We start from the raw sequence: 127,106 nt of genomic DNA on the forward strand, positions 1-127,106 counted from the left end.
AGGGGCACTGGGGCAGACCTCAGGCCGGAGGTCTGAGGCACGCTCCTGCCACGTGCGCTTAGCAGCTGCGTGTGCTTTAAGAGCTCGAGTTACCAGGAAGTCCGGGGCTCCTATGGGGTCTCCAGGCGTCCAAACCGCTTTTTTCCGTTTATCCTGCTTTTGCGCAGAAGTCTTAGCTAGCTGTCCACACTGGCCCTTTTGCGCAACAGTTTTTCGCAAAAAGGACTTTTGCCCGAACAGAAGTGGCAAAGCTTTTCCGGAAAAAGCACTGATTTTGGACAGTAGAAAGTCAGTGCTTTTGCAGAAAATCAAGCGGCCAGTGTAGACAGCTGGCAAATTTTTCCGGAAAAGCGGCTGATTTTCCGGAAAAAGTGACCAGTCTAGACACAGCCCATGTGTCTTGCTCACAACACTCCTGTTAATGCATCCCAGAACCATGTTTGGGTTTTTTTGCAACAGCATCACACTGCTGACTCATACTTAGCTTGTGGTCCACTATCACCCCTAGATTCCTTTCTGCCGTACTCCTTCCTAAATTGCCACTTCCCATTGTGTGTGTGTGAAACTGACTGTTCCTTTGGGGTACTTTGCATTTGTCCTTATTAAACTTCATCCTATTTACCTCAGACCATTTCTCCAGTTGGACCAGCTCATTTTGAATTATGACCCTATCCTCCAAAGCACTTGCAACCTCTCCCAGCTTGGTATCACCTGCTAACTTAGTAAGTGTACTCTCTGTGCCATTATCTAAATCGTTGATGAAGGCACTGAACAGAATTGGTCCCAAAACGGACCCCTGAGGAACCCCACTTATGGCCTTCCAACATGACTGTGAACCGTTAATAACTACGCTCTGAGAACTTAAAAAACAACAAATGGTCTGGTAGCACTTTCAAGCCTAACAAAACATGTAGATGGTCTCATGCTTTCTTGGGCACAGTCCACTTCTTCAGATGGTCTTTAAAGTACTCTCTGAGAACAGTTATCCAGCCACTTCTGTGCCCACCTTACAGTAGCCCCAGCTAGGTTGTATTTCCCTAGTTTATTGATAAGAAGGTCATGCGAGACTGTATCAAATGCCTTACTGAAGTCTAGGTATACCACGTCCACCACTTCCCCCTTAGTCAGACGGTTTGGTATCTGGCATGAACAAGAGGAGTGCTGACCTGCACCCGGTGACTAAGGTGTTAACTCAGGTACCTAGCAAAGGTGTCAACCAGAGGGCAGGGAGAGCCAAATGAGTTAGAGGCTTCGAATTTGAATTGGATATAGATTCAGGGCCGGCCTGAGGTATTCTGGTGCCCCGGGCACGGGCGCACGGCACTGCCCATGGGTACACGGTGCATGCGGGGGCCCGCCCGTGGGAAGCAGGCCTGCGCCCCTAGGGTGTGCAGGCTCACCCCCGGGGCATACGGCACGTGCGTAGCCCAACTACGGCCACTGGCGCGCAGCCGGGGCCCAGCCCCGGGGCACACGGCACATGCGTGGCCCAACTACAGCCACTGGCACGCAGCCTGGGGCCCGCCCCTAGGGCTCACGGCGCAAGCACAGCCCAGTGCAGGCCTGCCGTCACTGCTGGCACGCGCGCGCTGGGCCGTGTAAGGCCCCGCGGCCGTGGGGGAAAGGGCGCTGCTGGCTGGCACTGCAGGAGCCATGCGCGCGGCCCCTGATGACAGCTGTAAGGGACACCGCACGCCCCTTACAGCTGCCATCGGGCACCCTGGGCAGCTGCCCGGCTCACCCATGCCTCCGTCCGGCCCTGTATAGATTCCCTATATAGTAACACCAGGGGTTGACACACAACATGATTTAATCCAGGTAGGACTCCCCCCTCCCCGCCATGGAATTCAGAGCAGGGGAGTGGACTAAACAGAAAAAATGAGACGTGAGTAGAAATACGAGTCCAGTCACGCTCAGGGTAATTTTTCTTTAGTTTGTGGTGTGTTTGAACGACTCCGTGCGAATCTCTGCCTCCCCTTCCCATTCAAGCAACGTGCCGAGACTTTTCTCTTTGGCTTTTAAGTTGCTTTCCTTAGCTGCTCTGCACATCTAACAACCAAGTCTGCTTTACTGAGTTTATCTTCTGGTTTTGTGATACAAATCACTTCTTTTCAGTGGTGATTTGATTCTTGTGTCCTGGCAGGTCTGTCTGTGGGTATCGGCAGGCCTCTGACGGAGGGGCCAGCTACCAGAGACTGCCGCTTGTTTTTCTCTTTTCTTTTTCAAGCTCTTTTGGGGCAAAAGAGCCTGGGGTACCCTGGGGGTGATTTCAAGTGTTCACCCCGCTACTGCACTCGGAGCGCCGGAGTGGGGAACTGCCTTGACAATATCCTATCCCCAATAGAATATCCTTTCTTCCAGCCCCCCAGCAACCATTGGCAGGCTGTGCCTCCAGGCTCTCTCTGGTTGTGTGAGAGAGACTCAGTAGGTTCCAGCTGGGTTCATCCCCTCCCTTCCCCCACTGCAGCATGCTGCCCAAAGATGCAGTTCTGGGCCCAGCAGCGGAACAGGGGTGAGGTTTGGAGGAAAGGTGGAGCGGGGGAAGGGAGGGTTGCCCATGGCCCAGCTGTGGTGACACTGTCCTGCGTGACATGGCTGGAGAACGACACAGGCGGCCAGTGGTTGATCCTTCCACTGGGGACACGAGCTGGTTCCTGGGTTGCTCTCTGCTCTAGGAGCTCCGGTAGGGTTGCTGGGGTCTTGTTCTTGGCTGTCAGTGCCCTGAGCTGCTGGTCTTGCCCCTCCTCCAGGCTCTAGGGGCACTTTCAGCAGCAGCTTGCGGCCTGGTCTCTTCCCACATGTGTTTTGACTGGACTCCTCAAAGATCCCGATTGTGCCAGCCTCAGCCCGTCCCTGCTAGCGTCACCTGTGACTCTAGGGCAGCTCTGGGCTGGTTCTTTATGACTTGTAGCCACCTCTCCAGCCTTGCCGTGCCTGCCTTTCCGCAGGGACTGTGTTTTCTGTGCCGCTCTGCAGCCAGCACCTTCTGGAGACTCTCCAGGGGCAGCCAGTGCAGCCGCTCTGGCTTCCCATCTCCAGCAAGCTTTGGCACCTCCAGATCCGTGCTAGAAAGAGGAAATCTCAATGGAAGAGCAGCTCACCAGCTCTGTAACAGAGCACGAAGCCACCTGCTCGGCACACGCTGGTGCTAGGGATAAACTACTTCCCTTCTACTCTCTGCCAGACCATTAAAGGATCTCAAATTAACGGCTGTGGTGTATCTAAGCAATAGCTACCACAGCCAGCCCATATCTGGTACAGGGACATGAACTGGTGTCAGGAGGAAACCAGGAACAAAGACAGAGGGGACAAAACCACAAAGGTTGGAGGATCTCAGCGACATCCCCGAGACCTTCCATTGTGACAAACCTTCACGATGGGCCCACCGGAGGGAGGCATTGTGCAAGATTTCAAGTGGAACGCAAACGTCACCAAGGGAACGGGCACATTTCGACGTCTTCTGTAAGTGATGCTGCGGGGCAGCAAGCAGAGCCTCTCTTGAAATCGGGGCCGGGGTCGCTGACTCAGAAAAATCGGTCGGGGGCCACAAGTGAGAACCAAAGAAACCCCCAAATCCTCACTGACGTGGCACCTGACTGAGGAGCCCACATTCCCCGCACACACCAGACCCATGGGCTACGTCTATACAGCACCTCTCTTCTGCAAAGCTTATGCAAATGAAGTGCAGATTAGCATATTGCTGCGCCCCATTTGCATAATTAATGCGGGGCTCCTTTTTGTACAAAAAACCCTCTTGCACAAGAGCAAATGAAGAGCTCTGCCTCATTTTTTCAGGAAGAACAGCTCTTGCACAAGAGGAGTTTTGCACAAAGAGGAGCTGTCTACACAGCTCCTTTCTGTGCAGAAGTGGCCCCTAATTAGTTATGCAAATGAAGTGTGGCAATATGCTAATCCGCGCTTCATGTTCAGAAGCTTCTGTGGAAGAGCGGTGCCGTATAGATGAAGCCTAGGGGGCCCAGCCTAGTAGTTGCTGTGTGCTCCAACCCTGCGGGCGAGCAGTGGGGAGGGAGGTGGAGTGCCAGCCTAAGCCTCGGGCACTGGATCCAGGCAAGCCTGTAAATCCTTTGACTGTATGGAAGAGTCACAAAGCTGGCTAGGAAAGGGGTCCTGAGTATGGCTGATGCATACGTGATACCTCAGAAATGTGGCTTATAAAAAGAGCCGTCTTCCAGGAAAGTATTCAGGAACTAAGGGAAACCGCTGAATGATTTATAAGCGCTCTGCATGTATTAGCTGAGTCCTGCAAGTTTAGACTGCAAGACACGACAATATCAGAAACAGGCTGGCTATTAGGATTCACAGATAAAACCCTTTTGCAGACACTATACTGAAGAAAAATTTAACCCTAGTCTCAATTATTCAACTAGCAAAACAATCTGAATTGGTGAAATAGCAAAACTTCGAAAACTGTCACAAACTTGGGGGGGGGGGGGATACACCAGCTTAGAAGCTGTTAACAGATGTAGCATGAGTGCTGTGTGATTACACAAACCCCCAGAGTCCAGGGGACGGTGTTCCTCCCCGACTAAGAGGAACAAATTCCCACCTACACGCACAGGTGGGAGAGTCATAGCCCAAGACATGATGTCTGTCCAGCCAGAGGTCCCTGTGCAGGAGAGGCCATTCCAAGGGTGCGCAGAGCTTACGATGAAGTGCTGTAAATCGCTGACACACAGAACAGCTGCCAGGTGCCGCCCCCCACCCCAGAAGCAGGGCCGGACCCCAGGAAGTCCAGGGGATGGTGACAGTTTGATCTTTACCAGTTTGCTACTTTCTCTGCTCTTGGCTCTGGGCTCTGTTCCCTCTGCTGCTGTCATGGCCCCATAAAATATGCAATGGGGGTAAATCCGTCCCCCCCCATGGCCGTAATGGCCCTCACCAACAGCCTTCTTTCCAACCCCTTTAGTTACTATGACAGGCAAAGAGGGACTGGTGCGCACACCCGTGCCTGTAACATCCTCCTTTCTTTCACCCATTTATTCCTCAGACCACACAAGGATGGGGTCAGCAGTGCAGGTGTAGCTACAACTCACAGCACCCCCTAGCAAAGGGTCCCTTCCCTGGGGCATCTGAATAGCTGCGTATCCCGCGGCTCACACGCACTGGTCGGGACACTGAGGTCAGGGGGGCAGGCAGAAGCCCAGCTCACCCCGTGCCCAGCCTTGCCGAGGTGCGGCGCACCAGTAAGAGACTGACCGGCTGGGGGCCCAGCTCTGAGACCTGCCAGCAGCCTGGGCTGCGCGGCCCCAGCACACACAGGCTCCAACCCTGCTGCTCAGGCAGCCGGACTGCACAGTCCCCGCTGCCCCACGGATCTGGCAGCCAGGTGGCCATATTAACAGCCCTGAGCTCACCCGCCTCCCCCCACACACACACACCCAGTCCCCTGCCCTGACTCCTGCACCTTCACATACACACCGCCCCTGAGCTCCCCACATTGACTCCTGCCCCCCACCTCCCAGCTCCCTGTTCTCAGCTCCCCCTACCCAGACACCCCCTACACATCCCACCCCTGCCCTGACTCCTGCATCCCCCCTCCTTGCCCTCAGTTTCCCCTTACTCCCCATCCCCTACCCCCAACTCCATACCCTGAGCCCCCCACACTCACATTTCTTACAGGTGTCATCCTGTTGCAACCCTCCCTCTCTGACCCCCCACGGGGAGAGGTTCTGATAGGACAGTCCCTTCACCCCGCTAAAGACCCGAACCGTACGCTGGCTCCACTCCCTGCCTTTCCCTGGAGCTGCACTGACATGAATGTTTTCTGGATCCCAGGTTGAGATTTCTCAGCAATCGGCAGTCTTCAACCCGTACCTTTTGCCCTGACAAGGTGCCTCCTGCACTTAGGTTCATTAAATACCGTCTCCCACTTAGCCAGCCAGTCAGTAAAGGTGTCAGTCCTGCTGACACTGACCAACCAGGGCAGAGCACTCGGCTTCCCTTTCGTTTCCTGCTGTCCGCAACTCTCAACACTCGTGTTAGATTCCATCTTCCGAGCAATGGAAGGGCTAAAACGAGCTGCCGCTGGCTCTGGCTTGGCCTGCCAGGCTTCTCCGGGAAATGCACATTGCCCTGGTTTCTGGCTGCTCTCCTAGGTGCAGCTGCAGGCGAGTGCGTTACCCCACGCCAGCGTATGACCCCCTCCTTCCACGTTTGTCGAAGGACGGCTTGTCGGCGCTGCCCAAATCCCATCCTCCCACATCAAAACAAGCCTCAACCCCTTCTCCAGCCGGGAGCTAGCCCCTGAGGGGCAAGGGAGTTCTTTAGCCCATGTGTCAGGCTGCTGCAGGAAGGGCTGCTCCAGCATCCCTCTGGCACGGCCACTCTGTGACGAGCCCATGGCAGGAATTTACAGTCACCTTCAACCGCTCCCCAACACCCTGGCAGGCCCTGGAATGGGCCAGTTCACCACCAAAACAGCTACACAGGCAAAGGCTTTGCATTCAGAGTGCACGTGAGCGGAGGAGCACAGACCACGGCCTTTTCAGCCACAGCATCGCAGCCATCATGGCCCCGCACAGGGTGGGCAAATGCCAGTCTGCATGTCAGATCCAGGTTAGCCCCTGGCTGCTGCCGCTCCTGTTAGCTGCAGATCACCATTCCCAGCCAGTCGGAGCTGTGGGAAGTTGAGTCCCGGTCTGCGCCACTTCCCGTAGCTCCCATTGGCTGAGAATGGTGAGCAACTGAAGGTGCAGCAGCGGCGGCCTGCCAGGAGCTAACCTTGGTGACCCGTCACGGTTTTATTGCCCACCCTGGCCTCGTGAGAAAGGTAGAAAACCTCAATGAAATAGCTGTGATAGTTGCCTTTGGAAAGCAAACCCAATACTGTAACCTCAGAGAGTACATGCATCTCACAGGATTGCTTCAGAAAGCAAAAACTGAGTTAAAAAAATGACAGCAAATTGGCTTAATCTCGAGAATCTCTGAGCCAACTGCATATTATTTGTATATACAAACCAGTGTCAGAAAAGAGACTACCCCAGCTACAAACAACCGTGTGGTGTCCCACAAGTTCAGGAAGTTTTGGTCCACGAGAGGCAGCTGGTCCATGTATCTAAAGGACATGTCTACACAGCAGGGCACACGTCGAATTAAGCTACACAACTTCAGCTAGGTCAATTGCGTAGCTGAGGTCGAAAGCGCTTAATTTTGCTTTTGGTGCTGTCTACGCTGCAGGAAGAGCACTCTTCCTCCGACTTCCCTTACTCCTCATGAAATGAGGTTACAGGAGTCAGAGTAAGAAGTCCTCCAGCTCGCCAGTATTTCAAAATAATGGCTGGCTGTGCAGACGTGCGCTTTGTTATTTCAGAATAACACTGCAGTGTGGACATTCCCATAGGAAGTGACAGGAGACAACTGCAGGCAAGTCTAAGGACTCATGATTAAAAGACAATTGCATTGTAATGCCGACCAACAGGAGAGGAGAAACTCTGAACCTTATCCATGCAGGAGGCTAGAGATGAACTAAATGCCATGGCCAGTCAGCGCAATGGCCGGGCATCAGCAAGGATGTCAAAAATAGAGTCAAACAGAGCTCCTGCATGGGCCCTTGCAGAACGAAGAGCCCAGCAGCGCACAACGAACTGGTAATCTCTCTTCTGGACAGACCTCGGCAGAGACTAGTTGCAGCTTTATGCAGACTCAGAGGACATCACTACCTGATTGCCATAGACTATTTTTCCAGGTACATGGAAATAATGTACTTACAAGCTGTAATGCTGCAGACCTATTGAGAGTTAAACTGCACTTTCCCTGACCTCAGGATTTCAAAGCACAAATCACTTACCACAATTCACTAGCGAAGTTTAAATAATGTTGATCATATTACTAGCAACCCACACGTGAATCACAGCAACGGAATCCTAGAGCACTAGCACTGGAAGGGCCCGTGAGAGGCCTCGAGTCCCATCCCTGCCCTCGCAGCAGGGCCAGGGGTTTTCAAACTCGGGTGGGAATTTGCAAGGGCAAGCGCCCAGCTGGCTGAGACACGCTTTATTTACCTGCTGCGACTGTAGCTCTCGTTGGCCATGGACCGCTGTTCCCGGCCAATGGGAGGTGCGAGAAGTGGTGTGGACTAGAATGCGTGGAGGACAGGGAATGAATTGGGGCCTTGGCAATGAATGGGTCAACGAGTAACCAGCTGGCAGGGGAGGGATAGAAAGTCTAGATCATGCCAGGCGGGTGTGAGACTCTGCCTCAGTGGTGACATTCAAAGTGTAACTTGCCTTATTTACACACACACTCAAGTCCTGGAGCAGAGGCTGTGGCATGGCACGGAGGACTGGCCCTTTTCTCAGCCCAACACTTCTGCTTTTTAGGGACTAATTCCGCCTCAAGAAGCCAGTGCAGAGTTCTCTCTGCCCAGAATCTAGGAGTAACAACATCACAGCAACTGACCCTTCACTCGAATGCTGCAAAAACAACTTGTCTGACTGTTTCAGGGAGATGCCTGCTTTGGGGACCTGGGGTTGACATGCTGGGTTCTAAGAAATAAAGTATTACCTTGTGCAACTCTCCAGCAACAGAATGCTCCCGTCTCCATCTGTTCGTAACAGGGCACTCCCAGAACACAGCAGTAGGAGGGTAAGAAAATTATTTTCTTTGCCCCTGCAGCATCCTAGAGTCTAAACCCAATTGAGAAGTGATTAGCAGCCTCTGCCCTGCACTGGGCAGAGGATTTTACACTATCGACCTGGCTGGCAGCAGTGGCAACCCCCCCTAATTCCAGGCAGTTCTGTCCCATCGCCTGGGTGGACAACAGGGGTTATGAGTCTGCTATAGGCTTTACGCCTGTGAGCTTGTGATGCAGCAGCTCAGACCTCCTGCTGACACTCCCACTGGGGTGAATCGGAGATAGCCCCTGCCCCAAAAAGCCAGCAGCCCAATCAGACGGATGGACAAGGAGCCAGGCAAAAAGTTACAGTTCTGATTGTGCCAGGCTGCCATCAGTGCCCAGGGCTGTGAGAGCTTCCGGGCTCAGCATCTCTAGCTGGCTGGGGCACCTCTAGCAGATGGAGACAGGAGCATATTGTTGCTGGCAGATTGCATCTGTTAACACTTTATTATTAGAATACAGCACGATAGTGCCCAAGAGAGACCAGAGAGACACAAAACTGGCTGCTCCCCAAACAGGCAGACAAGTTGATCAGCTCTCCCTGCTGAAACTGGCCCTGTGAAGGTGACTCCCTCCCTCTGGAGAAGCTGCCGCCTTCTGACTCACTCGGAAGAGAGATGACAGTCTGAACTCAAATCTAGCACGTGGTTTGCTGGGCGGGTGCACCGGGCCTTTCCCCAAGCCATGTGCCACCAGAGGGACAGAGATGTGTCCTTCTCTCCCTGCCCACGGCTTGATACACAGCACTCGCATGCACATAGAAGATGGGCTGGCATAGAAATCAACTTACTTCCATAGCTGCAAGCCTGAGGCTGGACCCCAACATGCTGGGTTAGAAGCCAGGTTGAAACACATTAAGCTGAGCCACTCACCGGTTTACGGAAAGCCATTTACAGCTCGTGTTTCCCAGAAACCACCGGGGCTTGGAACTTCCAGTTGAAATGAACCCTGAGATTTTCACACACTCAGGAGCTGGGGCTTTCAGAAAAACATCAAAACTACAAGACTGTGCAACCCAGAGGGTCCATCAGCATGAGACTGCGGCTCAGCTCCCGACCGCTGTCAGCCCGCCCTCTGAGTGCACTGTGCAAGGGCGCCAGTACAGTGCTGCCCGTTTTCTAGGAGGGAACCGGTGCTGGCGGTGGTCTTGGCAGCAGAGATGGAGGCTCTCGCAACCCCTGTAGGTGTGCTCAAGGGCAAGGGAGTAAAATCCTAAATGGTCAGGCAGCACCCTGAATAACTAAGCTACTGCACCCTGAATAACTAAGCTACTGCACCCTGAATAACCAAGCCCAAAGACAGGCCTTGCTCTGACCAGGACCAATCAAGGGGCCATTTGTACCCTAAATTAAAAAACACAGTAAGAGAACCAGAAATGTGCCACTGTGGCTGAACAACCAAGTCAAAGAAGCAGCTAGAGATAAAACGGCATCATTTAAAAAGTGGAAGTTAAATCCCAGTGAGGAAAATAGAAAGGAGCATAACTCTGCCCAGTGAAGTGTAAAAGGATCATTAGGAAGGTCAAAACGGAATCTGAGAACAGCCTCCCAAAAGCAGGAAGATTTCACTTGTCACCACTTAAATCCCACTGTTTGTACTTATTGTTGGTTACTATCAGGCCCGGTGTAAATAATTGTTAGCTGGGGGAAGCGACCAGTGTGTGTGTCTCTTTCATTGATACCGGGGGTGAACATCCTCCTAAGCTTTCCCCGTGTACAACTTTTACATGGAGAAAGATGGATTTATTTGTGGTTTTGATCCCTTTTGGGTTTCCTGGATTATGTGCCCTAGAACTGAACTGAACTGAAACGTTTCAGTGTCGGCATCGATCACATGCACGCTGAATGCAAAGCTTTGGCCTTGGCATCGTGTTTCTGTGGTGAACTGGCCCATGCAGCTCTGTGACTGGCCCTCCAAGGCTCGTTGGACCTGTGTACGGTGGCGTCAGCTGTGGGAGGAATTGACAATGATTTTAAATCTCTTCTGCAAGGACCGTGAGAGCAGTTCCTGAGTCAGTGGCCTCTCTGTGCATATTCTGATCCACCCACTCTGGCGACTCTTCTCATCCTGGTGGAGTATCGCAGTCAGGGAGAGTGCTTGGAGGTCGATTTATCACGTCTCAGTAGACATCATAAATCAACCGCTGGTGGATCGATTACTGTGGCGTCGATCCAGTGTCTAGTGTAGACAAGCCCTCAGGACAGGTTGTGGAATCCCGTTAACCGGAGATTTTTTGAAAGCAAGTTGGACAAAACCTGTGAGGGATGGTCCAGGTTATTTGCACAGCTCGCACATGGCAGCGTGAACGTTTTCTTGCGCAAGACTTCATGCAAGATGTTCTTGCGCAAGAAGCCATGAGTGTAGACATAGCCCTAGGGCATATCTACACAGCAACTAGATACACGGCATCAGCCTGGGCCAGCTAACTTGGGCTCGGGCCAGGCCAGACAGCAACTCCAGGCCCCAGGACAAACAGTCAATGGGTCCCCATGCACAAGCCACGTTTCCCCTGGTATCTGGGCTGGTGTCCATGAGCTGCTGGCTGCACCGCTGGGCATATTCTTCTGGCACAGCCACGGCTTCCATATGCCCCACCCACCCAGTAATTGCGCAAACTCCAGGGCCTTTCCCAGCCAATGGGAGCTGCAGGGCTGGTGCTCAGGGCAGGAGCAGTGCACGGAGACCACCTCCCCGCCCCAAGGGCAGCAGGGATGTGGTGCCAGCTGTTTCTGGGAGCAGCACAGAGTGAGGGTGGGGGAAGCCTGCCGTAGCCCTGCTGCACTGCAGCAGCTGGGGTCCACAGGCCGTTTTAAATCACCTGGGCCCCTGGGCAATTGCGCCCTATGCCCCATCCCCCATCAGCAGGCTTGCTCATGGGGCTCAGGCTCTGTCTACCCAGCAACCCCACCCCCCTGCAGACCCAGCTCCGTGAGCTGGAACCGGCCAGTAGATCTAGCTGCTGGATGGACATACCCCCCGTGAACAATCCCTGCCCAGGGCCACACGCCTCGGTGCCCCCTGCTGAGCTGCTGCCTCTCGTGCCCCTGCCCAGCTCAGCCTGCATTTTGGGCAAAGCCAGAACTAACCAATAGTGGGTTGAGGCTAGGGGCTCATTTGTGGTGCAAGAACTTGCTGGCAGCTGCTAGCCGGGAGAGGGAAGGGCTGAGATGCGAGTGAGCACAACCCGTTGCCGATGGGGGTGATTCCACAGCAACACCATCCAAGTCCACCTGTCCTCAGTGCTGGAGCCAGCGAGACAGAGGGACTCCCCATTCCATTACTGGCCTGGGCAGCGTGGGACTGGTTGTGTCCCTCTGCTAGGCAGAGTCCATTTTAAAAAACAAAAAGGACTCCACTGGTCAGAGCCCTGGGGTGGAACTGGCTGGACTGGGTGCACCCCCCAGCCAGTCAAGTGCGCACATTCCCTGGGTGGAGTGCGGGAGACCCCGGCAGGGCACAGCTGGGAGGCCTAGGACGAGGGGCCCTGTCCGCTATTGGAACGATAATGACGCCTGGGCCAGACACTGGGCTCCATTTAGCTCACCAAAGAGACACTCGAGAGGAAGAGGCAGAACAAGCCGCTTTCATTACGAAGCAGCAAAAGGCTCTGCTGCTTGGGGAGGGAGGAGAACTAGAAAACCCAGGGCACAATGCCCCTTTGATTGCTCCTGGGAAGCGATCCTCGGCCCACACAAGTCACAGCCTTGCAAGACTCAGCACTCTTTATTGAAGGAGGCCACAGAAGGATGGAGTCACATGAGAACATCTCCGCTGAACCTCCATTTATCAAGCACCAGTTTGGATTCGGTGCCAGCAACCCACCTCCAAGCTCTGCAGCTGCCGCCCCGATGAGAGGCCAGGTGTGCAGCCCTTTAGTCATACAAAGCAGGCAGGTGAATCACACCCTCTGCACTCACTTTTAGCAGTAAATGACCCGGGGTGGCTATGCTGATTCTGCACCTTGCTGGCTCTTTGCTGGGCCTACAGGAGGTAATGCCAACTGCTTCTGCCCATCCCTCTTGTCCCTGCTCAGTATTCTACAGCTCTGCCCCCACAGCCAACTCCTCTGCCCCGCTGAGTACAGCTCATGTGACATGCCCGGCTCTCGGGGGATTCAAACACCAAGACTCCCCCTGCAAAGCAGCAGGGGCACCGTGTGTACCACCACGGGAAGCTTGCCTCTGCTGCAGCCAGATCTGCAAACCTTCCTGGCTGGGGCTGATATGGCCCAGCCTTGCAGGGCTCTGTGGAAGGTGCAAGTCTGGTTGCATTTGGTTTGGTAAAGTGCATGACACTGCATCAGCAGGAGCTTATTGGGGCTACCTAGTAAGAGAGCAGCTGAGCCCTGCGTGCCTTGCAGGGAAGAGGGGAGGCAGCCTTTGGCTTACTACAGATGCAGGCACCTCTGCTTGCCCACCTGGGTCTCTGCCAGGAAGCACGAGGGAACAGGGAGGTAAGAGGCCAGCCTCCTCCAACCAAGATTTCAAAAGGAACCAACAGCAGCTGCTAGTGTCTTAAAATTGGTCACACTTACACCTACTGCAGGCGCCTCGGCATACAGCCAGGCTCTGCCCAGGGCAGCCACGGGCAGGTCACGTCAAAGACTGGCAGTGGCAGCACATCTGAGAAGGAGCCATCACAGAGTGTCCTCACAGCTCCCGCATCGCACTGCAGGGTGGGGCGGGTTCAGCCATGGCACGGGGGCAAGTGAGAGGCACAGGAGCTCTTGGATGGAATTCTTAGAGGATCTGCTCTGTGCTTGAAGCAGAAATGTCCAATAACCTCCAGGCTGCATAGGGGTTGAGTTCATCCTGGTCTCTGCAGAGCGCCCATACGTACAGCATCCGCAGAACTTTGTCCTGGAATGGAAATCACCCATTAGAACTGAAACTGCATATTGCAGAGCACACGGCACCACTGTGCCCTGCCCTCCCAGAGCACATGGCACTGCTATGCCCCGCCCCCCCAAGCGCACGGTACCGCTGTGCCCCACCCCCCACAGAGCACACAGCACTGCTCTGCCCCTCCCCTCCAGGAGCACACGGTACCGCTGTTCCCTCCCCCCCCAGAGCACAGGGCACCGCTGTGCCCCGACCCCCCCAGAGCACACAGCACTGCTGTGCCCCGCGGCCCCAGAGCACAGGGCACCGCTGTGCCCCGTCCCCCCCAGAGCACACAGCACTGCTGTGCCCCGCGGCCCCAGAGCACAGGGCACCGCTGTGCCCCAACCCCCCCAGAGCACATGGCACTGCTGTGCCCCGCGGCCCCAGAGCACAGGGCACCGCTGTGCCCCGTCCCCCCCAGAGCACACAGCACTGCTGTGCCCCGCGGCCCCAGAGCACAGGGCACCACTGTGCCCCGACCCCCCCAGAGCACACAGCACTGCTGTGCCCCACGGCCCCAGAGCACAGGGCACCGCTGTGCCCCAACCCCCCCAGAGCACACAGCACTGCTGTGCCCCGCGGCCCCAGAGCACAGGGCACCGCTGTGCCCCGTCCCCCCAGAGCACATGGCACTGCTCTGCCCCTCCCCTCCAGGAGCACACGGTACCGCTGTTCCCTCCCCCCCCAGAGCACAGGGCACCGCTGTGCCCCGACCCCCCCAGAGCACATGGCACTGCTGTGCCCCGTGGCCCCAGAGCACAGGGCACCACTGTGCCCCGACCCCCCCAGAGCACACAGCACTGCTGTGCCCCGCGGCCCCAGAGCACAGGGCACTGCTGTGCCCTGCCCTCCCTCCGAGAACACGGCACCGCTTTGCTCTAGTTGCTCCCCCTCCCCAGCCCTCAGAGAGCACACAGCACCGCTGTGAACTAGTCACTTCCCTGCCCCGCCCTGCTCCTCACAGTGAACATGGCAGTCCTGCCAACTATGAGCCCTCCCCAGAGACGATGCCACTGCTGCCAGGTTAAGAATCTGTCACACATGCAACAACACAACCAGTACTGAACTAGGAAAAACACACAGGCTGAATTTTCCCTGTTTAACTTTTGACTCCTAGGCTGTGTCTACACTGGCATGATCTGTACATGCCAGTGTAGATGCTCTCTTCTGGAAGAGTTTTTGCAGAAGAACTCTTCTGCAAAAGAGTTTTTGCATGAGAATGCGCCAGTGTAGACATAGCCATAGAGTTGTGATCAGCGCTCCCTGTAAGCTGAGCACTTGTACGGCCACTCAGGAGAGATTAAAAAGCCGCCCAGCTGATTAGCAGAGGACCCACAGTTAGGTTTTTTGTTTCTGCTGGTGGTGCACATTCATACATGCCTCCGTTCACATAAAATTATTCTGCACATGAAGGAAAAGATTAGAAGGAAAATTTGTTGTGATGCTTGAAAATTTGAGCCAGGCAGTTATTTGAGTTACATGGCAATCAGAAAACACGCCCCTTTTCCTGGTCTGACAGCCACCTGAAGCTGAGAGTATCTGAATGTGGCCTTGTGTGCATACAAACACCTAAGTGTACTATCACCAACGGCCTCGGGCTGCTTGGTGCTCTTTGGGAAGCATGTCTGCACAGCTCTGCTGTCATTTTTAGCTTTTTCTCTTTTACTCACTTCTCCCTTGCCCTGCCCTTCCATCTCTCCTTAGTCCTAGGCTTAAAGAACTTGCAAATTTTGCAACTGTCACTGAGAGTTTCACTGAACAACGCAGAAAGCTCCTATGCGGGTCACTGAGCGGCACAGATCATTTGCACACATCACAAGGCTTAAATGCCAAGGATCAGGCATGAAGTCCCTAAGGGGACCAGCTAGTTTAACTATACTATGGGTAAACTAACTACAAAGACTGACAATGGGGAAAAGCCAACAGCCAAGGCTGGAGCAGAGCTGTTCTGATACACCATCCCTGGAAGCAAGAAGGAACTAAGGATCGGAGGAGTGCGCAGCACCCTTTGTACTGCTCCAAAAGCCGTTAGAGGTGGTCTCCTGGGGGTACTGCCAGCGGAAAACTTCCAGCACCGGGACACGTGGCAAGCATGTGCACTTCTTGTGGAATGGACATAAGAAAGCACTTGGAGAACAAAATGCTCTGGTTGTTCTTTCAAAAGTTACAACTGAACATTGACTTAAAACAGCTTTTAAACTTTATTATGCAGAAGAAAAATGCTACTTTCCTTGTTAGTAGTTTACACTTAACACAGTACTGTACTTTATTTGCTTTTTTTCATCTCTGCTGTTGCCTGATAGCATACTTCTGGCTCCAAATGAGGCATGTGGTTAACTGGTGTGGTTGTAATGCTGAGGCTCATAACATGGGGGTTCTACTGAAGATGTCCATGCCATTAAGCATATAAACATATAAGACAGGTAAAGGGGCCGAGTTAATTTCACTGAAAACATTATTTGCATTTTCTCGGTATTTGTGACTTTCAAGCACCAGTTAATTACATTCTGTAATGAAAGAGGCAAATCATGAAAGGAGAAAATTGGCACCAAATCTGTGATCTAGCTGGAGAGATTTAGGGACGTGAAAAGTAGGGTGTTCTACTGGAAGTGACACAGATGACAGGGATTTTATGACATCAAAGTACAGGACTGACCAGGGAAGATGGCTTTCTTGCTGGGGAACGAGACATCACAGAATAAAGAAAACAGCACATCACCTGCATTGTGGGAGTTCTGCGTGACTGATCATGCATTTTTATTAACAGAGATACATCCCAATCGTGGATATACAGTACATGTTACTGCTTATATTCAAAGAAACTGGCACTGCAAACAGCTGTGGACACCCCAAAGTGGATTTTTAAGCTGTACTTCTGCATTTAAGATTAAAACTTGTGGGATGCAGCGACAGGCACAGCATCCTGTTCTATAAACTCAGGATTAATTTTAATGAGAATTCCTGGACCTTTCAAAAGTGCTTTTCTGGACAGTTAAATGCCTATTTCCCAAGATCAACTGTGCAAAACTCAGCTGCTCCTTTTTTGATGCTGCTGCTCCTGGAACATCTGACAATCATTTCATATGCTCCTAGCCCTCCCAGGCATTCCTTGGAGGGTAAGTTTGCAACACTGTAGTGGGATCTAAAACGAATGCAAAGGCGGCAATACTGCAGCAGGGACAAGCACATGACTTCTAGTCAGAGAGTTTACAATGAGGTTCCCTTTTACCTAGACGATGACTTGCTCCAAGGCAGGCAGGCAGAAGTGCAGCAACAATACTGAATCATGGCTACCAGCCAGCAAGCAGCCAACACTGGATTATAGCTAAAGTTTAATTTCCTTTATAGCATTTTAATGTGTCTCCCTGATTTATTGCTGTCCTCAAGGAAGCAGACAGCACACAGGCCTGGATATCCCCTTTAATAATTATCCCATCAATACTCATCTTTCACAAATGGGCTAATTTAATGTGAGAAATCACTAAGTAGACCTCTCCTCCTCCTGCAGTCAATGACAGGCTGCAAATCAGTCCTGTAGGGCCCATCATTAAAATTAATCTGTTTGCCTGTAACCCTACAGACTAGGCTCAGGAGAAAGGCTGGGAAAAGCCAGTCGTTATTAAATGCACGTTAGTTTTAATGGAAGTCCCTTGGAAACTGCCAGCTCCAGATTCCTCCCAGCCTTGCCTGATCATTAAACTACTTAACCATCATCTGGCACAGCGAGAGCCGGCTGGAAAGCCAGCCACTCAGCCATGTCCAGAAAATGTCACAAGCTCCTAAACCCTTGTATCATTCATGGCCAGGACCAGCTTGGCAGAACTTATCTGCAGCCAGCACTTAGGTGAATGGCAGTGATGCTTTCTACAGATTGTATGGACAAATGAAACCCCTGCAGGAAGTGATTCGCAGGCAGGTTCTAGGACAGAGCAGGGTCAGTCAAGGCGGTTCTCCTCCGGGTCACGCCTTGCGCTAGACACTGCTTAGCTGGTCTGAGCCAGAACCTTGGTATGATTACGGTGGATCCAGACCCCAAACTCATCTGCTTTGAGATTATTCCCCTCTCCTCTTGCAATTTTTGTCCTTTCTCCCACTTCAATTCCATTTTGCTAATTTCTGCCCAAGCGTCCAGTTCTTATGGGCTCCTCATGCCCAAGCCCTCTCATCAAGGACACAGAAAGGCAAGAAAGTGTGCATCCAAAACACTACAAACAAATATAAGCCAGCTGACAGCCGGTGGGAAATGAAGGCCCTAGTGTGTCCTGATCTGCCTCCTCCTCTGTGCCTCAGTTTCTTCATCTTTAAAATGGGGATAATGATTGATACTGACACCCTTGCAAAGCACTCAGACATAATGATGAGTGCTAGCTATTACTTAGTGATAGAAATGTAGCCGTGTTAGTCACCTCTAATACTATTAATTCTCAGACATCTACCCTTCCCCACCTCTAATATCATTAACTCACAGGCATTCACCTTCCTTCCCCCCTCCCCACCCCGCATCCCCCTTCTGTTCTGAAATGTGATTTGTCCTTTTCATATGTGTTCATTTTTTGTAATTGTATCCTTTGGTATATATGGTTGTGACTATTTTCTTCCACTATTTGATCTGAGGAAGTGGGTCTGGCCCACGAAAGCTCATCATCTAATAAACCATCTTGTTAGTCTTTAAAGTGCTACATTGTCCTGTATTTTGTTTCAGCTATTACTTAGTGACAGTACAGAGCCGCTGGCACAGGCAGTGGAGAGCAGGTACATAGAGCAGCAGTCAGAATGGCTACCATCATCCTGCCTCTCACTTTTCATTTCTCCTCCTCCTATGTGCTCACAGCACCTGTCAGCTGGCACCATTCTCCCACCTCGGTGGTTCCCAACCTTTTTTATACTGGGGACCAACAAACCCATTCACAAACTTTTGGCTGACTGGTAACATTTTATTTGCATATTCGCAATGTTACCAGTCCATCAAAAGCTCTGGTCCCCAGAGCAAACCTAGAGCCCCCCGCACTCCTCCACTATCCCCCAGGGTCAGCCACTGACCCCAGAGTCAACTGCACACAACCCTTCCATGCCAGCCTCCCACCCTCAGAGCCCCCATCCCAAATGCCTCAGTGCCAGCCCCCTGCCCCTTAAAGCCTCCCCCACCAGACCCCCCCAGTGCCAACCTCCCATTTCCAGAGCCCCACTGCATCCAACCCCCCCCATACTCCGCCAGTGCTAGTCCCCAGTATTGGCAGTTGGGAACTGCTGTCCAACCTAACGAATGGGCTTTCACTGCTCCTTTCAGATGGCCCTACAGGACCCACCAACATGCTGTTATTCATAACTACTCTTTTCCACAGGAGATCATCAGACACTTCCATGCAGTCCAGAAATGCCAGATACACCTGACCCAGGCCAACCCAGGAGCACACCCAAGGCAAGTGCATGAAGAACAGAAAACCGTATGAAGTTCTGATAGTTATGTAAAAGCAGCCACATTAGGAAGCGATTAGTAACTGAGGCATGTGGAGTACGGCTGACCCTCTAGCTTGGGATGGAGGTGGGGAGAGGTTGCTGTTTGTACATCTATTGCTGCTGTTCTTCCAAAAGGTTCTGAATATGCAAACATTTTCTTGCTCAGAAAGGTCCTACATTTTCAACCACAAAGTGCCGGAATGAATGTGATGGTAGAGCAAGGGGAGCAATAATTTTTGGTGGAGGGGGCACTCCCAAGAATTTGGAAAGTGGCCAAGGGCCACACGCTTCCATGATATGGAAGGGGGGTGTGGGATCTGGGATGGAGGTTGGTTGCAGAAGACAGTTGGGGTAAGGGACAGGATGCAGGAGGGGGTGTGGGATCTGGTGCAGGGGAGGATTCTGATCTGGTGGAAGGGTGCAGGGTCTGGGAGGGGGTTGTGACCTGGGGTAGGAGTGCAGGAAACCGGCCAGTGGGAGCTGAGAGATAGTGCTGGGGCAGAGGCAGCATGTGAAGCCTCTTCCTCCCACTCGCAGCATTCAGAGAGCTGCTCTGAACAGCGTGTGGGAGTGGGACAGGCAGAGAGCCTGGCTGAGGCTCCTGCGGGCCAGATCCAGCGCCCAGCCCGTATTTTGCCAGCTTCTGTGATAGTGACGCTTTTTGTTCAAACCCCACACCAAGATGATCATCCCAGCAGCAGCTCTTCTTCCTGGATAGATGGGAACAGCCCTGCTTGTTTCCAAGTTGGCTTGAGCCGCAGCTGGGTCTTCCCCATCGCCACTAAATCCCCTGTGTCTCTGTTACCAGCTTTGAAAGCAGTGCAAGTGAGCTGCACGCAGAGTGATTCACACCCTTCGCTAAACCCTAATCCCACCTTCTGCCACTCCCCTCTGCTGCCAGGTTCCTCTGGCATTTCCAACAAGCCAGGCAACGTACCTGCCCCTCCCTGCATCTGACAAGGGTAGAAGTGGCTGGGCCAGGCCAGGCACAGGAAGGGAGCAAGTGCTACACACATCCAAATGCTCTGCCTTTCACTCTCTGGTTCCATGCTCTCGCCTGGGACAGGATGTCTCGGAGTGTGGGGGAGTCACTGGGCCCTGCACCCCCATCCGCAGTCAGACCGCACAAAGTCTAGACTTGCTTACAGGGCAAAATTTGCATGTTTGATTTGAGTGCAGGATCTTGTTACTTCCCGCTGAAAGACCGACTGTGAAGGACTGAACTTCCACCTATTGCTGAGTGATCATCCTAAAAAAAGCCCGGTTCTGAGTCACAAAATGTACTCGCTCACTTATTTGACAAGTTTAGTTTTAATTAATGATGTTCTAGCAAACAAACTGATGTAATGAGGGCTCAGTAACTCAAAGCACTAGTTCACCTTTGCTCAGAAGTAGGGATGTTAAATTTAGATTAATTGGCTAACTGAATAGTCGATGTGATTTGCATCAACTATTCGATTAGTCAATAAGGGCACCTCCCCCTTTGAAACACAGCAACAGCCCCAGGGCTGCTGTTACACTTCAAAGGCGAAATCGCTGAGGGGACCACGGGGCCAGGGGGGACTCTAGCAGTCCCCCACCGGCCCCACGCCCCTCACGGCGTTTCAAAGCAGCAGCGCTGCACGGAGCCCCGGGTCACTGACCCTGGGCTGCAGGAGGCGTTTCAAAGTGGCAGACCTCAGGCTCCACGCAGTACTGCTACTTTGAAGCACCCCTTTCTTCCCACCCCCCCACTGCCTCTTTCTGATAGTGGCAGCAAGGCACAGGGGGAGAAGGGTGGAGGGAGGGAGCGACTAGTTGACTAAAGTGTAGACTATCGGATAAGCATTTGCTTACTGGATAGTCGACTAATCCTTCACAACCCTACTCAGAAGCAGAGATGGCATGCGCTTGTGTGGGTGAATTATGGAAGTATGGATTAGTGAAATGTAAATGAGTCTGGTGCCATGGCAGATGAGTCTGGTGCCATGGCAGATGAGTCTGGTGCCATGGCAGATCATTGGATTGAAATTAAATGCACATAACACCTCACTAGCACTGAGTGCAAAGAATTTGTTTTTCTCCCACTACATGGCATCACTCACCGTATCTCCTTCTACTACTTCTCCCTTCTGATTTTTAATCACCATAACAAGTTGAGCCTGGAAAGTGATAATTAATACAGGTCCCTGCTCCATCATCTTCCCCATAGCAAGCTGCAACAAAAGAAAAAAAAATTAGAAAGCGGAGATAACTTTCTGCATCAGGAGAATTTAATGCGACCACTATGACTTTGTACAGTAAATCACTAGCCTGTAATCCCTTTCAAAGCCAACTGTCTACTATAATGAATTATACCAGTAGCGCCAGTACAATTGTTCAAGTTAATGGTGCAAAACATTTCGTCATTATAACCATCGCTTTTAAACACTTATACTACATCCTTGGGGAAAAAAATCATCATTCTTGTTTGCCTGAGGGCTGACTATTTTAGAATATGTGAACAAGATCTATTCAGCCATTTCTGAACTATTAGGGGATGATAAAGTCCTGCTCTTAAAAACTGCAGTGCACCTTTTACAGGGAAATGACTCAAATCCAGATGCATCTTTGACACTTCTCATTTTGTTACCTCAAAAACTCCCACTGGAGACCACCCACGATTACACTAGTATTGATTTATTTGATTGAGGAATTAACACTCCACTATATGGTGAAACTAAAGGGGACAGAACTACCACTAAAGGTTTAAACTAAAGGGGAACCAGCCATTTCTCACTCTCACCCTCTCTCTCACACATACCCCTTCATTCATTCACACACATTCATTCCTGCCCTCAGGCACTCACACACTTACACAGGCATATGGGTTGCAGAAGGAGCCAAGGCATGTTGGTTCTGGAGGGTCTGTCTGCTGATCATGGCTGGGAAGCTGGTCAAGAAACAAAGAGCTTCTGGCTGCAGGAAGAGGAACTTCTCAGAAAAAGGGTTTCTGCCACATGCTCTCTCCTTTTACTGCCTCTATACAACTCCTGTGACTCATCCACATTCATCACCAGGGAGCATGCCCAGACTTCCCTTGATCCAGCAGAGCAGCAAGGTCTCCTTGATTGGTCTGATAATTCATCACCTAGCTCCACGTGCTCAGCCTTGCAGTTTCTAATCCCAAACACTCAATAGTCTACACACACACACACACACCCCTATCTCAGGGGAGAATGCAGTTTAGAGAAAGTTACAAGCAGAGTGGATGGAAGTTACAAAGATGACAAGGTTGCAAAGCTCAACAATCACCAAGTTTACAGTCAGTTTCTGAATTTAAAGCAAAGTTGCTGAGAGTTACAAAGTTGCGAGGTTTAACAAAGATGACAAGGAGTTGCAGAGTTTAAAAGGCAATGCAGCTTCAGAGAATCATTTACAAATCATCAGTAATTAAGTGATTTAGAAGACAACTACTCCCGCCCTAATAATGCAGTCAGCAGGTTTTTGTCCGTCTCTAAATCATGTGTTGGCAGGACCTTACAGTTTAATGTATTTCCAGAAAATCCATGTGTAAAATCAAGTAATAGCTCGGGCGGAGCCTTTTATGCAACACACGTAGCCAATGAACAGCCCCTAATGAGAAAAATCCCAACGTACTGGGTAAAGCAGTTTGTTGTCGCTCACAAAAGCTGATACTCTAATACAGGGTCGGGGGCTGCTAACTCACCGAGATCTCAATCAGGGGCCAGGCAAAAGTGAGAAGCAGTGAAGGGACTCGGGGGTTCCCTTCCTTCACACTCCAGGGATGGGTTTCCCCCTTCCCTCCCCGGTCCCTGAATGCCTCCTTAACAGCTCCAGCCCTTTGCAGCTGCCTGGTGGGGGGGGGACGGCAGTAAGCACAGAAACAGGAGCTCCAGCACTGGAGCTTTCCCTCTCCGGCCAGGTCTCCTGTGCGCCTCTCCCACATGCAAAAGAGGAACTGGAAGTGTCTGGCCCACGCTACAGGGGAGGCTGGGAAAGGTTTTAAAGCAGCCCCAAGCACCCCCTGCAACATTTCACAGCTGCTGGATTCCCCCCCCCGCCCCCGCCCTGAGGACTGGAATAAATTGTTTGGCAGGCTGGATCTGCCTGCAGGCTGGATGTTCTCCACCCCTGCTCTAATACAAGTGTATTAGGGTTAGTCTTTCAAGTGCCACGGGACAACTTGCTGTAAGGGGAACAGAGGCGATGAATGCCAATGCTCCCCCTCTCTTTTCATGTCCTCTTTATTGCACATGTTTTACCACTCCACAAACCTAGGAAATTAAACGCAAAAGATAATGCAATGTTAATGTTGCTCTAGTAAGAATACAAAGTTGAGGTGCAATCACCATGCTCTGATACAAGGTCAAATGTTCAAATGTGCTTAGAAGACATTTAGGCATAAATTAGAGCTAAATTACAGCACCGGACACTGAGAGCAAGGACTGGTGGCTGCAAACAAACTTTATGGGACCGCAGGAAACTTGGCCACCCCCACGATAAGTAAACATCTGGCATAGCATCTTGCTACAGTTGGGAAAGAGCATGTAGAATGACAAGATCAAACTGTGCAGCATGTCACTTGCACAACTGACCTGTTGTGTGCAGTGATTCTCTAGATAGTGTTTTATATGTGCATAGTGAAGTAATCATGTATTTAAATAGGCAACTCCCACCTACACAAGAAGAGTGGAACTGAAGATCAACCCTACATGCATCTGACGAAGTGGGTCTCTGCCCACAAAAGCTTATGCTCCAAAACATCTGTGAGTCTATAAGGTGCCACAGGACTCCTTAACCCTTTCAGAGATGTCTAAATAAATTGAGATACCTAGAAAAACTTTTTAATTTTCCAAAGCTTCCTGTGACTGCAGTGGGAGTATTTTGGTGCTCAGTATCTCTCAAATTAAGACCTTGTTTAGGTGCCTAATGTGGATTTAGGAACTGTGCAAGTTCAGGAATGGTCTGTTTTCACAAACAGCAACAAAGCAACAGAACAATATCTGACAATATCTTGTAGCTCAAAGGTCACAGGAGAATTGTGCCCATTCACCTTTGGGCTAAGAACAAGCAAAGACAAACCCAGGCTAAACTTTCAAGGAAGTTGCAAATGGCTGAAAAAAGATGAACAAAGACCCTCGTCAGCTGGAACTCCAGTCCTGCTACCCTGACACTGTGTTATGTAGCAACCAAAAGGGGGAAGAAATTTCAAATGGACATCTTGGAGTTATTAATCCATACCCCTTAAGGTCATGTCTTGTGGACACAGACTTAATACTGGATGTTGCTAAATTACATTAAATGTTTAGAATAAAGTGGTAACGCTTATTACTCCAATACAGTTAATTTGATTAGAATGCCTTGTTATTCACTGCTAGAGATAATCAAGATAATTGCAGCTGTAATGGGCAGATTCCTGCTCGCTTGGCATTCATTTAAGTCCTCACATTACAAAAAGGGCAAGAAAGGTTTCCTATTATTTCAGAGGAGCTTGTGTAAAGGACAGGCACAGTCCAGTATCCCAGGAGGCCTTCCGATTGCTATGGCAACGCATGCCTGAGGAGAGGGCTGGAACAGAACTTTTAGAAGAACTGCCACACTCATCTGAAATCAAGTTAGAGGAACCCAAACATTCTTTCAAAGCACAACTGGTGTGCAACCCAATCTGCCATGCAATACTACGGCACTCTCTAGGACTGCAACCAACGGCATGACGAGCACTAGCAAAGGGCAACATGAGCTCCACAGCTTCGTGTTCTGAAAAGGAACATGGCACACTGGCAGTTTGCGTAACTGCAGTATTATGAGGGTTGATAGTTTCCTACATGCAGCTCGGCCAATGAACTTCAATCTCCTCCTGCTATTCCAGTCCTGGAATCCCGCACATCTCAATTCCCATGAGCCTCAAGCCTTGTAGCCCCATGGCCACTCCCACCATAGTCCTCCTCCAGAGGTTTCTGGCTGTCTCACACTGCGCAACAGCTTAGTGATCTGGAAACTGGGGGAAAGTACCAAGTTCCTTTTGCCAGGTCCTCTGTTGCCAGGGAAACCGATTTGCTTGAAGATTCTCAGGCTACATCTGTGGTATCTCTCACTTCACATCTCACACAGGACTGAAAAGAGCTGCAGTCCTAATCTACACTGAGATCTGCTGCTCAGGGCTGTGAAAAACTTTACACCCCAAGCAACATAGCTAGACTGCCCTAGCCCCCAGTATAGACAATCTTTCAAAATGACTTTTAAAATGTTAGTCTTCTTAAGGCTTTGTACTGTCAAAGATGCTGCACATTCAGTTACCTGCTACTAGCTCTCCATAGCTGAAGTTGTCTCATAACTCTCAGGCTGCCTACCCTACAAGTATTAGAGCAGCCCACCCAGTCATGACTAGAGAACTTGTAGTGTGGATGGTTCCTACATGAACAGAGGGGCTTTCCCATCAGTGTATATAATCCACCCCTCTGAGAAGCAGCAGTTAGAACAACAGAAGAACTTCACCCAGCTGCTTCGGTACTGAGGTAACTTCACAAAGGCATCAGGAGATGGAGTATCCACCATTTTACACCATCCTCAGTGTTAAGCATTTGTAGCCAGTTTCTAATACCAAAGTGTGTGGTTTCAGCTTCCAGCCAGTGGTTCATGTTTCACCTTTCCCCATTATGTTAAATGGCCATTCAGTAGCTGGTATTTCCTCCCTGTTTAGGTACTTACACACTGTATAAGCCACGTCTCCATCTCCTTTGCAGTATGCTAAAGGAGCAGAGATCTGACTTTCCCGGGAAGGCAAGTTCTCCTGGACCTCAAATCAGTTCTGTTTTTTCCTGCACCCCTTCCAATTTTTAATACACTTTTACAGCACACACGCTAGAACCAACTGCAGTTCCAGCATTGATCTCATAATGCCCTATGCATAGGTAAGAATTGTCACAGTGGGCCTTTGAGCTGTGATGCAGGCCAATATGCCACATGAGTGGGCACTCCCAAGCACACGAGTTGGAAATTTTGCCTACCAGCACCCATAGGGAGGCAGCACTTGTACCTCATGGCTGTAGCTCAGGGTGGGAAAAAAATGGCCCACGGAATGGATCCAGCCTGCATAAGAATGGCCACAATGGGTCAGACCAAAGGTCCATCTAGCCCAGTATCCTGTCATCTGACAGTGGCCAATGCCAGGTGCCCCTCAGTATGGCCCCTGGACACTAGGAAAGCATTTGGGGTGGATGGCATGTCCAAGTTCCCGCTCCGGCTCTCCCACGCTGGGCAGTCCACAGGCACTGGACTCAATGGCTCTTCCCGCAGTGCAGGAGTTGACTGTGACAGCTGCTCTCTAGGCCCCACACAGGGCACTCCCTCAGCCTTGGTCGTAGGTGAACTTCTCTTCTCCGGCTGCTTCTCTCTTTTATGCGGTACCGGGCAATGCAAACGGTGCCAAGAGGTTGCTCCTGCTGCCCTGGCGCTGGAGAGTGTTGGTGCTGGGGAGCCTTCGAAACAGAGTCCGTTGGCGGCTCAGTGCTCCGGTTACAGAGCCAGGCCTGGCTGAGGACACAGGGTGACTCCATCAGAAGGAGCTGCAAAGTCTCTTTTTGTCCAAGTGCAGAAACCTTCACAGATTTTACACTTGTCTGTTTGATGTGCTTCCCCCATGCACTTGCAACAAGTGTTGTGGGGGGTCACCTGCAGGCACAGACTTCTGCCACGAAGCACTGAGGCACACCACGATTCCCAGGGGAGGGAGGACAGGACCGTTCCCCACTAAACAACACTAATACTGAACTACTAACCGACTATTTAAAGACAGTAAGCTAAGAGCTGGGGAGAGCACTTGCCCGAGGCAAGAGAAGGAAAGCTCCAAGGACCGTCACTGGCAGTAGGGAAGAACTGAGCTGGGGGAGGGTCAACAGGGGAATATATATAGCACCATGGCGCTGCTGCTCCAGGGAGCTCCACCGCCTACTGATGGGTATGGCAGGGGAAAACCTTCCGATGACGGTGCCCGTGGTGTGCGCACACCTGCTTGGAACTGACATGAGTAATCACTCGGAGAAGAACCTGGCAAATTGGGCCACTGGTGTGCAAGCAGCCATGTGACCCAACAGCCTTAGTCCTACTCAAGCTGCAGGCGGGGGCTCAGCTGATGGAAAATGCCTGTCAGCACATGTATCAGAGGGGTAGCCGTGTTAGTCTGAATCTGCAAAAGCGACGAGGAGTCCTGTGGCACCTTAGGGTATGTCTACACTACCCTCCTAGTTCGAACTAGGAGGGTAATGTATGCATACCGCACTTGTAATGAAGCCCGGGATTTGAATTTCCCGGGCTTCATTAGCATAAGCGGGGAGCCGCCATTTTTAAATCCCCGCTGCTTCGAACCCCGTGTAGCGCGGCTACACGGGGCTCGAACTAGGTAGTTCGGACTAGGGTGCCTATTCCGAACTACCGGTACACCTCGTTTCACGAGGAGTACCGGTAGTTCGGAATAGGCCCCTAGTCCGAACTACCTAGTTCGAGCCCCGTGTAGCCGCGCTACACGGGGTTCGAAGCAGCGGGGATTTAAAAATGGCGGCTCCCCGCTTATGCTAATGAAGCCCGGGAAATTCAAATCCCGGGCTTCATTAGCAAGTGCGGTATGCAAGTTCGAACTAGGAGGGTAGTGTAGACATACCCTTATAGACTAACTGAAGTGTAGGAGCATAAGCTTTCGTGGGCAAAGATGCATGTAGTGGAAATTTCCAGAGGCAGGTATAAATATTCAGGCCAGGATCAGGCTGGAGATGACGAGGTGGATCCAATCAAGGAGGATGAGGCCCACTTCTAGCAGCTGATCTGGAGGTGTGAATTCCAAGAGAGCAGAAGCTGCTTTTGTAGTTAGCGAGCCATTCACAGTCTTTGTTTAATCCAGAGTTGATTGTGTCAAACTTAAAGATGAACTGTAGCTCAGCAGTTTCTCTTTGAAGTCTGGTCCTGAAGTTTTTTTGCTGCAGGATGGCTACTTTTAGATCTGCAATTGTGTGTCCAGGAAGACTGAAGTGTTCCCCTACAGGTTTTTGTATGTTGCCATTCCTAATATCAGATTTGTGTCCATTGATTCTTTTACGTAGGGACTGTCCAGTTTGGCCGATGTATATAGCAGTGGGGCATTGTTGGCACATGATGGCATATATTACGTTGGTAGATGTGCAGGAGAATGTACCAGTGACAGTATGGCTGATCTGGTTAGGTCCTGTGATGGTGTTGCTGGTGTATATATGTGGACAGAGTTGGCACCGAGGTTTGTTGCAAGGATTGGTTCCTGAGTTCGAGTTATTATGGTGCGTTGTGTAGTTGCTGGTGAGAATATGCTTCAGGTTGGCGGGTTGTCTGTGGGCAAGGACCGGCCTACCTCCCAAGGCCTGTGAAAGCGAGGGATCATTGTCCAGGATGGGTTGTAGATCACTAATGATGCGTTGGAGAGGTTTTAGCTGGGGACTGTAGGTGATGGCCAGTGGTGTTCTGTTGGTTTCTTTCTTGGGCTTGTCCCGTAGCAGGAGGCTTCTGGGTACACGTCTGGCTCTGTTGATCTGTCTCCTCACTTCCTCGTGTGGGTATCGCAGTTTACAGAAGGCTTGTTGAAGATCTTGTAGGTGTAGGTCTCTGTCTGAGGGGTTGGAGCATATGCGGTTGTACCTCAGTGCTTGGCTGTAAACAATGGATTGTGTGGTGTGTCCGGGATGGAAACTGGAGGCATGCAGGTAAGTATAGCGGTCGGTAGGTTTTCGGTATAGGGTGGTATTGATATGACCATCACTTATTTGTACTACAAAAGCAGCTTCTGCTCTCTTGGAATTCACACCTCCAGATCAGCTGCTAGAAGTGGGCCTCATCCTCTTTGATTGGATCCACCTCGTCATCTCCAGCCTGATCCTGGCCTGCATATTTATTCCTGCCTCTGGAAATTTCCACTACATGCAACTGACGAAGTGGGTCTTTGCCCACGAAAGCTTATGCTCCTACACTTCAGTTAGTCTATAAGGTGCCACAGGACTCCTCGTCGCTTTTGTCAGTACATGGGCTCTCAAACTCACAGGAATTAAGGCCCCAACAAATCTGATGCGTTGAGAGGGGAGTGATGCTGGCTTGCCTCTGTTGAGAATGAGACCCACGTCATACTGGGAAGTCTTTGAGAGAAAACTTCCCTGGACTTGCCTCCCAGTAACCAACGGGTTAGATACGGCAGTATGGCCAATGGTCTGTAAAGGGTTAAGCATCCTGTAAAATAAAATGACCTAAATACAGTCCTTTGAGGCATTTTGGTAGTCAATGTATTCTGTGGATTTTTAGATATACCGGTATAATCAAATGATCCCTGGTATATTCTGTCAGAGTTCAAAAGGAGAGATGAACATTTAAATAAACTGTAAATAGAGTCGTGACACTGGAACGAATGCTCTTTGAAGTATAAAGCTAATCACCTGTTAATGACAGTAAAGTAATCGTCTTATGCTAATCCACATAGCCAAGCACCCACAATGCTTGGGAAATAAGTCTCCAGGATCACCTACTGTTCACTTAACTTTATACAAATCCAATTCTCTTGACAGCTTAAGAGATCTTGGACCTGATCCTTCATGATCTCTCTGCTTGAATGCGCCACGGGGAAAATGTGATGCTGTTGTGGTGAGAGAGGGCTGGGGTTGTGCTTTCTCCCCAGGGCATCCTGCATACTGAACCTCTCCTCCCCAGCCCCTTGAGTAAAGGACCTGAGCAATGCTGGGTAAATTTTCTAATTGCTGGCAAGCATGTATTTGGGGTAAGATGTGAGACTGTCGTTAACCTGAGAGGTAATGTGCCTGATCTTATGTGATGGAGTAAGATCTTCAGTGACCCTCTTCACATTTGACTTAGGTGTCGGGGTGGTAGCCTCATGCTAGGTTGCTTAAGGGGACTGTGTCGCTGGCTTCTGAATAACTAGGAAGGTGTTATAGAGGCTCTTCTGTGCTGGTTTGGTAAATCTAAATACTGGAATAGCCACCAGCTATCCCTCTCTGCTTGAGATCATCTGCAAACTTTATAAACGTACTCTCTATGCCATTATTTAAATAATCGATGAAGATAATAAATGGGACTGGTCCCCAAACTGACCTCTGCAGAAACCAACTTGTTATGCCCTTCCAGCATGACTGTGAACCATTGATATTTACTCTCTGGGAATGGCTATCCAACCAGTTTGCACCCATATTATACTTGCCACATCTAGGTTGGATTTCCCAAATTCATTAATGAAACAGCCATGTGAAACTATCAAATGCTTTACTGAAGTCTAGATATACCACATCTATCGCTTCCCACTTACGCGCAAGGGGCAAGCGATAGATGTGGTAAGATCTGGTAAAAACAACAGCTTCTAGTAACATAACAGCTTGACTCATAACCCTAACCTCCCTCCCCAACAAGAGTCAGTGCTCTCACATTTTCCTGCACTGCATGAACCAATCCCTCTGAAATGTTCACCAAGAATTATCATCCAGGGCAAGCACCAACACAGCCATCTGCACACATGCACAGGGTCAGTGGTACCTGTGTTTATCATTAGGCTTTCTAAGTTGCCTGGGTACAGATGTACACCAAGGGGCCTTTGCAGGTATGGAAAAGGGACTCCTGCAGTCTGGAATCAGGGCTGATCACAAAACAGGGAAATACTCCTACAATTCTGTCCCACTGGGCCAGAGGTGAAGCAGAAAAACAAATGTCAAAGAACAAAGCTCCTTCTGAGATCTGTTTCATAAACAGGAACAGCTAGAACAACACAGAACTGGTAACAGAGCAGGACACTGATCCTCTCCCGTGGCCTCTGTTGGTTGCTATACTTCTCCCTGATTCTGCATCAGGATGTTGGCAAGGTTAGTGGCAAATACTAGGGCAGCCTCAGAAGGACGAGATAATACCACATGTGAAACACTTGAAGAGATGCAGAATCCCCTTTCCAAGCATCCAGGGAATCACAAATATCCATGCATTATAAAACAGGTTTTAGATGTACATAAAGCTGCAGCAATTCTCCTGCATACAGCATTTTCTGAAATGGAAACCCAAAGAGCAATAAAACAACAGTGCTGTAAAACTCAGCATAATCCCAGCAGCCTGAAACCATCCTCAGACACCAGAGTTGTACCAAAGGGAGCCACATGAATAAACCTTTTTCTAGGCAATTTAATGAACTGTAAAGCAATGATACAGAACCATATTCTGAGATACTTCCACGCACAAGCTACTAATGAGGTTCATGAGAGGTACTGTTGTGCAGGACTCTGGAGGCACAGTCCCAGCTCTGCCACTGCTTTGCAGTGTGACCTTGGGCAAGCCACACTTCCCCTTTCTGTGCCTCTGTTTCTCTTCCCTCCCTTTTTGACCTTCATGTCAATTCAGACTGAAAGCCCTTCTGGTAGGAACTGTCTCTCGCAATATGTACGTACAGTACCTTGCACAGCGCCCAACCTGCTCTCTGCTGGGGCCTCTACATCAGCGATGGGTAACCCCGATTAGTAAGTGAGCTGCATGAGTGGCCTTCCTTCATCTCAGTGGTCCACCTGCAGCTCATGCACTGGGGACCTGCACTTCCTACTGCGCTCCCTCCCAGCACTTAAAGCACCGCTAATCTCCCAATTTGCACTCTGTCCATGCCCCCCAGCCCCTTTCTCAAAGCTTGAACAGTTGCAAACAGCTGATTTACAGCAAATCCAATTCTGGCAGGGAGGGGGAGGAGCAGGGTCAGAGCACCAGTCAGGCGATTTATGGTGCTCCAAAGTGCTGGGAGGGAGGGAGAGGAGTAGGAAGTGCGGGGCTCCAGTGCATGAGAGGTGCGTGGGGAAGAGCGGAGGTGCATGGGCGGCAAGCAGAACCCCACTGGGCCTCAGGTTGCCCACTACTGCTCTCCATGCTGCTGTAATACTTTTTAATAAGAGCCTGCCTCTCTGAGAAGTAAAGCCTGGGTTGAAGCTCAAGATTCAACCAACGCCCTGTGGAGGAACAGAAAATGGGAAACTTACATCAATATTGTCAATGTCCAGAATTCTTGAGTGGAACTGGAGCCCTGTAGCTTTGGCTTGTTGGATTGGATGAGCAAGCTGGCTGTAAGTCTAAAGAAAGCAATATAATTGGTTATGTGTTTGAATGGTTCATATCCTAGGAGATCAGGAACAAAGGAAAGGAAAAGGGAGGATTCCTTCCAGGTTACATTTGTAAAGAAACGGACCACAATGAACACACCAAAATCTCAGTTCCTTGCAAATGTGCTGTTTACCATGCTCATGAAAATATCAGCTGGTTTCATTAAATGCTCTAGGGGTTCTCACGATCCAGCCCTGACTCACGCTGGCATGCAGCTGGACATAATTCATGACACAGAAGATACATATTGAGAGCACCTGCTAGCCAAAGTATTTACAGTTCTGATCTGACAGTAAACAGGGAAACAATCTGGAGAGCAAGTGAACTTTCTAGCCATTTCCCCAGTACCCAGAACTTGGAGATTATCCCAGTTTTTCCTGGCTCCTTTTTAGATGCACACACTTCATTATTATTTATGCATCAAAAGCTGTTGTCCTGGATGTTGAATTGCTATTTGCTTCCAGCAATATACTAGGTCTAGGTCAAACAAAGTGGAAGGCATAGTCTGTGCCCTGAAAAGCTTCTAATATTTATGGCAAATCCTAAAAGTGCAAATATCCTGCTGAAACTTAATGGTAAGGAGGTTAAACTAAGGGGGTCAAAGCAGAGGATTCCGAAGGGAAATTTTACTGAACCAAGAACTGAACCCCAAGAACTAGAGGATGGTATTAAGTTATTCTCAGACCTTATCTGACCATTGGCCAGTTGTTTATTAGAGTGATTATACACACAAAAGTCTCAAATTGATTATTATTCTGGACTTTCACCCAGAATGAATCCATTAGCACAACATACAAGGTAGAGTCAGAAAAATTTTAGAGGGAGTAAATTGTTCTCTTCCTGTTATACCGCAGAGTTTGAGAACATCACCAAGGATGGCTATTTCCATTGCTTTATAACACAGCAGGCACATGGTGCTAGTTTGCTACAAATAGGGGTTCTTAAAATTGCATTTGAGACCTCCCATCACGATGCCCTAGATTCTCTCAGTAATTCAGGCATGTTGAACCTAATCTTGGAACATTTCAGGCCCAAAATTAACACTTAGATGGCTCCAGAGGGCATCCCAGACTTTTAAAACCCATTATTAATAGTTATACTTACTGCTTCATAGCACCAATCTTTGAGGATATCCAGGTCTCCAGATATCATGGCCTAAAAAAGGAAGTAATAAAATAAGCAATACAAAGAAGGGATTTTTTTAAAACATCTGTCCTAGAGCAGGTGTCCTATCTGGAAAAGTCACCTTCTTTAAATCCTACAGTATGAATCCTTAAATCGTACCTACGAGGAGTGGCTGAGGGATTTGGGCTTATTTAGTCTACAGAAGAAAAGAGTGAGGGGGGATTTGATAGCAGCCTTCAACTTCCTGAAAGGAGGTTCCAAAGAGGATGGAGAGATGCTGTTCTCAGTAGTGCCGGATGGCAGAACAAGGAGCAATGGGCTCAAGTTACAGTGGAGGAGGTCTAGGTTGGATATTAGGAAAAACTATTTCACTAGGAGGGTGGTGAAGCACTGGAATGGGTTACTTTGGGGGGGGGGGGGGGGAAATCTCCATCCCTAGAGGTTTGACAAAGCCCTGGCTGGGATGATTTAGTTGGGGTTGGTCCTGCTTTGGAGACAGGTCTGGACTCGATGACCTCCCGAGGTTTCACTCTTCCAGCCCTAGGATTCTATGCCATAACATTTTACTCCTAAAACATTCCAACATGGAGTGAGCTGAAATTTCAGACATTACAGTGATGAGCAGTACCTATAAATACAGACTACTTGAGATGGCCACAGCTCTTAGGATTATGTAAATAAGATGTGCCAAACTGTGTTAATATCTCCTAGCAATCAAAGTTTTGGGAGATGTATTTTAGCAGGAACACAGAAGCAGGCGCAAACAGCAAGAACAAAATGGTCAATTTTCAACATGGCAAAAGGTCAACAGTGGGACATTCACTTACCTTTCAGTTTAATAATACATTTTCAAATAAGGCAATTTGAAAAAGTATTGCATAATTAACTTGTGGCACCTACTTCTATAGCTATAAAGAGAAAACTGGACATGTATATGGATAACATCCAGAGTTCCATTAGGCAGGAGAACTTTCAATGTAATAAACAAAATAAAAATCCTCAAGCTTCAAGTCAGAAGTGAACTTACTGCCTGGGGTTAAAAAGGCCCATCCCCATGGGCAGTCTATGGTATGAGTGTTCATCTAAGGGATTCTGCACCTTCCTTGAAGCATTTAGCACTGTTAGAAGCAGGATAACAGACAGTCTAATCTCATGTGACTTTCCTATAGGAGGCTGCCTAACTTATGAGAAAAGATAATTAAAACTGGGTAAGAAATTGCCTCTCTCAAGTTTCTTGGAGTATAAAGCTTAGCCGGTGGGGTTTGTTTTATTTTAGCTTAGTAACTTACTCTGATCTGCCTGTTACCACTTGCAACCACTTACATCGTACTTTTTATATTTAATAAAATCACTTTTGTTTATTATTAAACCCTGGGTAAATAATTGTTACCTGGGGAGACAACAGTTGCACATCTCTGGCTTTCATTGACAAAGGGGACAACATTTTATAAGCTTGCTCTGTGTAAAACTTTTATACAGAGTAAGACAAATGTATCTGGGGTTTTGATCCCATTGGGTTTGTGCAACTGGATGCTGATAAGCCCCTGTGACTGAGCCTTCCCACAGCTGAGCTGCAGTGTCTGTGTTGCTCTACTGTGGACTGTGACCCCCAACTCTGAGCCTTTGCTGGGGGAGACCAGAGGTTCTGGCTCAGCAGAACAGGCTGGTGGATTGACCCAGAGGGGAGGCAGGCAGGCTCAGTGATATGGTCAGTCCATCAGGTGACTGTCTCAAGATCTCCAAAATCCAAACTCGCCACACCTGGGACTAACACAGCTACAACAATACTGCATACAATATTGCTGCCCATTCACCTAACTGCCTTAGATCCCTCTTGAGCTCCTAACTGATGTCACTCAGAGGGAGAGGCAGCTTGTTTTCCAATCTGGTCAGGGCCTAAAAGGGTAGAATGATTCTCCTGACCAAAGATCCATCACTTTTTGCCCCAGCTCATTTCTTCCAGTTAGTTAACCTGGGCTAGAAACCTGAGACTGGGGAGCAAAAAGTCAGCCACCCAGCTCTGATTTTTATCTTTAGCAAAATCAGAACAGTCTGAGTTGGAAGCCTTCTGTGAAACAGACAACAAGCCTGATACTCTGGGTTTTCTCTTGTAGAGGCGCCTGCTAGTCCCTGCCCCCATGCTGATTTTTCACACTTGCTGAAATAAGTGCATCATGTCCCTGCCCCTCTAACTCACCTCCAGGACATTAGGAATTATGTCACTCTCACATTGCTTTAGAAACCGATCCTTGTCAAAAGCTGGGTCCACTTTGAGGATCTCTGTCAAAACCTCTGACATTTCTGTCTTCGAGAACAGCCCACCTGACGAGGCAATTCAATTCAATGAGCTTTTGTTGGCACAAGCGTTGCCAAAGGAGAAGAGAGACGACCTTCACATATTTCTCAGATACGTCAGTTCTGCCAGGACAGAGCTAAATACTGTTTGGAGTTTTATCCCCAATTGTCATTACTGCTCATTCCTGATCCAAGGAGTGGCTGCTACCTAATGGGCCACAAGACACATGTTACAAACAAGCAAATATCAGGAAACCCCAAATTCCTGCCCAAAGGCTAGTCAGGCAGCAGCACTGACATGGCCAATTGTCAATCCCGAGTCTCAGCTACATGTCACAGAAACCTCTAGAGCCCTTCTTCACAACAATACCTATTAAATCGGTGACTTTGTCTGTGACAGCTCTGGAGGCCCGAATCAAGGCGTTATCGCTTTCATCATATTTCATCTTCATTTCAAAGAACCCTGAAAGAAGGGGAGAGATCAACAGCACTGTCGTACCATTTCACTCTTCTGTGCAGCTTAAACTGGAATTAGCATGTTCAAGTGAAAGACCAGCAATGCCTGACTAGAGGGTTGAATGTTGCCTATGAAACCCTTTCCAAGGTGGGTCCTATGATTTAATCCATTTCAATACTTCAGAGGCAAAAGGGGCAGGAGATCAGTCATTTCTCCACAATTAAGGATAATTTTTAAATGGTTAATCTCTGCCACAACTTTTCCAGATTGGTTTCTCCTCTGCATGGACGTCCTACAGCTACCCTTGCTGGCATTCTTCTGGCCTAGAACAGACAACTCAACAAGTAGTGCTCCTCAAACATCCCAGGAGGCAACAACACTGCCATAAGGCTTTACATCCCTCCCCACAGCACACACCTTGCTCCCAGAAAGCAAGTGCCCTGGAATGCAATCCAAAGCTAGGTCCGTGGCAGTGCAGGGTACTAGCAATAGGCCACCCCCTTTCAGCAGTTCCCTGATCCAAGAGTCCAATATTCTTTCTGACAGCAGCCAGTACCAGAAGAAGCCGCATTAAGTAGTTAAGGGAACACCCGTCCACAGTGCAAGTTTCCTCCCAAAGCAGTGGTGGGTTTATGCACTGAATATTACTCCTTATAAAATATAGTTTTACTATCTCTGGATATTTCCACATACACCAAACCTTGTATACAAAGTGAGCAACAATTAGTTCTGCTCTTTGGGGTCTTGGTACAACCCCTCCTGCAATCTGTGTGCAGTTCTGGGTCCCACCATTCATGAAGGGCACAGAAAAACTAGAGAAAAGGACAACCCTGCACCTTGGGGTGAGTTGGACAAGATGCCCCTTGCAGTCACTTCTGAATCTACAATTCTAAAGGAGTAATTCATTTCCAAACTCTGCCCAATCTGGGCAACATGAGGCAAGTGTAAAGGAGCTCAACGTATTGTCTATCAGAGATTATTCTGGGGCACCTCAGGGCAATCTCTGAATACTTTTAAGGGAACCCTATCTGACGAGAGGGTGAGACAAGGAGCAAGTGGGCAAAAAGATAAGGAAATATTCAGGCTAAATTGCAGGAAAAATAATTCTTCAGAGCAATGGAGGTTGAAGGATTTTGTGACTTAATCTGGAGAACCCAGGAGTAGGCCGAACCCCAAGCAGCCTTTTTGGTCTGGTTATTTCCAATTCATTCAAATACTGTTTTCAACACACTCTCTTACTCTTTTAGTCACGCTGCTTATCATGTCTTGCCCAATAAACGTGAGATGCAGCCCAGACAGCTAATGGTACTGGTGGGAAACCGCAATTCTAAACGGTCCGTAAAAAGGAGGTGAAACGCCCACAATCCCACAGATGGACCCAATCCAAAGAAGCTGGCGTGCTGCAGGCAAGACGCTGGGGCATATATTTGGAGCCAGAAAGAAGCATAGAGTCTGCCCGTGCTCTGATTCCATGAGTCACAGGCTTGTACATAGTAAGGATGTAATAGTGTAGTCTATTAGCTTATCGGTTAATGCTATAGACTGCACACATCCCCCCCCCATGCCAGTAAATTTTTTAGAGGCTGGCCAGCAGCCTAAGTCCTGGCTTGCTCCAAGTCCAGGACCTATCCCTGCTGTGGCTCTGTATTAGGAGCCAGGAAGGTAGGCAGCCCAGCTCAGTTCCGGCTAGCGTGGAGTCTGGGAGCTCAGGCCTGCCCCTCTCCCCCCGGACAGGGGCTGCTGCCATCCCATGCTGTGCAACTAGTCTCAACAGTCCGTGAGGGGAACTGTTTTTTAAAATGGCTCCCTTTGTGGATCAGCTCCCGCCTGGCACCCCATGCTGCTGCCTCTGATACAGTGGGGATGGAGCACACTGGCTGCCAGTCTCGCCCCGGGGACTATAGAATAGTCAACTAACCGATAAAAATTCATGAGGTTACTCGACTATTCAAATAACTGATATTTAACATCCCTAGTACATAGTGCTCTGGCCTCTCCTCACTGCCAGGTGGCGTGTGACTAGAAGGCAGTGCTCGGAGTTCAGTTCTCTGATGGCTGTCCGACATCCATCCACAAGAGGGAAACCTGCAGAGGGGAATTCAGATTTCAAGAACAGGGAATGAGGAAAAATCTCTTTCTGCTGAGGATTGTGGGGGGGTGTCCCAACACAGATGGCGCAGCCTGGAATAACTCGAGTCAGCAGCTACGCCTACCTTCCATCTCACACTACCACACAGTAACAGCAGTGACAGAAATGGCCATTGTCTGCATTATGTTGAGACTAGTTGCACCGGTGGCATCAGAACCCAGATGGTAAGAGAGCAGAGGTAACGGGAAAGGAAGCTGGCAACACTTACTATTGAAGACCACATTGTTGTCCTTGAAATCTTTCCACTGCTGATACCATTTGGAATCTTTGTGCACCACCACACCCATGGCCTCCCTAGGGAACGGCAAAAGACAAACACCTCATGAATCGACAGCTGAGCCCTTCACAAGGCTGAAGACAAGAACAAAGATACGGATGGCTATTCACTGAGCAGCACCCTGAGCAGACTGCAGCTGAGGCCTGGAACACACAATGCATGAGTCTGAGCAATGGACAGAGTGGAAAGTGGTTGCGAGGAAAAATCAGGAGGTCAAGTTTGGTCCCATTAAGATCATGCTGACAATGAGACATCCAGGACATCAGAGAGACTTGCTCAAATGTCTGAGGTGAGAAAGACAAAAATACTGGAATACATGAAACAAAATTTCAAGCCAGATCTTGTTATTCTTTGTCAATGGCCAATAACGCAAATGTCTGATGCATTTTCTTCCAACTTTGCAGCAATACTGTATTTTGCCTTCAGAAGAAACTTGCCAATCTTCAGGTCACACCAAAGAAATAACAGGACAAATAGGACTGGCTGCTATCTTGATGATGAGGGAGGAGCTACCTACAGTAACTGCATCATCGCTCTCCCGACAGAAATGGAATGCCCTACTTCTTCAACCCAACACTCAGAGCAGATGACTACCATAAACGACCCCACAAGCCTGTAGCTCCAGACTCCACCTCTTAGCCTGTAGCCCAAGTCAGAAAAGATCCGTCACATAACATTCGGCAGATCGCATATGGCAGCACTCTCTCTTTATTCAATACCTACTCGTTAGCTTCAAATACTCTCTCTCTGACATTCTCTCCAGCAAACTCCATTCTTTTCCTGAGTCGCTCGGGGCGTCTGTAGGGACCCGTCTGCCCTAGAACACTTTCATCTATTTCCTTCTTCACAGTTTCTACTCCCTGAAAGGAAAAACATTCCTGTTAGAGTGGAACTTGTTGCAGAAATCTATCACCTCAGTAGGAAAGAAGGTGGAGTCTAAGGGCCACATTCTGTGGAGATGCACATGCTTACAAGGTCAAATGTAGCCCTGTATTTGGAAAGTAAACAGCAGACACAGAATAAAACAGCTGCCTTGATCAGATTTAGAATAAAACAGTGGAAAGAAATCTGGGGAGACAATCAAACTGACAGACACTTGGTAAAGAAGTGTCCACAGAAAGGAGAAATGGAAACTCTGGTAACTCAGGTGAGAAGCCCTATTGACTTGCCCTATCTTTAAGGAAGAATTAGTCCCTAAGTCCTAAATGCTGATTCCAGTTAGGGAGAAAGGAGCTACTAGACCAAGAAAATGAAGGAAGGACTAAAGGGACAATGTCTCAGAGGGGGAGCCGTGTCAGTCTATAACTTTAAAAACAACAAGCAATCCTGTGGCACCTTAGAGACTAACAAATATAGAGAGAGTATCAGGAGTTTTCATGGGCAAACCCACTTCCTCAGATGAGATAAGAAGGGGGTTTTGCCTACAAAAGCTCATGACACTCTCTCTATATTTTTAGTAGTCTCTACAGTGCCACAGGACTGCTCGTTTTTGAAGAGACAAATGTATATAATATTCAGGACAGGGAGAGGCAGCCAAAATGATAGGAGAACATTTTTCAAGGTCAACCAAATCCAGTTCTCAGTCCCAGACCCTCGCAAGAGGAAAAGCTGTGGGTCACCGGAAACATGCACCTGAAAGCCAAAAACAGAGGCAGCCAAAATTATTCAATACAAAACAGCTTCTGGGACTGAAGGCAAGTCCTGCTGCTGGACCAGAAGGGGTGTGTGGAGAAGTCATACTAGTGGAGCTAAGCCCAAGGAAGAAATGGTGGACAGGAAGGGCCTTCCTGGACTGTGACACAAGTAATCTTTGGACAGCCTCTGTTATGATGATTAATCTGTTATAATATTAGAGCTTAAAATGTATCCCATTATAAGCTGAAACATAAAACACTAGGCAAGTTCGTAAAATGTCACAATTACATAACTTTTTGCCTGGTTGAAAACTAACCATAAAATGATTAAGTTGTTTTAGATAATAAATGTTATAAAAAATAAGTCCAACACAAGAATTAAATCAGACCCAAAAAAAGGGTGTGCTACTATGGTCCTCCTGCAGACGGGGGGAGCAGCCTCTGTCCGTGAGCAGCAGCATGGGGAGGCAGATCCAGTGCTCGTGGGTAGCTAGCTTAAAAGCTAGTTCCCCATGAGCACTGGCTCCCATCTCCCCCACTCCCTTGCTGCCTCTGATACAGAGGCAGCAAAGGGGGGGGAGGGGAAATGCATGTAGTTGACAGAATTAACCGATAAGCCTAGGCTTATCGGTTAATTGTGTAGTCATCTACACATTGACATCCCTAGTGATAAGCAATGTTCCCTCTAAGTTTTCCATCCATATGTGAAATAAATGTTATGTGCACATCACATGTGAGGATGTGTGCCACCAATAAAAACACAGGCTGCCGGCTTTGGAGGCTCTGCTAAACAGTTGGATGGCATCTGAATCTCTCCAGGGTGGCTGACAAAGGGAACACTGGCAGTAAGTCAAATTCCCATGACATTTTATAAAACAGGCCCTGATTTTATAAACACTTAAGCCAGGTGAACAGTGCCAATGAAATTAATGGAACTGCTCCCTTGAGTAAAGTTATACACGTTTACAAAATTGGAGTCATAGATTGCGATCTGAAGTAGGAGCTACACTTTGAAAGGTTACTATTCCATCATGAGTTGTGTGCAGATCTCTCAGCGACGAGAAAAGAGAGATGAGACAGCATGCAATGACCAGAACAATACTTCAGATTCCTCAGGAACAATAGAGCAATAGAGCAGCCAAGCCTGTTTACTCTGAAAGGAAAAGGCAGATCAAAGTAAGGCTGAAAAATGTCTGTTTTGTGCAAGAGACAATTTGCTGTTCTAAAGCAAAAAACTATTCTGCATTTTGAATATAGACAATAAAGCCAAGTCAAAAGAGGCAGCAGCACAGGAGTGGGCAGGGGGACAGGCAGATCCGGTGCTCATGGGTAGCCTGCTTAAAGACGGCTCTTCAGGGGCACCAGCTCCCACTTTCTCCCCACCTTGCTGAAGGAAGAGTGAGCTCCTCGGAGGCTTTCATTACTGAGGGGTTCTTCCAACAGTGGAGTCGACAAAAATAACCAATAAGCCCAGGTTTATTGGTTAATCGTACAGTTAACTATACACTGACATCCCTAACGGAAATACTTCCAGTTACAGAGACTCCATCGCTTACATTTATGCTGACACGAATATTTATATTCCTTCCAGAAACATATGATCTGATATAATATTATTATGAGCAGCACAGCATGAGATTCCATCTCACAGCGGGAAGAGGGAGTACCTAAGCCCACAGGCTCCATTTTGAAGCCAGTGAGGCTGTCTGGCCTACGCTGAAGGAAGAGTGAGCTCCTCGGGGGCCTTCATTACTGAGGGGTTCTTCCCAGAGCCCCTGTAAAAGGTGGGACATAGTATGGACCTTGCTGATCCAGGACAGCAGGTAATTCCCAACACAACAGTTAATCAAGAGATTGCCTTTCTAACAACAGCTCAGTCACTTGATGCAAAGTTTGTTCCGGGCTCTCTGATGCACACCATGCAGTCCTGGTGACTTACTGATAAGTTAAAGAGCTATTTATACCAGCACCTAAGCACCGCCCTGTGTGGGGCAACTGCCCCCTCACTAGTATACAAGGGGTTATACAGCCCTGGGAGACAATTAGGGCCCAGCTAGGTCCTATTAGAAGGGTTCCTGGACAGGAGGAGCTCAGTCTCATTCCTTCTTTGGAGTGAGATGGACCTAGCTGCCTGCTAGCAGCAGGGATGTTAGTGTGTGCCCAGTTACACAATTAACCAATAAGCTCATCTGTTAATGGCTACACGCACACATTGCTGCCTCTGTATCAGACAGTTCCCATGGGGAGCCAGTTTTTAAGCCGGCTCCCCGCACGTGCTGATTCCCATGGAGTTGTCTGCCCCCCACGCTGCCTCTGATAGAGAGGCGCAGCAGCATGGGAGGATGGGGAGATAGACGGGAGCCGATGGGGAGGAGCTGGCTTTTAAGCCAGCTCCTGCCTGCCTCCCCCCTCCCTCCCACGTAAAGGTATAGCCACTGAAAAAAAGCAGTTACACATTTACAAAAACACTCATTAGCATCCCTAACTAGCAGGGGTGCCTTGGACAAGGCAATGCTGGAGGAAAGCAGGGTGAGCTAGGGGAGCTCAGGCCTGAACAGACTCTAGGCTGAGGCCCATCGACAGAGGTTCGGAGGAGATACAAGGGCTGCAGATGAGCAGCCAGGGCAGGAAAAGGCAGCAGGTCCAACCCTAGTTTCCCAACAAGCTCTGGGAAAAGCTAGTTCCCAGACTAACCAGCAGCCTGTAAGCTGGAAGATCTTTGCTCATGGAACTACATTCACTTGAATGTGAAAACAGCAGCACAAGGCTGAAGAGTGCAGCAGAAAGACTTAACATGGCTCCGGCATAGCAGGGCACCAAAGGGGACATGTTATCTGCAAGTGTACCTGAGAGATTGCTTTGAATGCTGCCGTCTTGCCCAGTTTCTCCCCTCCTTTGGTCACTGATTCTGCAGACTGCTTTGCTGTTTTGGCAGCTTCTTCCACACCTTCTTTTATCTTCCGACCAATATCACTTCTACTTACTTCATCCAAACTCTGCAATAATACAGAAGGAAAGCAATGTGAAAAACATGGATCATTCACCTGGATTTGGAAGAGATTCCTCTTTTTGGCCTGTAGAAACGTTCCAAGTCACCACTGGGAACATCCACAAGTTAGTACCATGGTCAGGGTCTGTAGGACCAATACTTGATTTCTCTTAAGCCGTCACAGGGAGCCTAACATGTTGCAGCAGTAGCAGTAATACGAGATGTGTGCTGTGATCATTAGTGATGAAGAGGTTTTTGGCTGCATACAGAATTACATGTGCTGAACTAGCAATTATTGATATACTGAGGCTGCTGCTTAACGGGAACTTCTCCGTCCCAACAAAGTTGCTACGGTTCGGAAGTTGCCAACATGTCGAACGTGGGGTTATGGGACAGACGTGCTCAGACTCAATGAGCCCAGGGCTGTTGGTACAAGGGCAGGCCAGACCCTGGGCAGTGCAGTTCAGCTCTGAGGGGCCACAGAGTCCTTGCTCCCCATGGAGAACCCCAGCCTTCAGGCTCTCTGCCCTGAGCTGCTGCCTTGCCCACAGCTTCCCCTCCCACTCCACAGCCTGTGTTGCCTTACGTGCAGTCGGTGTCCCCAGCCACAGGGCCCTTCACACTGCAGTAAACATACTGACGTGGTTTTTTGCCGTCCTGTAGTTCAAATACCCTTCCCTTGAAATACCCACGTGCTTGTTAATCCTCTAAAGACAGAAGGAAACGGGGTCTAGGCCAGTGCAGTTCTGGCGGAGAGGGCTCGTGCACTACTCATTTTTGATCCACCAGGAAAGAAGTTCCAAATAGTCTTTCTTCCGCTCCTACAAAACACCTTCACATAACCCAAGAATGCCAAGCTTGTGCATGAGTGCCCGCATGCACCATGGGGTGCTACACATATAGCAGGGATGAGCAATCATTTTTGATGGGGGGAGGGGCACTCCAAGTTTTTGGTAAATGGTCATGGGGGTCTAGGATAGGGATGTAAGCGACTAGTTAAGTAGGAACTCGACAAGTTGTTCCCCCCATCAGAGAGAGGCAGCGGGGGTGGGGTGGACACACGAGCCGGTGCTGGGATGGGGGCGGGGGACTTAAAAGCCAGCTTCCCCCAGCACCGTCTCTGCAGGGAGTAGGGGAGGCAGAGGGCAGCAGGGAAACAGCCTCACTCATGCCCGTTCAGCTGCTGCTCCTCTCCCTTTCAAATGTACAAGAGCCGTCCCCATTGGTGTAGGCTCCCGCTGCCTCTCTTCCTTTGAAATGTACAGGAGCCATGGGCTGCTGTACAGTGACTACTTGATTAGCTGATTAATCAAAATGTAACATCCCTAGTCTGGGATGGAGGTTAAGTGCAGCTATGCATGTGTACAGTTTAAGCAGCACATTGTTTCTAGCCAGCTCTTCCACCTGGGAGTTTGTATCTGAGTTGCAAGTGGCCCAGTGAAGAAAAAGACTGAGGTCTTTTCTCTTCTGCAGCTACTAATTGTCAGAACCCCACGTGCAGCCTCTTCTGCCCTGCAGCAAGGAGGGAACAGGAGGTGCTGATACTGCCTGCACATCTGCTGTCACTCTCGTCATACCACAGACTTCTCCAGCAGCTAGCATTGCAGGTCTCTTCAGTGGCCCTGGCCTACAAGGGCGGCAGAACCCTCCTTCAGCTAGAACAGAGCTAAAGAACAAAGCGCAAATCACCAGTAAACCGACTTGGACTTTTGCCAGCTTAGACTGTACCTCTTTGACTGATCCTGTTATTTCTTCCAGCTTCTTTTTAATCACTTCAGAGGTCTTAACTGTTTCTGATTCAATGGTTTTCTGCAATACAAACACAGATCTGATGTTAACAGGAACCAACGCACCAATCAGAACTGTAACTACATGAGGATTTTGCAGCACTGCACACTGGCAGACATAACACTCCTGTGGCACAAAAGAACAGCCCCCGCTCAACTCTGTCCTTCCTAAGATCCAGGTAAGTGTCTAAACACATGAAGTGAAAGGAACAGACATGGGAACCAGTCACATGGAAAAAGAGACGGTTGCATTTATAGATATTCACAATGGGTGCCCATATCAATGCAGTGCAAACCAATAGCTGCCTTAAATATGGGAGAGATAATGAAGGAGGCAAACAGGGTAAGTGGTGTAATGGCTTCAAACTGAAGAGGAGAAAGACCTAACCATATGTCAATCAGTCACAAGTAACCTGAAAGCTCCTGAGGTCTCATATACCCACTAGATTCAGAAGGGAGAGGCAATGGCAGGCCATATGGTTGACAGCATGGTGAAGTGGTCTGCCAGAAGGAAGAACTGCTCTGCAACGGAGTCAAGCTAGCCCTGATTAACTTGACTGTCTGCCTAGATACAAGCACCGATTTCTCCTCAACAGCACACACACCCAGATGAGTCAGGAGAGCCCCACGGGTCAGATCGGCAGACGTAAGCTCTTGTTAGGAAAGCAGCTAGTCATCCAAGTAGGGGCATACCAAGCAGCTGAGATGGTGCACTTGTGCTGCCACCACAACAAAGGCCTTCCTGAAGACAGCTGAGCTGTGGTGATGCTGAAAGGGAGACTCTGACTAGGCAATGGTGCTGCCCCACCTGGAAATGGAGACCGTTCCAATGGGCTGGGTGAATGCTGATGTGGAAATAAGCAGGGCTCGACAAACCGCTGAATCTACTTGCCCGTGGCGAGTAGATTTCAGCCGGTCGCTCCGTGAGCCCCATTCACCGGTGCTTTGCGCATGTGCAGGGCTGACGAGTAGCTCTCGCCGAGTTTGTCAAGCCCTAGAAATAAGCATGCTTCACGTTGAGAGCCACAAGCCCAACCAGCAGTGGAAGCGAGGGGATAATAGATGCGAGTGTCACCACATGGAAAAACCTTGCTGTAATTGTTGCTCTTCAAGACGTGTTGCTCATGTTCATCCCACATTAAGTGTGTGCACCTGCTGCAGGAATCATCACTGGAATTTTTTGCCTTTGTGGTATTAGTCAGGCTGGCACTAGCACTCTATGTTGTCACACGCTCATTGCTGGTATAAATGGGGCAAGCAGCCCTGCACCTTCTCAGTTCCTTCTTGCCAGCTTATTACATCGGGGGCAGGAGAGTGGATCATGGAATGGACATGAAAGACACCTCTCAAAGAACAGCTATGGAAAATAACCCTTTTCCTTTGAGTGATTGCTCATAGCCATTCCATGGTAGGTGACTCACGAGCAGGACCCAAGGAGGTGAGCTTGGAGTTCATGGACATGAGGACTGCAACACTGCTCTTCTGAACTCATGGTCTCTAGCCTGCTCAGTGATGGCAGAGTGGGCAGAGAAGGAATGCACTGACGGCCAGGTTGCAGCTCTGCAGATGTCTTGGATTGCTTCCTGGGCCAGAAACACTGCTGACAATGCCTGTGATCTCACTGAATGAGCAGTCAAGATGGCAGGAGACGGAGCGCCCACCTGCTTGTAGTATATTGAACACAGGTGGGGATCCAGAATGAGTAGACCTTTCATCTTCTCTGTTAGTGACACAAAGAGCTGCATAGGGAAAGTCAACATGGTTTCTGCAAAGGGATATCATGCCTCACTAATCGACTAGGATTCTCTGAGGGGGTCAACAAGCATGTGGACAAGGGGGAGCCAGTGGATATAGTGTACTTAGATTTCCAGAAAGCCTTTGACAAGATCCCTCACCAAAGGCTTTTTACTAAAGTAATCTGTTATGGGTCCTCTCATGGAAAGATAACTGGTTAAAAGACAGGAAAAATGGGTAAGAATAAATGGTCGATTTTCAGAATGGATAGAGGTAAACAGTGGTGTCCTGCAGGGTTCTGTATTAGGACCAATTCTATTCAACATACTCAAATGGTCTGGAGAAAAGGGTACACAGCGAGACAGCAAAATTTGCAGATAATACTAAACTGCTCAGGATAGTTAAGACCAAAGCAGACTATGAAGAGCTTCAAAAGGATCTCACAAAACTAGGCGACTGGACAACAAAATGGCAAGTGAATTTTAATGGTAATAAATGCAAAATAATGTCCATTGAAAAACATAATCCCGACTATATGTACTAAATGATGGGGACTAAATTAGCTGCTACCACTCAAGAGAGATCTTGAGTCATTGTGGATAGTTCTTTGAAAACATCCACCCAATGTGCAGCAGCAGTCAAAAAAACCCCAAACAAACAGAATGTCAGGAATCATTAAAAAGGGATAGAAAATAAGACAGAGAATATCTTATTGTGTCTATATAAATCTATGGTACACCCACATCTTAAAAGCCGGTTCCTCCTGAGCACTGGCTCCCTCCTGCCTCCCACCCTCATACTGCTGCCTCTGTGGGAAGCAGGGGTGGGGGGAGGAGGAGGAGAAGTGGCTCCATGGAGCCAGCATGCACAGAGAGCCAGCTTGAAAGCCTGCTCCCCCCTTTTGCTGCCTCTGATACAGAAGCAACAAGGGGAGGAGGGAAGTGTGCACAATGGAACTGTGGGTAGTGGAACTGATAAGCCCAGACTTATTGGTTAATCGTGTAATTGATTACACGTTGACATCCCTAGTACTCACTGCTCACAGAGAATGAACACAGGCAAGAAACGGTTTTTAAACCTGGGAACAAAGGGCAGACTGGTGGGAAGGGGAAGGAAGGAACAACAAACAAGAACCATACACCAGTGAAACAGGTCACATTTAGCTAAAAGACTAAGAACACAAAGTAACAGCAGCAGGAAGATGGAACTGGAGGCATCAACCCACATGGCCTATAAAAACATCGGCTGGAAGCACAGGAGGATGCACGGCATATAAACCCGTATCCAGAACACATAAAGGGACCATCACTTGAAAAAGAAAAATGTTAAAATACAATACAAATGAAAACCAGTTAAAAATGGTTACTAATTTCCACTTTCACCTTTCTCTGCTTCCTTTATTGAACTGGTCGCTCATAGAATGTGCAGTCGGGAGGTTACAGAATCTCCATCATTGGAGATATTTATGAGCAGGTTAGACAGACACCTGTCAGAGGTGATCTGATGTCACTTGGTCCAGCTGTGAAGGAAGGGGACTGGACTTGATACCCTCTCGACCTTCCAGTTCTAGTGTTCTGTGATTCTATGCTGTGGTAACAGACATCAGTTGGTGCAATGAAAGCATTTTCTCTCGAGTAAACTGTTTTATAACCCATTAAGAATGTGATATCCAATCAATGCAATGAAAGCCAAGCTTAATTTTATCTCCATGTCTACAGATTCATGACTTTTTAAACCTGCTTATTGTTTGTGAGTTCTATTACAATGTTTGGTGGAAAAAATTCCACCATAAACTGCAGAAATATTTAACTCTGTACACCAGCTCACTGCATCTACTGCTGTTTCCATTAGTCAGCCCAGACCTTCCCTGAACACAGAGAACCTGACACTTTTAATCTCTTTGGTAGGATGGACTCAACTGCAGTAGACTGGCCAATGAAAGTGTTAGACAATGATAGAATTTATGGGGAAGACTTACATATTTTCTCCTTGCTTCCTGGAGAGCATCAGATTCTTCTAGCTTTTTAGCTTCATCCCGGAATTTTTTAATACTTTCTTTCATCTCTTTATTTTTTGCTAATTCCTGTTTGATGTTGTCCACAAACCCTGATATAAAGCCTTTTCTGCCTCCAGAAGAATAATATCTAGACTAAAAAGAAAATAAATTACTAGTCTCTGTACAATCGAAAGAGACATTAAGTATCATAACCAGGTGGAGCTATATTCATGCCTGCCATGCAAAAGGCATCTTAAGGATGTCCAAAATACCTTAGCAAAGGAGCCTTCTGCCTTCAGAATAGCAATCAGAATTCATACACAACACTACAAAGTGCAAAAGAAATGTACAGCAAAGGGGAAAAAAAACCAGCCCTAAAAGCAAAACAGCCACACTGCTCTAATTTAGAGATGTAAAATCCCATTTAATTGGTTAACCAGTTAAGTGTAGTGTTTAACCGATTAATTGATTAAAGGGAAGGCGGGCGGAGGGCCGTTCCAGCCTCTTCTGGCCCCCCATGGGCTGACAGAGATGGCCATGGGCAGGGAGCTGATCTCAGGTACCGGGTAACCAGTTACCCATTCACATCCCTACTTTGACTATGCTGACAGCTTTTAATAAGTTATCAATTTTAATAACCAGCCAATTTCTGCTGTTGAGGATTTCTGCTTTTGGTGACTGCACAAACTGCTGGATTTTCTCATCTGGACTCACTGCTGGCAATCACCCATATGGAGGGAAAAACAAAAAGTTGTTACATCTTTGAAAGCCACTTGGAAGTCTATATCCTAGAGTGGCTACTTGTCAGAAGCATATCAATTCTTAGGAGACAGTACTCGGAGCATGACTGAAACACACTTTCAGTTTAATGCACGCATAAAGCCCTGCCCATTAACATACCTGATGTAGCTCTAAAACAGGCCTGCCCATTCTATACACAATGCCACCAGGGAGTACTGGAGCCGGGTATCTTCCAGATATAAGCCTCGTGCCACTTACAAGGCATTTCTGCAAATGGAAACAAAATTTTGTTACCACCGAATAAAGAAATAATTAAACCTGCAGGAGCTACACTCAGTGCTCAGAGAGCCAGTGGAATAAGGCAAGTAAAGAACTTTACTGGCTAAGCTTTGGGGAGCAGAAGCAAGGAGTTACACTGGAAATGCTCCTTCACCAGAGTTTGGCTCCACAGAACAAACCAACAGTACATCACAACACTTTTACGAATTAACAAAGCATTGCTGCATCCCTTACACTCACTAGTACAGGAAGGTCACACTGCATGCTACATCCCAAAACAGGTGGGCCCATTTGTCCTTATTTTGGGGAGGTGGACCTGATATTGCTCTTACCCAGGGCCATCTCCTTTCCAGAGTAGCTAGATACAATTTGCAGTTCAAAGCTCATGGTGCAATTCAATGTGCCAACTGCAATCTTCAGAGTGAATATCCAAAAGGCATAAACGGGGAAGATCACACCTGAGAATAACTGTTTCTACTTGCAAATGCAGTTACATTTGGAACAAAATACAGGACTACGTAGCACTTTAAAGACTAACAAGATGGTTTATTAGATGACGCGCTTTCGTGGGCCAGACCCATTTCCTCAGATCAAATAGTGGAAGAAAATAGTCACAACCATATATACCAAAGGATACAATTTAAAAAAAAGAACACATATGAAAAAGACAAATCAAATTTCAGAACAGAAGGGGGATGCGGGGGGAGAGGGGGGAAGGTAAATGTCTGTGAGCTAATGGTATTAGAGGTGATAATTGGGGAAGTCATCTTTGTAATGGGTAAGATAACTGGGGTCTTTGTTGAGACCCATGCGTAAGAGTGTCGAATTTTAGCATGAATGACAGTTCAGAGGATTCCCTTTCAAGAGCAGATTTAAAAGGCTTCAACATTACATTTGGAGTATTTCTTTGCAATTCAAAGGGCTGAAAATAATTTTTTAAAGAAAAACTGTCTTGGCTGAAATGCAGTGGGACATCTCATCACGGCTTGCAGCTTCAATCCTACACCCCCTACTCCTGAGTGCCACTGTGCCACCACAGAATAACTGATTCTCACAGGGAGGTGAAAGGAAACCACCAAAGGGGTCACATTGCAATTACACCTTTTGCCCATCAAGGGCTGATGTGGCACCAGAAGTGACAGCAGCCAGCTAATGGGCCAGAGCAGCCAACTGTAGAGAAGGAGGGGGCAAAAGGTGCCTTCCTCACAGCAGCCTGTTTACAGGGCCATGGGGGACGGACCAAGTGTGTTGACTAGTCCTAATCTAGCTCATCCCTCACAGATGTGACATCTCCATCACTGGAGCAGTTTGGATACACAACTTCCCTGGGCAATTTATTCCAATGTGTAACCAACCTGACAGTTGGGAAGTTTTTCCTGATGTCCAAACTAAACCTCCCTTGCTGCAATTTAAGTCCACTGCTTCTTGTCCTATCACTAGAGTCCAAGGAGAACAATTTCCTCCCCTCCTCCTTGTAACACCCTTTTAGATAGTCGAAGGGTTGATACTGGACATACTGTATACCTTGTCTATATTTTCATTGTCCTAAGAGAAACTTCCAAAAGGAGCCTCCTTCCAAATACCACTAGCTGAAGGCAAGATTTATTCCTGAGGAAGGGTGACTCCATAACTTCCCAAAAATATCTGATATAGACCCTTGTAACTGGGTGACTGACAATTAGTTTCCATATTTACAATGAGACATCATTTCCCCCTGCTATTTACCTTTTCTATACCAGTTCAAGACGACAGCTACAGCTATTAGTTTCGTGATACAGAAACTAATAATAAATTTAAACCTAATAAAATGAAATATTTTCCCATGCCCTCTGCCTAACTCACTGCCACACGATATCACTGAAAAAACTCACCAGGGTTTTAAAAGGGTTTATACAGATAATGAAAACATTCACAGTTACATGAAATAGGAGATATAAAACTTCATTCTTCAGGGAACAACCACTCACTAAATGCTTGAAGAAAAAACACAACTCTCTCTGGATGGGTACCTATCCTGCAGCTGTTTGAACTTTCCTGTGATGCAGATAGTACTGGAATCTGTCTAAGACTTGCTCAACACTAGAAAATTAAGTCCTATGATATATGTTGCAGGGGTGTAAATAATCCATATCCCTGAGCAGAGTAGTTAAGACAACCTAATCAATGTAGACAGCAGGGATGTGAACAGTAACCAGTTAACCAATAGCAACGAGGAGTCCTGTGGCACCTTATAGACTAACTGAAGATGATAAGGTGCCACAGGACTCCTCGTCGCTTTTGCAGATTCAGACTAACACGGCTACCCCTCTGATACAGTTAACCAATAATCACCACCCTTACCAGGTGATGCTCATCTGGTACCCAGGAGCAGCCTGCAGGGGCAGCTGCTCATGTACCGAGAGGCCAGGAGCAGCAGCCCTGCACCCAGAGGAGCTTAACCAATTCGCTGATTAACCCGGATTGTACATCTGTAGTAGACAGCACTAGGCTGACAGAAGCATTCTTCACTAGGCCTCGTTACTGCCCCTGAAGGAGGTGGATGACTTAAACCAACAGAAAACCCCTCCAGCTGGCAAAGGGAGGGTATATCCAGAGATACAGCCGTGCCACGGGGGCATTTCAAGTAGAGACAAACCCGGAGACAGGCTGCCTACGGCACCAGATGATCCACGGGGGTCAACTGAAAAGCCCAAAAGCCCAACCACCCCGTAGTGCCTGAGGTCACCCAAGGCCACGAGTCTCCTCGATGCGATTTCAAGCTCTCCCGGGCAACGTGACCCAGACACTCGGCATCTGTGTCCGGCCGAGCAGGGGAGGCAGCGCCTGCAAATACCACTCGTGAGACCCGCCTCGCGCTGGGAAACGGGCTGTTCTGCCCGCGGGGGCTCAGGGAGGCAGGCGCCGCGATGGGGGGGCCGGAGCGGGCAGCGCGGGGGGAGGAGGGGCCGGCGGACGGGGGGGGGGGCCGAGGCGGGCAGCGCGGGGGGAGGAGGGGGGGGGGGGGGGGGGCCGGGCAGCGCGGGGGGAGGAGGGGCCGGCGGACGGGGGGGGGGGGCCGGGGCGGGCAGCGCGGGGGGAGGAGGGGCCGGCGGACGGGGGGGGGCCGAGGCGGGCAGCGCGGGGGGAGGAGCGGCCGGCGGACGGGGGGGGGCCGGGGCGGGCAGCGCGGGTGGGGGGATCCCGGGCGGTAACGGCCCCCGGCTTGGCGCGTTACAGCCGCTCCCGGCGCCGCCGCCTCCCCGGCCTGGCCCGAGGCAGGAAAGCGGCCGGAGCGAGACAGCCCCCCCCCGCTCACCCGGCAACCCCAGGCCGCCGCCATCTTGGGAGCGCAGCGTGTGACCTGCCCGCGGCGCCCCGCGATGGCGTCACGCGCTCGCGCCGCGGCAGCGCCTGGAGCTGCACGCGAGGGCGGGGGGCGGAGCCTGGGCGCGTCCTGTGGCGGTGCGTTCCGCAGGCCCCGGCTCCCGGCTCAAGACCGCAGGGGCCGAATGCAGCAGCCGCGTGTCGGTGTCCGGGCAGCTGCCCGGCTGTCGGGCTGTCTGGGGAGAGCCACGCCCGGGGGGGGGGCATTGTTGAGCAAAGGAAAAACAGCCGCGCCGGGGAAAAGTAGGTGCCGGCACGTCCCGGGGGGGTCCAGGCTGGAGAGCGCGGGAGTTGGAGGGGGGGGCGGGGGGGCTGGGGTGGGGAGGGTTGGGGTCGGGGGGGGCGCTGGGGTGGGGAGGGTTGGGGTCGGGGGGGGCGCTGGGGTGGGGAGGGTTGGGGGGGTCGGGGGGGGGCGGGGGGCTGGGGTGGGGAGGGTTGGGGTCGGGGGGGGGGGTGGGGGGGGGGGCGGGGGGGCTGGGGTGCTGAGTAAGCTGCAGGCTTGTGGCTGCAAGTGCGGGAGTTTGAGCCGGGTGCGTGAGGGGCTCAGGACACAGATCTGCAGGGTGTGGATGGTGCAGGAGCGCTGTGGCAGAAGACTGGGGATGGGGGGTGCAGGAGTTTGAGGATGTGAGAGGCTTAGGACAGGGGGTTCCAGTGTATGATACTCAGCGGGGGGGGGGGGGTGCAGGAGTGTTATGATGCTGCGGCCAGATGGGGGCTTGGACCGGCTTCATTTTTACATAAAATGTCAAACAACATGTTTCAGCATTCTTTATTTATTAGAGGGGTGGGGAACTTGTTTTGACCCACAGAAGAGGCAGTTGGGGGTCACACAAGTGAGATGCAAAAAAACCCAGGCCTCACTAATGTGGCCCCAACTGTGCTGGTGGGGGGGGTGTGTGCATGCTCTTCCTCTGCTCCCTACAACAGCCACGTGCTTCCTGAGAAGTTGGAGCTGGGATTCCTACTCCCTCCCCTCCCCCCGCTTTAACCCAATCCCCATCCCCTCCCCTCCCTCAGACCCAGGCCTCCTGCCCCACCTCTTAACCCCATCCCCCTTCCTCAGACCCAGGCACGCCCCCCAACCCAATCCTCCCCTCCCCCAGAACCAGGCACCTCCCCACTCTCACCTAATCCCTCTCTCCCCCAACCTTATGCCTGGGTCCCAGAGCCTGAGCTGCTGCTACCGCCATGTACATCCTTCCCTTCCCCCCCCCCCCCCCACCCAATCCCCCCTTCCTCCTCAAACCTTATGACCAGGTCCTGGAGCCAGAGCTGCTACCTGCGCTCAGTGGCCAACTGCTAGCACATGTAGGCTGGGATGCTGAGTGCAACCTGGCCTGCACATGTGCTGGGGGCCATGAGCAGAATGGCGCGGGCTTTGAGCAAGCATGTGGCTCAGAGTGGCCCAGCCATAAGAGTGGCTGACCTGAGCAGTTCCAGGTTCCGTCCCAGTTCCGTCAGGAGTTGCAATTTTTTTCTTCGGGAGCCGCATGCGGCTTGCAAGTGGTAGGTTGGTCACCACTGCTCTAGAGCTGACTTCCACCTTGGGCACTGTAAGGCCTAAAAATCACTATTACACCTCTGTTAGAGGCCAAGAGAACACAGCCCTGGAGTCAGGTGGGTTGGGTATCTAAGGAGTTTGTGCTGGAGGTAGTGCCTACCTCTCAAACTTATGCCAATTGAATTTGGGTCACTACATCCTGGGTGAGTTTTCCCCTCTAACAGGGAGAGGCAAGAGCCCTGCTCAAATCTAACTCTGAGTGCCCTAACCACTAGGCTATGGGACTTTGATGGTGTCTCCCAGTTGAAGCTGTTCCACATTGTAGAAGTGTGGTCACTGGAACAGGGAACTAGACCCCATGTCTCCCGCTTACCAGGCGAGAGCTCTGACTACTGAACTGAGTTACAGGAGGCAACACTATACCTCCAGCTAAATTTTGAGCATGGGCTGAACCAGGAGGCATGCTCTGTGTGCGCCTCTAATTGGGTACTATCGGGAAGATATGCATTCCTTTGCCTCTTTCCCCCATGTGTGGATGACATTGGCAATTATGCATGAGACAGGCACTTGGGCACCAAGTAAAGCAGCAGTGCGCAAAGGCAGGAATTTAGATGCTAAATTTAGGCAGCTGCTGGTGTGTAAATCTAGGTCTGGCACCTAAATGTAGAAGTACTTCCTAGCTTTAGCTGTGCTACTGTCATTCTCAGTACTTAGTTAATATCTTAGAAAGAAATAAGCAATGGTTTCCTTTCTGCTCTGGGGAGAGTTGGGATAATAGCTTTCTGCAACAGGGTCTGAACTCTTAAGCAAACTTAGGAAATGGCAAGGAACCATGTTCCCTACAATGCAGTTCTGGAACAGATCACCCTGGTATAAGACATTTCTTTAAATGATGGTTATTTCCACTTGGGTTCCTGTTTCCAGCATGAAACTCAGGGTATGTCTACACTACCGAGTTGTGGACAAAACTTATGTCAACAAAACAAATCGTCAGAGGAGGTTCACACTTGCTCCCTCTATCATGTCCACACTGGGAACATCTTAATAAGAAGTGTCTTGGAACAAAGACTCCCCAAAAACTAATGCACATACCGACCTACGTTCAGGACCAGGTCAAGATTGACAGCATGAAGGATAGTAAGTAAGCCCCCCTTCCATAAGGTGAGGGGTGATAACTAGGCAACAGAGGGTGGCAACCTGGTATGTAAAGAAGTGATGTAAGTTGTTTGTACCTGTCTATAAAAGGACACCACAGAGGGTGCTCTCCAGCCAACCTGGGGAAGGGGGGGGGGGTGTACTAGGCACCTGAACGGCAGGTGTCATTGCCTAAACTTACAGAATGCACAGTAGCTTAACTGACTAACTGCTGTTAATATCTGATATGGCAATAGGCCTGCCCAGTGTTGGTACCTTGTCAACGCGGGCCATAGTGCCCAGTGGTGTAACATTGGACTGATCTCTACCACCAACTGGTAGAACTTCGCATTCACCAATAAACCTACTAGATTGATTTCAAACCTTGCCTGCATCTGTCGTTTCCGGGGAGATCTCCTGTGTTGACCCAAGTGCACAGGGTCTAACACTCTAGATAAAGGGAGTACCGATTGTTACGCACTCAGCCGAAAGTTTACCACCACCAAGGGAGTAGAGGTCCTGTCAGGAGCGTGCCAGGACAATCCAGACCAGATGATGCAGACATGACAGTTCAGACCACCAAAGGTACCGAGGTACAGAACACCGAGGTACAACACCATCAACAGGGTGAGCAATGCATTGTGGGTCTGTATCCCACAGTGCCGTATTGTGGGAAGGCAGAACTGACCCCTGTACATCTTGGAATTCACCCTCAGTTTTCCTACAGCCTCTTCAACTGCCTGAAGTGGCATCATGAGTAACTCTGTGATCTATGCTAAGGAATATCAAAGCAGCAGAGTGCCTGTCCCTCGCCCTGCAGCAGTCTGGCTGCCTCTGTGTTCCTAGTGCAGGGCAGAACAGAAGCACTCCAATGATTTGTTCTTTGTTCTCCAAAGCAACACTTCCTAGAGCTTTCAAAGGGGCCTGGGGGGGGGGGGGGGGTATGCCTGCAGGGCATCAGAGAACAAAACTGAGCAGAGCTATTGATCTGTAGGGATTGTGGGATATCTGTGGAAACTGGCTCTGTCAACAGGACAAACCGTCTACACTGGATCCCACAATAAAGGGAGGAGAAACATCCTTCCTGGGGGCAGACATTGTGTGAAAGTGTTTTTTCCAACAAGTCTCCCAAGGCAGGTTTTGACAACACAACTTTATGGCCTAATCCAGTGTTTCTCAACTTTTTTTTTTTTTAAATAAAGTACCCCCAGTACCTACACTTTTCAGACAATTTTTTTCTACCATTGCAATATATGTTTAAACAACTTAATTGTAGCTGAGCAGGTGATGAAATTTTTGGGTGTAAATAGTACAAAAATAAAATACTGTAAAAACTGAATTTTGTTTTTCTTCAAATTACAGCATGTTGACGTACCTCCTCACTCCCTGACTTCTCTCGAATAGCCCTGAGTGTACTCGTACCACTGGTTGAGAAACATTGGTTTAGCCAAAGCCTAACAGGGTGAAATCCACTGAGGTTGAACCAACCATTCTCCAAAGACATTCAGATATTGATTCTACTGGGAAATGGGAAAGAAGCAGGAAGAACTTGAAGTACTAATAAATAAAACACAACTATGTTTATGTTGGTATCACAGACACTTGGTGGGAGAATACATACAATTGGAATATTGGTCTAGAAGGGTACAGCTTGCTCAGGAAGGATAGGCAGGGAAAAAAGGGAGGAGGTGTTGCCTCACAATCTTAGCCAAAAGGCTGAATTTAAAAATGTTTACACTTTGACTGAGGTGGAGGTGGAGGTAGACAGACATATTAAGAGTCTCTGGATTAGGTCAAAAGAGATAAAAAACCAAGGGTGATGTCATGCTAAAAAGGGGTCTACTACAGACCACCTACCCAGGCGGAAAAGGTGCATGAGGCTTTTTTAAAACAAAATCCTCCAAAGCGCAGGATTCGGTGGTGATGGGGGAATTCAATTATCCAGACATCTGTTGGGAAACTAACACAGCAGAACACAGGTTATCCAATAAGTTCTTGGACTGCATTGCAGAACTTTATTTTAGAAGGCTGAAAAAGCTGCTGGGGGGGCGGGGGGGAGAAGCTGTTCTAGATTTCAGTTTATTTAACAAATAGGGAGGAACTGGTTCCGAATTTGAAAGTGGAAGACAGCTTGGGTGGAAGTGACCATGAAATCATAGAATTCATGACTCTAAGGAATGGTAGAAGGGAGAACAGCAAAACAGAGGATGGATTTCAGGAAGGCAGAGAGCTACATGGGAAGCAAGACTAAGAGGAAAAACAGCAAAAAGGAGTGGTCGATTTTCCAAAGGAACATTAAGGGCCCAAAAGCAAACTATTCCACTGCATAGGAACAATAGAAAGTAGGGCGAGAGACCACTTTGGCTTAACCAGGAGATCTTACATGATCTAAAAATCAAAAAGGAGTTGTATAAAAGTGGAAACTAGATAGTTACAAAGGATGAATATAAGCAAACAACTACACAGGGGCAAGATTAGGAAGGCAAAGGCACAAAACTAGCTCAATCCAGCTAGAAACATAAAAGGTAACAAGACAACATTCTGCAAATATATTAGAAGTAAGAGGAAGCCCAAGGGCAGGGTAGGCCCTTTGCTCAGTGAAGCGGGAGAAACAACGGGAAACTTGGAAATGGCAGAGGTGCTTAACGACGACTCTGTTTTGGTTTATGTCAAGAAGATTGATGGTGATGAGATGCCAGTGAAAACGGAGGTTTAAAAGTTAACAAAACTAGGGGGGGTGCCCCCTGCGCTTGCCAACCCACCACTCGGAGGGTAGGCAACCCTGGCTCTCCCCCTGGCTGCAGGGGAGGGCTGGACTGTGGCCATGCCAGTCTGGGACCCTTCTCCCTCCTTCCCTATCCTTTCCCCACCCCCAGCTCAAACTCCGATGGCCAGAGGGGCGTGGGGATGCCTGCCCATCCCACATGGGGTGCAGTGAGGCACAGGTAGTGCTATGTGCACACAGCACTCCAGGGCACTGCAACCTGCTGAGGTGGGGAAAGCAGCAACATGTGGGGCTGCTGTCCCATCCTCTCCCTTGTGCTGCTCACTGCCCCAGCCCTGCCCACAGAGCCCAGGGCTGCCTGTCCGCCCACCAGGAGTGAAAGGGAAGGACCAGAAGGTTGGTGGGGCAGCTCAGGGTTCCTCAAGCAGCTGCAGTAAATGCAGCCACCAGGGAGGGTGGGTGTCTCCATGGGGGCAGCCGGACTCCGGGCATCACACTGTGGTTCCTCAAGAGCCTGCTGCTGGCACCTAAGCCTGGCTGGGAGCCTTACTCCTAGCGCCTACCTTGAGCACCGTACTCCCACCATCCCTGGGCTGTTCTGGCTGCGATGTGGGGTCTGCTGGCTACTGTGCCATTTTTCTTGTTGAAAGCCCTGAGTGGTGGGGGTGAAGGAAGGGGAGTAGGGACTTGGATTAAAATAGCAATGCTAAGTGGCAAGGGGAAGCAGTGAGGTCGGGCTTGAACTGGGGGGTGGGGGAGGAAGAGGCAGGCAGGTTGCAGAGTGAGGTGATGACTTCACTCTTGTCCCACAGGAAAAAGTTTTAACGTACAAAGAGAAAAGAACAAGTTAAAAATTACTTAAAAAAGTTACATGTCTTCATGTCACCAGGGTCCGATGAAGTGCATCCTAGAACACCTCAGGAGCTGATAGAGGTGGTATCTGAGCCTTTAGCTATAAGCTTTGAAAAATCATGGAAGTCGGGAGAGATTCCAGAAGACTGGAAAAGGGCCCACCTATAAAAAGGGAAATAACCCAGGAAACTACAGACCAGTCAGTTTGACTTCTGTTCTAGGGAAGATAATGGAGCAAGTAATTAAGGAATTCATTTGCAAACACCTGGAAGATAATGAGACAGGTAACAGCCAGCATGGATTTGTAAAGAACAAATCATGTCAAACCAATCTGATAGTTTTCTTTGATAGGATAAGGAGTCTGCTGGATAAGAGAGAAACGGTGGATGTGGTATACTGAGACTTTAATAAAGCATTTGATACGGTCTCACATGACCTTATCAATAAGCTAGGGAAATACAACCTAGATGGGGCTACTATAAGGTGGGTGCATAACTGGGTGGATAACCGTTCTCAGAGAGTAGTTATTAATGGCTCCCAATCCTGCTGGAAGGGCATAACAAGTGGGATTCCGCAGGGGTCTTGTGTTCGGTTCTGTTCAATATCTTCAATGATTTAGATGTGGCGCAGAGAGTACACTTATTAAGTTTGCAGATGATACCAAGCCCAGCAGGGCTGCAAGTGCTTTATAGGATAGGGTCATAATTCAAAATGATCTGGACAAACTGGAGAAATGGTCTGAGATTAACAGGATGAAATTTAATAAGGACAAATTCAAAATACTCCACTTAGGAAGGAACAGTGTCACATACAGCATGGGAAGTGACAATCTAGGAAGGAGTACTGCAGAAAAGGATCTAGAAGTCATAATGGACCACAAGCTAAATATGAGTCAACAGTGTGACGCTATTGCAAAAAAAAGCAAACATGATTCTGGAATGCATTAACACGAGTGTGAGCAAAACTAGATAAGTCATTTTCCCACTCTGCACTGACAAGGCTTTAGTTGGGAGTATTGTGTCCAGTTCTGGGCACCACATTTCAAAATGTGCAGAAATTGGAGATGGTCCAGAGAAGAGCAAAAAAATGATTGAAGGTCTAGAGAACGTGATCTATGACGGATGACTGAAAGAACTGGGCTGGTTTAATTTAGAAAAGAGAAGACTGAGAGGGGACATGATAGTGGTTTTCAAGCATCTAAAAGGGTGTTAACAAGGAGGAGGGAGAATAATTGTTCTTCTTGGCCTGATGATAGGACAAGAAGCCATAGGCTTAAATTGCAGCAAGGGAGTTTTAGGTTGGAAATTAGGAAAAACTTCCTGTCATGGTGGTTAAACAGTGGAATAAATTGCTTAGGGAGGTTGTGGCATCTCCATCACTGGAGATATTGAAGAGCATGTTAGGCAGACATATCAGGGATGATAGAGATAGGGCCCCCCCCCCCCCACATCAACCTTCTGTTCTGTAATGTGATTTGTCCTTTTCATGTGTGTTCTTTTTTTTAAATTGTATCCTTTGGTATATATGGTTGTGACTATTTTCTTCCATTATTTGATCTGAGGAAGTGGGTCTGGCCCACGAAAGCTCATCATCTAATAAACCATCTTGTTAGTCTTTAAAGTGCTACATAGTCCTGTATTTTATATCAGGGATGGTCTAGATGGTGGTTGATCCTAGGAGACTGTATTTGATCTCTCAAGGTTCCTTCCAGTTCTAGTGTTTTATGATTCTATTGTGCCAGAACCAGGATTGTTGTAAAAGGATTCATAGATGCTCCTCTATTTTATAGTGAAGGCCACCATGCAGTGAGAGTCACTGTTGAAATAGCTTTGAAAGCTGGTTTAAGTTATACCCCATGTCTGGAAGCACCTTGGAAATATTTAAGAGGAGCACAGACACTTTAGATTTCTGAATTACTTGCTCTCTTTATACCCAAGACTTTTGTAAGCATAAGATTTGCTGCCAGTAATTGATGCATCAAGGATTGAAAGCTTTCCGTAACTGGCGTTTATTATCAAAGTCATACCGTATACATCTGTAATGTCAACAAGATGCCACAACTACAAAAAAGATTGTGCACATTGCCATTTCAATGCAAAACAGTAAAATGGAAATCCATTTGTTAAAAAAAGTACTTAAAATTACTCCAGAAAGCAAGTGAATTGTTGTAATGTCTTTACATCCAGTCAAATTAAAATGGTTAACAAGAAAAATACAAATTCAGAAGATCTGGTATCCATGTTTAAAGGCAACTAATTTAAGCATTTCTATCAATTCGTACATCAATTTCCCTGCCACGAAGCTGTATCCCATTCATCATTCGGCAAGCTCTCTCAGCTACTTCTGGGGACTCAAATCTAACGACACCACAGCCTTTGGATTTCCCGTTCTCCATCTTGATGTCTGCGTACAACACATGGCCTGAAAAAAAAGGGTTTGGGTTTAGTATAATGAAATCACTGTATAAGGCTCAGTATCTAACCAGGTTCCTACACAAAATGATTTTGATTAAAAGACTGAAACAATGAGGGGAAACCTACACTAGTGAATGGCTACAAGGATGTTAAAATTTTGATTTACCAGCTAATTGAGTAGTTGATAAATTTCCATCAACTACTGAATTAGTTGAGGAGGGTGGGGCGCTCGCTCTCCCAGCTGTGCCTGTTAAATGAAGTAAGAGCCTCATGTGGGGCTTTTGCTACATTTCAAAGGCAGACACACAGCAGTTGGGGCCCAATGTGAGCAGGGACTGCTTGACTCTCTGCTGGAGCAGTATCTCCGTTGCGCCTTGGCCTTCCTGACCCCCACAGCAGCAGCAATGGAGGGGGAGAAAGCAACTGGTTGAATAGTGACTCCACTACCTGATAAGTCCATGCTTACGTGGTGGTTGACTAGTCGCTTACTTCCCTAGCAAGAGTGGCCCTCCATCTCAGTGGGCCTCAAGATTGTTGTAACCAAGACACTCTCCCAGGATAGGGTAGTTATGCTAATGAACGCTTGTGTACCTAGAATTTGCTGTGTGTGCAGACTGAACTGCAACAGCACTGTGACTGGATACAGAGGGAGCACATGGCTCAATGTTGGGTGCAACGAGCACGCACCTCCCTTCACAAGCCTTTGATTTAAGAGGGTCACTTCTGTAACACCAGTTAAAAAAACCACAAGATGAAAACCAACAGAACCTGGTAACCCAGCATGTGGGCAATGGTAAACAATGTCTCGTGAGCCACACATGGTTCTGGGGCTGCAAGCTGCCCTGGAAGGTCTCCAATAGGGCATTCCAGTTAGTGACAAAAGGTGTACACATGTAGAACACCTTTTGGAGTCAAATGCAGCAGGAACATTTCATGTGTTAGTGACTCCACTTTTATGTAAAGGACTTTTTCAAAATTAAACATTTGCCTCACTTAAGATACTTGACTGGAATCTGTTTGTTCATTCAAGCATTTTTAGGGAAGATGCCACTTGACTCAGTTCTCAGCATCAGATAAGACCTGCCCTCCTTTTTAAGGGGTTAATAGGAAGAGTCCACAAATGCTCCTCTATTTTGTAGCAAAGGCTACAACTTGGCAGAACCTGGTAAGACTAGGGATGTAAGCGACTAATCGACTATCTGATAAGCAAAAGCTTATTGGATAGTCAACCAGTCGCTCCCCCCCACCTTGCTACCTCTATCAGAAAGAGGCAGCAAGAGGAGGGGAAGGGGGTGCTGTGGGGAGCTGGCTTTAAAGCTGGTTCCCCCTCAGCTCCATGGGAGAGTGGGGGGCACAGCAGCAGCGTTCCAAGGCAAACAATGTATGGAGCCCAGGGCCGGCAGGGGACTCCCCGCAGTGTTTCAATCTTTGAAATGCACAGGAGTCCCTGTTGGGGATTTTGTACATTTCAAAGGCGGAATGCCGCACAGCACTTCCGCCTTTGAATTGTATCAGCCGGGTGGGTTCTTGCTACATTTCAAAGCAGAAGTGCCCTTATCGACTAATCGTATCCACAGTGGAAATTCCATCGACTATTCGATTAGCTGATTAATTGTAACATCCCTAGGTAAGATACAGGACTTGAGTTTGAAAGTGAAGAGGAGGCCTGCAATATTGGAATTCTGGCTTCAGGGCCCAATGTTACAGAACATGGTCTATTTTAGTATGACTAGATTTGGGGCACATTTACACTAAAGTTTTCAGTTACAGGAAGACTTAGAATGGTCTGAACTATGAAACTATCTACAGTTAAGATAAGGTTGGGATTACTAGTAAGCCAATAGGATTGGCAGGTATCCAGTTTTCCTGGCTGACCAGGCCTCGTAAGTCCAGTTGGTGGGCCTGGAAGGCTCCATGAAGGTCCTGGAAGCGGCAAACTCTGTGTGGGCATAGTACACACTGTGCAGAATTACCTGCACTTACCCTACACCTAAGAGGAGAGGGACATATTGCTGCTCCTGAACAGTCCCGTCCCCCCCCAAACTTCCACCCCAGCTTGGAATCACCATCCAAAATCCCTCCAAGTCTGCATCCCACACTGCACCCCTGCCACAACCCTGAACCCTCTCCTATACTTTGAACCCCTCATTTCTGGTCCCAGTCCAGAACTTGTACCCCCTCTTAAACCCTGACCTCCTGCCTCAGCCTACAGTCCCTTCCCACATTCGAAACCCCTCAGCTCCCCTTGCAGCCTAGAACATCTTTCTACACCTCAAATTTGTGGCCCACTCCAATCTTCTGCCCCAGCCAGGAATTCGCTCCCACACTCTGAACCCTTAATTTGAGTCAACCCTGGAGCTTGCATCCCCAGCCAGAACCTTCATCTCCTGCCAACACTGCAGCCCAATAAAAATAACCAGGTGAGCAAGGGCAGAGTGGATGAGTGATGCGGGGAGGGGATGACTCAGAGAAGGAGCAGGGCAGGAGTGCTGAGTTTTGAGCAATTAAGCTGGCAATCCTAGTACCCAAGGTTGTTTCACTGTGGCAAGAAATATGTATAATTATTGCATGTTACTTTTGGTGGCGAGTAGGGGTGTAAAAATTCAGTTAACTGGCTAATCGAATAGTCAACGCAATTTGGATAGACTATTCGATTAGGGCGCCTCCGCCTTTGAAGCGAAGCATCAGCCCCAGGGTTGTTGTTGCTAAATTTCAAAGGCAAAAGCGCCGTGGGAAGCACAAGCCAGGAGGGGACTCAGGCTCCACACAGCATTTCAAAGCGGCAGTGCCGCATGGAGTCCCCAGCTGACCCTGGGCTGCATGTAGCACTACCACTTTGAAGCACACTCTCCTCTCCCTCCCCGTGCTGCCTGTGATAGAGACAGCGGGGAGGGAGGGGAAACGACACCTAGTTGACTAGCATTTGCTTATCAGATAGTGGACATCTCTAGTGGAAAGTATGCCACTAAAAGGCAGAATTATACAGAGGATAAAAATTGACAGTTGATAACTACGTAACAATCATGTATTCAGAATAGAAGTTATTGCTAATAACCAAAACAGTTCATACCTACGGAGCTAAGTTAGGACAGTGGTCCACAGCCTTTTGGGGATGCCGGCCGGGCACAGTGGCCGCAAGAATGGCTCGGGCAGGCCCTGGTCACTAGGCGGGCACACATAAATGCCCCAGCGGGCACTGTGTTGGGGACCACTGAGTTAGGATTTAGGAAGAGAATTTTTGATGTTACAGTAAGTTGTTTTAGAGGTTCTTCAGCAGAATCAAGTAACTTACCACACTCATTAAATTTGTCCTTCAGCATTTTCCATGTGAAATCAAAAGGAAGCTGGAGAAAGAAAGCAGGCACTGAGAATCTGTTCCATGGTTTTTCAACATAACAGCAGTTAGCAACAAAGTAACACACATGAACATACAGCTTTGCACAGTCCGCACTTACAGGTGCAGAGTTGTGTCCAGTTCGTATTAAAGATTTTTCTACTCAGACCCTAAATAACTGGCCCCCGTGAGTCTTTAGTACATTTGATGGACACCACACAAATACTTAAGATAATCTAACTGAAGCCATCACAATGCGCAGCAAAGAACTCAGTACTAGTATTTCTTCATCCCTCTAAGCACCAACTGTAGAGTTCTATGCAACTGAACTAGATCAGTGGTCTCCAGCCTTTTTAAGCTGGAGATCACTTGTTGAATTTAAATGCAATTCAGGATCCACCTCAAACCCAAACTCTTGCCCCTTCTCCAAGGCCCTGCCCCTGCTCACTCCATCCTCCTTCCCTCCCCCATCCTCACTCACTTTTATCAGGCTGGGGGCAGCGGCTTAGGGCGTGGGGGAAGGGATGCAGACTCTGATCTTGGGCTAAAGGATTTGGAGTGTGGGAAGGGTTCTCAGCTGACCCTGGGGAAGGGAGTTGTGCAGGAGGGGGTTCAGGGTGCAGGCTCTGGGAAGGAGTTTGAATGCAGAGGGACTCAGGGCTAGGGCAGTGGTTTGGGGTGCAGGAGGGACTCGGGACTGGGGCCGGGGTTTGGAATGCAGGCTCCAGCTGGGCACCACTTACCACAGGTGGCTTCTAGGTGGTGGTGCAGGGGACTAAGACAGGTTCACCCCTACTCTGGCCCTCTACCACTCCAAAAAGCCGCTAGCAAACTCTCTCCATCCCTGCCCCACCTCTGTGGAGATGGGGTACAGGGTGGAGAGAGGGGCACCCTGAAATCAGCATCACCGCTTCTTCCTGTGACCTGCACAGCGAGCAAGATGCTTCGGGACTGGGAGACAGCTCCAAGGCAGAGAGCAGGAGCAACATGGCAGTGTGTAGAGGGACAGATGAAGTGCCGGCACTTGATAGCCTCCCAGCCAAACCTGTCAGGATCGCCTGTCAAAGGCTCCAAGACCTACCAGTAGATCCCGATCTACTGGCTGGTGACCACTGAACTAGATTATGAATGCGTTACTCACATTTCTCACAAATATCTGGCAGGCTTTTCTGGCCACCCCAGCTGCAGGTCCTCCAGCTCCTCCAAGAGTGCCTGCAAAATTTCCTGCAAAGTTTCCACGATCCATGTCCATCGTTCTTTCAAAACTGCTTCCCATTGCAAGTCCCATCCGATCTATACCTGCCCCTATTCCCTGCCCCATGGTAGGCCCCATTCTTTCCATGGGAGCGGCCCCCATGCGATCCAAACCCATTCTCTCCATACTAGTGGCACCCATGCGATCTAACCCTATTCTTTCCATACCAGTTGCCCCCATGCGATCTAGTCCAGCTGGCATTCTATCTATAACTTGACCCATTCCGGTTCCCATTCCAGCAGGTACCATGCGATCCATCCCTAGACCCATCCTATCCATGCCAGAGCCCATGCGATCCACTCCTGACCCCATTCTGTCCATAGTCGTACTAACACGGTCAATAGCAGCACCCATCCTATCAATAGGAAAGCCTATTCCAGAACCCATTCGCTCAATGGCGGGGCCCATTCTGTCAATGCTGGAAGCCATATGGTCTATGCCTAGAGGGGCCATTCGCTCAATGCCCGGGGCCATTCGCTCAATGCCCGGGGCCATTCGCTCTACATTAGAACCCATGCGATCTAACACAAGACCCATTCTATCTATTTCAGACCCGACTCTCTCCATCCCATGCCCCATCCCAGAAGGTATTCTTTCTATTCCTGCACCCAGACGATCAATGCCAGGTGCCATCCTCTCAATTCCGGGAATGCTGGCACTTCCACCTAGAACACAATACATTGAGACCTCATTATTTGCAATCAGGTATTAAGTTGGATACATTTGCATTTTTCTGACGTATGAAACAGTACAGTTTAACATCCTACGTATTCTGAAAGCTGAAGTTGCAGATGCTGAGGCAGACTTGTGCTTGAGAACCTAGGTACTTTATTATAGATTAATAAGACTAGCCTTTACACAAAGCTTTCAAAAGGTAACAAAAGAGATGCAGAGTTTGAAGCCATTTGCAAATTCAAGAGAACAAATGAATTTGTGTTCACAGTTCACATCAACTATTTAAGCCTCATTTCAGCTGTCAAAATATTAGTCCACTCATGCACTGGCAGATATTGGGATTGGGCAGTGAAGTAGCTAGTTGCTGGGGAGTGAAAGGAGTTCCAAAACCCTTCTTCCTAAAAGACTGGAATAGACTTTGCCCTTGCCAGCCAGAAGAGATAAACTTTCACACATTTTCCTGGGTGCCAAAATCAACACATTCCATGCAATATCCTCAGAGCATGTATTCACTGCCAAAGCATCAGCCGGCAGTATATTTAACTTTTTAATGTGGAGAGAAACAAACAAATATATCTACATTATTTCTTTAGTTTTCATATACTTGTCTCATTTGCATGTACTCCATTTCAGAACGTTCCTAAATCAGCTACAGAACTTTTGCCCAATACAATAACCAGAGGGCCTTTCTATACAATTTGGAATACAGGATCTCAGTCAAATTTATAGATAATTTACTTTTTAAATTTCTGTACATCTGCCAAGTGTATATTAGGGTTGCAACAGAGTTCTAGTTGTCATCTGTAAGTTATGCCTGGAATATCTGTTCTGAAGAGTGTCAGGTTTATTTGTAAAAGTAACACCCTAACTCTAAAAAGGGTCTGGAATGTCTTTCCTGGCCTAAAGCATGACGGATACAGATTGCACAACATGCCAGGGAATGATTTTCCCTGAATCATTTAGACATCCATCACATACATGAGATATAAGATGTGCATCACTTGAAATAATGTTTTTTCCCCAAAGGGATCAAGCATATTGAACAATAAAGCTGCCCTTAACTTTATGATCTACCATAAATACTGAGTATAATGCGCACCTACTTTTTAAACGTCACAATCACGGAATAAACTGAACTCTTATCTATAGCGCGCACTCTGACTTTGCTGTATTTTGTCTTGCCTTTTTGCATTGCCGGGTAATCACGCATGAGCGCACAAGTATATAGCGCGCGGCGTTCCATGCTCTCTTTGGGATGCCATGAGTTGTTGGCAATCTTACACGACCGCTGAAAAACTGAAAGTTGTTAGCTATGCTGAGGCTCATGGCAACAGAGCTGCCAGCCGTGAATTTGATGACATGGCAGAGTCTAACATTTGGCTTTGGAGATGGTAGAAAGAGCACGGGCAAGCGCTGCCTAGGATGAAGATGGCTGAGTGAGGTAAAAGCGTTGCATATCCTGAGTTGGAGGCCAAACTGGCTGAGTGGATTGCTGAGCACAGACAGCAAGGCGGTGGTGTTAGCATTGTGGAGGTTAGAATGAAGGCTTTGACCATTGCCAAAATGTGTGTTAAAACAGCTGGGTTTAAAGCTTCGTATGGCTGGTGCGATAGGCTATGGCGATTCATGAACCGATCGGTCCAATGCAGAACAACAATCGCACAGAAGCTACCCATGGACTTAGACACCAAGTTACTGCAGTTCCAAAAGTTTATCATAAAGCTACAGAAGCAGCACTGCTAAAACCTTTCATTAACTGGTAACACAGATCAGACACCATTAAACTTTGATAATCCCTACGACAAAATGCTTGAACTGAAAGGTGCCAAGACCGTTTCCATTGCTACCACAGGCCATGAAAAGTCTAGGTTTACCGTAATGCTTGCATGGCCGACGGAATGAAGCTGCCTCCTTATATTGTGTTCAAGCGCAAGAATGCCAAGGAACATAATCTTCCCAAACATCATTCAAGTGCATGTTCACCCTAAAGGCTGGACTGATGAAGCTTTAATGCTTGATTGGCTACAGACGGTTTGGGCGAAGCGGCCGGGTGGACTTATGAGAAAGCGGTCTCTAATAGTTTTGGATGCATTTCGGTGTCATCATATGCCATCTGTCAAGAAAAGGCTTCAGAAGGACAAAACAGACATGGCAATTATTCCTGGATGAAGATGTCGAGGGCTATACCCCAGAAGATATTGCTCGACTGTTTGAGGAAGATTCTAACAAAAGCGAATTCGAGGACTTCGAAGATGAGTAGACAATCAATTAACATACCAGTATTTGCTTGATTGTGCTGCAGTGTTGATTTCATTTGTTTACCTTACCTTTTTGAAACTGTAAATAGTTGGTTGTTGATGCTAAGGACTTCTCGTTCTTGCAGATTCAGACTAACAGATTTATTGGCGCATAAGCTTTTGTGGGCAAAGACCCATATCGTCAGATGCATGTAGTGGAAATTCCATGCATCTGACGAAGTAGGTCTTTGCCTACAAAAGCTTATGCGCCAATAAAACTGTTAGTCTATAAGGTGCCACAGGATTTCTTGTTGCTATTTCAAACGAAGTTTACATAGGTGTTAATGGCTTGTGGTAAAGAAAAGGATTCTTTTAACAGAATTTTTTTGGAGTGTTGTGGATATCTGGTGCATGTTTTTTATGCTTTTACTTAATGGCCATGTTGATTTATATATCTGTTTTCAGTATTCCCCATTTTGGTGTGTTTATTAGCTTGAGTTGTTAGAAAAGATACCACCTGTACTCCAAGGGTAGTTTTAATTTTCTTTTTATCCGATTTTTAAATAAACATCTTAAGCATTGCTCCTTGTTAGTTATCTCTTGTTTTAATTTTTCTTCCATATCTATCGTTTAAAATATATATTTATATCTAGGTGTTTGTAATGGTGTTGTACATCCACACACAACCTCAATATTCGTATTACACACAATAAATTTCAACTCACCCAAAGATGGAAAATGTTAGAGGGAACACTGGTAGAGAGAGCACCCTTGTAAAGTTTGCAGATGATCCCAAGCTGGGAGGGTATGCAAGTGTTTTGGAGAACAGGATTATAATTCATGCACAAGGCTACATGCCCCAGAGCCACATACAGGCTACTCAACATGCAGCCCACAGCCAAAACAAAAAAGGAGTCAATATAATGATCTTCTGTTGATATGTGTTTTAGTAGTTAAATTCCTGGACTGTCATTGATCATTAAAAGTGCTGTCATATGGGTAGAAATCAGGTACATATTGCATTTTATTAATATAAGCAGAACTAACTTAAATGGGGCCTACGTGTTGCATAGTCTTGACAATCTTTGTCTCCAAGCCCATCAGTATGAAAGAAGCTATTTGTATATATATTTGCAAGTATATGCAACCACACTTAAGTTGCGGCCCTAGGCATGTGCCGTGAGTATCACTGTGGCCCCTGGGGCTTCCAAAGTTGAGTAGCCCTATCATACAGTTTTGAGCTGTTGTGGGCAAGCACTGAATTTGAATCGTTTGGAGCCTCATGTCAGAAAGGAAAGGTCTGGCCTCAGCAGAGTCCAGCATTGCTCGTATGAGCTCTATCCTCAGATCTAGGCAAAGGAGCTTTTTCTAAATGTATCAGCAAAGCCAGAGTGCGGACAGTGCCTGAGCCCAGACTAGCCAGTCATCCAGCTATTGGTGACCTTGGGCTCATAACCTCTTCAGGAAAGCAGCTACTGTTGTCATACCTTTTGTGACAATGCAAGGAGCTGCTGACAGCCCAACAGTAGTGCAGTGAACAGGTAACAAGAGCTGACTTGGCTGGTAAGGAGTTACAGTGGTGCTTTATACCATAACAGCGGTGTGCAGCAGCATACGGCACTTGAGCCAACCCAACAGATACCACCAAGGAAAAAAATTCCTGATTCTGTATGGAATACACTCAATCACTTGAAGAATCATTCAGTTTAGGAATATTCATACAGCTCATTAAAGCTCTCAAAAGGCATGGTTTTAAATACATTTTAGGGAGTATACTAAATTTTAGTCAAAGTTGTAAGTCGATTCTTATACCACAACAGAAGAGATTATTCCAAACGTTACTTGTATGCACAATTCAGATTCATAACAGAGCACAAATGCAGCCTTTATTTGCTTACCTATTCCCCTGTCCAAGGTTTCTCCAAAACTACGAGTCATCCCCATCTCATTTCTTCCAAAGTCTCTGTCAAATCCTCCACCCATTGCACGATCCATCTCTGCAGAAAATATTTAGTATATTTCCAGGACAACTTAGACATCTTGAAAAGAAGGAGTCTCTTGTAATATTTTAGCAGGTGAACTATGAAAGTGACTTTGCTATGTACTGCTTTTCACAGCTACAGACCTACTGTCATTTAGCATATAACACGCACGGGTTATAAACTTTTTACAAGCCACCCTCCCACGGGGTATACATGTCCAAGGGGTATACCAGTTTATTTTTACTCGCCTGCGCTGACCACTCCGTCCCCCCCGCCAAGAGGAGGATGGGTTGTGCCTGGCTGCAGCTGCATGAAGCCTGGGCGCGAGTGTGGCTCCCCTCCCGCAGGCCGGCCAGCCTGCCTGCGCTGCACTCTACGTTCCCCCCGCAGTTTATCCTGGTACGTGCAATTACCTTAAAGCAGCGTATATAACCTGTGGGTTATACATGTCTGCGGGTTATCTAAAAAAAATTTTTTTTTTAAACACACCACACACACATGCATAGCCTGTGGTTTTGCCTGAACGAGTGCGGGTTATATATGTTAATTTACAGTACTTCACGTGTGTAGGAGGTGTGTGTTTTTTATTCTCTCTGAAATTTCAGATTCTCATATTTCTTTACTTAGTGGCTCTTGGCAAAGTGTATGGAGAACCTGTATCTATGGGTTACTTAGGACTAACTCAAGCTCTGCTCTGTCCTATAGCAGAGCAACAGTCATCCTATTCATAATGAGGAAGCCAAATTTTATAGGGTACAACTGTAATACTCCATCCAGGCCCTCCCAAGAGCTAAACAAGATTTCCTCAGTTAGGGTTTAAATACCAGTGTTAGAAAGTGGTCAGGAATAAACTCTTCAGAGTTTAGATTTGTTTGTTCTTATGGAATATAAAACAGTTTTTTAAATGTGAATTTGCAAGAGAAAGATTGATTGTGCTCATATTTGCTTAAACGTTTAACAAGTAGAAAATGAGATCTTTGTTGAAGATGCATTGCTCTCATTCCTACAAGAGAAGAACTGAAAACTCTTGCTATGGGTTTTCCTAGGACCGAAAACAAAAACAAAAGCAAAACACCACACACACCAACAGGACTGTTACAGCCTGTAGCAAAAAACAAGCAAAAAGCTTTCAGGTGGTCTTTATGATGTGTAAAGGAAATCTGTGTTGTTTCTTTCTTTTGAAGCTAGCCTTAAAGCATACTATGCTCCAATAGGACTCCAAACATTAATTCAATGAGTTCCATAACATTTACTGCACTGGGGATCTGTAATGTAAGAATTAGTGCCTCACCGCTCATTCTGCCCATATTCATTCCAGATGGAAAACGACCCAGATTGTCCATGCCACCAAAAGGACCCTCCATCCCTGAAATAAATACCTTTACCTTAGAGATACTATAAACATTAAAGAACATTTCAAATAAGCCACCACACTGGATCAGCATGTGTTATTCTATCAGTATTACTAGTGTGTAAATGAGTAGGAAAAGTCTAGGAAGAGCAGTCAAACGTAAAATGCCACCCCAAAATGGTGCATTGTGGAGGCAAAAGTGAATGTTTACAAAATTAAATCTACCCTTAATTAAGAAATTCCTCATTAGTGAACTGTTGAATTTTAGTCTCAAAATGGAGTATGGCCACAAGCCCATGCCCTAATTCTTATACATATCCAGCAGCAATCTAAGAGTCTCAATTCATAATTTTGGTTTATATTCCATCTGAAGATCTCACTCCTCCAGGGCCACAACATCCATTAGCACAATTCATGGCAATTTATCATGGTTTTAAAAACCAAGAGCCACTCAGTAGTCAGTGACAGTTTCCAAGTTAACAAATGCTCATCTTACATTATTTTTGCCTAACTTAAGATATTTCCAGGTAAATATCAGACTATATAAATTTTAGTTGTTTGCTCTTCAAAGCTGCATGTACATTAGAACAGCCAGTCTGAGTCAGACCAAAGATCCATCTAGACCAGTATCCTGACAGTATACAATGCCAGATGCCACAAATATGCTACCTACTAATTTCTTTTGGTGACCCCTAGTTCTTGTGTATGGAGCAAGTAAATAACTGTTCTTTATGTACTTTCTCTACACCAGTCATGATTTTATAGACTTTTATCATATGCTCCCTTAGTCTCCTTTTCTAAGAATAAAAAATCCCAATTTTATTACTCTCTCCTCATATGGCATTCATTCCAAAAGTCTAATAATTTGTTGCCCTTTCTGTTCTTTTTCCAATGCCAATATTTTTTTTTGAGATGAGGCAACCACATCTGCACACAGTATTCAAAATGTGAGCGAAACATAGGCTTACAGCTTACCTCCCATTTTATTCATTCCAAAGCCCATGCCTTCCATTCCCATTCCTCAAAATAAAAAAGAAAGCTTTATTTACAGATGGAATTATACATGCATACCAGTCTGATGTTTGAGCTTCAAGGTACTGTTTAAGAGCTTATACTGAGAAAGATAGTGAAGTGGATCTAATAATTAAGAGCTCTTTAGGGGAGAATTGTTAGAACCACTAATTGACAAGTTGCATATTTAACAGTAGCATATGTTCAATCAAGTATTAATTTAGAATCCATAATTCTAAATTGTCTGAAAATTGGAAGTCAAATGACCAGTTACTGATGTCTGGTATCTAGTAGGAAGACAAATCAGTTAGGAACTATAATGAAACTTCAAAATGCAACACCTTCAAGCATCGACTTGGAACCTGTGTTCTGTTCTCACAAGAAACAAACTATAGTTCATTTCACCCTCAATGAAGTGCCACTTCCCTATGGGATAAGAAAAGAAAGCCTACCCCAAGAACAATCCCACCTCAGAATATTATCATGGAAAGAGAGAGTACTGCATAAGTAGTCAGAACTCCAAAAATAGATTTTTGAAATCAAAAAGCATTCTAAACTCAATAGGAGACTATCCCCTTATAGTATTTGCTTCTAATGCACAAGAAACAGAATGTGAGATATGTACTAGACACGGGGTTCCTAAAATAGTCTGATATGTGAGCTTGATGTTCCATCTACCCATTGAGAATTTAAGGCAGTACATGAAACAACATTTGGGAATCACTGTATTAGACCACTTTAGTTCAGATCATCAAGACGACAACCCTTATTTTAGTCATCTGCTTTCACTGAAGTATGTTTTGGGTGGACGATAGCAATCCTAGGTTATACAAAAAGCCAGGAAAGACTTAATGAAGTAAGCGCGCACAGAGCACAGGTGTTATTTTCCTACCTCCAGGTCCCATGTTGGGCATTCCCATGCCTTTATTTAGATGATTTGCATCAATAGGCTGACCTCCTGGTCCTAATCCCATGCCGATACCACCAAGCCCATCTAGAGAAAACAGTTATTTATTTTTTTGGCAGAGGAAATAGCAAGCTTTGCTTGAGACAAAATTTCTATTTTGTTCCAAGAGCTCAGATTCCCACTTCTAGCTCTTAAGTGGATTTGTATTTCTAGCTCTTAAATGGGAACTCTCAAAGCTCTCAAGCTGGATCTGAAACAGAGATAGGGATGTCACACTACCTATCTATTCCTCTCCACCCCTCAAATCCAAGGTATTTTCCACGGTTAATTCTGATGCAAGAGCTGAAGATTTTCTGAACAGCAAAATGGAAAAGAGAATAAGAACTTACTTTTGGATGATCAAGGATAATTAGTAAATATAAAAGTTAATACCCCCTCAATTTGAGATCCATGGGTCACACCTTATAAGAACATAAGAAGGGCCATACTGGGTCAGACCAAAGGTCCATCTAGCCCAGTATCCTGTCTGCCAACAGTGGCCAATGTCAGCTGCACCAAAGGGAGGGAACACAACAGGTAATCCTCATGTGATCCTTCTCCTGTCACCCATTTCCAGACAAACAGAGGCTAGGGACACCATTTCTATCCATCCCGGCTAATAGCCATCGATGGACCTCACCTCCATGAATCTATCTAGCTTTTCTGAACCCTGTTAAAGTCCTAGTCTTCACCACATCCTCTGGCAAGGAGTTCCACAGGCTGACTATGTGCTTAGTGAAGACAAATTTCCTTTTGTTTGTTTTAAACCTACTGCCTATTAATTTCATTTGGTGATTCCTAGCTCTTATATTGTGGGAACAAGTAAATAACTTTTCCTTATTCACTTTTTCCACATCACTCAGGATTTTATAGACCTCTGTCTGATCCCCCCCTTAGTCTTCTCTTTTCTAAGATGACAAGTTCAAGTCTTTTTAATCTTTTCAGATGAGGCCTGTTCCAAACCCTTAATTTTTGTTGCCTTTTTCTGAACCTTTTCTAATGCCAATAAGATCTTTTGTAGAAGAGGTTACCATATTTGTATGCAGTATTCAAGACATGAGCATACCATCATTTTACATAGAGGCAATACGATATTTTCTGTCTTATTCTCTATCCCATATTTAATGATTCCTAACATTCTATTTGCTTTTTTATACACTGAGTGGATGTTTTCAGGGAACTATCCACAATGACTCCAAAAAAATCTCTAAAGTAGTTGTAGCTAAATTAGTCCCCACCATATTGTATGTATAGTTGGGATTCCACCCCCCCCCCACACACACACACACAACATGCACTACTTTGCGTTTATCAACATTTCATTTGCCATTTTGTTGCCCAGTCACTTAGTTTTGTGAGATCTCCTTGAAGCTCTTCACAGTCTGCTCTGGTCTTAACATTTGCAGATGTTAAACTGCTCAAGATAGTTAACATTTGCAGATGTTAAACTGCTCAAGATAGTTACCATCTCACTGTTTACCTCCTTCTCCAGACTACCTATAAATAAGTCGAATAGTATTGGTCCCAGGACAGACTCCTGGGGGACCCCACTAGTTACTTCACCACTCTGAAAACCTACCATTTATTCCTACCCTTTGTTTCCTGTCTTTTCCTTATCTTTTTCAGAGTACTCTCCTTGATCATTCAACAGACAAGGTAAGGAAACAGCCAACTTCCTTCCCCCAGAGATGCACTTACTGCAGATCCATCCCTGCAGATAATTAAATGCTAGAGAGTCCAAAGCACAAAGCCATCCTTCTTTTAAGAGGCACCGGATTTCCCAGATACCCCCTGGATTTTCTGTAGTCCCAAAACGTATGAGGGATCCCCAAACCACAGAAGTAGGCAAGTCCTAGTGCCTTGAGTACCCTTTCCCAGCCCACCTAGCAACATCAGTTTTATGACATTTTGTATGCGATAGCCTCCTCAGCCATTCCTGCAGTACAGCAAACTGAGCTCCTTCAAGCTAAAAATTCAAGATGTTGATTTTGAAGAAACTTACGAGGAAGCTGTTGAGGTCGTTCTGGAGGGAAGAAGTCTCCCTTTGGAAAAGCTCGTTCATCCTGACAATTAAACAATAGCGTTAAAACCATACACACAAGATTTCTGGCAGCATCTTTTCATGGTAGAAAAAGCATTTTGAAAACAGTGGCAATTCCTGACAAACATCATCCATAGATGTACTATGGACTTACTGCCAAATAGGTAGTTCATAAATATGGCCATTTCCTGAAGTTATGTTTTGGGGATTACTGTAGAAGAAAATCCTTTGTCTAGGCACCAGCACTACCTTCAGTTCCAGAGACTGTTACTTTGGCCTCCTCAAAGCAGCTTGTGAAATAGCATTAGGAAAAACTTGGAAATCTGAGTTTAGCTATACAAACTATGAATACAAGTCATTTAGGTGCTTTCTGATGGTGTAAGAATTATTTTTACTTGCACTAAAAAATTTTATTTTTACTGTTACAGTAGAGGTGGGCAAAAAATTTGGATTGGGGTACTCCAGATTTTGCTTGACTATCTTCCTCTTTTCTATGGATGGAATGCAAGCTCTGGGACTGAGGTTGGGTGGAGAAGAGGTTGTGGGGTCTACAAGTGAGTTGAGTGAAGGAGGAAGTTGTGACTTAAGGCAGGGGATTGAGATGCAGGAGTGGATTTTGACCTGGCAAAGGGGTGCAGAGTCTGGCGAGAGTTGTTACCTGGAGGAGGAGGAATGCGAAAGGTTTGGGTGGTGACCTAGGGCAGCGAGTTGGAAAGCAGAAGGGGATGGGGTTCTAAAAGCAGGTTCTGGCCAGGAGTTACTTGCCTTAGGCGGCTCCTGGCCAGTAGCCAACAGTGACCATGAAGCATGCTCAAAACAGCCAGAGGCTCCCTCCACATGCCACTCAGCAAGGCACACTCCTGGCTCCCAGGCTGATGCGATGATTGGCCTGGGGGCAGTAGCAGCAGTGAAGTCTCCCCACCCCTCCCAGAAGCATGTGGTGCTTACAGGGAGCTGACAGCCATTTCAAGCAGCCTTGGGCTACAGCAGGCAGAGTCTGCCTTCGGGTCTCAGCAAGCCAGGACAGATCTGCCCTGCTAACCGTATCTCACCCACCCTGGTGTTGAAGCAATTGTAGCTGTCCTCAAGTGTGCTCTACAGAGATCCTATCCATGGGAAAGATTTATCAGTACACAAAGTCTTACTCCAGGTTTGACTGATGAAGCCAGGTCAAGATCCAGATTCATTTAATCCTTTGTTTAAGTTATGCTGCCACTCCACCATTATATGGCAGATGGTTGTGTCTCCTATATGCTTGGGCTGGGGTTGAAGCAGCAGCAGCGTGGTGAAGAGCTCTAAGTGCCTAACCAGTCTCCCAGCCCTCATTTCATCCTACAAACCATGCCAGATTAACCAATAGCTTGGTACTCAACTTGTGAGTGTTCCATGGGTCACAGCTTGAATGCCACAGCCATGAAATACCAGTTTTCACATTGGGTATTGTATTACACAGTAAGAGGGCTATGAACAGGCTTACCATTTTTACATGCATTGGTCTGTCAAAAAGCAGCTGCCCATTGAACATTGCTAAGGCTTAAGTTAAGGATGATTTTTCAAAATGTTAGTCCAAAAGAAATTTTACTGCTAAAAAGGACAAGTTTAAGTTCACAGGTACATAATTTCAAATGTCTAGCAGTTTATCAACCCCACTCCTATGGCAGGGAAGTGCTAAAGCAAAGTCAAGGAATAAGTAACTGATAACTCATGTTTCACTAACTGGCTAAGAGACAGGTAGGAATACTCACTCAGTTTCCACAGAGGAGATAAATACTGCCCTCCCCACAAGCATCTGTACTGAGACCAATGTCATTCAAAACATTCATACATGACCTGGAAAAGGGGGCAAATAGTGAAGTGGCAAAGTTTGCACACTATAGAAAATTGCTCAAGTCCAGTGCTGACAGCGGATCTCTGTCCAACACTATGTCCATAATCTTATCTAGCCTGTGTGTATCCCAGGGTACAGCTACTTCCGACTCACACTGATCAGGTCAAACAGCTGGGACCCTCAGCACACTGCTGTCCTGGTAAGTCCACTCATGGAACTTCTGGGCCCTTATACCGGTCAACAGCCCAGACTCTGACAGGACCTGGGCCTTTAACTGGGGGTAGTCTGTAGCAGTTTCCATCGCCTCATCCTAGGGAGGCTCAGAACATAGAAAAAGGGCAAAGATACTAGTCTACTGGTGCTGGGCCAGGCCTCACAGAGCCACTCTCTCAAAGGTAAGATAGTATGTCACTAAAAGAGCTTCCATTGTTACCTACAGAAGATGACAGCTCGTCCTTAGGCATCATGGCCACATGTCAGAGCAGTCAAGGCCCTCAACTGGCTACCTCCTGCAGGGTGGTTTAATCCTGTGCTGCCTACTTCAGTGGCAATTAATTTTCTCCAGCCACAGAAGGAAACAAATGCCACTAGCCTGGCAGTAACTAATCTCTCCCCACTTCTCTCCTGAGGAGAGGTTTTTAAAGACCTCATGCAGCTCTTAATTGGATTCAGAAGTTCTTAATTGACTTGAAGTACAGGCAGTCCCCAGGTTGCATACAACATAGGGACTGTAGGTTTGTTCTTAAGTTGAATCTGTATGTAAGTCGGAACTGGCATCCAGATTCAGCCGCTGAATCTGGACACCAGTTCTGACTTACATACAGATTCAACTTAAGAACCCCAGGCTTCCAAGTCAGCTGCTGCTGAAACTGATCAGCAGCTGATTCCAGGAAGCCTGGGGCAGAGCAACTCTGCCTCGGGCTTCCTGTAGTCAGCCGCTGGTCAGTTTCAGCAGCGGCTAACTTGGGGACGCCTGGGGTAGAGCAGCTCGGGTGCTGCTGGCTTGGTCCAGTAGCGCGGCCGCTCCTCGGCGCTACTGGACCAACCCAGCAGCACCCCAGCTGCTCTGCCCCAGGCGTCCTGATTCAGCCACTGCTGAAACTGATCAGCAGCGGCTGAATCAGGACTCCTGGGGCTGAGCAGCTGGGGTGCTGCCGGGTTGGTCCAGTAGCGCCAAGGAGCAGTGCTGCGGGACCAACCGGCAGCGCCCCACCTGCTCTACCACAGGCCCCGGGCTTTGCTCCACATCTCCCTGGTCTGCTGGGGGGGGGGGGGCGGGGGGGGGGGCACTAGCTGCGCCCCCCCCCCCCCCCCCCCCAGCAGACCAGGGAGACGCGGAGCAAAGCGACGGAGGACCCGGGCTGGACCGCGGCGCTTCCAGATCAGCTGGAAGCGCCGCGGGTCCGGCCCGGGTCCTGCGCCGCTTTGCTCCCCGTCTCCCTGGTCTGCTGACTCCCGCAGCAGACCAGGGAGACGGGGAGCAGCTTTTTTCGCCCTGGAGGAGGCGGGCGGCGGGACCAGGCGTCCCGCCGCTCGAGTCCTCCGGGGCGAGAAAATCCCCGTTCATAACTGCGGATCCGACATAAGTCGGATCCGCGTAACTCGGGGACTACCTGTACTCCTCTCTGTTTTTAAGAAAGAGGGCCTGTAACGTTCTAGGGCTAACATAGCAGCATTCTATGATCCTCCTGCAGCTGTGTGGCTGGACTATGTCACAGAAGGTAGACAGGACCAGAGTTTACACAGTACGAAAGGAAGGAGAGTATTAAAAGATTCAGACTTTCATCAAAACAGGGAATGCCACAAACTCCTCTCTCCCCACCCCCCGACATCCTTCACTGGTAATCCATAAAAGGATTTTAAAAAGTCAGTCAGTTGAGCAAATCTAGGTTAGGTTTACTCATTAGGTGTATGTAAGAGGCAGCTGTGTATTTCCAGGCAAAACATACAGTATTCTTCAAATCAACAATTTAAGATAGGCAAGTCAGGTTTTCCCTTTACATCCTGTTTTCTTCACATTTCCTCAGTGCATATGACAGTGTACCATGAGGCAAGAGGATGACATGAGGCTTAATTTCAATGACACAGAGGTGCACTATATTTTCAGAGTTTAACTAATGCCAATTCTAATAGCCTGCCATTTTCTTTCACACAAGAAATCAGATGGCACATGGTGAACTAGAAATCTTGTCCAGTACCTAGAAAAGTTATTTAAGTGTATTTGCTTCACTATTGCAGATTTTCTTCAAAGGATACATATAGCCTGAACAGCTTCAATAGACTGTTCAAAAGTAACAGTGCCAATCCCACGACTTTTGCCATCTTTGTCTTCTAATATGTCAGCTCGAACCACCACACCAGCCATGCTGAACACTTCCTTTAGTTTCTTCCAGCCAACCTTGTAATCCAACTGAAGGCAAACATATTGCTTAGAAACATTTCAGAAAGTTTCACTCAACAAGTAGTACCAAATATTATATACTGAGAGCATCCTGAACTAGGATACTATAGATTTGACAATAAATTCAATAATCTTTGCAAAAAAGGTGGGAAGTGTCTCAAAGACAGTCAGCTATGAAAGTTTCAAACCAGAACAGAGTGAATACAAGTAGAGAGCCCTCCAAATCTATGGATATGGATGTGAATATCTGTGGCTCAATTTTGCAGATACAAAATGTATCTATGTAGGGCTCTAAATACAAGCAAGTTGAGTATCTTACTGCTAGAGAAGGTAAGATACTCAACTCACCCACAGATGAGTATGTGTGTCAACAGACCTTTTAACTCATTACTGTAGCAAAATTCAGTAACTAAGTGCACAGCAAAAGGTAATGCATAATAAAGTGATGTTTATTTACACAGCTAGACAATTTTTAAATTTATCCTAGCAGTGAAGTAGTCCACCGTCAGTGCTGGTGCTGTACTGAGACATCACTATGTGGAATGTGCACTTCTGGCTGTGTCACATGAATATCATATTTCATGTGAGGCATGATACAGTCATCCCAACTCATATTGAGTACATAGCCAGGTTGTTACAGCCCTGTTGATTCCAGGATATTAGAGACACGTGACGGATGAGGTAGTATTTTTACTGAACCACCTTTTATTGAAGACAAGCTTAAGTTCTTCCTCTGGTTTGGGAAACGTACCTACTGTCACAGCTAAATACAAAGAGGAAAAGATTATTCCAAGTGATCATTCAAGGTGAATTGGCCCCAATAAATGAACTAAACATCTGAACAAATATGTGGGTGGCGAAACCAAACCATTCTCCATGCTCGCCAATAAATTCTCATGGGAAAATAAGAAGAAACACACCTTTGTTACCTATGGGTGAGCCCTTTTCAAAGAGCACTCCATCTGACCTATTAGACCACATCAAAGGCAACCTGCACAACCTTTCAAAAGATGAGCCCAGGAGCTCATAAATTTGCTAGATGCTAAAAATCATGGACTGAAGAGACATTGGTTTTATGGTTTATTATAACCGCCTGTAATCCACTAACAACCCTCCCTCAGCTTCCTCTGCCCCCCTATGACTGGAGAAGTGTTAAGTGACCACTTCATCTTGAATGGTACCTTGAAATGTGTTAACTACTTATTGTAAATAATCTGTTCCTCCTTGCATTTAGCTACATTGAGTTTCCCAGGCCATAAGGGCAGCTTTATGGAAGCTCGAAAGCTTACATCTCTCACTTACAGAAGCTAGCCCTATAAAAGGCAATGCCTATCCATAGTACTTTTTCTCTGCAAATAGACCTACTGAAGATGATAGGACTAATTACCGAGTAAGACACTATTCACAGACTTTAAGGTCAGAAGGAACCATCATTACCACCACCAAGTCAGATTACTCATAAGTAATCAAGCCTGATCCCTGGCACACAGATCTTAATTTGACCTAATCTAGTTAAATCCCAAATCCTCTGCCCAGACAACACACTGTACTTACATTTGCAACGAATACTGTGCTTCCAAGTCTGCCAGCCTGTAAGGCATGGATAATCTCATTGGGTATGTTGGGATTATTGAGGATGCTGGGTGGTATATTGATCATTCCAGGGCCACCTGGTCCTGGGCCAATGCCCATACCACCTGCTGCTGCCATGGCCTTCTGCATTGCTCTTCTGGCATGTTCACCATCAGGATCCTACAAATCAATAAGAGTAACATGCACAGTAAGATGGCAAAACTCACTAACCTCAGTTTGGACACTACCGAGCCAACATTTTATTCCTAGCAATAAATGGGGAGTTGATGGCAAAAGCTTCCATGACTTTATCAAGTCATCCATAAAAAAAGTTCAAAAGCCTGTATCAGGCACCACTTTACTGCTTGTCTTTTTGAGAAAAATTAAATAGGTAAAGAACAGTGTGATGGAGTCACTATCATACCTGAAACAGTTCAAACTGAATTGAAAACAGGTTAATTGAAAGTTATCTGAAGGAGCATGTAAGGCAATAAACAGCATATTCCAGACAGCAAGGGAGGGAAAGCCTACTCAGGTACTTGGGATCCAAATTATAATGCTCAAAGAACCCATGTTCCAGGTTGACAGCTAGCTACATGTGCAAAGAATACTTAGTTGAAAGAGTGAGCACCCATGTAAATGGATAACAGGGACCCAGAAAGGCAGGAAATTAGGATTCAGTCTAGAATAGAGGCCTTGTCTACACTAGTTTTAGTCACTGGAGCAGCCACACTAATATTGTTGTACATGACTGAGCCCTTATATTGACAAGCCAAAGAAAGCTTCTACCTGAAGAAAATCCAAAAGAGGATTAACATAGGGAAGGCCTAGAAGATTTCAACAGGAGACCATTGACAGCAAACTGTAGATAAAAGCTTGTGATGCAATATGGAAGAAGAGAACTAGTGCACATGTAACCCAAAATTACTGAGGCAGCAAGTTTAAAGCAGAGAGATGTAATCCTACATGGATATGGCGAGTGTACACATGGGTTACTTGGTAAAGTTCTAGAAAGCTATACACCAGAGAAATAACATGCTGTACATGCAAAGAAGAATTAAGTGGCTTAGGAGACTGGAAAAGTTAGAGAGCAAATATTGAACAGTTAAAAAAAAAACCAAGAACATTCAAAGGCGTGTAAATGCTCAGTTAAGGTCACCCAAATGAATATAACTACCTCTACAGAAGTCTGACAATTACAAATTTCTCCGTTGATTCACCCACCCACATAATTAAAATGCAATAAATATGAAACAAACAGGTTCATTTGGATAATTTGTCTCCATGCTTTTTAATAATACTTGGTATTTTTGAAACTGGCACTTTAGTCTGGAATTTCTAGACAAGCACTAGTTTGATAATCACAACTATCTAGGGTTTCTGGAAGAGCTGAAATCCTTACAACTTGAAATCTGGGTTAAGATTTAGCTTTAAAAAAAAAAAAGTCTTCAAGAGTAACAACTTTTCCCACAAACCTTGGAAGACACAGATCAATGTCAGTGTTTCCCAGACATCTTCCTAGCTTCAAAGGAGGTTTTCCGCATCCCAGACCCGCCACCCCCATCCCATGTTCTCCAAACGACCTTCCTTTCTTGCATGGAATCTAAATAAAAAGGTATGGCTAATCATGCCAACCATGCATACTCTGCAAAGCATGCACACTAGTGTGACTAAGTCAACTGTGCTTTAGTATTTGTGGTAAACAGTTTTTCACTAGTTTTGAAATAGCTCTTCTCCTTGTAAAGTATTCCAGAAAAATAGATACATCTGTTCGTGAGATACAAAGCCAGAAGCACATTGGAAAATTTAATAAAATGACTCTTTGGAACACTGAATTAAGAGGTAGCTTGCCTGTTCAGCATGAAAATCAAATATAGTGTGTACAGTTTCAGGTGGTTTTGGCAACATTAGGGAAAGGTGACTGAAGCACTGTGTCTTTTTTTAAAGTTAACTATAGAAAAGACGGTCTCCATAGATTACTTTGCTACCTATTAGAGAATATTGTTAAGTCAGACTTCAAGGAGGGAAGAAACACTTCTAAGTGTTCACATGAGATCCTCAGATGAGTATTAGCCATTTTACATATTTGAAATTAAGGCAGAAATGAGTAAACGATTTGTCCATGTTCACATGTCAAGAGTACAGGCTGAACCTCTAAAATCCAGGTCTCTGTTGCTGGACCAGGAGACCAGGCATTCCCCAGATGTTCCCCCGGGGTCTAGGGGATTCTCCCTCCCCCGACAGCCAGAGCGAGGGGGGCCTTGACCTCCCCATGTCTAGCAAACTCTATGGTTCAGGACCAGTTAGGACCAGGGAGGTCCCACCTGTAGTTCAGTCTCTAAGCTGCCTAGACAAACTATATGTAATGAGATGACAAAAAAGAATAGGCGAGAATCTTTTATTGGACTAATGTTCATTTCTGGACCATGTTTTAGTTTGCATAGAGCAGGGGTTACCAAACTTGTGGGGGGCGGAGTGCAGAAATTCGGGGGTAGGGGAAGGGGAGGAGACGAAGCGACCCATCCTCCCCTGTTAATTCTCCCCAAGTTTTGCTGCTATTTTATTTTTCGGCCCTGGTCAGTTTTTTTTTTTTTGCTCAACAAGTTTTGCTGCTATGATGTGCATGTGTGGTAGTGGTGGGAGTGAGGGTTTCTCAAAACAGGGGCGTGATGCTGAAAAGTTTGGGAACCACTGGCATAGAGTATACGTCTTAATCAAAATTTACCTATTGGTTTATGGAGTGATTAAAATGCCAATAAATATTTCCTTGTGTTGACTGGTAATCTGAAAACTGCAGCATTACACTAGTGTATTAGAAAATATGAATGGGCCAAGATTATACGGCATGATCCCATAAAGTTTGTGAGCAGCAGTAAACCATTTCCAAGCCAGGATATCAGTTAACCTGTTTTGAATGGTCTTTTAAGGGAAGCACCTAAATACTCTGTGCTTGAGAATTAAATTGGAATGGTCAAAAAGACTGGACAGAAAGTAGAGTGGTCTAAATTTAGGGTGAAAACATGACTGGTCTCTCTCGGGTTGTGGCTGCAGGTATCTGAGCTGTGGGACCCCATGCCTGGCTATTGGGGAGGAGGGGTTATGAGTGTCTAGTTCCCCCACCTCCCATCTGGGTTTGAGGTTGGGGGAGGGGGCGAAGGGAGAGCAAAAGGGCAGAGAAACATGATTTATTGTGGGTCATAGGTGTTTCCTACTCCTCGGGAGATTTTTGTTTGTGTGTTTTATTAGACCTATCGGCTGATAGGTATTTTGAAGTCAGAGAAGATTAATGTTGGAAGAGACCTCAGGAGGTCTAGTCCAGGGGTGGCCGAGCCGCATGCGGCTCTTCACCCTGAAACTGCGGTTCGCGAAGCAGCCCCATGAGCCCCTACAAACAGCCCCAGCCCCCTGTGCTCACAGTGTGCAGGGGAACCATCTGGCACAGCAAAATGGCACTGGCAAAGATGGTGGCAGCTGACAGGAACCTGATGTGGCCAAAAAGCCTAACCGGCAGTTTTTAAAGGGGTGGCATCCTTTTTTTTTGGGGGGGGGGGGGGGGGGAACAATTCTGGTGAGGCTCTTCGCATTTTTTCTGCCGCTATTTCGGCTCTCTTCGTTTAATGGGTTGGCCACCCCAGGTCTAGTTCAACCCCATACTTAGAAGCAGGATCAATCCCAATTAAATCATCCCAGCCAGGGCTTTCTGAAGCCAGGCCTGTAATAACTTTAAGGATGTAGCTTCCACCACCTTCCTAGGCAACCCATTTCAGTGCTTCACCACCCTTCTAGTGAAAGAGTCTTTGCTAATATCCAACCTAGACCTCCCATATTGCAACTTGAGACCACTGCTCCTTTCTGTTATCTGCCCAAGGTGAGTCTAGCCAGTTTTCTTTGGACTCCCCAGCCTTCCCCTTCCTCAAAGGCAGCTTTCAAGTTATAAAATGAGTTAAAATAAACTGGATTATGTGGTATTCTGACAAATAAAAGTTTGTAAAATTTTAAAATAGTATGCCAAACTATTTTTAGCACAGAATGTCCCCAGGAGTAAAGTCAAAACACAGAAGTGTACTAGCAACAATGGGCACTTTTACTTGGTATCTATTTGTGAGTCAGTTCTGAACCATCACATTCAACACCTAGACTTTAAGTTTAGTCAATTGCACATGTTCATTATTATCTCAACCTCAAATGAAGACTTAAATTTAGTAAAGCATATACCTACAACAAAGTTTTGAAAGCCCAGCTTCTAGCTGGTGAACTGATTTCAGCGGGAGGAAGCAAAGGGGGGTGGGGGGGAAGGGTGGTTGTGTATATCTGTTAGAATTAACCGATAAGTCCACACTTATTGGTTAATCGTGTATATAAATACATGCTAACATCCCTATCTATGACATACCCTTTTGGTGATTTCATATTCCAATTATCCAAGCATTAAATTAGATTAAGAAAACACTTTAAAAACCAGGACAGAGCACATTTAAAGTCTTACTTCTTTCACTTTAAGAGGTCTTCCGCTGAGACTATGCTTGTTCAGAACCTCAGCTGCCTTCTTCATGCTTTCTTCCATCTTAAATTCAACAACACTATGATAAGAAAAGATAAATACTGGAGTTAGTATATAGTAGTTTGCTTGTAGTTTGAAATTTCCCATTCATGTAATAACTGATAAACTTACGCGCATCCCTTGATGTGGTGATTTCATGGAAGAGTAACACGGAGTGGAGGAGGGAAAGAGAGAGGAAAATAAGTAACACAAAAGTTAACTTTAAAAAGATTTAAAATGCATTAAAATGTAGTTGGTTTATAACTTTAATCTTAAAAAATAATAAGAACAAAATACAAGCTTACCCAATGTAATCTGTGTTACCTGGATTCCACAAGATACTAACTTCTACACATTATCAAAATTATAAAACTAGGTTCTGAAGTTGTAAGAAGCAATACTAAGTCCAAGTTGACCAAGAAAACACCAAACACTTAACATTTCCTTTCCCCTGTAGCCTGTCAAAATCCTCATGTTCCTTTATCCTACATCCATATCCTTTCAATACACTTTTGAGCTCCTACTATGATTTTTCTAAAACATTCCTTCACCTCACAGAAAGTAGCTTGACACCTGCTAAAGCTACACGTCTTAAGTTTAGACATTTGCCTTCTATTAACTGGCATAAGAAGTGTAATGTTTACAGAACCTGCTTTTGCACACTGAATTTATAAAAATTCAACAACTACAAGTGACATTTTCAAAGACACGGGTTTTACATTAATGTACCACTTGAGATACTGCTATGGGTCCATGCATGATTCACCTCACAGCCAACGCCGAATGAGTACAATACGGATACTCTCTGCACATCCCATCCCATCTCCTCCCCATCCCACAAAGGGTTTTGGGCAGTACCTAGATACATAGCCACTATCCATACACACTACCTTCTTGATTTCATTTGGTTCCACACCACCACACAATTACATTAGTCATGTAGTAAAATCCACAGAAGAAATTCTCTCAATCACTTACCCTTGACTTTCCTTCAGCGTCCATTAACAGCTCCACGTATGTTACCTCACCAACTACAAATCAGATTCCAGACGACACATATACCAAGGGAGAAAAGCCAAGAAAACAATGGGAATTTAGAACAGTCAACAACCTTGTATGGAGCCTCTGCCTTATAAGAAAGCCCAGAAACACTCCATATACTCTAAACCACCAAGATGGACATTACAGGTGTGCAGTAAAGTCTTGAAATGATAATTAAGTAGGTTCTTGATTAACCTCCACTCAAAACAAGCTATTTCCACAATATCAGTTTCTTCAGCCTTTAATACTCAAATCACTTGTGGCAATCCAAATCCATGGGAAATCTGCAAGAGTAGTTTTCATTTTTCCAAGGATCAGATTTCTATTGGAGACTGACATAGTACATAGCCTTCTGTCTGATATTCCAGACATTAAGCAGCTACAAGTTCATTCTGAATGCTACAAGGGACAGCTAGAGCTGTCTTAAAAAAAACCCACACCACACCCCCACCAAAACTGTACCCAACTATTTGTCAGCAACTCAGCTAGTGATTTCTTGAAAATAATTAGCCTTCCAATTAAGTTGAAGGGGAAGGTAGACTTAATTATTTGTATTGGGAATGAAAATTGCAGCAGCTTTCATAATCAAGTTAGGTTATAATTGAAGTTATTCAAATTTAAACACCTAAGGGATATAAAAATTAAGTGAATATCTAGACTCTGTAGCAAAGACTAATTTGTAGGAAAACTAAACCTACATTTCTCCACCAAAGATTAGGATTGCCAATTCATTATCACTATAACCAAACTGTATAAGTCCAAAATACAAGCTACCGAAATGGCTGCTGAGTTTGAAGCAAATGGCATACAGAAGTACAGCTGAAGACTAGCTTTCCTGGCTTGTTTATACAGAACTTCAAATTTCTAGCCAAAACTACTCAGATTAACATTAAAATTGAGAGGCCTTCCATGTAGATTTTCAGCTTTATCTGTTTACACGAAGATCTACTCCGGAAACTAGAAGACCTGTAGGCTATGTTTAGAATTGCTATTTAGCAGAGGAAGGTAACACTGAACAATTGAAGTCTGAAGGAGTATCGCTTTTCAGATATGTTGAAGTATCTACTCAAACACTAAAATGGAGAGTTGAGATTTCTTTCCACAAATGACTGGAAAGGAGACCTTAAGACCCAGAGAGATGTATTACTACACCCTTTCCTTTATTTGGAGAAATCAGAAACTAACAGGATCAAGTAGTCAAAATAGACAAGTAAAACAAGGTTTTAAAATTAATACTGGTCCATTAATGATTCTATGAAAATGTCAGATATGTAAGGATGGATGGGACCTCAAAAAGGTCATTTAGTCCAGCCTCCCATTGCTGAAGCAGAGCCATGTATATCTAGATCATTCCTCACAGTTATTTGTCTAACCTATTATTCAAACTATCCAATGAGGGGGATTCCACAACCTCTCAAAAGCCTATTCCACTTCTCAGCTATCTTCAGAATTTAGAAATGGTTTAACTTTTAAGCTAAATTTTCCTTGCTGCAGATTGGGTATTGTAATTTCAGTGGACACGAACAATTGATCACCATCTTCTTTGTAAGAGCCCTGAAGAATCTCACGACTAAACATCTCCAGCCTGTTCGTTTAACCTTTCCTTGGAGGTCAGGTTTTCTAAACCTTTTATCATTTTTGTTATTTTCTGGACTGTATAGTCTGTCCACATCTTCTATGAAGTGTGGGGCCCAGAACTGGACTCAGAGTCCTGTGGTCTCACCAGTGCCAAGTAGAGCAAAAGAGTTTCCTCATGTCATGTTAACAGATTCCAAAATTCTATTATGAACCTAGTAGAAGCTTATAAACAAGTGTGTTTATAGCCAAGGTTCTAAGCTACATTACGAATACTGCAGATGAGAGGTAATATTTCTGGAGACTATAGTTGCCAACATTGGATCCAAACAGCCAGTTCACTTAGATCAAGAGAAGCTTAACTCAAGAGCTGATGTCTCCCTGACCTACACTCTGTACTGAGAGGGCAGCCTCCACTTCCTTTGTATACACACTGTACAGTCCTTGAGTACTCCTGCCAATACAGCCATAAAAAAGTTACCACTTACTTTGGGCATAAATATTCAGCATTACCAGGAAATTCTGAAAGCCATTCGTTTAAACAGCAGCAGCCAGACTCCAACCAGTGTTTTAACAAGTATGCAAATGTGATATGACAAAAAAAACCAGTTCTCGGATGACCTGAGACAGACAATCCGTTTCTCGAAAGTCAAAAGACTAGAAATCAGAAGTAACCTTTATACTCCCAGTAGCACTAATGATCCATTGAAACGATATTGTTCTGCATGCCACACTACTAATCAAATCCATTGCAATGGATACACAAATGTCTCCACAAACTCCTCCAAAAACAAGCTTATTTCCTTGGTAGGCTCAAATGTAACAAAGCCACAGACAAAAACTGAATTAACATTTATCCCTGTAATCAGTCCAATGGCCTCTTAAGAAAGTTCTGACCTTTGAGCCGCAAGATTTTCTGAATTCTTCCCTAGTGGCTATTTCACGTCTTTCACACAGAGCCTTAAACTATGTACCAGTTTTGCTCCGAGCTCTATGTACATTTTATTCATTCATATTTTAAAAAGTTGTCTCAAATTATGCTTAACCTATTGAGCCTCATAGGAGCAGCCAAATTTCAGAACAGGGACACCATGTGACAAATGACATGCTAGCCCAACATCCAGGAAAGCAAGTCTAGATTAAAGAAGAAATATGAGAAGTGGATTCTGCACTTAGTCACATGGTATGGGCCAGGCAACATTAGAAACTATGGTTGATATAAAATGACAAAAAAATCCAGTTCTTAATAGGGATGTAAAATCCCATTTAATTGGCTAACCAGTTAAATGGAATGTACGGATGGTTAACCAATTAAAGGGGGGGAGCAGGTGAGGGAGCCACTCCAGCTAGGTGGGCTGCCTACAGTGGGGAGAGAGCTGCTCTAGCCCCTAGTCGTCAAATAGAACCAGTAAGCATCCCCCATTAAAGATGAGGCTTACCAGTCAACCATTCACATCACTAAACTGAAATCTTCAGCAGTTCCAAATTTGCCTAAATAAACACTTAACATTAACACCCCTAACATCAGCACACCATTACATGCTCCAAGAACTAAGTTTCCCTTTCCGTTGTAAGCAGTGGGTGAAGAGAAAAAAGGAAAGGCAAAACACACAAAAAACCCTACTACGTGGGAAGAAATTCTGTATTGCGATAAGTAGAATGAGTACATGGGTATTTGCTATTGTCATTTTTGGCAGAATTTAACTGTAAATGAGTTTCCAAGTTGCAAAGATTCTTCCACATAGGAAATTACAAGTTTTGTCTACAAAGAGACTAGCTCCGAGAAGAATGAACAGACAATCATCATCAAGTCACCTGAAAAAGCATGTGATATGTTTAAAAATATAAATGATGAAAGTTAGGGCACTATCAAAATTTGTTTATTTGTTGTAAGTTTTAAACATAAGAGTTTGGAAAGGAAGGGAGAAAATATTAAAAATATGAAACAAGAGACCTAATTTAGATCTGTTCCATCTCCCTGCCATTGTACATTTGAATTTTGTTTGGAGAAGAAGGGACGTATTAAAATAAACATGACCAAGTCAGAGATTGGATTAGCAAGTGTGTTGATTTATTTGAAAATCTGTAGAAAAATTGGCATGACTGTCAAGTTTCCACAAAATTTGGCCCTTCCCACAAGATGGTGGCTCAAAAGTAACCATTAAGCATAAAGCCTGCTCTGAGCAAAATGGGTACAGTTCTTGTACAACATTTCAACTTCCTTTCCCCTTTTTAAAAGCTTAACCACTCTTTATATCTCCAAAATTTGAGGAAATCTACTATACATTTCCCAATATATTTGACTCATGAGTCCCAATATAAAAACAACCTTAATTTCACTATGGCTTGATTTAAGGTATTTCATAGAAGCTCTTTTTAAAGAGATGCCAGAAATAGGATTGTCATACTTCTAAGATAGAGATATGCTACAGTGATTAATTCCATATAGTTAGGCTTGCATTATGAGTTCCAATTAAAGCAGGGCTAATCATATTATACTTTACTTACTGATTGAATGCAGTCTCCAACATTGGCACTGAATTTGTGTCTTGGATTTCTGAAGTTTAAAATTTAACTTTTGTAGAGAAAGCCTTTAAGTGTTCTTTTAAGACATGTTTGACTTTTGTGGTGTCTTCTAGCAAGTTCTTCTAGATCTCACCCATTATTTTTTATACTATATTGCCCATGTCTGGGATAATAAGAGCTGAAATGTGTTACTTCTAAAACGGATTACCCAAATTTCATGATCTGAAGCAGGCAGACATGAGAAGTTGTACTTTATGTATTCCAGAGGCACGGCTTTTATAAAAGGTTGACATCCAATTCTTTCAACCCCTATTGGTTGTTTGGCAAACCTGAAAAGAACTTTGCTTATACTTGGTTCATTTTCCAGTCAAAGATTATAAAGGTTTAGAAAACTTGACGTGAAAGCCTAGATCTTACCAGAAAATTTGTTAACCAATCATGATATCATGACCAGTTAAATCAGAGATTTTAAAACCATAACCTACACAATCTACATCATAGTTTTTGCTACCAGCCAGAAGCAAATCAGTTTGATCATATCTGAGATAGTAACTAAGCAGAAAAGACCAAACATTGCTCAAGCTGTTGACAGATGGTGCTCAAAGTTTTTCATGCTCCCCTCCAATTTCACACAAAAAGCTATGAGCATCAGACAAAGTAAGGTGACGTGTTTTACCATGAAGAGATTCACTGAGAATCTGTATTACCAAAACATACAGTATGAAAGCAGCACACAATACGTTCAGGATAGCAATACACAAAAATTGGCATTATGTTGAATGAAACTGTTTCAAGTTATTTCCTTGATTTTTTTAGGGTTTGTGATGAAACACTTATGCAAACTTATTTCTCAAGTTATGAGGGCATTTTATTTTTTCTGAAGTACTTTAAATTCCTGGATCTACCTATGCCAAACTTTTATATTTAATAGTATAATGAGAATTATGGTTAAGTTGTGTATAGTAGAGATCCTGGTTAATCAGTTAAAAGTTAGGTTGTCCCAAACTTTAGCTAGTTAACCTACTAAGCAGGATCTAGGCAAGGGCCAACGGTCCCCAGCCCACAGTGGAGAGAGACTGCTCCAGATGAGAGCAGCCCCTGTTTACTGTGTGCCCCATAAGAGCTGAAGCAGCCCCCTACCCATGGCAGACAGAGAGGTGCTCCAGCCCCAACCAGTTAACATCACCCTAAACAGAAGATGCTTACCAGTTGCAGCCAATTGGTTAAACCAGTGGGTGGGGAATCTGTTTTGGGTCGAGGGCCGCTGATCCACAGAAAAAAAAAATCAGTCAGGGCCTGCACACAAGAAAGAAGCAGAAAGACACTCCCCGCATTCCTCATGCACATTAGAGCCTCGGGAGCCCAGGCTAGTAGATTGTGTGCTCCAGACCTGCAGATGGATGAGTGGCAGGAGGACTGGAATGCCAGCATGAGAATCCCAATGCTGAGCCTGGAGGTTAGATCCAGGCAAGTGGGGGCCGCTTCTGAGCCCCATCCCTGAGGTTCCCCATCCCCTGGGTTAACCTTTCACATCCTTATAATATGGAGGTATACCTATCTCAGAACTGGAAGGGACCTTGAAAGGTCATCAAGTCCAGTCCCCTACCTTCTCAGCAGGACCAAGTAACATCCCTGACAGATTTGCCCCAAATCCCTAAATGGCCCTTCAAGGATTGAGCTCACAACCCAAGGTTTAGCAAGCCAATGCTCAAACCACTGAGCTATCCCTCCCCCACACAATTTGTGTACATGGATTCAGCTTTAACAGCTTGACTGAGTACTCTTGTCTCAGTTGTGTGCTCTGGGTTTGTCAACTTTTTTTACATTAACTTTTCTATTACAATAGCTCAATAGCTCACAAACCCTAATCACTATTGGAAGCTGCACCACAGAGTGCCTATCATAAACTAGGGATGTTAAATATCAGTTAATTGAATAGTCAATGAACCTCATGAATTCTTATTGGTTAGTTGACTATTAGTCCCATAGCAGACTGTCCGGGGGGAGAGGGGGGTAGGGGAGGAGGCCAGTCTGAGCTCCCGGACCTGGCATGAGCCAGAACTGAGCTGGGCTGCCTGCCTGCTTGGCTCCTAATACACTTTAAATGCAGAGCTGCAGCAGGGGTAGGTCCAGGACACAGCTGGGCTGCTGGCCAGCCTGCTTAAAAAAAAAAAAAAAAAAAAAAACATTACTGATGGGGGGGGGGGAGAATGTGTTTAGTCTATAGCATTGACCTATAAGCTTCTGCTTATCAGTTAATTGGATAATCAACTACACTCTTACAACCCTAACAAATCCAGGGCACAAAATACATCAGTAACTGAATCATGAAGAGAAAAACAGGAATATAATAAGTTGAAAGGGATTAGACATTTAAAACAATGAAGTTTCAGGAAATGGTCATTATTTAAAATTTTTGCAGGTCACGTAGATGAGCAAGCCACCTGTCCTTTTTTATATTGCTGTTCTACCTCTGAATACAAATCCAGGTTGTAATGTTTCCATATTTGTATTATTTCTCGCAATTAGGATAAAAGGATGCAGCCACAGTTACTGCAGATGTAGTCAATGATAACCATCAACTTCCATAGTCTTAATATGACTTGAGGGTAGTTCCAATTACAGCTCTTGCCAGTTTGCTTCTAAAAGCTAGTTAGTCTCAAGTTCTGATTAACATATTGCAGCTCCATCGCACAACTGCAGGTCCTAGCCAACTGCTTCCTCTCAAAGTTAGAAAACTGTATTAGAAAACGTAAAGTATTTTAGTAGAATCAGATCAAATACTTCATGTAAAAGTGAGTATGTGTAGCATGTGTTTGCACCACAGATAAAAGTTGGTAACTAGGACTGTCAAGCAACAGCAGTTAATCATTCTGTTAAACAATAGAAAACCAAATGCGCAGTGCTCACTTAACATGTTTGATTACAAATATTTACATTGCATTTTGAAGTCACCTAACAAAAGTACAGTAGTACAATCTATTATGAAAGTTGAACTTAAAACTGTAGAATTATGTACAAAAAATATCTGAATGCCAATGTAACACTTAGAGCCTAGAAAATCCACTCAGTCTTACTTCTTGTTTGACTAAATGGCTGTAAAAATAATGCTGCCCGCTTGTTTACAATCATTTGAAAGAAAGAGGCATTCATGTAGCACCATTATAGCCAGAGTCGCAAGAAAGTGCTGAAGATTCATATGTCCTTTTACCCAGGTAGTAGAGGTGGAGGAGGTTTTTTTAAAACAACTAACAAAATCATCCAAACCACAGGATTTGGTGGTAATGGGGGACTTCAACTATCCAGACATCTGTTAGGAAACTAACACAGTGGGGCACAGACTATGCAATAAGTTCTTGGACTGCATTGGAGATAACTTATTTCAGAAGGTTGAAAAAGCCAGTAGCAAGGCAGCTGTTCTAGATTTGATCTTAAATAGGGAGGAGCTGGTTGAGAATTTGAAAGTGGAAGGCAGCTTGGGTGAAAGTGATCATGAAATCATAGAGTTCTACCATTCCTTAGAATAATGGAGGGAGAACAGCAAAACAGATAATGGTTTTCAGGAAGGGAGATTTTGGTAAGCTCAGAGAACTGGTAGGTAAGGTCCCATGGGAAACAAGACTAAGGGGAAAAACAATGAAGAGAGTTAGTAATGTTCCTTTGAAAAATTGCCAAGGGCCCAAAAGCAAGCTATTCCACTGCGTAGGAAAGATAGAAAGTATGTCAAAAGACCGCCTTGGCTTAACCAGATCTTGCATGATCTAAAAATCAAAATGGAGTAATAAAAAGTGGAAACAAGGACAAATTACACAGGATGAATATAAGTGAACAATACAGGTATGCACAGGCAAGATTAGAAAGGCAAAGGCACAAGACAAGCTCAAACTAGCTACAGACAAAGGGAAACAAGAAGACTTCCTATAAATATATAAGAAGCAAGAGGAAGACTAAGGACAGGGTAGGTCCATTGCTCAGTGTGGAAGGAGAAAAAGTAACCGAAAATTTGGAAATGGAAGATTGACTTCTTTGTTTCGGTCTTGAAGGAATGCTTAACAGTGAATACTAGTGGTAATGGGGTAGGCTCAGAAGGTAAAAATAAAAGAACAAATTAAAATCACTTAGAAAATTAGATGTCTACAAGCCACCAGGGTCCGATGAAGTGCATCCTAGAATACTCAAGGAGCTGACACAGGAGGTATCAGCCTTTAGCTATCATCTTTGAAAAATCACAGAAGATAGGAGAGATTCCAGAAGACTGGAAAAGGGCAAATATAGTGCCCATCTATAAAAAGGGAAATAAGAACAACCCGGGAAACTACAGACCAGTCAGTTTAACTTCTGTGCCAGGGAAGATAATGGAGCAAGTAATTAAGGCATTCATCTGCAAACACCTGGAAGATAACAGGGTGACAGGTAACAGCCAGCATGGATTTGTAAATAAATATCAAACCAATCCTATTTTGATAGGATAAAGAGTCTTGTAGATAAGGGAGAAGAGGTCTACATGGTATACCTAGACTTTAGTAAGGCATTTGATATGGTCTCATGATCTTATCAATAAATTAAGCAAATACAATTTAGATGGGGCTAATATAAGGTGGGTGCATAACTGACTGGATAACTGTTCTCAGAGTACTTAGTAATGGTTCACAATCCTGCTGGAAGGGTATAACAAGTGGGATTCCGCAGGGGTCTGTTTTGGGACCGATACTGTTCAATATCTTCATCAATGATTTAGATATTGGCATAGAGGGTACACTTAAGTTTGCAGATGATACCAAGGTGGGAGGGGTAGCAACTGCTTTGGAGGACAGGGTCATAATTCAAAATTATTTGGGCAAACTGGAGAAAAGATCTGAGGTAAACAGGATGAAGTTTAATAAGGACAAATGCAAAGTACTTCACTTAGGAAGGGACAATCCGTTTCACACATACGGAATGCGAAACGACTATCTAGGAAGGAATACTGCAGAAAGGGATCTAGGGGTCATAGTGGACCACAAACTAAATATGAATCAGTCTGATACTGTTACAAAAAAAACAAAAACCCAAAAAAACATGATTCTGGGCTGCATTAACAGGAGTGTTGTGGGCAAGACACGAGAAGTCATTCTTCCGCTCTACTCTGAGCTGATTAGGCCTCGATTGGAGTCATGTGTCCAGTTCTGGACACCACATTTCAAGAAATGTGGAGAAATTGGAGAAGATCCAAAGAAGAGCAACAAGAATGATTAAAGGTCTAGAGAACATGACCTATGAAGGAAGATTGAAAGAATTGGGCTTGTTTAATTTGGAAAGGAGATGACTGAGATGGGACAGGATAGCGGTTTTCAGGTATCTAAAAGGATGTCATAAGGAGGAGGGAGAAAAATTGTTGTCCTTGGCCTCTGCAGATAGGACAAGAAGCAATGGACTTAAATTGCAGCATGGGAGTTTAGGTTAGACATTAGGAAAAACTTCCTAAGTGTCAGAATGGTTAAACACTGGAATAAATTGCCCAGGGAGGTTGTAGAATCTCCATCTCTGGAGATATTTAAGAGCAGATTAGATAGACATCAGGGATAGTCTAGACAGTACTGGGTTCTGACATGAGGGCAGGAGACTGGACTCAATGACGTCTCGAGGTCCTTTTCAGTACTGGTGTTCTATGATTCAGGCTTAACTACCATTCCAGAGGATTTGTCCGTGCTAATGACTTGTTCTGCTACATTAGTGGTTCCCAAACTTTTTTGCATCGGGGACCGGCAAACCCATTCACAAACTTCTGGCAGACTGGCAACATTTTATTTGCATATTCATTATGCAAATATGTTACCTAGACCCAATCCAGCCCCTTGCTCTGCAGCGCCTAACACTATTTGACCCCTATCCTTATGCCCCATGTCTCTTTAGCCTCTAACCCCGTAGCCCATGCCAACACACTTTTGCCCCATAACCCCACCATGCTCTCACCAACAGCTCTTTGCCCTCCCCCATGCCAACACTCCCCAGAGTGAGGCTGCCCCACCCAGGGAGTGTGGCTGTTACTGCCGTGCAGACGGTGGAGCGGGCATTAGCAGTGCACATGTTCCCTCCTCCTTTGCGCCCCTGCCTTCCCAAGCGTGCCTCACATCCCCACGGGGGAGGAGGGAGACGAGCATGGAGCCCCGGCTGGCCACTATTACTGAGAGGGAGGGAAGAAGGAGGGAGGCACTGCCTTCTTCTGCTGTCACCTCAGCTATAGCACTGCCACTAGCAAAAGCAGCCATGTAGGAAGGGGGAGCAGCCATGTGTGGCATGCACGCTACCTCCTCCATATCCGCCTCAGGCTGCCTGAGCGGAGCCACTCTGAACAGCTGATTTGAGTTTTGGCAGCCGCCGCAGCCTGGCAACCAGCGAGTTGCGGACTAGCAGCAGGCCGCGGACCGGCGGTTGGGAGTCACCGTGCTAAAATGATCGTAAGTAGTACAGACCAAACACACGTTCATTTTCCATCATCTGAGTCAGATGCTCCCAGCAGAAGGCTGGTTTTCCTTTTTGGTGGTTTGGAGTCTATAGTTTCCACATCAGACTGCTACGTGTTTAAGACTTCTGGAAGCATGCATGACACTGTCGTTCTCAGATTTTGGAATGCACTTCAGATTATTAAGCCTTAGATAGAGTGCTGTAGCTATGTGAAATTTCAAACCAGTTCTTTGCATTTTGTGAAATTTGCATTGAAACGTGTTCTTAAAATGACCACCAAGACAAATTGGGTCAGCATCCAGAAATATGGTAAAATATGCATACAACAGCAGAAAATGTATAATTCTCCCCAAAAGGGTTCAGTGATAAATTTAATGATTTTTTTAAAATGTGTGTAACCAGCATGGTAGCATGTCCTCTGGAACAGTGGCTAAAGTATGAAGGGGCACATGAAAGCTTAATGTATCTGACATGTAAATACCTTGTAATGCCAGCTACAGAAATGTCATGCAAATACCTGATCTCACTTTCATGTGACACTGAATAAGAAGCAGGCAGCATTATATCCTGGAAATGTAAACAAACATTTATCTTAGCAATTATGTGAAGAAGGAGGACTCAGTATAAAACAGTGGTGTCTACAACTCCACTGTTTTGTTAATGCAGTTACGTAACAAAATCTACGTTTGACTTGCACTTTCACAAGAGAGACTGCATTACAATACTTGTATAAACTGAACTGAAAGGTTTTTTTATAAATATTTGTGATGCAAAAATGATGTCAGAACTGTTTTGTATTGTAATTTGAAAATGTAGAAAGACACAATATTTAACACATTTCAATTGTTGTTCTATTGTTTAACAGTGCAATTAATCTTGATTTTTTAATTGTGTCAGTTGACTGATCAACCAATAGCCCTACTAGTAACATGAACTGCTAAGAGCTCTGAAATATCAGATGAAAAGGGAAACTACATTAGCTCTCCAACCTCTTTTTCATTTGTTAGGGGGCCAGGAAAGAGAAAGTACACTATTTGACATGCAATTTTTTCCACGTTTATATTTCACATACATACTGAAATGCCATTTCAGTAAACGCTATACATGGCCTCACTCATTTGCAGAAACTTTTTACCAATGTACAATGCTACTGACATCAGTTTAACTCAACAGGGTTTATTAACCAATACAAGGGAGTTTAAAACAAGAACATCTAAGAGTTATTAAAAATGGTGACACTGCACACCTGTAATTCCAAGTTTCACCAACACAATACACTGAAATGACTGAACAAAAAGGCACCACTCTTCAGAGTGATATGCCACCTTTTTAAAGATTTCAGATGTACACATCTGAAAACCAATTTGGAGATGAGCAGACCTCCAAGCTCGTGTCTCCTAAACCATACTTACTGGCACAAAACAGCTGATTGAAGTGAATTGCTTCTACGTTCAGCAACCTGATATGCCATTGTTGTGAATAGCTTTAAAATCTTCTACATGCAGAGTGATGGAGAAGTAAAATCCATCACCTACATTTATCCTTTATCTTCAAAGCAGTTTCACATGCTCCCAAAACATTAAATTTTGGGCCTGTAATTCTTACACATACTGACCAAGAGTTCTAACAGAATTTTCAAAATCACATTCCTGGTTCTTGGAACTACTACACCTTGTATCAAGAAATTCCAATTCAGCAAGTTCAGGCACAGCACAAGAAAACCAATTTGGATAAAATCAATGACTAGTTAAAATAGATCCCAACTACACAGCAAATCTAAACTGTTAAAAAACACAGTTTTGAGCAGTCCCAAAAACCAAGAACAAATACATCTGGATTTTTAACATGACAAGCCCTGCAGACAGAATGAAGAGGTTTCACTGTTCCCCTAGGAGCATTTGCAGGAATGAGTAGCTGAACAGCAAGGCAGGAAACAATCTCACATCGGACTTTTCCATCCACGTGAACTGGAGAAAAACCACAAGACACTCGGAATGGAATTCAACATAGTACTTAAAGACATCTACAAGAGACACTCCCGTAACCCAATGTTTCTTGCACATCCAAGAAAAGTTACATCAGTTCTAAAACATAGGATCATTCATAATTAATGTACCAATGATACAGGAAGGCAGTTAAATTAGGTACCAATATTATTTCAAGTCAAGACATTTAATTATGAATGTTCCATACGGCCTACAATCCTTTATATTTAATTGCATGCATTCGATTCCAGTTTGCCTCCAGATACACATTGAAGAACCTTTTGGAAATTTGTGTTCCCTTTCATTTAGGCCACGACTTGTGAGCACATTACCTAATATCCCTTCCCTATTTTTAGGCCACAATTAAACATTGGTCACTAATTTGCAAAACATATCAATTTATGTCTCATTCTCTTACCATGTATTTAAGAAGTGACCTACAAGAGAAAATTTGTATGCTTTTTATAAAATATTTTAAAAAGAATCTGAGACCTTTAAATTGTAGAGTAGGGGATCTCCTGGTATACTGCATTAGAAATTCAGATCCTGACATTAATATTCCCAGGATGATTGGAAAATGAGTGAAAGCAAACAAGTAAAAAAACATTTGAATGGAAGCATTTTAGAATATTGGCAGAAGTACACAATAATTCCAATGTGTCAGACTTGGAGAGGGTAAGGATGCTGAATCCATCCTTACGAGAATTCCCAAATACACTAATTAGTAATTCAATGTGAAAATGTTTTAGAAGAGGATGGAAAAGGGGAAGAACATCATGAATACTTTTTCCAAAAAGTTTCCTTTACTTACAAAACACAGCAAGTGCTGAGACACAAGCCAATATTTCCTCCTTTGCAGGTCACTCTTAAATACATTTAAGTTCTCCTCAATATTGTACAACAATACAGATATTGACTAAGCACAAGTCAGACTATTCAATTTTGATTCTAGGACACAGCTACATATACTAAATCAGCAGTAAATGGACAACCTACTTTACCCCAAAACATGACATACTTCAGAGCATGTTGTAGTACCTCAAAACAAATCCTGATGTAAAGTCTGACATTTTCCATGAGACAAAGGCACCTTTCAAGCTTTGAGGAAGCACTATTAACCACATGCCAACATACCTACACAGGTACGATCCTGTGTAGAAAGCTGTCTAGGAACAGATATCATGCAACACCAAAAAAGCTTTAATGTTGATCCCTTGCAAAAAAACAAAACGAAAAACCTCATGTCACTAATTCTATCCAGAACATCAATTAGCGAGTTACAGTTTTTTAGGACAAAGTCAACCACAGTTAAGATGACAAGACACCACTCTGCCACCCAAAGCATCCATTACCTTTCTCTTTGACCAGATCTTTGAGAGACTGCCACTTCACATCAAATGGAATATTTGTAATAAAAGCTCGATATCGTTTAGAAGGGTTGGAATATGGCTCAAAACGATTTCCCCCTCTTTTGACACTTTTCTCTTTCCTTTTTTCATTTTGGCTTGATCGTTCACCTTCACTGAAAACAAAAATGTACAAGTATTTAGACATCATATTAGCAATTACAGCATTAAATGAAATCTGATCATACCTTTAGATACATAAGGAAACAGTTCATACATATACATTTTGGTCTCAAGCAACAGAGTTGTGTGTGAGTTCTAGAACTGTCATGGTTTCATGATAAAAGTATGACTTGTTAATAAGGAGACTTAGCTGTAATAAACAGCTGCAGCTCATATCAGTAGGTCCTGAAGATTGTAAACTGGGTAAGTATATGTAGCCAGATGATAGACAATGTCCTTCTTGCCTCAAGTAGGACATAGTTAAAGCAGACCTACCCCACAGACCATTTACATTTGCAACCCATTTACAATGTCTTAGTAGAGCAGATTTTCACTAAATAGAAACTGACAAAAACGTTTTATACAGGGTTCTATTTGGCAAACTCAGATTGAAATATTTTGGCTGAAACTATTTATTCTTTATAGAAACACTAACTTTCAAATCAGCATTTTCAAATTCTATATTTTTAAAAAGGGTGAAAAATACCAGAAAATAGCAAAACTGAAACAGGATGATTTTTGCAGATGGAAAATGAATGTTTCGGTTGATGAAAGCTTGAAAAAAAACCAAAACAAAACTCTGCTTTTGTTTGAATCAAACTGGATTTTTGTTTCACATTTTTGATTCAGCTTCCAAACTGGAAAAAAGTTTACTATTCAATCTACTATTTTAAAGTCTGTAAGGAACATCTTCACAATGATGGTATTTAAAAAAATACTGAAACTTTAAATTGTATTTACCCTGGGAGAATTCATGGGCATTGGAAGAATCAGAAAGAGGAAATGATTTTTACTCATTCAAAACTAATTTTAAATATGTACCTGATCAAGCCATTTGGGAAAAGAGCTCTGTTGGATTCAGCATCTTCACATGATTGACCATACATGACGCAACAGATAATCCAGCTCACAAAAGCAATTCATTTTGTAACACTACTGTTTTATGCTTTTGCTTGGTTGCACTGGTATATAGAAGTAAGTTGAGATACTATAAATGGAGAAAAATGTTTTAGCTATGGAGGGTAGACAGTGTGCAGCAAATGAAAAGCCCTGTGGATCTATGTCTCACTTGCAGGCATAGATACACAGGACTCTTCATTTGCTGCACACCATCTATCCTCCATAACTAACTAAGCAAGGGCTCTGTAGAAATGAGAAGAAATTAAAATACAGAATTGCCTATTTTCTCAGAGTTTATGCTTGACTAAAGTGTTAGAACATAAAAATGGCCAGACTGGGTCAGACCAAAAGTCCATCCAGCTCAGTACCCTGTCTGCCGACAGTGGCCAATGTCAGGTGTCCCAGAGGGAGTGAATTGAACAGGTAATGATCAAGATATCTTTCCTGCCATCCATCAAAATGGCTATTTTTGTCACCCTCTGACAGACAAAGGCTAGGGACACCATTCCTTTACCCATACTGGCTAATAGCCATTTATGGACTTAACTAGATACAGGCAGTCCCCGACTTACGCGGATCCGACTTATGTCGGATCCGCACTTACGAACGGGGCTTTCTCGCCCCGGAAGTCGGGGCGAGAAAGCCCCGTTCGTAAGCTGCTCCGGTGCCCCTGGTCTGCTGGAGACCGTCTCCAGCAGACCAGGGGCACCGGGCGGGTTCCCGCGCTTCTGAGGCTTTGCCAGAGCAAAGCCTCAGAAGCGCGGGAACCGCTGCTGCTGCCCCTTGAGATCCGGTGCCTGTGGTCTGCTGGGGACGGTCCCCAGCAGACCACAGGCACCCGGACTGAAGCCGCAGCCGCGGGGGGTCCCGCGCCTCTGAGGCTTTGCCAGAGCAAAGCCTCAGAGGCGCGGGACACCGCCGCTGCTGCCGCTCCAGTTGGGTGCCTGTGGTCTGCTGGGGACTGAAGCGGCAGCAGCGGCGGTTCCCCGCGCCTCTGAGGCTTTGCTCTGGCAAAGCCTCAGAGGCGCGGGACCCCCCCGCGGCTGCGGCTTCAGTCCGGGTGCCTGTGGTCTGCTGGGGACCGTCCCCAGCAGACCACAGGCACCCAGACTGAAGCCGCAGCTGTGGCGGGGTCCCTCGCCTCTGAGGCTTTGCCAGAGCAAAGCCTCAGAGGCACGGCACCCCGCTGCCGCTGCGGCTCTGCTCCCCGTGTCCCTGGTCTGCTGGGGGGGGGGAGGGGCGCGCAGCTAGTGTGCTCCCCCCCCCCAGCAGACCAGGCTTTTGTTTTGGACTCTGGGGCAGAGCAGCTGGGCCGCTGCCGATTTGTCCTGCAGCGCCCGTGGGCACTACTGGACCAACCCAGCAGCACCCCAGCTGCTCTGCCCCAGGTCCTGATTCAGCCGCTGCTGGTCAGTTTCAGCAGCGGCTGAATCAGGACGTCTGGGGCAGAGCAGATGGGGTGCTGCTGGGTTGGTCCAGTAGCACCCCAGCTGCTCTGCCCCAGGCGTCCCCAAGTCAGCTTCTGCTGAAACTGACCAGCGCTGACTACAGGAAGCCCCAGGCAGAGTTGCTCTGCCCCGGGCTTCCTGGAATCAGCTGCTGATCAGTTTCAGCAGCAGCTGACTTGGGGACGCCTGGGGTTCTTAAGTTGATTCTGTATGTAAGTCAGAACTGGCGGTCAGTTTCAGCAGTGTCTGAATCTGGACGCCAGTTCCGACTTACATACAGATTCAACTTAAGAACAAACCTACAGTCCCTATGTTGTACGTAACCCGGGGACTGCCTGTACATTCATGGAGGTTCTCTTTTAAACCCTGTTATAGTCCTGGCCTTAACAACCTCCTCAGGCAAGGAGTTCCACAGACTGACTATGTGCTGTGTGAAGAAGAACTTCATTTTATTTGTTTTAAACCTGTTGCCCATTCATTTCATTTGGTGGCCCCTAGTTCTTATGAGAACAAGTAAATAATTCTTCCTTTTTTACTTTCTCCACACCAGTCATGATTTTATATACCTCTATCGTATCCCCCCTTAGTCTCCTTTTTTCCAAGCTGAAAAGTCCCAGTCTCTTTAATCTCTCCTCATATGGGACCCATTCCAAACCCCTAATCATTTTAGTTGCCCTTCTCTGAGCCTTTTCTAATGCCAGTATATCTTTTTTGAGATGAGATAACCGCATCTGTATGCAATATTCAAGATGTGGGCGTACCATGGATTTATATAAGGGCAATAAGATATTCTCCGTCTTATTCTCTATCTCTTTTTTAATGATTCATAACATCCTGTTTGCTTTTTTGATTGCTGCTGCACACTGTGTGGACCTCTTCAGAAAACTATCCACGATGACTCCAAGATCTCTTTCCTGATTAGTTGTAGCTAAATTGGCCCCCCATCAGATTGTATGTATAGTTGGGGTTATTTTTCCCCCAACGTGCATTACTTTATATTTATCCACATTAAATTTCATTTGCCATTTTGTTGCCCAGTCACTTAGTTTGGTGAGATCTTTTTGAAGTTCTTCACAGTCTGCTTTAGTCTTAACTACCTTGAGCAGTTTAGTGTCATCTGCAAACTTTGCCACCTCACTGTTTACCCCTTTCTCCAGATCATTTATTAATAAGTTGAATAGGATTGGACCTAGGACTGACCCTTGGGGAACACAACTAGTTACCCTTCTCCATTCTGAAAATTTACCATTTATTCCTACCTTTTGTTTCCTGTCTTTTAACCAGTTCTCAGTCCATGAAAGGATCTTCCCTCTTATCCCATGACAACTTAATTTACATAACAGCCTTTGGTGAGAGACCTTTTCAAAGGCTTTCTGGAAATCTAAATACACCATATCTACTGGATCCCCCTTGTCCACGTTTGTTGACCCCTTCAAAGAACTGTAATAGATCAGTAAGACATGATTTTCCTTTACAGAAACCATGTTGACTTTTGCCCAACAAATTATGTTCTTCTGTGTGTCTGACAATTTTATTCTTTACTACTGTTTCAACTAATTTGCCCGGTACTGACGTTAGACTTAATGATCTGTAATTGCCGGGATCGCCTCTAGAGCCCTTTTTAAATATTGGTGTTATGTTAGCTATCTTCCAGTCACTGGGTACAGAAGCTGATTTAAAGGATAGGTTACAAACCATAGTTAATAGTTCAGCAATTTCACATTTGAGTTTTCAGAACTCTTGGATGAATGCCATCTGGTCCCAGTGACTTGTTACTGTTAAGTTTATCAATTAATTCCAAAACCTCCTCTAAAGACACTTCAATCTGTGACAAGTCCTCAGATTTGTCACCTACAAACGAAAGGTCAGGTTTGGGAATCTCCCTAACATCCTCATCTGTGAAGACTGAAGCAAAGAATTCATTTAGTTTCTCCGCAATGACTTTATCGTCTTTAAGTGCTTCTTTTGTATCTCAATCGTCCAGGGGCCCCACTGGCTGTTTAGCAGGCTTCCTGCTTCTGATGTACTTAAACATTTTGTTATTACCTTTTGAGTTTTTGGCTAGCTGTTCTTCAAACTCCTTTTTGGCTTTTCTTATTACATTTTTACACTTAATTTGGCAATGTTTATACTCCTTTCTATTTCCCTCACTAGGATGTGACTTCCACTTTTTAGAAGATGTCTTTCTCTCTCACTGCTTCTTTTGCATGATTGTTAAGCCATGGTGGCTCTTTTTCAGTTCTTCTACTATGTTTTTTAATTTGGGGTATACATTTAAGTTGGGCCTCTATTATGGTGTCTTTGAAAAGTGTCCATGCAGCTTGCAGGGATTTTACTTTTGACACTGTACCTTTTAATTTCTGTTTCACTAACCTCCTCATTTTTGCATAGTTCTCCTTTTTTAAATTAAATGCCACAGTGTTGGGCTGCTAAGGTGTTCTTCCCACCACAGGAATGTTAAGTGTTATTATATTATGGTCACTATTTCCAAGCGGTCCAGTTATAGTTACCTCTTGGACCAGATACTGCGTGCCACTCAGAATTGCCTCTCCCTTTGTGGGCACCTGTATCAGCTGCTCCAAGAAATTTTGTCACTGCATGTTGCCCTGAGGTTAGATGCACCCAGTCAATATGGGGATAGTTGAAATCTTCCACTATTATTGAGTTCTTTATTTTGATAGCCTCTCTAATCTCCCTTAGCATTTCATAGTCACTATTCCTGTCCTGGTCAGGTAGTTAATAGAAGATCCCTACAATTATATTCTTATTAAAGCAGGGAATTACTATCCATAGTGATTTTATGGAACATGTTGATTCACTTAAGATTTCTACTTCATTTGATTCTAAATTTTCTTTTACATATAATGCCACTCTCCCACCCACATGACCTGTTCTGTCCTTCCAATATATTTTGTACCCAGGAATGATTGTGTCCCATTGATTGTCCTCACTCCACCAGGTTTCTGTGATGCCTATTATATCAGTATCCTCCTTTAACATGAGGCACTCTAGTTCACCCATCATCTTTTTTAGACTTCTTGCACTTTAAAAACTTGCCACTGTTTATTTGTCTGCCCTTTTCTGATGTGTCATTCTTTTTTATGTGAATGTTTGTCTGATCTGGCTCACGCTTTATCCTCTTCCATCCTCTCCTCCTGACTAAAACCTAGAGAATCTATCAATAGACTCTCCTCTAGGAGACATCTTTGTCCAATCCACATGCTCCTCTGCACCAATTAGCTGTCCCCAATTTCTTAATTTAAAAACTGCTCTGCAACCTTTTTATGTTAAGTGCCAACAGTCTGGATCCACTTTTGGGATAGGGGGAGTCTATACAGGAAGGATGGGCTCCACCTAAACCAAAGTTTCCCGAGTGCCTTATAAAACTCAACCCCTCCTTCCTACACCATTGTCTCATCCACCCATTGAGACTATCTGGCCCTGAGTATGGAACTGGAAGCATTTCTGAGAATGCCACCATAGAGGTCCTGGATTTCAGTCTCTTTCCTAGCAGCCTAAATTCGGCCTCCAGGACATCTCTGCTATCCTTCCCTATGTCATTGGTACCTACATGTACCACAACCACTGGCTCCTCCCGAGCACTACACATAAGTCTGTCTAGATGCCTCGAGAGATCGGCAACCTTTGCACCAGGCGGGCAGGCAAGTCACCACACGGTTCTCCTGGTCATCGCAAACCCAGCTATCTACATTTCTAATGATCGAATCTCTCATTACTAACAAATGCCTTTGCCTACTGACTGGAGTTCCCTCCCCAGGAGAGGTAACCTCAGTGTGAGAAGATACCCCAACATCTGGAAGGAGGGTCCCAACTATGGGAAGTTTTCCCTCTGCTCCTGTTGACTGCTCTCCTTCCAAGCCTTTCATCCTCCTGAACAGCACAGGAGCTGTCTGACCAGAGGTAGGACAATTCTACAGTGTCCCAGAAAACCTCACCTATGTACCTCTCTGCCTACTTCAGCTCCTCCAGTTCAGCCACCCTAGCCTCCAAAGTCTGTACACCATCTCTAAGGGCCAGGAGTTCCTTGCACCAAATGTACATATACGCCACCCGCCCATAGGGCAGGTAATCATACATACTACACTGAGTGCAATAAACAGGATAGCCCCCCACTCTGCTGCTGGGCTTCTGCCTGCATTCTCTCCTACAGCTATCTAGGTTGTTTCAAATGTGTTTCTCTAAAATACTTCTCAAAAGAAAACTTCAGGGGGCAGCGGAGGCACCTATAAGGATCCCAATTTGGCCTCAACATAATATTCTTTAAAAACGTACTGGACACAGTATTTCTACTTTGTATTGAAAAGTTGTGTTGGCTACAAGCTGGAACATCAGTTGCAATTTAACACCATGAATCCTCAATATTAGATAGCATAACTAACTTGCTACTACAACTCCTCAACCAGTCTCCAAATACTATCCAGGTACCTTTCACTTCCCATTACACACAAATGTACACACACAAAAACTCTAGTACTTCAGATTAACAGCTGTAAGGGCTCATTGGCCAATATAAATCCCAGTGCCTGTGATTACAAATGCACCTCTTCCCCTCACACTGAGGGTACATCTACAGCCTGGGGTATAAACTGCAACTTGAAATATCTATGATAGCTGATAAAACCAGAGTTCACTAAAGATAGCAACAGAGCAGCAACAGCAGCCTAGAGATGTTAAATTGTGATTAATCAACTAATTGAGTAGTCAATGGAATTTTGATAAGCTACTCCAGGGGTGGCCAGCCAGCCAGACTGACAGCCAGCCAAAATAGCTGTGGATAGAGTGTGAAGAGTCACATATTATATATTTATTTTATTGATGGGGGGGGTATGGGATAAAGAGAGGGGTTTGTGTGTATGGGGATAGACAATTGTAAGTGCCTGTTTCACTCTAGCTCGTTGATCTCTGGTATGATTTACTCTTTTTTTAAGTATGAAGATTATGGGTTTTCTTTATAGTTCTAAAAATTCAAGTCTGTCCCAGACTGCAAATATGAGAGGCTCAAAACAATATGAAAGAAACTCATCTCAGAATAATTGCTTCAGCCTGGCAAACAAGAGCCTTTGAATTTTCTTTAAAGAAACAGTGTGAGCCAGGTACATGCTGATTTTTTTGGTCCTGGAATTTAAATATGACATCTGTGTGGGCTGCCTTATTCTGCATCCATAAGAACGGCTGTACTGGGTCAGACCAAAGGTCCTTCTAGCCCAGTATCCTGTCTCCCGACAGTAGTCAGCACCAGGTGCCCCAGAGAGGGTGGACCGAAGACAATGATCAAGAGATTTGTCTCCTGCCATCTCTCTCCAGCCTCTGACAAACAGAGGCCAACAACACCATTTTATCCCCTGGCTAATAGCCTTTTATGGACCTAACCGCCATGAAATTATCTAGCTTCTCTTTAAACTCTATTATAGTCCTAGCCTTCACAGCCTCCTCTGGCAAGGAGTTCCACAGGTTGACTACACACTGTGTGAAGAACTTTCTTTTATTAGTTTTAAACCTGCTACCCATTAATTTCATTTGGTGTCCTCTAGTTCTTCTATTTAGGGAACTAATAAATAACTTTTCTTTATTGGCCCTCTCAACACCACTCATGATTTTATAGACCTCTATCATATCCCCCCCCCCCCCAGTCTCCTCTTTTCTAAACTGAAAAGTCCCAGTCACTTTAACCCCTAATCATTTTAGCTGCCCTTTTCTGAACCCTTTCCAAGGCCAAAATATCTTTTTTGAGGTGAGGAGACCATATCTGTACACAGTATTCAAGATGTGGGTGTACCATAGTTTTATACAGGGGCAGTAAGATATTCTGGGTCTTATTTTCTATCCCTTTCCTAATAATTCCTAGCATCCTATTTGCCTTTTTGACCGCCACTGCACACTGCGTGGAAGTTTTCAGAGAACTGTCCACGATAACTCCAAGATCTTTCCTGATTTGTCGTAGCCAAATTATCCCCCATCATACTGTACGTATAGTTGGGGTTATTTTTCCCCAATGTGCCCACACTTTACACTTATCCACATTAAATTTCATTTGCCATTTTGTTGCCCAATCACTCAGTTTGGTGAGATCTTCTTGGAGTCCCTCACAATCTGCTTCTGTCTTGACTATCCTAAACAGTTTTGTATCATCTGCAAACTTTACTACCTCCCTGCTTACTCCTTTCTCCAGATCATTTATGAATAAGTTGAAAAGGATTGGTCCCATGACTGACCTTGGGGACACCACTAGTTACCCCTCTCCAATCTGAAAATTTACCATTTATTCCCACCTTTTGTTTCCTGTCTTTTAACCAGTTCTCAATCCAAGAAAGGACCTTCCCTCTTATCCCATGGCCATGTAATTTACACAAGAGCCTTTGGTGAGGGACCTTGTCAAAGGCTTTCTGAAAATCCAAGTATACTATATCTACTGGATCCCCCTTGTCCGCATGTTTGTTAATCCATGAAGACTTTCCAGTTTAGCCTTGAAATGGGGATGGAGGAAAGGGAACTGGCACACAAGAGGGTAGAAAGGCAGTCTCCAGGGCATAAATTGTGTATGTTTGCGCTGTAGTCAAAGAAATTCGAGGAAGGCTGGGCCACAAGCCCCTTTTCCACCCTGCAGACTAAGGAAGACCGGGAGCAAAAGCACCTGCAATGAGCACTGGAGGGGGAGGGAGCCCAAAACCCAGAACCACTGCCACATGCAGTTCCCAGGAGCAAGAACAAACCCCAGGCCAAATACTCTCACATCGCATCCCCGGTTATTGCAACAGGCTGTAGCACCCCTCCTGCCACAACGGCCCCGACTTCCTCCCCGACCGCCCCCCCCAGGCTCCGACTTCCTCCCCGACCTCCCCCCCGGACTCCCAGCGCCCCGACCTCCCCCCAAGGCCCCGACTTCCTCTCCCCCGTCCCCGGGCCTCCAGCGCCCCGACTTCCTCCCCGACCGCCCCCCCCGACCCACAGCGCCCCGACCTCCCCCCCCCGCGCCCCGACTTCCTCCCCGACCGCCCCCCCCCCCCCCCGACCTCCCCCCCCCGCCCCGACTTCCTCCCCGACCGCCCCCCCCGGACCCACAGCGCTCCGACCCCCCCCCCCCGCGCCCCGACTTCCTCTCCGACCTCCCCCCAGGCCCCGACTTCCTCCCTCCCCCCAGCGGCCCGGTCGCGACTCGCTCAGCCCCCCGTTCCGACATCCCGCTTCCCCCCCGCAACGGGGCCCCCCCCCAGCCCGCTGAGCCACGAGCCAATTAAACGGGACCTGCCCCCCCGCGCCGTGTCCCGTGACGCGCCTCACCCCTTGGGGGGCCCGTCCCCAGCGCTGCCCGCCCCGTTGGCCGCCGCCGCCGCCTCCATTTTGCCGCTGCCCTCGGTGCCCGCGGCCGCCATTTGCTGCGCGTAGCCCCTTTGTGTGCACGTCACCGCCCGCGCGCCCGGAGCACGCTGGGAGACGGGGACTCCCTGCGGCTGCGCGGGGTGGTAACGTCACCGGTTCTGCGCGCGAGTCAGGGCGAAGCTGCCGCGCTGCGCGCGCGGCCAGACTGGGCGTGGGCGTGGCATCCTGGTAGGCTGCGCGGTGCCGGGGGAGGAGCCAAACCAGGCCTGGGGGCGGAGCTGTGTGTGACCCGCCCAGCTGCTGGCTGTGCCCCCCCCCCCCCCCCCGAGAACCAGCTGCCCTTTGGCTCCTGCCCTGGGGGAGGGGCCGGACCACTGGCCCCCAGGAAAATCCCTCGGGAGTGAGGAGCAAGCGACCCCCCCCCCGGCCTGCCCCCCCCGCCCTCCGGGGAATACAGTCACCCCATAGCCTGGGGGCGGGGCTAGCAGATTTTGTGGAGCTCTGGGGTGGGGCCAAAAATGAAGGGTGCATAGGAGTGGGGTCTGCTGGGTCCGGGAGGGAGGAGGCAGGAGCAGGGTGGGCGGTCTGGTTGGGAGGGATGTAGGGATAACATATTAATGTACTGAAAATGATTCCCCCAAATGGAAGTGACTCCCCATAATTTGTTCACCACAACTTAAAGTGTTTAGATTTAGTATTATTATTATTTTATTTGTTAAGATTGTTAAATGTTTAGATTTATAATGATTTCCCCTCAAATATAATTTATTAGGAATATAATATTAGGACTATGTAGCCAGAAATAGCTTCCCCCCTCTGTGCCCCAGGGCATGCTCAAGCTTGTGCAAGGGGCTGCTTGAAATTGACATTGCAGAGATACATTGTAACAATGCATTGTCAAGTCACTAACTGTGCTATGGGAGCCAAGCCCTGTAATTGACTAAGGGCATTGTTACATAATTGACGCCTGTTCTCTTTAAAACATTGTAACTTTACTCAGCACTCAGAGAATGTTTTAAGCAATACCACCCAGAAACTTTTGTAACTACAACTTTTATTATTATACAAAATACTGTATGGGAAACATTACTTAGGGAATGTATGAGAGAGTGCTTGGATGATGAGTGAATGGTTCTGAGAGGTGCCAGCCTGAGAATACAGCAACAAAGGGCTGAAGAAGGCGTCAGGTGCCAGTGCAACCAAAAGGTGTCAAGTGGAGAAAACCAAGTACTGGAGGTCCACCCGATGAGATCACTGATGAGCACCTGGCAGCCACCCTGAAGACATCAGCATGATGCAGCAATTTTCATAGACTGGCATGGGAAGAAATTCCTATAAGAACTGGACTAAAAGACTATGGAATTAGAGTCCAAGGTTCTGCTGCCAGCCTACCAGGAGCTTCAGATGCGCATCTGATCAGGACTTCGCTCCCCACTACCATCACTTGTGTACAGAATACCTGGCCAGTATTCTGTCACAAGCAACTTCCAGGCTGGTAACTATAACAAATACACAGAACCTGAATGAATGAATGAATGAATGAATGAATGTTTATATGTATAAGGGTTAAGTAGTTAAACAACGTTGTTTGCTCCTATCTTTTCTTTATTTTTTATTATTATTTTTACAATAAATGTGGCTTTTTGCCTTATCCCCCTCATAAGATCCTGCTTGCTTCTATTTGGTACAACAGGGAGGAGGCAGGAAGATGCAGGAGCAGGGTGGGAGGTGTGGTTGGGTGGGAGGGGGCAGGGAGATCTGGAAGGGGGATGCAGGAGCAAGGTGGTTCCAGGTTTGATTCTGCCTGTCAGCATTGCACGTGCTGGGGAGGGGGGGTAAGCTTGGAGGGGTGGTGTGCTAGAGGGTGAAAAACAGCGACCACCCTCAGCTCACTGAGCACTGTGGGAGCTGGAGCTGCCACATGTGACAACATCATGTACAGCTGTGGCATGCCAGGGCCCATTCAGGCACTGCTCATAGTCCCCGTTCTCATTTTGCAAGCTGGGGGCTGGTGCAAGCCACTGGCCAGCGCTTTATGGGAGCAGACCTGCTGGCATGAGTTAAACTGAATACCCCTGAAATCTATTGGGAGGAGCCCACCAGCAGGAAGTTGAATTTAATATAACATTCAAGCACTTGCAATGTGCTCTGCCCACTCCAAGCTCCTCTGCTCTCCTAACCTATCAGTTACTCAGATCCACGACTTTCTTCCCCACCAAGCCTCCCCATATTCTCTCCCTGCCACTTCATTTTGTCCAGCAATGGACAAAAGGATGTAAAATCCCATTTAAAGAGATAAGTAGTTAAATGTTATGTTTAACCAGTTGACCACTTCAACAGGGGCGGGCAGGAGACTGTTCCAGCCCTGGCCACTGGTTAACTGTAATAGGTTAACCATTCACATCCCTAACCTAGGCTAGTGAGTGAGCCACATGAGTGGCCCTCCCTTATCTCAGTAGCCTACAAGATTGTTGTAACCACGAAGGTCTCCCGGGACAGGACTGTTTTGCTAACTTCAAATGCATAGCTAGAATTTGCAGTGGCTGCTAACTGAACAGTAGCAGCACTTTGGATGCAGAGGGAGCACATGGCTCTCATAGCCAATGTGCAGTCAATAAACACCTCACTTCACATGTGTCGTTTTAGTAATACCGGTGTGAAAACCGATATGGACAGAAATCAGAGGAATCTGGCAAACCTATGCATGAGCAATGGTAAACAAAACGTCTTGCAGGCCACACACAGAATCCTGTTGAGTTCACCATTAATCTAATCCCCTCCCCCCTTTCATCTCACCACAGAGCTACCGAGGGCCTTTCCATGGTACACAACCCTCCAAGTAAAAGACAGTAATGACCTCTGTCTCCTCATCTCTGCCCTCTCCCCAGGAATGGTCAGGTTTCTGATGAGCATGTCACTTCAGGAAGGCTTGGACATGGAGGCAGCTTTTGCCTGCAGCTCTCAGTGCAGCCAGGCTGTGTTCTGCCTATTTGATCCGCCAGGTAGTGTCAGATCACCCTGCTGCCAATGCAGGTCTTCCCCAGAGTCCATCTCTCCCTCCCTGGCCTCTCTTCAGAGCAGCAGCTCCCTGTCTCCCAGTAGATGGAGCTGAGCACTTTGCTCGCAATCTGGTTGGCAGGCAGGAGAAAGTGTGGGGGGGACGAGGGGGGATTTCATCCAAGTGAAGTGTATGCCCACTCTTACAGCTGGCCTAAGGACTGGCTAGTTCACCAGGGGCACTACAAGCTTGGCTGTGGTTCAGTAGCTATACCATGTTCCCCCATACTGCAGACACAGCTTGTATGTAAATCACTGGGGGATAGTAACTTGAATGCCTAGAAACAGAGAATCTCCCCCCAAAAAGTTTTCATATGCAAAAGTCAGTTTATTTTGTTCAGAATCAGCCTAACTCGATTTAAAAACCAGGTTAAGCTTCAAAGGGGGTCACTGTGGTTCCACAAGATGGCATTTTTGTATTTGCCAAAATTTGTCAAATGTTAAGTTTTAAAAAAATTAAGAAATAACATTTAAAAATAAAAAAGGAATGTTAAGATTGCAAAGTCAAAAATGATGACATGCCAAACGATGACTGGCTGTTCAACCATAATTCGGCCCGCGTGTGTGTGCGCATTATGGCACACTTTAGAATTACATGGTCAAATGCTCTACTTCCACCAGACTGCCCGCCTTGAATGGGAGCTGACTCCATGGGCTGCTGGACCTCAGATTCTTACCTAGTTCTCCTATTCTCCCACCAAGATGACCAGAACTTTAACAGGGTTCAAGAAAGAACTAAATAAATTCATGGAGGTTTGGCACATCAATGGCTATTGGCCACTGATTGGGAATGGGTGACAGCATTGTTGATTCCCGGTTCTGTACACTCCCCCGGGGCACCTGGCATTGGCCACTGTAGCAGACAGGACGCTGGGCTGGAGGGACCTTTGGTCTCACCCTGTGTGGCCGTTCTTATGACACACAAGGTTGTCCTTCTTGGGGAATGCCAGGTCAGTGTCCCAGACCAGGCAATGGCACTTTAGGCCAGACCTCAGCCCTGCCAAGCTGCCAATTAACTGCTCACCTGGTACAGGTACAGGGGATGCTCACCAGGTAACTGGTTGACTCTATATCCCTTGCCAGATGTCACAGCACTTTGTCTGCCAAATAATATGCAGCATTGTGGAGATCTTTGACAGTCCCCACCCACCTGTCCCCAGCTGGGTTGGAACCCTGGCTCTGAGCACACAGAGCCGTGCAGTGCCCAGCAGCTCTTGGTGCTCTCAGAGCTCTGGATGCATCTGACTAGGAACAGGGAATGTCAGAAAAGTTCACTTATGACCGTGTGAGCCAGGGCAATTCTCCATTGAGACCTAGACCCGTCTCCAAAGAGCTGCTCTAGCTCAGCCACAAGACAGGGGCTTGCGGGCCTGCCTGGGTGAAACTCTATGGCAGCTCCATGGAGCGGAGGGTGGTAAAAGTCCCTTCTGGCTCACCGCGTGTGACATTCCTCCCTGACTCTGCTTCACCCCAGCTTTACTGGATCAAGTCCTCCATGGCTTCCAGCTCTGTGTGAGCAGCCCACTGTCTGTACCGCAGCCAGGGAATGCCCCTCTGCAAGATGCAAGGAAGGGGAGGCCTGCCATGTCATGCGCACAGGCATTTATGCCACAGGGGCCATGGCCATCAGATCCCCCTTGGTGGCACAGGGCGAGGTGAAACACCCCCCGATAATGGGAGATGGGGGGAGAGACTTTAGAGCAGAAGACTAAAGGCCAACCCTTGATTTAAAGGGCCTCCAGGCCTGGGCACTCAGGTGTCAAGGAGTCATCACTTCCAAGCCAGGCCAGACCCTTAGACCCTTGGCCTAACTTCCAGTATCACACAGGCCAGAGATATGCCAATACCAAGCCTGGGACTCTGGTAGAGTGTAACTCCAGGAATAAACAATCTCTGGCTTTCCCACCCTGGGCGCTCTCACTGACCAGGGGATCTAGACCAATGCTCCCTTCAATCTTTTCCATTCATATGCAGAATAAAATTGTGTTATGTGCACCAAGGCATGTGCAAATGTGCACCACCAGTACAAACTCAAACCTAGCTGGGCAGCATTGGAATCTCTCCTGAGTGGCCGCACAAGCACCTAGCTTATAGGGAACCCTGATCTGGAACCAGGGGCTGGATGGGGAGGCTCGGAGGCCTGTCTGCCAGATAAAAGGCTCATTTGCTGAGGCCACGTCTACACTGCTTGTTTTTTTCAGAAGAGGAAATGCAAATCTCACACTCTCATTTGCATATTCTCTTCCAATCCTTTTTGAGGAAGAGGTTTTTGCAAAAAAAAAAAAAAAAAAAAAAAAAACACGCTGTGTAGATGGGGCTATTTGTCGGAAAAAAATCCCTTTTGCACAAGATTCCTTATTCCTCAAAAATTAGGTTTACAGGATCTTGCACAAAGGTTTTTTCTGACAAATGGCTCCGTCTACACTGCATTTTTTTTCACAAAAATCTCTTCCTGAAAAAGGATGGGAAGAGAATATGCAAATGAGCATGAGATTTGCAAATGAGCACTTCTTTTGCATTTCCTCTTCCAAAAAAACCCAAACAGTCTAGACTTAGCCTGAGTGTCAAAAGTTCATCACCCTTCTTTGTCTGCTCAGCAAAAATCCCATCACTCCCAACTGTATGTTAGAGAAAAGAAACTGCCCCCTCAGTAAAAAAGTTTGGCCAGCCCACTCTTGCTATAGTGGGCTGCAGTACTCCTTGGGAGAAACCGGCCGCACCCTTCCTGCATACGATTGCCTTTAGAAAAAGGGAAGGTGTGAAAAGGGGAAAATAGCCTCAGACTCTCCCACCCGTCACCTTGGCGTGAGAACTGTGGGGCTTACCTGGTCGCATGAAACCTGCACAGTTTCGGCCCAACCCCTGGGACACAGACCCCCACTTGGTGACCATTGGGCCATTGCATTGGTAATATGCAAGCGCGGGAAAGCGATGTGCAGATTTGGGGATAAATACCCATGGCACAGTTCGCTCTAGGAGGTCTTCGCAACACATGTACCACTGTGCGTGTGCCTTTTCGTATACTTCAAAGTGCTGCCGGCCTGATCAACCGACCAGCCACCTCCCCCGACTCTCGGGCGTAACCAAGGCCTTCGCAACCGAACCGATATCTGTGAAATGTTCCGTGTGCTGTGTAAGTTGGTATGTATGATTTGATTTTTTCTTGTTGTGTAAGCTTAGTGTTGTAGTTGTTTTGGGTAGTACATAGAGTTTGTAGTTATCACTGTTATTTAATTAGTGTTGCTGGATATTGTTAGAATAGAAACTATTCCCCTTGCCATTCCCATCCTTATATCTCTGACACGTTTAACTAGAAATCGTAGAATAAATATAATAAATACTGTAAATTTATTATTAACACGGTCTATTAAAAATCTTAGAATAAATACTATAAATTCATCACTGTCAAATATTTTTTATTTGATAAAACGGTCCACCTGGTTCTGTCCTTCCCCCCTTGGGTATGCATCATCGGACCTGTGATTATCGCGACACTGTGCATGTGGAGGAAGGTGGGAAGAGTGCTGGAATAGCTAGGGATAAATTTTTCTTTAAAGCAAAGTTATAATTGCACTTGAGCTCTGGACACTACATTACTTCTTCAACCCCGTCTTTCCTTCAGCTCACGCAGTTCCTTAGAGACCTTAGCTGTTAGCCAGAACTTTAAAAAAGAGTTGCTATAAATCAATCTATCAAAAGTTCAGCTGCAACATAGAGGACAAAATAAATGATTAATCAACTGTTGCTTCTCCAAAAGCACTGCTGATGTTACTGGCAGTAGTCTGTGCTTTTTTAATATCAGGTAATTTTTGGATTTGGTAAAAGATGACAAATTAAAAAAGAAACAGAATTGTTGCAAGTTTCCACTCGGAAAAACAGAATTGTTGCAAGTTTTCATTTGGAAACTAATTAAGGGCTAAGTAGGTAATTTTCAAGAGACTAGCTAAAACAACTTGCACATCCAAGGAAAGTGGTTTCTTATGAATGTTGGCAGAGAAAACCTGATCTTTGTGGACATGGATGTTGTTTCATTCTGAATCTTTAATTTTTGCTCAAAACACTTTCTAAATAAAGGGCTTTGGTATTAATCTATTTGGGTTCTGCTCTGTACGCAAACTCCTGCTCCTTTTGCAAAATCTCCCATATGAACGCTGATGTGCTGAATAAATTGGCAAATGTTGATAATTAGTTCAATATGTGGAAATTGCAACCCACAGAGATAATGTAATAGCCATTCCTGCCTTTCTATAAGCTCCAAGTAGTCTCTCAATCCACTGTGTTAGAATCAGCTTATTTTCTCCTTTTGAATGTAAATGTATTATGTATTTTTTTAATATAAGCAAACACTTTACAGGTGTATGTACTGCTGTTAGTACTAGAATAATTTCCTTTCAAACATATGCTGTGTGTGTGTAACACACTCGAAAAAAGACTAACAGATATTCTAATTATAAGACTGCATGCACTGCTAGCATGTCAGCTTTCATACTTGTACAGAAAGATCTGGATCTTGTTTGCAGATTTCACAATAATAGAATACTCGGTACACACACTTCATTGCACAAGTATACTCCAGCTGCCTTGTTATCACACTGACAAACTGCACATTTGATGTTGCCAGACAGTGCGGGTGGACTGAATTTTTAAATTTGTTGAACGTGATGATGACAATCCCAGTTTCCACATGATGCTAATGGTAGATTTTTTTAAAGTATTCACCTCTAGGGCCAAATTCTGCCATAGTTAGCGAAGCAGAGCTCCCTGTGGCCTTTCTGCTCAAGCAAGAAGCATAGATTTTGGCCCTGGTATGAATTACTGCCTTACCATTAATAAAAAAACAAACAAACAAACAGGCCATCCTGGTTACCTTTTTTAAACATTGGCACAACATTCGCTTTCTTCCAGCCTTCTGGAATATCCCCAAGTGTACCAGGACTTACAGAAAATAAACATTAATGGTCCAGGGAGCATCTCTGCCAGCTCTTTTAAAACTCTTGAATGCAAGTTGTCTAAACCTGGTGATCTAAAAACATCCAACATCGGTAACTGCTATTTAACATCCCCCAGAGACAGTAGTGCAACGGAAAGTGTTTCCACCATATGAGGAGACTTTATCGTGTTTTCCTCCACCTACAGAACAAATATTTATTTAAAACGTCTGCCATTTCTGCATTATTCTACCATTTCCCTCTACTAATGGACCAAATATCACTGTCAGGTTTCTTTTTGTTCCGAATACATTTTAAAAACTCCTCCTTCTTGACCTTAACTCTGCTGGCCACAGATTTCTCTATTTCTTTTTAATTTTTACAATTCCTAACTTTGATTTATAATCAACTTCCCCTTTCTTCCATTTGTTATATCCTTTTTTTTAAAATAGCTACCATCACTTCCCATCTAAAGCAGGCTGGTTTTCTAATTAGCATGACCATCTTCAATTGTAGCTTTTTGGTCTCAGCAGCAGAGGAAGATGCGTGGATTTGCCTGCCGTTAGCCAGAAGGCAGTTTCCAGCTTTGGCCTAGCCACATAGGTGTCTAAATTCTGGGGCTTTACAGAGGCAGGGCTGTGACAGTCTTCATAGTCCTCTACAATCACAGGGGGTTGGGTACGTGAGCATAGAAAGCGGTTTCTTTCCAGCAAGCGTTTGTCGCTGAGCACACTCTGCCTCTTCCACGAGCAACACAACAACCGCAAAAGCTGTTGTGTTTTTATTTCTATAATGACATGGTGTATTTCCCCAGGACACTAGAACGTGCGAGAGCATGGATGCGAGCACAGGGCCATAACTCAATCCTGCCTCGCTGCTATTTCCCCTTATAGTTGCAGTCATTGAAGCTGAGAATATTGCTCTCCAAAATAGCTCTCTAGCTGTAGAGCTCCCTGCCAACTAGCTCACTGTGCTGGGCTGTGTGCAGCGAAATCTGAACTCTAGGCATGGTTCTCAGAGGGTCTCAGCACCGGGGGATAAGGTGAGGACAGAAGCCAAAGCCAAAGCCAGGAAGAGGAGCGTTTACACTGGCTGTCCAGGAAGAGTTGTTGGAAAGAAGAGGTTACTTACCTCGTAACTGTAGTTCTTCGAGATGTGTTGCTCATGTCCATTGTGATCAGGAGTACGTGTGCCGCGTGCATGGATTCCGGAGCTTTTTTTCCCTTAGCAGTATCCATAGGGCCAGCGGGAGCCCCCTGGAGTGGCGCCGGTATACCGGTGCTTATATACCCCTGCTGGCCCCTCCACCCCCTCAGTTCCTTCTTGCCGGCTTCCGACATGGGGAGGTGGGTGGAATGCACAATGGACATGAGCAACACATCTCGAAGAACTACAGTTACGAGGTAAGTAACCTCTTCTTCTTCGAGTGCTTGCTCATGTCCATTCTGATTAGGTGAGTCCCTAGCAGTGTCCCCCCTCCGGAGGCGGGGTCGGAAGATGACTAATTACCCCATTATCCTTCTGCAGAACTCAGAACTGCCCTCCCGACGGCAGCATACTCCCTAGCCAGTTGCGTAATTTCATAATGCTCCGCAAAAGCGTGCACGGATGACGAGGTCGCTGCCCTGCAGATTTCCAATATTGGCACGTGGGCAAGGAACACCGCCGACATTGCCAGGGCTCTCGTGGAATGTGCCGTTATGCGCAGTGGTGACCTACCCGCGCCCTCGTAGCATAGTCGAATGCAGGAAGTAATCCACGAGGATATACGCTGCACCGAGACTGGCAGCCCACTCATTCTTTCCGCCACTGAAATAAACAATTGAGTTGACTTGCGGAATCCTCGCGCCCTGTCTATATAAAAAGCCAACGCCCTCCTAACATCCAGGCAGTGCAAAGCCTGTTCCCTGGGGGACGTGTGTGGCTTGGGGTAAAACACTGGTACGTAAATATCCTGGGAGACATGGAAATGCGAGACAACCTTGGGCAGGAACCCCGGGTGTGGACGCAACCTCACCTTATCTTTAAAGAACACTGTGTAGGGCGGTTCTGAAGTCAGCGCCCTAAGCTCTGACACCCTCCTGGCCAAGGTAATGGCACGAGGAAAGCTACCTTGTAGGACAAGTGCTTCAAAGAGCACGATGCCAGAGGCTCGAACGGGGGCTTCATAAGGGCAGTCAGGACCAGGTTAAGGTCCCAAGTCAGGACCGGTGGTCTCTCATATGGCATCATCCTGCAAATTCCCTTCAGAAACCTTTTAACCGTGGGATTGGCAAAGATGGACCTCTGACCCCCCCGTTCCCCCTCGGGTGTGAAAAGCCGCTATAGCCGCCAGGTGTACCCTCAGGGAGGCTGTGGCCAGACCCTGTTCCCGCAGGTGGAGGAGGTATTCCAAGACAGTCGGGACCGCCCCTTCACCTGGAGCGAGTGTTCTGCCCCCTAGCCATGAGGTAAACCTCTTCCATTTAGCCTCGTAAAGGGCCCTAGTGGACGGCTTCCTGCTCTCTAGGAGGACCTCCTGGACTGCCCTGGAGCAGGTTCGCTCCGTCACTGAGAGCCACTGAGGAGCCACGCCGCTAGGTGCAGAGATGGCCGGCTCGGGTGGAGTGCTATCCCGGCCTCGCAGCTCTGAGTGATTAAATCCGGCAGCCTGAGTGGGCCCTCCAAGGTCAGATCCAGCAGGGTGGTGAACCAGTGCTGCCGAGGCCACACTGGCGCTATCAGGATGGCCTGGACCCAGATCCTCTGCACTCTGAGGAGTGTGTCGTGGATCAGAGGGAACGGGGGGAAGGCATAGAGTAGGCCCCTGGGCCAGCTGATCTGCAGCGCATCGCCCCGAGAACCCAGACCGTGCCCCATGTAAGAACAGTACTCCCTGCACTTGGCATTGCTCAGTGTCGCAAACAGGTCCAGGCGGGGAGACCCCCACCTTTGGAAGACCCCCTGAAGTATGTCCCACCTTAGCACCTACTCGTGTGCTTGGATCGAACGGCTGAGCCTGTCCGCTAGCCTGTTCCTGGTTCCCGGGAGGTGAGAGGCCTCCAGGCAAAAGCCATGGGCTACACACAGTTCCCATAGATCTAGGGCTTCCCGGCACAGGGGAGAGGAACGCGCCCCACCCTGCTTGTTGATATAAAACATGACCGCCACCACTCTGTTCTGCAAGTGGGGAAGGAATGCCCTGCAGGCCAGCCTAACCGCCCGCAGCTCCCTGATATTTATATGGAGGGGAACCTCCTCTGGCGACCACGTACCTTGCGTCCTGAGGTTGCCCAGGTGAGCGCCCCATCCCACGTCCAAAGCATCCGTGACCAGGTGCACTGACGGGGATGCTCTGGTGAATGGGACTCCCGCACACACCGTGCCCTCGTCCTTCCACCAGTCTAGCGAGCGAAGAATGCCCTGAGGTATAGTCACTACCGCAGCTAGCGGCGACCTCAAAGGGTTGTGCGCTACTTTGAGCCATCCCTGCAATGGGCGCATGCGCAGCCTGGCGTGGTGGACCACGTAAGTGCACGCCACCATGTGGCCTAGGAGCCTCATACAGGTCCTTGCCATCGTAGTTGGAAACTCCTTCAGCTCCACTACCAATGAACGGACAGTCAGGAATCTGACCCTCAGTAGGGACGCCTTCCCCGAGGGTGAGTCCAGATGGGCCCCCACAAAGTCTATCACCTGCGTGGGGTCTAACGACGATTTAGCATCGTTTATGAGGAGGCCAAGGCTCCCGAACAATGCCCTTGCCCGTGTGATGTGATCTATCACCTGTTCTCGAGACGTGCCCCTTATCAGCCAATCGTCCGGATATGGAAACACTTGGACCCTGTGCCGCCGCAGAAACGCGGCTACCACCGTCATACATTTGGTAAAAACCCTTGGGGCCGTACACAGCCCAAATGGGAGGACCGTGAACTGGAAATGGTCCTGCCCCACCACGAACCGTAGGAACTTTCTGTGACTTGGAAAAATCGAAATGTGGAAGTACGCATCCTTGAGATCGAGAGCAGCATACCAGTCCCCCTTTTGGAGCGATGGGATGATGCAAGCCAGTGTCACCATCCTGAACTTTGCTTTCCTTATGAAGGCGTTCAGGTTTCGGAGGTCTAATATGGGACGCATGCCCCCTTTCGCCTTGGGTACTAGGAAGTAGCGGGAGTAGAAACCCTTTCCCTTCACGTCTGGGGGCACTCTTTCTATAGCCCCTAGCGCCAACAGGTTGGACACCTCCTGCCGAAGGAGTGTCTCGTGAGAAGGGTCCCTGAAGAGGGAAGGGGAGGGGGGGTGGGAGGCAGGGTAGGAAAGAAAGGGGATAGTATACCCCTGCTTTACCAGATCTAGGACCCAATGTCCGACGTGATCTTTATCCACTCCTGGTAAAAGAGGGAAAGACGGTCCCCAAAGAGTGGGTAGGTAGGTGCGACTGGTACTCTGCTCTCTGGCGTACCTTCAAAATGAGGGCTTAGTTTGGTGACCGGGTGACGGCCCTGTGCCCCTCTCGGAGTCCGACCGAAGGCCCCTACACCTACCCCTAAAGAGGTCAGGGCGGCTATTGTTGCGGCCCCTATCATTGTTTTGCTGTCTGGGATAGGGTCTAGCCTGGAAGGGGCGCCTCTGAGGGGCCGGGGTGTGTATCCCTAGCGACTTTAGCGTCGCCCTTGAGTCCTTCAAGCTATGAAGCTTGGAATCAGTCTGCTCTGAGAACAGGCCCGACCCCTCAAAGGGCAGGTCTGAATAGTGGTCTGCACCTCGGGCGGGATGCCAGACACCTGCAACCACGCACTACGCCTCATGACCACCTCCGTGGCCATAGTGCGTGCAGCTGAATCGGCTGCGTCCAAGCCTGGAGGGACGTACGCGCCACTGCCTTTCCCTCCTCCGTCATAGCCCCGAACTCCTGGCGGGATTCAGGGGGAAGCTGGCTGACAAATTTTTGCATTGATGCCCATGTGTTAAAGGCATAATGCCCCAGCATTAGTTGCTGGTTAGCTATATGTAACTGGAGACCCCCCGTGGCGTAGGCCTTCTGGCCAAGCAGGTCCAATTTCTTGGGCTCTTTCGCCTTCGGGGTAGGACCTGGGGGCCCTTGACGCTCCTTCTGCCCTGCGGCCTGCACCACTATGGATCCCGGTGCCGGGTGGTTAAAAAGAAGCTCGTGCCCAGCTTGGGGTACGTAGTACCGACTCTCGACCCCCTTTTGGGTCGGCGCAATGGAGGCCGGCGTCTGCCACAAGGTTTTCGACAATCTGTCCACCGTTTTATTCAGTGGAAGCGCCACTCGACCAGGGCCCGCTGCCGCTAGAATGTCCACCATAGGATCTTGGTCCTCGTGGACCTCCTTGTGCTGGACCGCTAGGTTGACTGCCAGCCTTCGGAGCAGCTCCTGGTGCGCCCTGGCGTCCATTGACGGGGGATGAGGCGCGGGGTCTGCCAGGGCCTCGTCCGGCGAAGACGATGAGAATTCTCTCGGGGGAACTACCTCCTCCTCGCCGAGCTGCGCCCCTGCTTCCCCTTCGGCCGAGATGTCCATATAGACCGAGCCCGGCTGGGTCATACCAGAGGTCTCGGCATCGTCACCATGGACGAGTTGTCTCCAGGCGGAGGGGCTGTTAATGGGGTGGCAGATGGGGTGCTGCTCCTTCGGGACGACCTCGCCACCGACACCGTAGGGGGAGGTCCCTGGGCTTCGTGGTAAGCCCAGGGCGTCCAGAATGGCCACTGGGGTTGCCCCTGCCACTGCTGCTGGTCTACCGATTCCCGGTGAGATGATCTAACCGATGAACGAGACCTATGGCGGGATCGGGACTTGTACGATGATCTGGCTGATGTCACCGATTCAGCCTCAGACTCCGATGAATACTCCGATGCCGACCGGGAGGGGGGGAGGGGGGGAGACGATGAAGCCTGCACCCTTCTCTGCGCCGCCATGGCTGATGGCTTGCCCCTGTGCTCCACACGCGGTGCCGGTGGGGGCATAAGTGGAGGCCCTTGCTGCGGCGTTGCCGTGCCCAGCTGCATCTGGTAGGCCGGTAAGTAATCCACCGGTGCCGGCACAGCAGTCTGCTGCTAGGATGGCGCTTCCAGGGTGTGAGCTGGGATCGGTGCCGAGAGAGGCAGCAGCTTCGGTGCCGTGCGGGGCACCGGCTGTGGTGCCGCGGTCGGCACATAATACGGTGCGGGGCCCTGCACCGCCCACGGGCCCATGCGCTGGTGCTGGGTGCCCAGGTGCCGGGGCCGTTGGCGCCGCAAGCGTACTCGCTCCCGGTGCTGCTGCCAGTGCTGCCAGGTAGGGTCCCGGGGTCGAGGCCGGTGTTCGTCCTGGCTCCAGTGCCGGTGCCCTTGCCGGCACCGGGAAATGCTGCTGTTGTGCCAAGGCCTGCCCTTCGCCCAGAGGGTCCCACGGCCCAGCAGCCATAGCCTGCGGGTGGGCGCTTGAGGCCGACGCTGGCACGGTCCGCTCCTGCGGCACCAGGCCCTCCCCTTCCTCCGCGGCCATCTGGATGAGGTCCCGGGCCGCCTCGAAGGTTTCTGGGGTGGAGGGACAACGGACCTCTCCTATCACCACAGGCTGCCCCGGGCTCTTGCCCTTGTCTGGGCTGCGCCTCTTCTTCGAGGCCTTAGAGGATAGGTGCCCCTCCTTAGGGCGCACCTTCTGGGCACTCCTCTCTGCAGAGCGTCCCCTCGAGCTCTTGGAGGCCCTCGGCACCGGGGACTGCGATCTGTGCCTCGGTGCCTTGTCGGTCTCAGGTCGGTGCTTGGCCGACACGGGTGCTGCCGACGGTGGGCTGCGGACAGAGTGAGGCCGCTCCTTGCCCTGGGGCTGCAGTACCGACTCCATTAACAGGAGTTTCAGCCAGGAGTCCCTCTCCTTCTTGGTCCTGGGCTTAAAGCTCTTACAGATAGAGCAGCTTTCGGCTCGATGGGCCTCTCCCAGACACTTTAGACAGTCGGAGTGGGGATCTCCGCAGGGCATAGGCTGAGCAGGAAGCACAGGGTTTAAAGCCCTGGGGCCCTGGCATGCCCTCCCCTCACGGGGAGAGTCCTGCTGTGCTCCCCTATCTAACTAATTACACTGTTTACAGCACTTAACAACTACTTAACTAGATAAAACTTCAATTAGAACTATAATACAACAGATAAAAAATACAGTTGCTAAGAGATAGGCTAACAGCCTGAAAGCATGCTCCAGCTACCTTCAGGGGTGGTAAGAAGGAACTGAGGGGGTGGAGGGGCCAGCAGGGGTATATATGCACTGGTATACCGGCGCCACTCCAGCGGGCTCCCTACTGGCCCTATGAATACTGCTAAGGGAAAAAAGCTCTGGAATCCGTGCACGCGGCGCGTGTACACCTGATCAGAATGGACATGAGCAAGCACTCGAAGAAGAATCACTTGGCAGCTCTGCCACTGCAAGGTATCGAAGGCCATTTGATAAACCTCTTGCAAAGTGAACTGGATGCATGGGGGGCGGCGTGATGGGGACTGAACTAGAAAGTGACCCAGGAGCCCCACTCAGCCCTGAAAGCCTAACAGCATAATTGTGTTGGCCCCACTGGTGCAGGCAGCAATGTCAGTGC

At 46.8% G+C, this 127,106-nt stretch overlaps 2 protein-coding genes and 1 long non-coding RNA gene across 4 annotated transcripts; 1 reads left to right on the forward strand and 2 right to left on the reverse strand.

Moving 5' to 3' along the window:
- Positions 1 to 12,339: 12,339 nt before the first annotated feature.
- Positions 12,340 to 52,997, reverse strand: TIMM44 (translocase of inner mitochondrial membrane 44). Of its 2 annotated transcripts, none has more exons than XM_075903139.2 (13): positions 52,853 to 52,997; positions 49,438 to 49,545; positions 48,520 to 48,690; positions 44,749 to 44,829; positions 42,878 to 43,027; positions 39,121 to 39,257; positions 38,329 to 38,414; positions 35,885 to 35,977; positions 35,417 to 35,541; positions 33,199 to 33,249; positions 31,974 to 32,063; positions 21,060 to 21,170; positions 12,340 to 13,494 (listed from the first exon to the last, which is right to left on the reverse strand). In XM_075903139.2, the coding sequence occupies exons 1-13, from the start codon at positions 52,874 to 52,876 to the stop codon at positions 13,375 to 13,377; spliced, it is 1,347 nt and encodes a 448-aa protein (XP_075759254.1). In that variant the 5' UTR covers positions 52,877 to 52,997; the 3' UTR covers positions 12,340 to 13,374. The 2 variants fall into 2 exon arrangements, with proteins under 2 accessions (XP_075759254.1, XP_075759255.1); XM_075903140.2 differs by lacking the exon at positions 52,853 to 52,997 and adding an exon at positions 51,898 to 52,399.
- LOC142819035 (uncharacterized) lies at positions 52,866 to 61,190 on the forward strand. Its single transcript, XR_012896725.2, has 2 exons — positions 52,866 to 53,163; positions 56,921 to 61,190. It is a non-coding gene; the product is annotated as an uncharacterized LOC142819035 (long non-coding RNA).
- On the reverse strand, positions 61,120 to 111,665 carry HNRNPM (heterogeneous nuclear ribonucleoprotein M). The gene is made up of 16 exons (XM_006125525.5): positions 111,509 to 111,665; positions 101,646 to 101,815; positions 87,701 to 87,753; positions 86,855 to 86,862; positions 86,669 to 86,762; positions 82,165 to 82,362; positions 80,466 to 80,619; positions 77,859 to 77,908; positions 76,343 to 76,403; positions 74,287 to 74,388; positions 73,359 to 73,403; positions 72,324 to 72,398; positions 70,949 to 71,047; positions 66,025 to 66,803; positions 64,842 to 64,893; positions 61,120 to 61,556 (listed from the first exon to the last, which is right to left on the reverse strand). Exons 1-16 carry the CDS (start codon positions 111,598 to 111,600, stop codon positions 61,393 to 61,395), a joined length of 2,196 nt encoding a protein of 731 aa, XP_006125587.4. The 5' UTR covers positions 111,601 to 111,665; the 3' UTR covers positions 61,120 to 61,392.
- Between the last annotated feature and the right edge of the window lie 15,441 nt (positions 111,666 to 127,106).

This window comes from Pelodiscus sinensis, chromosome 32 (assembly GCF_052426305.1).
Source record: "Pelodiscus sinensis isolate ZL-2025 chromosome 32, ASM5242630v1, whole genome shotgun sequence".
Taxonomy (NCBI): Eukaryota; Metazoa; Chordata; order Testudines; family Trionychidae; genus Pelodiscus; species Pelodiscus sinensis.

What these genes read in the sequence shown, in the direction of transcription:
- TIMM44 (XM_075903139.2), bottom strand. Translation starts at nt 52,876, where the DNA reads ATGGCGGCGGCCTGGGGTTGCCGG. An exon ending in CTGTTTTAGAGCTACATCAG is followed by an intron (nt 48,691 to 49,437) that starts GTATGTTAATGG and finishes TTTTCTTTTTAG; the next exon opens with TCTAGATATTATTCTTCTGG. An exon ending in AGAGTATTTGAAGCTAACGA is followed by an intron (nt 38,415 to 39,120) that starts GTAGGTATTGAA and finishes GCCGTTCCCTAG; the next exon opens with GGAGGCCATGGGTGTGGTGG.
- HNRNPM (XM_006125525.5), bottom strand. Translation starts at nt 111,600, where the DNA reads ATGGCGGCCGCGGGCACCGAGGGCAGCGGCAAAATGGAGGCGGCGGCG. An exon ending in AGATCTGGTCAAAGAGAAAG is followed by an intron (nt 87,754 to 101,645) that starts GTAATGGATGCT and finishes TCTGATTTGTAG; the next exon opens with TTGGTGAGGTAACATACGTG. An exon ending in GCCCAACATGGGACCTGGAG is followed by an intron (nt 73,404 to 74,286) that starts GTAGGAAAATAA and finishes TTTTATTTTGAG; the next exon opens with GAATGGGAATGGAAGGCATG.